Source organism: Zophobas morio, unplaced genomic scaffold, assembly GCF_036711695.1.
Source record: "Zophobas morio isolate AGI-343-1 ecotype UQ-CSIRO unplaced genomic scaffold, CSIRO_AGI_Zmor_V1 ptg000062l, whole genome shotgun sequence".
Classification (NCBI taxonomy): Eukaryota; Metazoa; Arthropoda; class Insecta; order Coleoptera; family Tenebrionidae; genus Zophobas; species Zophobas morio.
The window spans coordinates 5148-136677 of record NW_026972167.1 but is presented as its reverse complement, the minus strand read 5'-3'; the positions used below and the strand labels follow the sequence as shown (position 1 = coordinate 136677).

At 33.9% G+C, this 131530-nt stretch overlaps 10 protein-coding genes and 1 long non-coding RNA gene across 16 annotated transcripts in view; 5 read left to right on the top strand and 6 right to left on the bottom strand.

Annotated features, from left to right (window-relative positions):
* The first annotated feature begins 11558 nt into the window (after positions 1-11558).
* LOC135143497 (GTP-binding protein 4-like) lies at positions 11559-14208 on the top strand. Its single transcript, XM_064075366.1, has 14 exons — positions 11559-11664; positions 11709-11818; positions 11877-11969; positions 12019-12113; positions 12180-12410; positions 12457-12622; positions 12685-12804; positions 12865-13059; positions 13118-13211; positions 13260-13525; positions 13578-13728; positions 13780-13833; positions 13901-14043; positions 14105-14208. Exons 1-14 carry the CDS (start codon positions 11559-11561, stop codon positions 14198-14200), a joined length of 1920 nt encoding a protein of 639 aa, XP_063931436.1. The 3' UTR covers positions 14201-14208.
* Positions 14209-28566: 14358 nt separating this feature from the next.
* On the bottom strand, positions 28567-31566 carry LOC135143505 (uncharacterized). Its single transcript, XM_064075384.1, has 9 exons — positions 31416-31566; positions 31262-31365; positions 31047-31204; positions 30827-30989; positions 30655-30773; positions 30368-30534; positions 30221-30303; positions 29892-30126; positions 28567-28663 (listed from the first exon to the last, which is right to left on the bottom strand). The coding sequence occupies exons 1-9, from the start codon at positions 31544-31546 to the stop codon at positions 28567-28569; spliced, it is 1257 nt and encodes a 418-aa protein (XP_063931454.1). The 5' UTR covers positions 31547-31566.
* Positions 31567-36059: 4493 nt separating this feature from the next.
* LOC135143499 (uncharacterized) lies at positions 36060-39019 on the top strand. 2 transcript variants are annotated; one of them, XM_064075370.1, is made up of 11 exons: positions 36060-36691; positions 36755-36863; positions 36991-37077; positions 37128-37251; positions 37542-37626; positions 37903-37971; positions 38112-38153; positions 38457-38473; positions 38532-38612; positions 38683-38731; positions 38818-39019. In XM_064075370.1, exons 1-11 carry the CDS (start codon positions 36274-36276, stop codon positions 38928-38930), a joined length of 1194 nt encoding a protein of 397 aa, XP_063931440.1. In that variant the 5' UTR covers positions 36060-36273; the 3' UTR covers positions 38931-39019. The 2 variants fall into 2 exon arrangements, with proteins under 2 accessions (XP_063931440.1, XP_063931439.1); XM_064075369.1 differs by having other exon boundaries at positions 38788-39019.
* A 6341-nt stretch (positions 39020-45360) lies between these two features.
* On the top strand, positions 45361-47456 carry LOC135143510 (RNA-binding protein 27-like). Its single transcript, XM_064075390.1, has 10 exons — positions 45361-45444; positions 45552-45664; positions 45745-46152; positions 46225-46349; positions 46402-46587; positions 46644-46730; positions 46782-46854; positions 46909-47038; positions 47096-47237; positions 47300-47456. The coding sequence occupies exons 1-10, from the start codon at positions 45383-45385 to the stop codon at positions 47333-47335; spliced, it is 1362 nt and encodes a 453-aa protein (XP_063931460.1). The 5' UTR covers positions 45361-45382; the 3' UTR covers positions 47336-47456.
* Positions 47457-62374: 14918 nt separating this feature from the next.
* On the top strand, positions 62375-65407 carry LOC135143498 (sodium-dependent phosphate transport protein 2C-like). Of its 2 annotated transcripts, XM_064075367.1 has the most exons (16): positions 62375-62448; positions 62530-62679; positions 62729-62859; positions 63040-63137; positions 63201-63326; positions 63399-63582; positions 63639-63682; positions 63736-63796; positions 63851-64041; positions 64098-64187; positions 64248-64392; positions 64452-64613; positions 64668-64767; positions 64836-64955; positions 65015-65109; positions 65162-65407. In XM_064075367.1, exons 2-16 carry the CDS (start codon positions 62558-62560, stop codon positions 65308-65310), a joined length of 1818 nt encoding a protein of 605 aa, XP_063931437.1. In that variant the 5' UTR covers positions 62375-62448; positions 62530-62557; the 3' UTR covers positions 65311-65407. The 2 variants fall into 2 exon arrangements, with proteins under 2 accessions (XP_063931437.1, XP_063931438.1); XM_064075368.1 differs by lacking the exon at positions 62375-62448 and having other exon boundaries at positions 62580-62650.
* Positions 65408-68028: 2621 nt separating this feature from the next.
* Positions 68029-72775, bottom strand: LOC135143495 (integrator complex subunit 7-like). The gene is made up of 29 exons (XM_064075360.1): positions 72658-72775; positions 72401-72530; positions 72292-72350; positions 72161-72248; positions 72044-72097; positions 71932-71997; positions 71811-71875; positions 71648-71730; positions 71462-71578; positions 71288-71410; positions 71128-71239; positions 70834-70971; positions 70687-70763; positions 70545-70638; positions 70345-70478; positions 70188-70290; positions 70038-70129; positions 69808-69987; positions 69598-69738; positions 69420-69523; positions 69267-69353; positions 69067-69214; positions 68907-69005; positions 68806-68857; positions 68705-68755; positions 68571-68650; positions 68428-68519; positions 68239-68362; positions 68029-68178 (listed from the first exon to the last, which is right to left on the bottom strand). Exons 1-28 carry the CDS (start codon positions 72728-72730, stop codon positions 68266-68268), a joined length of 2739 nt encoding a protein of 912 aa, XP_063931430.1. The 5' UTR covers positions 72731-72775; the 3' UTR covers positions 68029-68178; positions 68239-68265.
* Positions 72776-80540: 7765 nt separating this feature from the next.
* On the bottom strand, positions 80541-82948 carry LOC135143500 (tyrosine-protein kinase HCK-like). 3 transcript variants are annotated; one of them, XM_064075373.1, is made up of 15 exons: positions 82768-82948; positions 82598-82700; positions 82459-82508; positions 82292-82389; positions 82175-82206; positions 82059-82111; positions 81866-82003; positions 81714-81806; positions 81551-81657; positions 81413-81491; positions 81270-81357; positions 81040-81215; positions 80879-80981; positions 80732-80817; positions 80541-80659 (listed from the first exon to the last, which is right to left on the bottom strand). In XM_064075373.1, exons 7-15 carry the CDS (start codon positions 82001-82003, stop codon positions 80558-80560), a joined length of 972 nt encoding a protein of 323 aa, XP_063931443.1. In that variant the 5' UTR covers positions 82059-82111; positions 82175-82206; positions 82292-82389; positions 82459-82508; positions 82598-82700; positions 82768-82948; the 3' UTR covers positions 80541-80557. The 3 variants fall into 3 exon arrangements, with proteins under 3 accessions (XP_063931443.1, XP_063931442.1, XP_063931441.1); XM_064075372.1 differs by having other exon boundaries at positions 82059-82206; positions 82292-82405; XM_064075371.1 differs by having other exon boundaries at positions 82059-82206.
* Positions 82949-84744: 1796 nt separating this feature from the next.
* On the bottom strand, positions 84745-85133 carry LOC135143511 (uncharacterized). Its single transcript, XR_010282814.1, has 3 exons — positions 85069-85133; positions 84873-85000; positions 84745-84818 (listed from the first exon to the last, which is right to left on the bottom strand). It is a non-coding gene; the product is annotated as an uncharacterized LOC135143511 (long non-coding RNA).
* Positions 85134-104870: 19737 nt separating this feature from the next.
* On the bottom strand, positions 104871-106659 carry LOC135143504 (protein N-lysine methyltransferase METTL21D-like). The gene is made up of 7 exons (XM_064075383.1): positions 106650-106659; positions 106017-106388; positions 105774-105835; positions 105609-105690; positions 105414-105559; positions 105195-105254; positions 104871-105137 (listed from the first exon to the last, which is right to left on the bottom strand). The coding sequence occupies exons 1-7, from the start codon at positions 106657-106659 to the stop codon at positions 104946-104948; spliced, it is 924 nt and encodes a 307-aa protein (XP_063931453.1). The 3' UTR covers positions 104871-104945.
* Positions 106660-112380: 5721 nt separating this feature from the next.
* On the top strand, positions 112381-116229 carry LOC135143509 (uncharacterized). Of its 2 annotated transcripts, XM_064075387.1 has the most exons (11): positions 112381-112421; positions 112486-112639; positions 112701-112833; positions 112938-113063; positions 113464-113554; positions 114156-114256; positions 114933-115032; positions 115100-115179; positions 115247-115416; positions 115622-115739; positions 116158-116229. In XM_064075387.1, the coding sequence occupies exons 2-10, from the start codon at positions 112494-112496 to the stop codon at positions 115731-115733; spliced, it is 1059 nt and encodes a 352-aa protein (XP_063931457.1). In that variant the 5' UTR covers positions 112381-112421; positions 112486-112493; the 3' UTR covers positions 115734-115739; positions 116158-116229. The 2 variants fall into 2 exon arrangements, with proteins under 2 accessions (XP_063931457.1, XP_063931458.1); XM_064075388.1 differs by lacking the exon at positions 115622-115739 and having other exon boundaries at positions 116158-116208.
* A 9821-nt stretch (positions 116230-126050) lies between these two features.
* Positions 126051-131530, bottom strand: part of LOC135143503 (uncharacterized) — a 7011-nt gene continuing 1531 nt past the window's right edge. The window contains exons 2-10 of the mRNA XM_064075381.1: positions 131388-131482; positions 129649-129715; positions 128617-128675; positions 128454-128560; positions 128278-128387; positions 127701-127719; positions 127574-127638; positions 126606-126650; positions 126051-126197 (exon numbers count right to left, since the gene is read on the bottom strand). Coding sequence (XP_063931451.1) covers positions 126051-126197; positions 126606-126650; positions 127574-127638; positions 127701-127719; positions 128278-128387; positions 128454-128560; positions 128617-128675; positions 129649-129715; positions 131388-131482 — 714 coding nt within the window. The remainder of the gene's footprint in view (positions 126198-126605; positions 126651-127573; positions 127639-127700; positions 127720-128277; positions 128388-128453; positions 128561-128616; positions 128676-129648; positions 129716-131387; positions 131483-131530) is intronic.

Sequence of the window (131530 nt, the reverse complement as noted above, 5' to 3'; positions counted from 1 at the left end):
TTGACTACCTCTATCCCTACGCCTTTTCCTCCACTCACAGCAGTGCTATACACACCAGTGGTTCGAGTGCGTGACTATTGTGTTGGTGCAGTACCTTGCATTTTGACAGAAAAAAAGTAATAAGAATTTTTTCTTTAACTGACATTAACAGATACCTAGTAGTACACTTGTATCCCATAATGAATCAAAATAAGCTGTCTACTTCAGCAGGGAAAAGAAAGTACCACGAATATATTTCTCTTCGAGGATTTAACATCGGATGGGAGTACCGGTTTTTGTTTGGAAAAGGTATGTGCAAAGCCAGTATGTCACTCTGGTAAGCTTGTGTAGCCGTGCCAAAAAAAAACTTTATTGTGGTATTTTAATAAAGTGCATTGTGATTTAATACAAAGTACCCGTAGACTCACTGTTGTGGATTTACAAGGCTAATATTTAGCAAGAAACTATGGTGGAAGTGTCTTATGCAATTTCAATTCTTTAGTTCAAACCAAGTTTAAATATTTTTGCTAAAACCGTAGCAAATCTTATAATTTCATAAATGTTAGATGACATTGCCCTTTAAAATACTACTGTAATGAGAAGAATCGATCAAATGGCAGATAATGTCGGTAAACAAATATTTGAACCTATGACCGCGCGCTACTACTTTGCTCTTGGACGAGAGCTATATCGTGAAATATACGCAAACAACCTACAGATACACTAACAATACACTAAACAAAACCAAACCACACAGAAACTATAATTAAAAGTTAAATCGAGTAAAAATCATTTAACTAATTGTTTTAAAATAAACGCAACATTTTGGCAGGGGCTATGTAAACCCATTTTTATTATATACAAATATGGTAATTCTCGACTCTGGTACACTTTTAGATGGAACCGAGTTAATGTTTATCAAACAATCTTGAATTTAATCTAAACAAATTTACATAAATGGTAATGCTCCTTCAACTTTTTGTAAAGGTATGTAAACGGCTGGATTTGTCCATTATAAAACAACTACTTTTTCTCTTTTTCTCCTTTTCTCGTTGACGGTGTTGTTAAGCTGCGTGTAACTGACAATGCACAATTCTGCATTTATATACGTTGTGTCATTGAACGATTCGATACTACAGAAGAACTTCTAAATATGCAGTAGCTAATTTCTAGTTAAGATGTTTTTCGTGAAATTAAAGATGTAACTGATGATCATCAACTAAACCGGGTCAAATGGGATAATGTGCTCCGGCATTGACTGAAGGCCAAACGTTTTGTAAGTTTGTCGGAAGGATTTCTAAAACGCAAAGTCTTCAAAACTACTGCATTATTCACCAAGAAGCTCTCTCTGCTAGGGATATGAACTTCGGTTCTATTCTTATCTCTAATAAAATATTAATCACATTCGAGGCAGGGCTCTTCATAGAAGGGAATTTTCCTCCCACTTTTCTCCAAATTTGAATAAGGGAGAAGGATGCGTTAATTACTACTACATTGCATACTGTTCGGGGCTATCTCGGGGTCAAGCTCTAGAAAGGTTTTGGAATTTATGAATTTAGTTTTGGAATATCTAGAAGAAAGTGACTAACTCTTGGATGAATGCTTACTTCACAAGTTAACCATCGGTTGTGGGATTTAGCCTTGTGACAGATATTATGGGTCATTTAATTAATTTGTAGAGCGTTTGTAAGGCAAAACTAATTTTGTCTCGACCTTGTGTTTGGTTTGGTTTAATCTTTGCATCTTTAAACTGACACTTTTGGAAGAGCATCTGGGTAAAGGTGAACTGCGCAATTACTCGAGTGCAAGAACTGATGGCAGAAAAAAATTTTCAGTCTTCACGAAGATTAGAAACAAGTTTCACTTTTGAAACAATCATTTGAAGAGAATTTTACCGATTTTTAATAGGATATTAAGTATGAGCACCTTTTCGCAAGTCCTTTTTCAATTTTAACTTTCGAAGATGCTATTTATCAAGCTCGCCTCCTAGTGGAAAGCTTTGGAGTTACAAACTCACGTGGCAATGCATGGAAAATTGTCTTATCCTTTTTGGTCCTTACAAATAGATTCCAACCTTGAGAAATGACACGAAAAGCAAGTTCAAAGGCCTTTTTAATGTTTGAGAGTAAGTTTCTCAATTTTGTAAAAAATTGCTGTTTTTTTTTAATATAGACATAAGTATATGTACATTTCACAATACCCAATGCCAGAGTAATCTGTATTTGATAATGTGGATTTTGGGTAGTTTATAGTAGTACTCAAGTTTAAATTAATTTTAGGTAGAACAACTTGGAGAGTGTTTTAATTTATATATAATTGACAGAAAAAACTATTTCTCTTAAAACTTAAGAAAAAAAAACTTTTTTCTGTAATTCGATTCAGATGAAATAGTGGGCAGGGTGCATGTGCATTATGTTTTTGAAGAATGAATAAGAAATGAAAAAAGGGCACTCTAAAACAAAAAGTTTGGCCACTGTTGCTTTATACCAAGACCTCCAGTTTGAACCTCTGGCTACCGTTTTTTAATGTAATGTTAATACCATTTACGGATGGCTTGCCCTGCATACCAATCGATTACCGTCAGAAGAGCTCAGTTACGGCACATGCTATCGCCAACCTCACAATACGCTTTGAATAATCATATTTACAGTAGGGGTTAGGGCTATTAGTAAAAAGATAAGCGATATTTCTTTAACACAAGCTTAAATTTGGTTGGTACGCTATCACTCTGTTAAGATCTCGTAAATTTTGGTTATTTATGACCCGATCGAGCACAAGGAAGTACCATTAGTAAACTATCAAAAAAATTGGATTAGTAGATTAATACTATTCTCGTTAACAGCTTTAGTTTCATTTTATTGCGCCTCAACTTTTATACTAACCGAGAAGGCCGTCTAAAAGTGTGTTTTATGTACACCTGGGAAGTTTATAATAAGTAAAGTCTACAATACCCTTGATTTTTTTAAATAATTTATTTTAATTACTTTGTAGCCTATTGTATACGTAATATCTATACTTTACTATCTTATTCTCCATAACATACAAGGTTTTAACGATTACAATGTGCAAATTTTTTTTTTAAATTTAATTCCTATAAAATTATGCCAGTGCAATTTTTTTTGACTCAGAGAATACTATTTTGAAAAAGTTTTTATTGTAGGGCTTACATCATACCACTAGCCCTATATATTTAATAAGTAACAAAAACCAGTTTTCTCTTCTTTCTAGTTTTATACAATAAAATTTGTGGTCACTCACAGAATACAGTGGTAGCGAAATAGCAGGTGATGGATAACTACTGAGTTTTTCACGGCTTTGTAAGTTCGGAAATTTAAGATCAAATTAAAAACCTCGCAGAAAACGTTGCATTTTTATATTTTACATAAATTTTTCTTTGAAATAACACTTGAACATCCTTAAATTTTAAATTTTTTGTTACATTTTACAGAATTATCATTAGAATATTGATTTTTTTTATTAAAATTTTAACCTTTGTATTATTTTAAGTGTAGCGGGGGCAATACTTATCTTTAAGAAAACATCTAAACAAAATTTAAAAGGCAAGTCTTTAAAAGTTAAAGTAGAGCGCTCGAGTGGCGTCGCTTTTAATTTTTCCCTGTGCGAAGTAAAATAACATTCTAGCTTAACAGCTATGTATAACAATATCACACAAGTATAAAATAATAGTATTTAATCAGCGTTGTACGGCGGCATGAGATATTTTGCCAACTGCCGATAAGAGACTAATAAGCCGGTATTTGTTTGACGTACGTTGAATAATTTAAGAAAGCATTAACTGTACGACCTTAAAAATAAAAAAAGAAAAACAAGCGAGTAAGAGGAAGAAGCAAAACGAGATAAAACTTAATTGGGCTTCACGAGAAAAATATATATTGGTATTGCGCCTGACTCAAGACACAAAGTTAATCATCACTATGAAAGTTATATTGTTAGCAATTATCGTTCTATGATAGCTATTATTTAGCCCCCCTTTCCTCCCCACTAAACTAATATAGAACAATTTAGAAACACAAGTTAAAAGCTTGCGTAAAGGAATCATTTTAGTTAATACGTGGGAAGGTTATATTCTATTGAAGCATAGTTAAGCTGAAATCTTAGCTTTATTCTCTTCTTAAAGCGAAAATAACCCGAATTGCAAGTATACTGTCCACAATAATCGGCATAGCGTCATCTAAACCCCATATGGTCTGTGATCATAAGCTCTGCTTTTATTGTAGATAGAGCTGTAGTTTTCTTTAAAACCAACTTCCAAGTCACCGGTGCAACATTAAGAAGGAAGAGTTACGCCGTGGCGCTTCGTCAGTTTGCCTACAATTATTAATACCACCGCTGCATTCTTTTAGGTTAAACTTCCCAGCTTATATAAAATATTATAATGCTCAGTCCCAACTAAATATCTCCCTATGTTTTTGGCTGACAGTTAATCAGACTAAAAAAGTCTGCCTACTTTAAAGTTGATATTTTGACAGCGAACGATATACTAGGTCTTGTTACAGTGGCTAGGTGTAGAGTCAGAGCCGATCGGCTCTCCCTCTGTCACGTCGACTAGTGATACACCAGGCAATTCTTCTTCCATTAAGGTGAAGTTTCTAGTTGACTTTGCGTCGTTCAAGCTAAATCTAGTTAAGGCTTTATTTATAATAATTCCCTGTCATTTTGAACAACGTTCTTTCCTAAAACACAAGATATTTTTTAAGAATTTAACATGCTTTGGGTATTACTTCGTCGGTAAAGGGTTTGATCTTACAGGCAACTAACCAGTCATCAACATATAATATAAGCATAATAAGTTCACCGTAAGAACAAGATTCGCTATGACAACGACGAAACTCAAACTGCACCAAGTTCATGTATGATTACAATTAATTTCAAAATGAATTAGTGTAACCTATTATAACTAAAGTAAAGATTTTAAGGTTCTATGGAGATCAAAAGCGCTAAAGTAAATGCAATTAAAGTAATAGAAATTTAGAAATTTGGCAAAAATAATAAAGGAAACTAAAACTAAAAATAAAGAAAGCAGAAAATATAAAAAGAGTAATTAATTAAAATAAAACTATAAGAACAAATAGGAAGTAACTTGGAGTTAACCGAACAGTTACGGCAGAACAGTCAATTACAAATGTAATAAAGCGCTTGATTATAAATATTATAGCAAACCTAAAATGCTCCCGCCAGGTGGGAGGCTTGAGTATAGATCCTTTAGGACTATAACATAACCCAGGGATTGACTTTAACACAACAAGCTTGCTTGTCACTTTCGCCCCTGTTGCGGACTTCCATATAAATTTTTTCTCTAATGAAGATATTGTAAACGTTACATCAAACTGTAATGCCTTCACCCCCATAGAGACAACAAAACAAGAAAAGTCTTGCCTCTTGACCGGTAAGTTGTTCAGGACATTAGATCACTAAACTAGGTTGCTCAAAGGTCTACGGGTCAGGGCTTTTATTTTTAACTGAGAAACTCTAGACCCCAGAGCCAAAATTTCAAAATAATATATGACTACCCCGAACATTTTTAATTTTCCCGAAAATTTCAAATTTTATGTATAAAAGCGATACAAACCTAAAATAAAGCCGACCCCTATTCTTTGTTTCGTTGTTTCATTCTATTAGAGTCCTCCTGGACTTGTCTCCCAGGTGAGTTTAGAGATTTGGGAGTCTAGCTTCTTTTTAGAACCTATTAAGGTTCTAGAAGCTCCATGAACTTTGCCCTGGGAATTGGGCACGTGACCCACAGAGCATTGGACTCTTTTAATCTGTCGAAATTAACGGCAACTCCGAATGAGGTCACCACAAAAAAAACAAAATCTTGTTATTTACTAGGTTAATTTGAATATGTGTACACCATTTTAAAATATGTCGATAAATAAATCTACCAGTTAAAATTATATAGTACGCAAGGTGCTTACCCTCAGTTGCGTGGGATCTATCTTATTTGACTGGTTACTCGTACCATCAACAGGGATCACCTTAAAAAACGACACTTTCGTCAAAAAAATATCCCTGCTGTATACGTCTTAAGTGAAGTTGGACTAAAAATTTTGTAACAGAGTGGGGATGAGTTGAAATCCAAAAAATGCAAAAACTTATCTGTGACCTTTACCCGGTTGACAATGTTCACATATAGAACCACTAGAACGACTTTAAATTATTTTTAGACGCCAACCGATATCTTTTTGGTCATAGTAACAACGGGTTTTTTTTTTTTTATAGAAAACTGACCTTGTTTGTTTCCAAATATCTAAGCTTTCCACACATCTATATTAAGAGGGAAAGGGTGTTCACATCATTCGCACCAATTAAACCATGTTATCTCTATCAAACTGAACGGTATACCTATTTCCCCTAAGCTTACTAACAGACAAAATATTAGCTTTAACGTGTTCGCAGAAATAGGCTTGTGACTTTAGTATGAGTATATTAACAACACCTTTATAGGTCGCATATACGACGTTAAAGAGGTGAATAAATTTTAGTCATTAATTAAATGAAGACTAGCACCGCTACCACTAAAATCGTTCTACGTAACTCACGAGAAAGTTGGTTTCAAAATGATAGAGCTAATTTTTTACTATAAGAAGATATTTTAGTGAGTTCATTATAAGAATAAGCGTTATATACATAAAGTTCATTCGAGGAAGGCATCGCTTTCCACAATTTTTGTAGGAGTGGCCCCTTCGTAAGCAAATTTTACATATAGGACAGACGCATTCAAAATATCTTTTTTTAGGTCCAAGGGTACCCTGTTCCCTTCTGATTAGGATTCAAGACTGCCAAACAATACTGGCTTCCATTACCGTGTCTTCCATAGATTCTCTTTTAGTTCAAGCTTCTTGACTAATATGAATCCAACGCTAGCTTGAAAAGTAGTGCTATATGGGGACAATGCTAATTACAACGTTGCTTTACCCTCTATCCAAAGCTTCTAAAAAAAGCAATTAACAAGTCCATATCAGAAATCTTTCCCCGGACATATTACTACATACTTTGAACCTTGCTAAAATTATCAAATTGTAATTTATATAAGCTCTTTATAACAAAGAAATGTTTTAAGGTGGCTTTTATTCATATTCATTAAGTAACAAATCCCATGCTTTAGCTTAGAGTCATGATGTATAAAAACAAAGTGTTATGTGTCTTCAACGTCTGACTAGAGATATTTGCGGAATCAGTTAACCTCTTATAGGTTACTGGTTACTATGTTTACGACTTACTGCCTAGGTTCAATTTAGGATTTTCGCAGAAAAAAAACAAATCTATTTTAAGTCTCAAGAGTTTTTCCCGTGAAAAGGTTAATTGGGATATATACAAATTTTGAAAATAAATATTGGAATTTAAAGTATAGATCCAACCTAGGAAGTGACTTCGCAGAAAATTCAAATCTCTTTCAAGCCTGAGAGTTTTGCCCTTTGAAGGGTTGAAACAGGGGTAAACACAATCACAGTCCAAGTAAGAGGCCAAGACAAGAAATCTAGCTTTCCAACCTGAAAGTTATCTCTAAAGAACTCTATAAAACTAAAGCTGAACGTGATTAAAAATTATATACATAAGTTTTTATTAATAAATGAAGCAAAAATTAGACAAAATTAGTTAAAATTAATAATTTATAAATAAATAAACAATTAATTAAAAAAAGCCAAAATTACTTTTAATACTATAATAAAAATAAGCAAATGAACTCTTATTTGTTAAATAATAATAAAAAACATTAACTTAACGGTTTCAATATAAATATTTAAAAAATATATGAGCAAGAGAAAGATCAAAACGAGATAGATAATATTTTATTAAGCTTCACGAGAAAAATACAGTTGACTTCGCTAATAACGAACTCCAAAACCGGCTATCTGTGTTCGAAAAATCTGAGGTCACCAAACGACGGAAATTTTTCAAAAATAAGAAGTCAATTAATACGCTCTTTTTTCTATTCATAAATATCCTATCAAAAAAATTATTCAAAATAAGTTTTTGATTTATATACACTGTAATTGGTTGTCAACTTCTCTTTCGAAGCTTTTTTGAAAAACCTTTTTCAAGTTCTTTTTTTGTATGTCAGTCGTTTCCATCAAATTCGATTCACTCGCATCGACTGATCCTAAATAACGACCAAATTTACCTTATTCCTTCTAACGCTCCTTTTGCTGTCCTATGTCCGACCCCACTCTAATTTTCCTTCTCTTCATTTTCATCACTCCCGACTTCTTGGGCTCGTCGAAGCTTGAGTTCTTGACCGACTCTACAATGGAAGCAACACTGGAAATTTCGTAAGATATCACTTCTTCATCAGGGATGTAATCTTCAATATTATATTTTTTAAAAGGACATTCTGAAGTAAACTTAGCTGCGACAAAGGTAAATCGCACACTCTTCTTTAAGGACTACAGGACCGACTGCTTATTCTTAGCGGAACAAAAAGCAATTCTGTATTGTGATCGGTGTTACTCCTAGTCAGGCTTTTTTGGAAAACCGTATTGCATCCAAGACTGATATGACAACTTTTTCGTTATAATAATATCCTTGGATTAACCGAGTAATAACTTTTTTTTTGGTAATGACTTTAAAACTTTAGATGACACCCTGATCCATAGGCCGGAGTTTTCATGTAGTATCTTTAGCCAAAGAAAATAAATTAATATTTTTAAAAATTCATCACTTAGAAAAGAGTCGAACAGTTATTTACTAAAAGTAAAAATTTACAATTAGCTAATTCTCTGTTCCATCGCCTTAGTTCTGTCTCAAAAAACGTTAAAGTCAAATAAGCTTTTTTATTAAATAATCAATTAACAGGGACTAATTTTAGCTTTTCTAGACAGGACATTGCAAAAACGAGTATTTTTAATCTCTTTTCGAAATTTTCCATCCACATATATCATTTTTTAATTAATAAAATGGAGTTAATCAATAAAACAAGTTTCCTCCTTTAAAATATAGTCCATGAACAGCCCTCACTAAATTTTGGCTCCGCAATTTTTAGTTACTCATCAACTTGCTGATTCACACTTTTTGTTTCCTCAATAACTTTTTCCTATTAAACGTTGTACCTTTTTTAACGCCGATAAAAATAATCTTGGACATACATATATTTTCTCTGAAACAAACAAATTAAACTTTTCTTCGGCTTTAGTATGTAGCAATTGACCATTCACCGGAATTACCTATAATGTGTTGAACCATTGTAATCAAGCTTGACCTACTATAAGAATCTTTTCCTCATAAACTTTTTTTTATTTCTTTTTGCTTACAAAAGTAGACAATGTAGCCTATACTTTTTACATACATTCACTTGGCTTACCCAGGAATATAATCCCTTTAAAATATTGATCATCGCCTTAAGAATACTGTTTTCCTTCCGACATGTTTCTATTAACTGAACAGAAAATAACATTTTATGACAACAGTATTAAAAATCATGTTTTAAACTCTGTCATAGATTCTAATTTGTTCGATATAACCTAGGTTTTTACATAAGGCAATATAGAAAGGGATCGAGACCGAAAGGTTTGGTTCGCTAAAACCTAGGGTTCGTTTAAAGCGAGTTTATTTTAAGTAGGGTCAATATATATATTAGTATTGCACCTAACTCAAGACCTAAGAATAATCATCACTATGAAAGTTATATGGTAGCAATTATTGCACTATGGTAGCTATTATCTAACAAAGTAAAGGTTGGTCGTGATGTCTGCGGGTGCATTACAACTGTAGCAGTCTTCCAACATAATGAGGAGTTAGAGGCCACCAATAGGTTGACGAAGCAGCTTAGACTTTTCACCATCACCAATAATAGTATTTGCTTCAACAGCGCTTCGGAGATCCGATAGGGTAGGGTGACTTCCGTTTTCGCGGGCTTTAATAATCTCCTTCATATTGACAGGGGTGAGAACCCCATCGAGCTGCTCTCCAACATCAACGGAAAAGTTCAGCTTAAAAAAAGCTTTCATTAGCAATTAAAAAAAAGAGATGGTAACCACTGAGAAGCGAGAATTAGCAAAAAGTGTTGGTTTGTTAATTTTAAAATGAAGTTGTGGGCATCCCCCTTTCTTTAAAAAATAACAATCTGACGCCTTCCTTCACAAAGTCGTCTCGTAGAAGGAAGTGCTAAACGTGCCTGGCATCTGTATTTCTTAGTAAACTCCCGGATTGAGACACAGCCATTATGTCCAGCCCCCCAATTTTATCTCTCACTGACGATTATGGTGTGCCAGCAACTCTTCCTAGTGCGCTGATGTAGTCAATTAAGCGCCATTATGCCTTCAGGGCGTTGTGACGCTCTGGTCACTGATATAAGTCGTGCACGCTCGCAGGTAAAGAGGTGATTAGGTGGGTACTCAACTTTACGTGTCTCTATGACGTGGCAGTATTCCATGGTCTTAGCATCCTCGATACAGAAGCAGCAAAGTCAACTAGAGCGGGTGTCCTCGGTAGCCTGGAGGATGTTGAAGAAGGGTTTAGCCCACTGTTAAAATATAAATATTTCTTTCAGCAATGATACCCATCATATTTGTTTCCGTCTTCGCCATGTGCGTTGGGAACTGTGGCCTAATGACTCGTAGCCCGCGGACATCGTTGTAAGCTTCGAGGATTCAGTCTTGCGGGTTTTTGTCACTACTGTTTTAAGTAGGATACTTTTTAAGGCTCGCGCGTACAACAGTTGAGGGACTAGGTTTATAGTGGCTTGCCAGGGGCTCAAAACTGCGATCACCGATACACTTGCCAGTTAGAGGAAAACACCAACTGCCTTATTGCTTAACAGGTCTAGTAGAGATATCGCCCTGTGTTAAGTTACGTCTAACTAGAATAACATGTCTCCTCTTCCCCTATCAAGTCGGTCCAAGCTAGTAATTGCAGAACTTGGATGGACGCTAGAAAATAGATGAGGGTAGCTTATAACAAACAGATTGATCCTTACACTCTGCATCAACTTTTGCCAACCCATGTTATCTGCGTGGAACCCATCTGCATTTAAAACCGGATATGAAGGGGCGTACGTGGTCTAAAAGCCATTGCAAACGAAGTTTAGACGTTTAACTGTGGTAAGCTTTGTTGACGGATTTATTGTCAATTTAGCAAGTAAAATGCTTTAGTATTGGTTGCTGTCGATGCTGCTGTGGTTGCGGTTGCCAGATAAGCGTTTTTGAGCCAAGCAAGCGGCGTAGGAGAGTGACAGAGTTACGTTAGCATAAACCTGAATTGCGTAGAGAGCTTCAAATTACATTAATGAGCACGATCACTACCTGTTGCACGCTAATCCCCACACATGCACACTAAAAATGCTTGAAGAGCCTTAAAAGAGAGTTGTTTATCTTCCTTAATTTCAGTACACGCCACAAGACTGCTCAAACATGCTGGAATGTGTACAGCAAAAATAAAAGAGGAAAAGTAAAGCTAATGAGGTTAATATCCCATGCAATAAACATTATAACGTGGTCTGGCTTAGATAGTCTGGGGTTTGTTTGTTATTACCAAAATTGCATATCACGTGCACCTCCACCGCATCAGGGGTTCGACCCTTAATGAAAAGTTTTGGTGCCCAACGATTTTAGTGGTATTGTCTTATGGCTTACAATTTTAAACAGATAACCATAGTTCCAACTGCTTCGGAGTTTATAGACATTATTTTGTCTAAAACTCAGAGAAAAACTCCCACAGTAGTCCATCCAGGTTTTCTTAGATCTTTTTATTATTTGTTAACTAACTCTTTTTAGGCTATAAAATATCTAGAATAAGAACATTTTACTCAAGAAAAGTAAAATACACCCAGCAGAATTATCATGATAAACTTACTATTATTTTGGGAAGCTTTCCTAAACTTGAGGTGTATTTATATTTAAATTTTGTTTGCATCTGTTATTTTTTCTTACTTTATATTTTAGGATGTTCATCCTTTTTACGCGGAGTTAATGAACGTTCTTTATGACCGAGATCATTACAAAATTGCTTTAGGCCAATTGAGTACTGCACGTAAGGTAAAACGTTTTTTGTTGTTATTTGTTCCTTTTTTTAGTATATAAGTAGCTTATAGATGGCGTTGGAAGAGATTACTTAAAGTTATTGAAGTATGGTGATTCATTGTATAGATGCAAACAGCTTAAAAAGGCAGCTTTAGGAAGGTTTTCGCTTATTGAACTCTTTAAAGTTTTTGAAAAGTTAAAGGTTTTAACCGTTTTATATGAAAGGATGTGTACCATAATAAAACGGCAGGCCTCATCCTTGGCCTATTTAGAAAGGGTTAGACAACATTTATCCCGACTCCCTAGTATTGATCCTCAGGAGAAAACTTTAATTCTAACTGGTCATCCCAATGTCGGCAAGTCTAGTTTTATGAAGTGGGTCACTAGAGCAGACGTAGATGTGCAACCTTACCCGTTTACTACGAAGTCTTTATATATTGGCCATATGGATTACAGGTCTTTTGCCTTCCTTTACTATTTTCTCTTCCTTACTCTTGACTAGGTATCAAAGATGGCAAGTAATGGACACTCCAGGTATTTTGGATCATTCTCTCGAGGAAAGGAACACTATAGAAATGCAAGCTATTACAGCACTTGCCCATCTTAAAGCTTGTATTATCTACATTTTGGACATATCAGAGGAATGCGGAAACAGCGTAACCGAGCAGGTAACACTAGTTTTCAGGGTCTAACCTTGCGCTGCTTGCGGCAATATTGTTACTTTCATTAGGTTTCTCTTTTCAATAATATAAGAGTATTGTTCTCAAACAAGCCTGTAGTACTCGTTTTAAATAAAATCGATACCGTAAGACCCGAAAATTTGCCTTTGGAAGTCCAGCAAGCTCTAAAGGCAAATGTTTTTTTACCCACACTCTAAGAATCACGAGTTATTCTGTAATCTACTTTCCAGGTTTTAGAAGAGCAGAATCCCGACATGGCTGTTATAGGCATGAGCTCGCTAACGGGTGAAAATGTTACCGAGGTAAAAACCAGGGCGTGCGATAAGCTTTTGCAATTGCGTGTGGAGCAAAAGATCTTGTGCGGAAAAGTTAGCGGACTTATGAATCAGTTGACAGTTGCCTATCCCGTCAAGCGCGACTGTCTCGTATTATTATTTACTTTACTGTCCTTGAAGTAAACATCAACTTGTAAATTTACTGTAGAGCCGTCCACCGGTCGTCCCCGCTACGGTGCTCAACAGCGCCCCAGTCGCAAAGAAGAAGACATTGCATCAGTGCTACATAGACGAATGCGAAGGTGCGGTTTTTTAGCTTTGAACGGCTTGCGCTTATTTCCTTCAACTAGATTTTTATTATGATTTGCGGGAGGAGCATCTTATGACCAACGAGGACTGGCGCTTTGACAATATACCAGAGATAATGGACGGCAAAAACATTGCCGACTTTGTCGATCCAGATATTCTTGAGAGGCTTGAACTGCTGGAGCAAGAAGAGCTCATTCGTGTGCAGCAGGGCTTTTACGATTTTGGATATCAAACTACTGCAGGAGATAAAGATATTACTGAGCTGGCCTTGAAAATTCGTCAGCAGAGGCGGAAAGTTTTATTAGAGGTTTAGTGCGCCCTTATTGCCAGTTTGAATAATTACACTCTTTTCCTTTTAGACTAGACAAAAAAATGCTAAACGGGGGTCGCGCCTACCCAGGCGGTCCATTACAAAAAATAATTTGCGGAATCATCTTCTCAGTCTGGGCATTAAACTAGAGGGACCTAGTAAACAGTGCTTACCCACTGCTACTTTGCCTCAGAAAAGAGGTTTCTTTACACATGCATTATCCCTTTATATTTCGGCAATACGGAACTTAGGCAAACCGCTTGAACTTACTTCTACTGCGAAAACTATAAAACTGGAGAATAATGGTAACTTTTGGAGTCGTTATACCTGTTGCACACTGCAATCAAGTTTACATAGTTTACATATTTTTAGCAGGAGAAGTTGTGTCCTCCACTTCTAGGTTGAGAGCCGTGCCCGGGTCTAAAAACCGGGCCGCTTCAGGCTTACGGGATGAGACTCAGCATAAGCTGGCTGTAAAATTAATGAGGTTCTCCCAGCGAGCGAGGAATAAAGAAGTAAGCGCGTGAAATAACACCGTTTTTTATGGGCAGTTTACCATTTACAATCTCCTGCTAGGCAAGGAAGGGCGAAGGGGACCGCACTATTTTAAATAAAAAGCCAAAGCACTTGTTTTCTGGAAAGCGGAGTATCGGTAAAACTGACCGCCGTTGAGATTTAGTTATATTTGCCAAAAAGAAATTTGCTTTTAATAAAATAAACATGTGTTGCCAAGTTTATAAGACAAACTACGCTATAAATGTCTCTCTTTATCATAAGCAGCGCGCAAAACTTCCATTCTTGAGTCACATCGGACTCTAACGCGGGCTTTCATTCGAGTGGTGCGAATTTTATTGGGAGCGCTCCTGTTGACACAACGAAAGTAGTTACTTCAGTTAGAGTTCTTACTTACAGAGACTGTTTTCATGCGTATGGGATGTGACACACCTTTATTTAAATTATGAAACTTAAGTTTTCTAAATATTGTTAAATAGCACTTCTTTTAACTCCTTTGATATGAAAATTCTTATAACAGCTGTCGTGAGAAAAGTTATTATCCTTTGCGTGGTTAAAAAAGTAAGACACTATAGACTCCTGACCGCGAAGCATAGTGTTTAAAAAACGTTGCTTTTAACTGCTACTTATTTCTCTTGGGCAGAAGCTTATTTTGACAATTTTTTAGTAACAAACTTTAATTTAACTTTTTGAGTATGTGAAACCGGCAAACTTATTGCTTTGGGCGATCTGTAAAAGTTTGCATCCTGAGATGCAAAGTTTCTAGTACAAAGTACGTCCGTTTGCTGACGATAAAGATGGAATGCACCAAAAGGTAACGCACTTCTATGAAGATGACTGGGCATAGTGTCTAGGAATAATATTTAATGAATTAATAAACGAACACAACTTTAAATATGCGACAAATAAGAAGGAACATAATAAGTATTGAAGAACAAACAAGACGAACTGACTAGAAACGTAAAGAGGTTCACTAGAATAGAATAAAACGGATCATACGAGGACAGCCGATACGAACAGAAAAAGAAAGGGGCACCCGGACCACGAAGAAAATACACAGCTTGGGTTTCTCTGGCGCGTGTGGGGTTATGTACATGTTAAAAGTTTGACAAAAATGGCTAAGTAGCCACGCATACTAATTAGAGGTTAGAAGGGAGGATTACTTAAGCGGGATGGAGCCGGTCTTACAGCGCCTTCATATATTAGGTGTCTAATGACCCTGGCAGTCACAAGAAATAAATATAAAACGGTAACTGCTCTATTTGCGATCCTGACATGCGTCAACCAGGCCTCTATTTAAATATTTCAATACTTTTGTAACCTGACTTTATTTCGATGTCAAAGCAGGTGATGGGGATGTTAGGTAAATTTAATGTTCACCGGTGCATCAGACGCTATCATGTTTATGGTAGGTCTTTTGCAGTTCTTGTAGAAATTTGTATAGTAAGTAACTTAATTACCAAAAATAAGAGATTTAGGTAAGCCAAAAAAATTTTTAATACTTTCGCCTGTCGTAAGTTTATAATATTGCGATAGGGTTTCAATGCTTTAGTCTATGAAGGATAAAGCTTGGAACAAACCATGCCGCCTAAAATAGTTCTCAGTATAGAGTTTTGTGGACCCTTGTAGTGGTTAAATAACAACCGGTTCGTAATATCACTTCACAGATGCTTAGGTCATCGTGGTCCTGATAGCTGGGGGATGGTTTTAAAACTTGTTTCGTTTAGAAGGCGGTTTGGCTAGCAGATACGTGGGTACGTCAGGTTTGTTTGCTAATTTAGCCTTATTCGTGCTCCGAGAGGGTCTGTTGTCTATAACAGCGTTAAGGGGGCTTGCGTTAGTGTCCCAACCTTAACCCTAACCCTAACCCTACTAAAGGACTGGTGTATCGTTATTGGCAAGTGGTTGAACATTTGGTCTTTAAATTTTTTGCTTAATCATTATGACTGCGCACTTAGTAGGGTTAAAATGTCAACAAGTTGACCACCCACAACTCGCGGTTAGAATGTGGGCGCTAATTAAGTAAACATGTTCATAACAGTGCTACGAATTTAAGCGTCGTTTGGCGCGACGGGGTAAACCACAACTATATTGCATCATATAAAATGGGTACAAATCGAGATTATTCTAGGTGCACCAAATATATACGCTATCGTTTCAAATTTGCTTTAAAGTTTTGCATTGTTTTATTTAATATAAATTGACTTTTTAATAACTATTGCATTACTTTAAAATTTATACACAGTAAACTTCTTTTATATTTACATTTTGTTAATACTTAATCTTAAATTGGTTTAATATTCGAAAATATATGAGCTTGCAAAGTAAAAATTTTACCTAGAACAAATTTAATTTAGCAAACAAATTTTAATAATTAGTTTGGCTCCCTTTAGCCAGAATCACTGCTGTATCTTCTTTGGCAATACTGACAACCAGACTGTAGCATTGATCGGGTGTTATATTTTTCCATTCTGATTGATACATGTGTGCAAGGCTCGTCCAATTTAGCTCGTATGACACAAACTCCCTCTTCGAGATTCTCCATGTATGCTCAATGGAATTGAGATCAGGAGCTTGCGGATGTCAGTCTAACACTTGGTACGACTGTAACTGGAGCCATGATCGCACCGATAGTGCAGTCTGACATGGGGTATAATTCTGATGAAAATTATTTCATCAAAATCAAGGCCATAGCAATCGCAGTTCTGGGTAGGTCATTCTTTATAATGGCTAAATACTTGCTTGCGGTGATATCCGCCCCCTTAGATGTTATACAAGACCAAATCTTAATTGATCCCCTTTCACGTTTATACGTTGGCACCACTTAGTGCTTCAGTATTCGAATATGACCGGATAGCTTCTAACACCACTTAAAACCATCTGAACCATATCGATTGATCTTGGTCTCGTCCGAAAAATTAATTTTTTCCAGTCAAAAATGGATCAACTTTCGTACATCTTCGCAAACTCAAAGCTTAGTCGCTCTTTACGGTTTGTCAGAGCGGGCGGGTTTTATCAATTTTTTTTTTCGCAGGGAGATCGAAAGAGTGCTATGCTCTCGATACGGTCGATCTTGAAACTTTGTCTATCTAATGTTTTTTTAGGTTTTGAAACTTTCTGTGCAGATTTAATTGCACGTGATGTCACTTCTCGTACAAGTCGAGCTAGACCCGGGATATTGTGGGTCTTATTCACGAGTGATTTCAGTATAAGGCTTGACTTGAGCTAGAAGGCGTTTTACATTATTTTCTTTATCGACTAAAGTTTACGCATTGTCAAATTAAGGTCTCTAAAAAACTATCTTTTATAGTCACTTAAACGCTTTTAAAAAAAACCCTTATGAGGGAGGGATTACAAAATTTCGAATAAATATTGAAACAATTACTCAAACTTTTAATGGCGATAAAGAATTAGTAAGAAAGCAATGCCTTTAATTTAAACTACATTAAATAAGTCTTTATCTAAACTTAAATCAAATTTAGCTGATTCCTAGAATAGAGAACTTTGACTTCTGCTGAGAAGTGGTTTTAAATATGACTGTAAAAACACTAACAAAGAAGGAGAGAATAAAAAAGACGGAAGCTGTTTTATTATTAGTTTATTTATTCATTAATGGGGTTCTCTGGTGCCCGATCGAGTTAACAAGGAATACATTATCCCTCAAACAGGTTTTTAGTCGTCCACGAGTACAAGTAAAATTATTATCTTGAATTGTGCCCTTCACATTCGATTTAAACTCCCCAACTTAGCTTTCAAACCGTTATGCTAAGAGTGCGTGGTGTGAGCGGCAGTAATGTAGGCTCACAAGTCGTAAGTGCGTTCTTCCGTTAATAGGCGACTAGCGTGTTCAGCTATCCATTTGTAGAGGGCGACGACATCATTTTTAAAGTAGGGTCAACAGCTCGATCTGTAGTTCGTGGTAAAATGTCATTGGGCACATATACCACGGAGCTTTGTTTGTTAAAGGCCGCAGTAGTTTGTTTTGTCGGACTTGAAGCGAGGACGTTATTACCGATTAGTCGTAGGCCCAGACAGGAGGTGTATATATCATTATCGGTCGAATGCACAGTGTGTAAAGTCTTCACTTACTGCGCAACGAAAGTATATTTTTGCACAATAGAGGATATAGCATCTGGAACGCTGCACTGACCTTCAAAGCCACGTAATCTACTTAATCTACTTGTGGACGCCAGGACAGCTAAGAATCTATAATGACCCCCAGGTATTTTACTTGGATACACCACGGTGCTTCCACCCCCTTAGAAGTTAAAGGAGTCGGTAACTCATAGCGTTTCTTCATTACAAGAAGTGCCTTGCTCTTTGCTGCGTTTAAGGATAGGCCTCATTGACAACACAGCTAGCAAGCGTGTCGAGATAAAATTTTAAGTGCTAACCTAGTAAAACGGGTGACTTTGACGGATAATAAATCATAGATCCATCGGCGTAAATGGCAACCCACGGGGAGGGGTGTGAACTGGAAGAGGAATGTCGCTCATATAGAACACGAATAGCAGCGGTAATAGAAGAGAGCCTTGCGGAACTCCCGCTGTAGCGAGGCGACGACGGCGCAGAGAATACTCGCACGTTGAAGAACCGACCGGTTATGTATGACTTGAGAACTTTTTTTGAAGGCCGCGCGGCGTCGCCAAAGCATGTTGCTTGCATAACAAGCTACCATACCATACTCGATTAAAAGCCTTCTTAGCATCGAGAAAGAAAGTGCCAGTGACTTTTTTGAAATTAAAGGAACTCGTCGTCCACCCGGTTAGGCGAAGGAATTGTTGTGCCGTTGATGTACCTTGCGTCCAAAAACTGAAACTTTGGTAAAATTTTTCACGAGCGACCCCAACAGCCTTCAAACGTTTATGTCTCACTGCCTAGCCATCTTATCAACTGCCAAAAAAAGGCTAATGAGTAGATGGTTGTGAGGCTCTGACTCCGGTTGCGACGGTTGCGACGTTTTTGGTAACAACACGACTACCGCCATTTTCCAACACCCGGGAAAATAGGCTAAGGTCACCTCTGGGTTGACGAGGCTGCATAAGTGATTCATAGCAGCCTTTCCAGCTGTTTTAAAATAGATTAGTAATGCGGGAAGGGCCGGGCGCCTTCCGCTTCGGTAGTAATTTGATAACTGATTTGAGTTCGTCAGTGGTAGAAAGCTCCTGAAAATCAGGAGTATCAGACGAGATAACATTGGGCACAAGGGGAGCGTTATCGACGACTGAGGGGGTAGATGGCGAACACTGGACAGCCAGATGATCAGCTAAAGGTTCTCTTTGTCTTCATTGCTTTCAGCTACGGAACCGCCGTTGCGAAGTGGTGACCGATTCGAATGATCGCAATTCCGTTCCCTTTTTTGTTAGACCATAATTTATATTTTTACAAAAGGTTAGAGATGAGTTCCCTATGTTTCATTTTGTTTAGACTAAGTTAAGATTATTTATATTAGAATGTTTATTCTGGTTCTGTTTACAGAACAAGATAAACCTGAAATTGCCATATTTGCATAAAATGGTAATTGGTTAAAATTGTCTCCGCCAAAAAGATTAAACGCTTTCTTCCAAAAAACTTAGTTTATTATGTTTATGGTTGGTCATCTTTGCATACATAACACTGTATGGACAATCGTTCGTTTATGAGTACGTGTATGTTTTTCTGTCTATATGTTAGCGTTTCCTCTATATTTCTTGTCCACTCATAAATCACGTGGCGGTGAAAGTCAAGGCAGCGACTTATGTGCGAAATCCTCTAGTGTGCTGCAAACGTAAGTATAACTATTAGCTTCATATAGTTTTTAAAAAGTTATAAAAGGTATTTACTGTAATAAAGTAACCCATTATTCATAGCATAAGGGTTTTACTATCTTTAATGATGCGATTATCAATGAAATAGTCTTTCTTGACCCCTTTCTGTGTTCATATCGCTCAAGTAATGATTTAAATCATCTTAGGCATACTAGTGTTCCAACTCTGGTAAACGCTTTAATCGCACCGTCAAACTCTTAAAGCACTATTAATTTTTTATAAAAGAAGAGTACTGATAAAATAAAATTTTAAGTCGATTCAAAAACGCAAACTAAAACGCAAATAAAATTTAAAATTGCCAAATATAGAATGTCCACAGCAAGCCGGGTTACTGGATGAGAATAATGCTTGTAACCCAAAAAACTTTTAATTAAAATAATTACAAAACAAGGAAGCTCATTGGCCGAGATTTCGAAGTTCTTTAGTTCGGCAGTATCCGAAATTTTAGTATATAAAGAGAGGTGTAGCCAGGCAATAAACAGACCTTATATAGTAATTCTTCTTTATTTAAGTTATCGCGTTTTAGAAATAAAATCAAATATTAAACGCTCGTATAGTCCGGATTGACGGATCCTTATAATTTTTGAAGCATAAAATTTTTTTTTTCAATTGGTTCATTTTGTTAGTGCCTCTAGTTCACCATTATTTTTTGGTTCCTCCTCGTCGTCGTTGTTTATACTAAAATTCTTATGGTTTTATGCGACTGAGAAAGGCCAAGCTCCAACTTCTATTTATAATCATCTTGCCTTTGCACCCTTATTTTTCCTTTTTCTTAACTGACAAAAGGTTTTGTAAGCGCTTAAGGAGTACGTTGTAAAGGCAAAAATACCTGAGCTGAGAACGTTTGGTTTACATTTGGTGCAAAGCTAATAATGCGTCGTAGGTGCGATTTTAAAGTTTTTAAAAATAATTTCACATAAAATAACCTCCGAATAAATAAGCAAGCATTTTAAGCACATTATTAAATTCTAAAACCTATTACTCTTTGAAAAATGACTTTAAGCCGAATTGAAGCGTCTATTGAGTTGAGTTATCACTCTTTCTAATGTGTAGCTGGTTTGGTATCAACTGGTGCTATAATTTAGTTTATGATAGGAAAATAGTTACTCTCTGACTCTTCTAGTTCTCTAGCAACAGATATCTTTAACACCAGATTGATTTCAAACCAGTTTCCAATTAAGAATTAGCAATATTTCAACTACTGCTCGACCTAAAAATATTACTTGGGCTTTATATATACTAGTAGGCAATACTACTTGAAAGTATAACTCAGTCAGAGAGTAGCTAATTCCTATCTAAAGAAATTTACTACACTCAAGGCAAGTGTCAGTTAAACAATGACGTTTTCAAATATTTTTAACAATAAAAGTATAATAGATGAATTTAAGCCCAGCAGCTCGAGGTATGCTAGTGTGGACGCCAACCTAAAGGGTAAGGAAATCATATATTAAGATATAAAGTGCTAAATAGGTTATCTCATACGAGTTTTTAAAGAACCTTAATGTCGTGTTACGGCAAAGGGGGTTAAGTCGAAGGTTGTGTAAATTAAGTCAAGTACAGCTACTATTTAAAATATTTGTTTTGCTACTAGGTAACAAGAGTTTAAGTCTAACAAATAACTATGTAGCCCACAGCTATTACGATAAGAATATAAGTTTAAATTTTCTCTATTTTTTTAGGGAGTAGAAGAACATGTCAAGTTATTTTCCTTCTAGTATTATAATTTTCACATTATTTCGAGAATAACAAAACAAATATATTTAAGTTGAACTTTATATTTAAGATTTAAGTGTCGCCGCACCCATTATAGTATATATACTAGGTAGAAGCACTCTTCACCAGAATGCTGCTACCATACTATAGGCGAGCCAGTATAGGAACAGGCACTACGGAAAATGACCCGAAGCCAACCGGGACCGAATGCAACCCAAGGATCAAAGACCCAAGAGAGTACACCCAGCCCACAGCTGGCCAGAGCCTACCATAGTACAAGTCCTATAAAGGACGCATCTAACGTAGGTACCAGCACTGCTGGTTCTGAGGTCGAACCGAGCCTCAGCCAAGAAAACCTTTAACAGTCCTCTTAGCCTGAACCCGGTCATGGTTAACCAACAGTGTCTTGTGCTATTGCTAGTATTAACACCATTAAACGCGATAACCAATAGTCGATAGCCGAAGCCTGGACTAGACCGCAGTCCCTTAGACGAGGGCAAAGCGCTTCTAAGTTGCTGATTCATAAGCCTTTAGAATCAAAAGTCTTCACACGCAGTTAGTGACTGAAGTACCAAGTACTTGTGAACCTTATACGCGCTCCTAAGTCTGCTAAAAGTGAACAAACCTAGGTTTACACGTAACATCTTTCGACATTTCACAGAGGATTGTTTCAAGATGGCAGCCTAGTATACGTCGTGTTGGATAATAAGGTTCTTTCATCCAATAGGTAAGTCAACCAGCTATAGTATGCTAAGCTCATCCCGTCGATGGGAGGTAACTGGCGAGCTCCAGTCTGAGACAATAGTACTACTCCTTTGACTACAGGGAAGATAACACCTGCCTAGATGTACCTATTTTATACGAGGTTTTTACCAATTTTAAGAGCCCATCATTCGATGTGTAGCAATAAGCCTTCGTCTCTCCACAGTACCGACAGTGCCTTAATCAAGCTAGATTTAAGCCGGATAACCATATTCACGCTAAGAGTTCGGTGAGCAATCCAAAGAGGTTCGGGTACTACTAGTTTCGCCTAAAGTCAGTGGACACAATTAGAGTAGAGGGTTATTAACCACGACGTCATTTCCTTCAATCTAATCACTAGTCGATAATCTATGCGTGGATGGCGCCCCCTTGTCTCGATTCGGTGGTAAACACCTACCAAAAGACTAAAAAGGAATAACCAACGTATAAACCACGTACTATAAGGGCCAATCTTTTTTGGCCACTTATACGATGACTCTTTAACAGTAAAGCGGTTTGGAAATACTCTATTCAAGTCAAAGGATGTACTCAATTTAGCGAAGGCCGATAGGTCCCGATCACTACCTTGCACGACAGTTTATTACACCACGGAGCAGCCTGCTCCAGCAGCGAGACTCTCCATCAATGAGCCAACCTATGCAGTTGCCAAAGGTCGTAAACTTTATTAAACCAATGGACTTATGCAATAGCTGCAGTCACTGCTAAGTCAAGGATAAATCGCACGTCCCGCGCCAAAATGAAAGATGTAAAATGTAAGATGAAAATTAGACTGTACAGGACGTGCAAAAATCATCGAGCCAGTTTTTTGACCGAACTCTATATACGGAGTTTTTAACCCCTTAAATGGATATAGTAATAGCACTATTTTTGATAAATTAATTTAATCATTTATTTTTTTGTTTAATTTTTATTATTAAGGCAAGGGACGATTGTATAATTTGTTTGATTTAGTTAAACCATTTAAGTACTAGCTTATATTTTAAAGCTTATTTTTATAATGTCTTTATTTATATATTGTACAAATTAAAATGCAAAAGTGCATAAACGTAAAATTTTCAATGTTAAAGTAAATATTATTATTTTAATCTATTTTAGAGATTAGTATTTTAATTTTTCTAAATTATATTATTTAAATTCTAAAACAAATAGATAAAATTAAAAGATATTAATTTAAACAGACCTGTTAGAGGTAGTTTACAAAGTTAAATAAATAATTATCTCAATTTAACCAACCAAGGATCGTTTTAATTAAGGTGCCAACCTAGGATCGTGATTATGGTTAACAATTTAGTTAGATTCTTAATCGTAAGTTAATATTTTATTTATATTTTATTTTACTTACATGACTGTATGAAACCAAAGTTCAAAGCTGTTTGCACATAAGTATTTTGTAAAAATGATATTTTCATTTTAAAAATTAATTAATCTAGTTTTATTCATTGTATTTAATTACATTTTATGTTTATTATGTTTTTTTTTATTGTTTGTATTATGTTAAAATTATTAGATTTTATTTATTACGTTTAATTTGTATTTCATTTAAAATTTAACCAAGTTAATTTATTTATTATGTTAATTTAAATTGCATTACAATGGTTGCTCTAGCGTCGTTCGTCTTGGCTATTCACAGAACATAACTTTAGTCTAGTAACTTAGCTGTATTCGTTAATTGAAATTGATAGTGCAGAGTAGTTAACTACAACAGATCTACCTAGGCCGCTATATATTAGGTTTGTTTAACGGACCTTGCGACAATATTAGTAATCGTAACGTCACATGAATAATGTACTAAAGCTTAACGAAGGATCGTATGATTGAATGCAGCCTTTAACTTGATGTAAATAAAAAGCTCAATAATTAACTGATATTGAGTTTGATTAGATTTAATTTCATTACATTAACTTGATTGTATTCAACTCGAGTTGATTTATACATAACTAGGTTAGTTTATTAAATTTGTTTGTTATTTAACCAAGTTTTTAACTTAGAAGATAGTATGACAGGTTTATCAAGTTATTATTAATCTTGTGGAGTCAAGTAACCCTCTATGATTTATGTTATATAGATAGAAAGCTCCTAGCTAAAGAGCAGATGGCTCCGAATTATACGGTTAGTTTATTTGATTCTATTTAGTTTTTTCTTATGTTTATATTTAGTTTTTTTATTATGTTTATATTCCAATAAGGTTGAGTTACAAAAATTGGTATTAATCCTCTTAAGAGAAGGTAGATCATATTTTAATTCATAAGTTTAGTAATAAGGTAGTAGGAGCTCATCACGTTAGATAGCCTACGCCTCAGCACCAGGTTTCATAATCTATTTCACTCCCAGAAGGTTCTCTTTCACATCTACTTAACAGTAGGTTTCCATATCCTAGTTCTCTCTTGAGTAGCTTGACCTCAATAAAGGTTTAACTATATCAGCTTAGATTTAATTTAAATTGATCATTTTGTCTAAGCGTTAGCTCTGGACGTTTCTTTCCTCAATACTAAGTCCCTCTCAAATGATTAGATATTAGCTCTTAGTTAGAGCAGTTAGGAAGTAGTTAGCAACTTGACATCATGAAGTGTAACTACTAAGGTCGAGAGAAAAGGTTGGTTAATTCACCTGATGCTCGATAAGGTTACAACTAACTAACAGTCTAGACATGTTAGCTAGTTAAATATTCTACCAAAGTAGAACGGAACAAAGAATAAAAAGTCAAAGTTTTCTGCTCTAAGTCTTTTCATACCACAATAAATAATTATAATAAAAATGAGTAAATGTTTACACATCGTTTTTCACACCGACAGTTTCTTAAATATTATGTATAAACGTATGTCTTCTCGTATTATTTTTTTCAAATTACTCCCATTAAAAATATTTTACTTGAAACTGTTTACGTTAATACCAGCGTAACATTTTATCAGTATTTTGCATTTAAATAATTGTTTTTTCAATATCCAAACTAAATCATTCGTGTGTGGTGTGGTGTTATATATACTTAAAGATACTTTTTGCGTTTGCACTGTGTTTTCTAATTTTTCTATGAAAACAGTTTATCTAAAACATAACATTGAGGCCAAGTCGACCAAGACTCTTTAAATTTTGGGACTGTTAAAAAAATTCATTAGTAAATATCGCAATTTTTATTAGATAAAAATTACGATAACTACTAGTAATATTAGTGCAACAAAATATATAATTTTAGGTTTAACTCGATATGCTCGGTTTAAATAAAGAAGCTCTTAGCAGAGTCGCAAAAAAAAAAAATAAAAGAGGTCAATGTCGGTCTGCGGCTTTATTGGAACCTGATATATCATAAATCATGTCCATGATAATAGAAGAAACTTTAGCTAATAAATGCAAGTCTGCAATAAGTGATGATATGGTTAGACATAAGATAGACAACAATATTTCTAGGGTTTTCGTTTTAAGCACTTTAAATGCTGATGACAACAAGTTCCATAGAAAACTACCAACAGTGGCAATTTAAACAATTTTTTTTAAAATTAATCCGATGATAGCAACCCCTGGGTGAAGTACTGCAGAAGAATAGGAATGAAACACGTGATATGACGCGTGATATCTAGACTAGAAACCACGTGGTAAGGGGGTGTGAGCACCTGGTTTGTCAGAATTAACAACAAAAAATCCTTACGAAGCTGAACGTGAAGACACAAAATATGTAGTCAGAAGATTGTTCTAAGCTGATTGATACATTTGACCTACAACAATGCATTAGAATTTATATAAAAAATAATAGAAAAGAATATAAAGAATATGTAAATAAGAAACTGTTTTTATTGTAAAAAGACCTTTTTTAATTTTTTGGAGGGCAACTGCGTAGGGCGGCTACTTAATGGGTGGACTTTTGGTTTCGGCTTGGACGTTGTCTAAAATCTTGTGAGGTATATAGACCAATATAAAGTTAAAGTATTCAGCTATATTACCTTAAGAAAAATATCAGTGATACTAAATTGTCACTAGGTTATTCCTTCGCCTGTGCTAGCGCCAAATTTTAAATAGTTAAGGTTCCACGTTGGTAGAATAAAACTAACTACCACTCTAGAAACCATAATAGATTATTCTACCAAAGTAGAACGCAAAATGTAAAATAATTAAGATTAAATTCCTAACTCGCTCGGTTCTAGATACGTAAATATGTAAACAGTTATCTAAGCTATGTAAATTAGCCCGATAAGTTAAAGGGTTAATATGTGAACCCCTTGTACTAAGAACATCTCGTCAGGTGTTATTAGAGATAATTTGTACATATTTCTCGAATCCCTTCTGATTATAAGTGCTTGGGTGAAACATGTTTGCTAATTTGAACTTAGTCTATATCGTAACTTAGTAACTTTAATCTGATGGTTAGTCTATTAGTAATCAAAACAGATAAAACAATATATCCGCATTGGCTTCTAAATCTTCAAATTATAATTAATTAATTACTTTGCCGATCAAAGTTAGAATTATTCCACCTTAGGACGGCAAAGTAGCAACCAAACTACTAAGTTATTAAGCCTAGAGAGTAACAGATCCGAGAATCCTAGTTGTAAAGGCCCTAGTCAATTGCCAAAGAAAACGTTCAGCCAAAATTTAGATTGATTTTTATATATTATTTATTATATTAGTTGCATTAAATTTTATATTATAATTTATTATATATTATATTATATTATATTATATTATATTATATTAGTTTAAATTAAAATTTTAAAATTTTATTATAAAAAAGCTACGTAGTTTACCTGTAGTTTTCCTTTATTCTAACTCTTTTCCTCCATTAAATTGCTAGCTCGTACCTGAAGCACAAAGGGGCCAAAGAAGGAATAATAAAAAACCTTCGAAGTTCTCTAATCTTAAAAATATCTATGTACCAACGAAAATTACATTATAAAACATGGGATCACATTTAAGCTATAATAATCTAAGATAAACTAATGAATTGAATCAATTAGGAAACTAAAGTAATTTTTTTAAAATAAATTTGTAAGTTATCGAAAGGGCAGATGGTTGAAAAGCTAACTATTAACCGTCTTAACCTTGTTAGCCGAAAAATTAGTTAAGTTGTTGAATATCCCTATTAAAATCCAAACTGAAACACCTGTAAAACTTTGCAAACACCACCACTCCCTTTAAACTGTTTAGTATATTTGCTCTAGTTACCTTAACAACTGGCGACAAAGGTGGATGAGTATATAATGGCGGGGCCAGTGGTTAGTTGCGGAGTCTTAACAAATTCACGATTACTGCCATATTCCTTCGCATTGGAAAAAAGCTGAAGGTCAGCAGCTTGACAAGGTAACACTGATAATCTACAGCCAAAGCCTGCATTCGCTTTAACATCAGATTAGCAACGCCTTTAGGACAGGCACCTTCCACCTTCGTGGCTCTGCAGTTGTCGTTAAAGCTCGAGTTTTTACACAAGTCTTGATAGAATAAAACTTGACCTTTTTAAACAGGGCTACTGTATCGAGCAATTTTTTTTTAACAAATTATATCTATCTAGACGGTTGTAACTTATTTCTTTCTCATACAGTTTTTATTTAATCTAATTTTTTAGTCTCCTTGACTAAATCAGGCTACCTACCAATCTATTACATAGTGTCTTTCCAGGTTTCTTAGCTCAGCATGCATAAAGTTATCCCATACCAATTCTATAAATTTGTAGTTGGTATAGCGAGAAGAGGCGCGTTATTACGGTTGAGGAGGTAGGCGGTTCTTGGGCAGCTAGATGATTAGTCGAGAGTTCCGCTTTATCTTAATCGGTTTTGGTGATAGTACCGCCGTCACAAAGTAGTGATTCCGCTATTTCTGACTCGTTTGAAGAACTTCCATTAGGAAGTGCGACCGTTGCCACCAGCTTCCGACACTTCGCTCCATTTGTTATCCCATTGACTGTTTAGGCGTGCCACCAGCTTTTCTCTGATGTTCTGGTGAAGATGGATTTTGCGCCAATTTATCTTTTACGCATTAAAAAACCATGATCACTCGACTGAGGCGCCAGCGCTTATATATAAGCGCCTTTAGTTTCTCAGAAGATGGTGTTGGGAGGTGCGTAATTTCACGTGTTTTCATTGCGTTGACGTGAACTTCTGTCACCGCACGTCCGAGGCAGGCAACAGAACTGTTCACCAAAGCTGGAGTTTCCAGTAGTATCGGGTAGGACGGGAGTGCCTTCTCGAGCATTTCGGTAAGTTTGCCCCAATTCGTATAAGACGTGATAATGTCTTTAATACTTTCTTTTCGTCGCCCAACTCAAGTAGGGCAAGCAACTGATCCGACAAGCAGTTCTTTCAGCACATTAATAGCCGTTAGGAGGCATATGCCCTGTAAGACGGCGAAACGCATTCGCCTGCCAACACAGTCGACTTTTCATGGAAATAATTTCAAGGTGCCCTCAAGTGAAAAACCTATGGGTCATCAAAAATTCTAAGCTGTTGTGGCATGCGCAAGATAATTACGTGTTGACAGAGGTCAAAGCAGTCACCCATATACGCTATGTTCTCCATTGTGGAGCAAAGACTTTAGATTGCAAATAAAATTAAGGCTGTAAGTGTTATTTTATCAAGTCGATTATTACACTCACACTCTGTTACCTGGGCCTACAATCTATTAGCAATAGCGAGCTCCTTGCTTTAGAAAGCACAAAATAAACTGCTACGTTTTATAATAAAACCCACTGTGAGTTGTTCCCGAACTATAGTTTAATAATTTTTAAAGCAAGGTCATCGCAACTGGACACGTCAATCATCGTCTATTAAGTCATCCACGAGTTATTAGGAAGCGCGCAATATCGCTGTCCGCGTGATGCGCTCTTAGAATGGTTAAAGCTAAGTTGGGGGGAGGGGGTGGGGGTATAAAATTAAACGCTAAGGAATGGTTGACTAAATCTTCCTGAAAGTTCCGGGATTTGAAGTTGCTATATTAATCGAGTACCAGGAAACGTTATTTTTAAATAATAAAAAAAGTCAGTCGTCCATTGGCTAATTGATAACACTTACAAACAGCACCCACAGCAATCTTGTGAATATTATAATTATAAAAAGTATTGCTCCTAAATAAGGTTATTAGCAAAAAATTCGAAGCAGGCCGACATTTATATTACAAAAGCCACAAATAATTTTTTTTAAATTAAATTACATATATGATTATCACACCTTTGCCCCTCATAGCTCCCAAGCCTTTTTTGCTGAAGAGTACATGGTAGCCATTAATGTTCAGTTAATAAACGAAGAGTATGTTTAATCTGATCTCCTTGTAGTATTAAGCCTTTAAGTTATAAGTCTAATATGTCTAATAACTCAAATGTTCCTTTTATAAGTTTCATGTTATTGGTTTTCATGGCAAATATAATTGTTTCGTCTAGAAAGCAGAGCCTATAAGAACGAAGACTTATTAACTATATTAAGGTTATCATACAGACTAATATGACGATGCTCAATAGAGAAAGAATGCCAACAGCAAACAAAGAAAGCACGAGCTTAACCTAATATGTTAGTTCTTTATTAGCTTCAAGACTAAAGGTATTAGTGGAAGCTATAAATAAGGCATAGAAGAAGTCTTTTTAGCGCCTGTAATACTTTTTTTTATTAAGAGGCAAAGTTATAGGTAGAGAAAGTGTGAGTAGAGATTTCTTCTCATTCTTGCGTAACCTCAAAACTTTCGCAATTTCAAATAGTTTCACTGTTTTAAGAGACAAAGACTTGAGTAGGGATTCATAATTTAGGCAGTACTTGTTCGCTATTAGCCCGAGAACAATGAGATGGGCGTGGATCTTATCTTTATCAGAACTTCCAAAGTGGTACTCTATGTTACCTTAAGTAATATACGCAAGTAATTTTAATAGCCCAATAGTTTTTTTTTAAGAGTAAATACACATTGATAATTTCAAAGGTAGTCAGTTAAATACCTCTATCATCAAAAGAAGACTGGGCAAATCGGTCCTGAAAATGGAATAATAGAGGACCGGGCAAAGCAGCTTTACCTGTCCCCCTTTTAAAAATAAACTTAACTAAAAGACCGAGGGCCCGACGAGCGAGAAAATACGGGTAGAAACCTGCTAAAATTTATCAAGTGGTTGAGGTAAACCAAAATAAGAGCTTTCTGGGTCCTTTCATCGGGTTCTAACGAAGATAGAGTGTTTACTTGCTCTATGATAAAGGGACTATAAAGTCTCTTGCAAGCCCAATTCTCTAAATCTTCAGAAGAGGCCTTTAAAAATAACTGCAATAACATAAGTTTAGATGTATTTAATTTTCGACTAGACTCTAGAAAAAAGATTAGAGAAAAAAGAGTGCGAGTTTAAATAAATGTTAAAAATATTTGGTGCGGAAAGGGTTGAACCTTCGAAGGCGGTTCTAAGGAAGAATATAGCTCTTTAGGCAGAAAATCGTCAAGTTTATATACATCTTCTACTTTAGAGGCCTTTAAGTTTCTTGAAGGAAACAAATGTGAGAAGGCCTCTAGTAAAGAGAATAACTAAAATAATAAGTATAACAACAATATTGACAGGCGCCTTGGCTTAGTTGGTCCTCAATATTACAATTTTGGAGACGCTCGTCTAAGAGATTTTCAAAATTTATAGGTGATATTATGTTGGAGGGATCTATGCGATCATTCCGGGAATGGGTTAGTGATAGTTTAGAACGCTTTCCTCCGAATTCCTTTATTAGAGAAGCCTGTAATAATTATAAAATTTAAATTAAAACAATAAAAGCCGTAAAAATAAGGTAAACTTTTTGGCCATTGAGTCGCTTATACGCACTTTTTTTCGGATTTTCAGTCAAATCCTCAGAATTATAATCTGTTTCCGAATCTGAAGCAATAAGAGTAACAGCTTGGGGCTGCTTGACTTCTTGTGTCAACATGTATAAATTTGAAGCTTCAATCTCCACTATTCCCCCAAAAAAGAAACTTTAATAGTACGAGTGTTAACTTTAGATATCATAACCAGTTTCCTTTTGATAATTTACAAGTCCAACTAAATATTTTTCTCCTGAACCGCTAATATAATCCCCTTTATATAAAAAGTAAGGGGTCTCTGAAACTATTGAGCTAAAGAATGATTTTAATCTAAACAAATTAAACAAAAATAAGAATCTTACCTCTCTCCCTCTTTGGAATCTTCAGAAAGTTTAAAATTCAGAACTTCTTTAAGTTTTATACCAGGAGAGAGTGTGGTAAGTATAGGCCATTTAGCCTTATTAGCCCCTACGCTTTTCAAAGTAAAAGACATCGACTGTTTAAAATTTTTGTTTGTAAGTAGTTATTAACAGTTGTAATAACAAAGCCTTAAAAAATTAATAATACGAGGTTTCCTGAAAGCTATAGCCACGTTAAAAAAGGGAGGCCCGCGAGCACGAAATTCACCATCTACCAGTCAAGAGGTACTTTTTGTTTGTTTAGGGAAGCTTTTCGTGTTTATATGATCTTTCATTAATTTTACAAGACCAAATTGAAAGAGTATTTTATAATTTAAAGGACTTTAAGTTTTTATTATCTTGCGGAAGATATATAAATAAAACCTATTCAAAACCTATGATTTTTTCTTCCTTCTCTTTAAGGTTTCTACGAAGTTTCAATGTAATTTTTAAATACAATTACTATTTGGATAAATACTTTTTTTTTACATGAAAAAATTACTTTTATATCTTATAGTCCCTATTTTACAATAGGTTAAAGTTTTTTTTGCCAGTAACTTTGTTATTGTCTAGGAATTTACCGCCCTCTTTTCCCAAAATTATACATATATCATATTGTTATAGAGTAGCATTCAATTATGGTCGCGTAGGCAATAAGAGTAGTCTGACGGTAGCAGTAGCCTATAACAGGCAACCTTAAGGTTTTTGTAATAGGTTCCAAAGTCAATTTTTAAGGCTAGATAAACTTCCTATAAAGTTTATGCTCTACCATACCTTTGGACAAACTATTATAAATACAATTCGATATACTTACGCAAGAGCCATTGGCAAGTCCTTCGAGACTTCCTCTTGGTAAAGTTAGGTTTAGTTCTATTATATTTCAAAACTTTTTCTGGTTTATTATTTAAACAGGTTGCCTGATATAATACCTTAGTCACCAAACACTAACATAGTGAAAGCTGTAGTTATCATTTTACTATAGCTAACTTCGTTAATTTAGAAAAGCTTAAAGGATGAAGTTATTATACCGTGATGAATTAATTAGTTGGTTTAGAATAAAATTTTTAAAGCATTAAATTATAAACTTTCCACACATAGCAAGAGTATGGCCCCTCAAACAGGTATTAAAACTCAGCTAATCTAATATATTATGACTGGTGTTTAATACTATGAAAATCTTTTATCCTGATAGTTCGTTAAAAAACTAGCGGTACGCGTATTTTTTATACGTAAACAAAGTTTGAAAACAATATTTGGTAACATCAAATGGTTATGGCCAAATTTTGTCTTGGTCATCCTCTAATTGTAGAGTGTGGACGACAACCTGACAAAAACTTCATTTAGCATTTATTTTATGAACTACTCATTTACTTCCCTTGTAGATGACTTGTCTGCAACACGTTAGAAGGCAAACTGCTTGGAAGTCAGTAATTCCAAACAAAGTTTCAATAGTAGACGGGCTAACGTTCTAATATGCATTTACATTCACTGTGAAGCAATAACGCGAGTCGTTTAAGATAAAATAAGAATTCAACTTATATACATAGGAGGAAAACTAAAGTTTAATTAAGAATTGCTTCTAGACCACCAGTAGGCAAGCTATATGGCTTAGATGGCGAGTAAGTTATGACGTAACAATAGAGAGACCTGGCTGGCGACAAAGCTGGTAGGTTATTAGAAAACCTCGGGTTCTGTACTAGTAGCCAACTCATTGAGAGATATTTAGCATTTACCAAACCCTACTATTGGTAGGAGACCGAACCTAATGGAATTTAGATTGAGTAGGTTAAGACTTCTTAAGACTGACAGAAGTATGTAGCGCTAAGTTGGTTGGGATGTAATAAATTAATGACGTAAACTGAGAGCCTACTAGCGTGGAGGCCTAAAGTAGCTCATTAGAACACACTACTTGTCGCAGGATCGGAAAGGTAAACTAAACTTAAAAAGTTAATATTAACAGATTACGGTTAAGTTAAAATTAATAATTGTAAGTTATGTAAACAAATTATTTAGAAAAAAAAAGAACCTCTACTCATTCAAGGTATATGAGCTTATAGCAGATAATCTTACGGTAGCTGTTTATAATAAAAACCTTATCTAAAATCGACTTTATTTAGTAGAAAATTTTGAATGACACGAGTCAAAAAGTTTTATATAGTTTTTACTAAATTAAATCTTCAAGTATTATTACCATAAGGTTAATCATTTCTAATATAATAACATACGCACCTAGAGCTATAACCAATTAAAAATTTTTCCTAGTAGACAATCGTGGATAGTCTAACTATGCTATTATGGACATGCCTGTTTGGTTAGGACTCGGTACCTTGATAGTTTTGTTAGTAAGTCAGAATATACACACAGCATTAATTTATTGATTAGTAGACATGTGTTCATTTTAAAAATTCTTGTTTACGTTTGCTCTTCTTTAACACTTTGTGCGCTATTTTATTATACAAATTCGTAGCACTCTTTTAGGGAAACTTTCCTCTGTAGTTAACGAGTAATGCCACTAAGGTTAAGCTACCTAGAAATTATGATTCAAGTTGTTATCGATACATATAGTCTTTTTATGTAGCCAGTGCAGTCAGAAACTGTGTAAAAAAAAAATTTGGTCATACTTTTATGCTATATTACTTGACTTTTTAGTGTTTAATTTAATGCTAAAGAACTAATAAAAAAAACTTAATTTTTATTTGTAAATATATTTGATGTGCAGCAAAATAAGTTAAACCTCTGAAAAGTAGTGTATTGTGGCATTTACCCAAAGTTTTAAAATATTTATAAATAAACTTATTATCGGTTTATTACCCGATATTAAGGGGGATTCATAAATCTAACCTCTAACCTCTTAAATTAGATCAACAGATTTAGAATACCAGCAATTAATTTAAAAAGTAATAAGTATTTGCGGATTTAACAAGTCAGTGGGCCAGTATGCCGGTGCCAGGTAGAAATCACCGGTAAAAATAAATCTCTGGGAGGGAAAAGAATGGATAAAAATTTATTTAAAACTTAAAAAAATAAGAAAACGAATAAAAACAGTAGCCAGTGGGCTAATAAAAAGGTACAGCACGCAAAAGGGGGCCCCCCACTTCTTAGATCCCAGTTGTATACAAGCTTTCACAGTCCAACTTATAAATATCATATTCCGGAAATAAAAGTGTTTCCAAGAAATGCACATAGTCTAACCAATCGGATTAGAACTATGTGCGTGTGTTTAGAACCCAATTCCATAATTGTAAATAGTGTTATCAACACCCATTCGAGTAGGTAGTGATTGTGTTACTTTCGCAGAAAAAACCTCAACAAAAGAGTAGTAGGTAGAACTTCTTGTAAAAAATCATCTAGAGATACAATGTTATTGTCATCCTCAAATGGCTTTTTAAAAACATTTTAAATAAAACATGAACCTCTACGACGTTGGTGGATCCACTTCGAAATGAAATATTAGGCAGGCGTCGTAAATACTATTTAGAAAAAATTACAGTAAATTTTTCAAGGTAGTTTCTCGTTTAATAAATAGTGTCCTATTATAAAAATCTTTCCAGAAATTTTTATAGGTGATTTGAGTGGTTTATTGTAATACATCTTGAAAAAAGGTAGGGCTTTGTTTTATAAGTTTTGAGTAAAAAGCAGGGAAAGCAATCAGACTTATTAATCCGTCAGAAGAACATATCCAATAAATAATAACACAACTAGCAATCTCTACTTAGAACTCCCATATTAACCGTTTATATGTTTTTACTTTTTTATACTTCATAGTAATTAACAATTAACTTAAACAAAAAGTGTAATTAGTTTATTTTAGTAGATAACTATAAACCACAGTAGCATACTTAAATCGTAAAAAATTTCGGTAAACTTGGTCTCCATGACTAATAAATTATATAGCTTATTTAACATTTAAAAGCTTTTGTTAAATAAGCTTACCGTTATACTGCGCACACTTTTTTTTTTAGGCTGTAAATTGTTGTTGGTACACGCATGTTAAAAAAAAGAGTGTTATTAGGTAAATTAAATATATATACATTTATTCTCATGTTATTTAATAAAGTATAACACGTATTTCTTAGAAAACTTGGTTCCTTCAAGACTTGCCTAATTAGTAATTCAACTAAATAATATTGGAAGATGGCCTTTAAACCAAAACTATTTTTTCATTAAACGGTATACTTTTAAATACGCATTTGCATACATAATTAATGGGTGACAACAACAAAAAAATACAAGAAACAAGAAAAGAGCAGGCTTATAACAAAAGTGAAATTAGAGCATATATATAGTTGTGCACAAAATAAAATAGTTACATTTGGTTAATGAGGTGTTTTTAAAATATTGACAATGCAACAGAAACAAACAAAAAAAATTTATCTGTTTTCGTATTGGATAAAGTGTGCATTAAAAGGATGTTAAGTGATGTGCTTTTTTTTCTATATTTAGTTAGGAGTTATATGCAGTAACCTTAGTGCAAACGAAAGGCCTTGGCGAGCTGTTTTTTATTTTATTCACATAGCTACGTTTTCTTTTATTACAATAACTGTACTAACTTTTTGTTTAACTATATTTTAGGTGTTAAGGGCAAACCCGTTTTCTATTTAAACTACTTTTGCTTTAATTTTTAAACAACTTCATTACCTTCGTAATACATTCTATATATTGTTGACTTAGTATATTGTAAGCGTTATTTGATGAAGTGCGAGAGTTTGAATGTGGTCCCAAGATACCTTACTTAAAGAATTTTATAGTTCACACATATTACTGGAAGGGCGTTACTAAAAAGCACCTGATATCAAAAAGAAACTTATTATTAATTATAAAAATGAGTTCAAAAAATACCAAAAAGAAAAGGAACCTAGAAGAAGAACTTTTAACTTATAAAGGAGCTTTACCCTTAGAGTGCATAACGTTAAACTCTTTTAGAGCATTTAATAATTGTAAAGTAAAGTACTCACATGAACAACAAAAGTTCTATGAAACACAGCCGTTTACTTTAAAAAGGAAAAATTTGCTGCGTGCTGCTGATAGAGAACCTATTCAAGCTGTTGAGAAAACTAAAAAAAAATTAAAAAGTAACTCCGAAACTCTTTTAAGTAGTAGCGATTCTGAAAGCGATGAAAGCGTTTTTGAAGAGCTGTATAAGTTTAATAAGGAAATTTTGAATTCCTTTGTAACTTATAAAAGTAAAGGCCGTGCAGCTAAATTTCGACCAAGCTGCAAAGCTACCCGACCTGGAGCGGGTTATATAATTTGAAATTATGTATTCGTGTAGCCATTATTTAGTTTTGTGCTTGTAAACTTAGTGTCATACGGTACACTAACTTCCGCGGACCCTGAACTTCTTGAATTGAATTCTGACACTGATAATGCTTCAGATGCAAACAACGAGGATTTAGAGAGAAAAAAAATTCTGTAACTATATCGCTTATCTTTTAGTTACTTTAATACCTGTCTTTTTCGTTGAAAAATACTTTAAGCGATTTCTTATTTTATCATGTTTTTTTATCTTATTTACTGGTAAAGATATATTTGCCTTTAGTGATAAGCATAGCCGACAACTAAGGGAATTAACTTCTGAAAGCAATGTTCATATTCAACCTTCAAGACAATATTCGTCTACATATCGGTAGTTTATAGCCATTCTTTACTAAATTTTTTAAGAAATTTTTTTCATAGACGTAAAGCGCCTTTACTGTCTTTTGAACAGCATATTAACGATGCTGAAGGAGACGAAGAGCCTGAAGCTTTGGAATGTTCAATTTTTTATGCTGGAGATACCTTCAGCTGTAGCCTATCAGCCGTACATGCTTTGCGTCATATACGCCTTAACTTAATGAAATTCATCTTAACACTTTTTTTTATTTATAGTTTAGAAATATAGAATATTTGTTTTGTGATGTTTAAATTATTTCTGAATAACGTCTATATTATTAAGGTCCCATGACGCATCCTGACTGTATATAGCATAATTGTATTTTGACTTAGAATATGATTTTTTATTATTAACAATTTATATAAGGTTAAAATAATGTTTTATATATTATTATATGATTATAGTATGAATTATTAATAAATAATTAACGCTTTCAGTTTGATGCCTTTGCCAAAATATATGATAATCTGAGCAAATTTCCGGCCCTGCAACACAAACAATTCGTTTTAAAAAATAAATATGGTCGTATATAAACTTTTATTACTTTTATATTATTTTAATCGAACTTAGTAAAATTACTTTGAAAAATTGTCGTTATTTCTCTATTCAAGCCTCTTTTGCCTCAGATCTCATTTCATATTGTGTAAAATTAATCTGACTGTCACTTCAAGGCTGCCACTTTTTTTTCGAACTCACGTTTTATTTCTTCCGTCTATTATTATTAAATGTCTTTTTTTCACTGTTACACTGACAATTAAAGTTGTATTGCAAATGTTATTAACTATTTTACTACTGCAGGGGCTCGAATTGATCGTTGGATGACGCCGTTCTCTTTAAAGCTGAGAAATTGCGGCAATGTTCCCTTGAGTAATTGCTCATTTTAAATTTTAATTGCTTATAATATAATGCGTCTTAACATCGTATTTATATAATTTATCTTTAAACACTCTTGTTATGTTTCTTTGTTACATATGTTGCATTTTAATAACCATTCTATTATATTATAGAACTTGAACTTGAGATAGCTACTTTAGATACTTCCAGCTCCGGTATTTCCCTCAGTCAAGCGCTTTTATATTCAAATATACGTTTTTGTTTACGTTATCATCTTTAGAATGTTTTTTTACTTCGCTATAAAATATTTGTTAAAGTTTTATAAACTGCGACTTTGTCGTGAAACTTCTATTGAGGATGAAATATAAAGTTTTAGCGTTTCGTTATCTACTTACTATAACCTATGTATTGTTAATAATATGTTCATAGCAACTTTGAATTCTTTGATGTTAGGGGTTTTCATTTGACTTAATCACCCGACATAATTAAATTGTATTTATTTATATTTTTATTACTAGACATACCTTTAGCACTTGTAAGAGTTTTATTGAGTCAGAGTGACTGCCGTTTATGTTAAACTTTTATAAAATCAGTCAAAAGAATGTGAAATTGGCGATGTTGTGAAACTAATTTTTCGAACTGCTGAAGAAAAATATAAAGTCAAACAGGAAAAGGTCTATTTTATTTCTAAAATTTAAAATTTTTTTAATCCATTGTTTGATGTTTATTTGTTGCAACAACTAGAAACAAAGCTTTGAGAAGTGCTATCGGTACTTTAGCGGGCTTCTGAATGGTAAGCACGTTCCACTACTTTTTTCATGTTAGCAAGAGTTCTCTATAACCTCAAAGGAAAGTTAATTATTATTCTGTACCCTCCAGTGGGTGTGGGACGGTTGAGTTTTTACTTTGACGGAGCGCTTCTTCCTGCTCAGTCCACACCGCTAGAAGCCCAATTGGAAGACGACGACTTGATAGATATTATAATGCAGTGAAAAAATATACATACGACGTTGCTACTTTTTAATATTATGATTGCGTAGAAACTGTATTTAAACCCAGAAAAAACTTTTGTTGTAAAAGGATTTAACTTTATTGTGTTAATAATAAACAAGTTACTTAGTTGACGTAATACTATATGGAAAGGGGCATTTAGCCTCATCGAAAATAATATTTTATGTAGTATGCTAAATGTGATTTTTTTTTTAGCACAAACCCAAAAATAAGAGTTGTTACATATTTATTGCTGTTACCGGCGGATTGAAGTATTATACATATTATTTTTTGAAATCTTGCGTTAGTGTTAACTAAGCTTCCTTATAAAACTCTTGGTCTAATAAACGGCTTCATGGAGAGACCACAGTTGTTTACTGGAATAAAACTATAGCCAATAGCCAACACGTATATTATTAAATGGTGAGACGGTAGTTGTAGGAAAGATTCTTCGAGAAGGGGACATTTTCTACTAGATAATAAGTCAATATCATTTTTAAGCACTTGTCTGTGTAGACGTACTTTGATAAAGATGACTTATTTTATTATTGATAAAGTTTGTTTTTATAAAAGAAGTAGTAAACTCTACCTCTTCTGTCAAGCGATTAGTCGCTGCTTTAAGAGTTAAAAGTTTCTCAATATTCGGGTGTGTCTCCGATTTATGCTTAATTCGATTTCCATATTCGTTATAAATACTACCGTTTTCTCTATTCATGACTAGAAAGCCAACCGGACTTTAAAAAGGGTTTGTTTCGACTTTTAACGACTTTACATAACGCTTTCATAGTCTTTACTTACAACCCTTTGGACTTGCGAACTCGTCCCGCTTAAAATACGAAGGGTTTTAAAAACCTAAACGATCTGTAACTCTGAAGTCAGTTTTATCATAGTATTTCACGAGGAGGTCGCTTTATGGCGCAACGCAAGATCTTTATCTTACTGATCCCGTAGCCCTAGACTTGTTTATATTAATACACAGGTATTACTGTCCAATAAAGATTGAAGTATATCAATTAAATAAATGGACATAAATAAAGGGAAGGCAAATAGTAAGCGAGTATAGTATATGTATACGTATGTATGGTTTAAGCAGGAATTACGTTAAAGTCTGTTAAGGGTTAGGACAGTGGTGTACTTGTAATGTATGTAAGTTCTATTCCTAACCCATATAAAGTCTTTAACTCTAGTGGGGTTGAGACAAAAAAGTAAATAGTATAAATTAAGAGCTTCCGTCTGCAAACCACAAGCATCGCAAAGCGTCCACTATCACTCTTAGTATGAAATTTAAACTTCCGTAAACCAAGCAGGCGAAGCGTAATTTACTATTGATAAAAGCACTATTTTGCTTTTTCTGTTTACATATGGGTATAGACGGTACAAAACAGAACTTAATGCGTGAATTTTGTAAAATATGACTTTTAAATACTTAATTTTTTCTATCCAAATTAACAAGCGTTTTGCCCTTATCCACAATTACTATAACTTTCTTTCTCAAGTACCTGATCTCTCAATCTTTCCAAGTAGGTTAAAAAGGTACTTAACAAAAATTTTAAGCAACCCTAAAAGTTACTGTAAAGCAGTATCATTTGCGCAGTGGAAGATAGTAAATTAATTTTAAGATAGAATACCTGCAGTAAAAAGTTAAAGAGATAGTGTTAAGATAGAACTTAGAGGAATGCCGCCGAGGTGAAATCTAACTGAAGATGTCATAGAGTTGACCCTTAAGTTAAAGTTTCGCTGTTGAAGATGGTTGTAATAGAGCATTCTAATTTTTAAATAATCAACTATTAAGTCGAGACCGCCCTACTGGCTCTAAACCTGTCTCTATCAAGCAAACCTATCTAGTCATTCGTTTCATATTAGAAGGCTTTTGTTAGATTTTTTGTTATCTCACCAGTTTCCATGTTTTATAAATTATTCATTAATTGAAAAACACAAGTTTTTAACACTCAAGAACCACTCGGTTAAGAGGAGAAGTTTTTTAAGCAACTCGGTTACAAGAAAAGTGGAGATGTCGAATGCAAGGGCTACTCTAAGGAAACGCTGGGCGACTTTTGTTTGCAACAGCTAAAGATGATAGAAGAAATGTGCAAGAACAAAGAAGAACTAACATTTAAGTTTTTTTTTAAGAGTTGCAGGCTTTGAAATCGCAAATGAGTGTCAAGCAATAAGATATTAACACTCTGCACGATATGATGATGTTTCTTTTTTTAAACCGATGGCTACTGGAAAAAAAAAACGGCAATTTTGTAAGCTTAGCGAAATTGTAAAACATATTATAAAGATATGAACGAATGAAAGAATAGAAGCTATGAATTTGACGACCACCAGCGCGTAAGGCGAGCTCGTGGATTGTGCACAGTGTCTACTTGAGCTTCACTTCAAAGAAAGAGGTGAGTACGGCTTAGACAATTAAAATGTTTAATAAAGCTTACAAGCGAGCAGTAAAATTATATATGGTTCACGTAGAGTTGCTTTTAGTTAGAGGGAATAGGCGTGCAAACAGCTTCTCTTGCCCCAAGCAATAAATCTACTTTCCTCTCTTATATAATATCCTAGTTATAGGCGCTCCATGTTAACTTTGACTCCGCGCATGTATAGCTAGAATTAACAAAAAATGTAAAATACCCTTGTTTATTAATTGGTTTTTAAAAGATGCTTAGAAACCTTAACACATAAGTGTCCGCCTGTAGTACTGTCTTAACTCTTTTCTGCGACCTTCTCACGCCGCCACAGGCACTTTGATTATAGGTGGCTTTTGCATGTATAAATGCTAGCTCGAACATCAAAGGTTAAAACGTGAATTCTTCTACCGAAATTAAGAGTGTTGCCAGTAGCTCACCGGTTAAGAGCATTGATGCGCGAACTCGAGGTTGTGGGTTCGCCTAAGTATTTAACTACACCCTTAAAATTCTTATAGAAGGCTTTAGAAGTAACCTGAGTTGTATTTATTTATTCCTCCTTATAACTGGATACTAATTTAGTTCTCAATCCTGTTTGTTCTGTTGTTCTCTACTTCTCTGTTTTATGTTATTATTTTTAGGTGCTCGATTAAGTCTAAAAACACCAAATTCACAAGCTCTAAACATAGTAACAGCGTACAAATTAGGTTTTAGCTTGTGTTAAAGCAATGTTATGTATAAATACCTTTTTAATTCTAGCCCTAACTTCTATTATAACGTTGAAGTCCATTGCGTGGTCGGCGTTAGCCTGCGCCATCCATATTTCGTAACTGAGCTCATCTGTCAGTAATCGAATGGTGTTCTCATTAAGTCGTTCATAAGCGTTATTAGCATTGCGTCGAAAAATGGTAGCCAGAAGCTCTATCCGAAATGTAGAGCATCGAGACCTACAAACTACAGTGCGCCTGTCAAAAGGCGAGCAAATTGTCTTGTCTCACTTGAAGCGAAAAGGCTGTGGCCGGTGAGTTGCAGGCCCAGGCAGTAGACAGGTATGTCATTATTGGATGAATACAAAACACGTAGCTTGGCTTGTTGTGCAAAGAGAGTTTGCTTTTAATACAAAGTTAGAGTATAGATGTTGAATCTCCGCATTGACCTTCTTCGCAATATTACTTACGGCCGCCACGAGGGGCTATTATAAATGAAGACCCCAGGTAATTCGCTGGGAACACCTAGGCGGTGGTTACATAATTAGACTGCTTGGCAAACTTTGCGTATTACCTTTGCAGCCTACTTTTGGAGGTGGGCAAAACTATCAAGATTCTAGACTCCCAAAATGAATTTTGCTAAGGCTGTTTAACGATAGACAATTTTACACTTCTTATAAAAGACAACGCGGGAACTTATATAGTATTATTCACTCATATCTTTTATATATTGATACTATACTTGATATATTATTAACCTAAGTAGACAGATATTTCACTACTGTCCGCTAATTCTAGTTAATGTTGTGGTTCTAACCACGATTAAGTCCAAAGCATTAGGATGGTATCATAAGAATCCTGCTCGAAATCTTTGAGATTTCAACACCCTATCTAGCTACTAAAACAATTTTAAGCTATTGCCTCGCTAGCTAGCTCTTTATATTATAGCCTTGGCTCCATGGAAGAACATGCGCTGTGCACGCTAAACACAGCTAAACGTAGACTACAAGAGATAACTTCCGAATTTTATCTCGAGGGTGTTGATTACCACTTTACGTCGTTTTATCTGGGTATATTGATCGTCTAAGGATTTCTTAGTTTCGAACGACCTCAAAAATTCGATTAATTAAAGATTAAATCAACTATAGCTCAGAAACAGCTACGGTTTATAGGAAAAGGTGACAGTTCAATTTAATTAATAGCTGGTAAATATATGGATTACACTACGCGATAAACCAGAAATTAAATTAGAAAGTAAAATGGTGATGAAATGAAATGTACAATTAATGAATAAATGAAATTATTCTAATAAATATTTTTTTAACTTCACTTAGATTATTACAGAATTGCGTCCTTTTTTTAAAGGGTCACGTTTTTACTGAAAATTAGTACTGAGCCCTCGTCATATTGACTGACGGCCGGTGTTCCATAAAGCTTTCTGCTATCCCTACTGCTTTTCGCACTGTCTAAGCGAAGCAGTTCAGTTTTTGCGAATCCATCTTACGTCGCACTCTACGTTAATGACATTGCAATGTATGCGTCCTCTAGAAATCCTACATCACCATTGCAACGTCTACAACGCTACTTAGAAACATTAGCTAAGTAGTACCGGCATCAGGGTGGAAAGTAACCAAGGATGCAGAGAAAAGTAGTGCACCTTTCATTTCACGAAAATACCCTGCGCTACTCCGCCATTACCACTGCAGGTGTTAAGATTCATAGGGCTCCCTGTCAAATTATCGGGCTTTATTATTTAATTAATTCAAAGGGTGTTAACACGCGAAGAAGTGCGATAAAAGTCGAAGCGGTAAACTTCGCACTCGTACCATCGCTGTACGCGAAAAGCGTGCTGTCTTTGCACAACAAACTGCGTATAAGCAAAATTGCGTGCACCCCATTATGGCTCATGCGTCCACTGTTTGGCCAGAAAAAGGCTGCCTATGTGGGAAGCTGAATAGCAGGAACAAGGGGATTTAAGGTCTAAGTGTTGGGGCATCTTCCTAGTGGTAATTTAAAGCGGTTCATCACCTCTTCTTCGGTCTTTATACTCCTTCAAAGAAGAAGCACATCTCTCTTGGTTCTTGTAAGCGATATTTTTGTTTCAAGCTCTTAGTTAAATGTTTATCCTCTTCTGTGTTACAAAGAGAGTCTCACAACAAAAAAACTCGGAAAAAAAGAAACAAGAGTACTTAGAAAATTAAAAGTTGAGGGCTTCAATAAGGATGGATTTAATTAGGACTTGAAAAACTGAAAACTGCAATCAGAAGTTAGAACAGGGAAAAGCCATATAATTAAAAAAAAAGTGACAAATTTAAGGTTCTAGAAGGCAAAAGGACCACCTTAAATACAGGGTAAATACAGCAAACAACAAATATGCAACCAGATAAGCTTATAAGGAAGAAGCATTTAACACTGGGATACATTACATTTGTAGCATATAACCTACTCCCTTCGCCTACTGAATCAATACATATTGTATACAACTTGATGTAGTTCTGGTCTAACTTTACTCTTGTCTAAGCTCTTATTAGTATGCATTATTTACTTTTTCTTTCTACTTATATCTATCCTCAGCTTTTAAAGAGTTTCATAGTGGGCGCTTGCTATCTTAAGATAATATTACGATATAGGACAGTCACACGTGTGCCCTGTTGTCTCGTGTACCCTGCAAAAAAGGCTATAATTCCACCAGTATTGTATACTGTTAGTATCTATATTTTCATTAATACTATATTTTTGCGAGTTTTGAACTTTAACATTAAAGAGCCATAGTAACACTAATGGTGTAGGAGCGAATTAAATAAGCTGGGGCTTAAAAACCCAAGTTATTTTACGACATATATGTTTTTATATAAATAATTTTTTAGGCTTATTTCTATAGATGTAACCTTTGCTTCTTAAAAAAAATTTAGAAGGCTCAAAAAAGACCTTTAGCTTTGCAAAGGTAGCAACAGATAACTATTCAGGCGTCATATCATCTTAGTTTTTGGAAAAAAAGTGTCCAATCTCAAACAAATAAAACAAAATTCTAAAGCATATTTCACCATATGAAAGTCACGACATAATTAAATGGTATATGTCTGTCAAGAAAAAATTTTACCTTTTTAAAATTATGGAACTTTTTTTTTAATTAATCACTCGTTGAGTGCCTCACTAGTAGAGGAACACAATGAGGCTTGAAGCTTAAACAAGTGCTTGCTTTCTGCACAATAAGTATTGACCTTCACGTAGACCAACCCTCTACTAAAACTGACTGCGGCGGCAAAGCCATGGGCTATTTTAAGCTTTTAAAATTGACTTGGTCTGCGGCCTTTCACTAGACCGGCTTTGCACTTAAAGGACGTCATGCTAGTTGAAGACACCGGGGCTCTCACTCACTGGCTTCTGGACTATTTTCGCAATTATGGGTATTTTAACTGCTGCTAGTTTCATTTAGAATATTTGCTAAATCCATAACACTTTTTTAGTCATAGTAGCTATTTTTTCTTTACTCTTTTCCAACTGTTGTTCATAGTGTCCCGGATCCAGATGGACTTTGTAGTTATACAGTGGCCCTTATACAACAAACCGATGAAAGTAGTATTAGGGATGTCTGCAAGGCAGAGTTGAAAGTTTTCCTTTCATTTGGTTTTTATATGATTTTAGTTTTCTAATTTTTTATTAAAAATTTTTATCATGTTATGAAACTTATTTGATTTTCAATATAGACACCGAAAAGTTTGTAAGCAAACTTTGGGACGAACAACTAAAAGTTAACTCTGAATTGTATATAGGAGAAAATGAAAATAACATAATATCTGTTAAAGACTTAAAACCCTCCACAGATGTCTATTCTTCTTTTAAAAGTGAATTACTAGAGCAAGATGGCGGCGGTCAGCTTATCTCTAACTCTTCTAAAGCTGGAAAAAGAATACAAAGCGTTACAATGAACACCATAACGCCCTTTAGGAAGTTAAATCCCAGTCATAGCGCTTTAGACACGTATAATACTCGGCGATACACCAGCAGTATATATGAAAATTATCGCAACGAAGGGAAGGATTATTATGGGAGCTACTCTAAGGCACGGGCACGTGTGAGAGGGAATAAGAGGTCTTTTTCTGATAGCTGCTATGGTACTATCACGGCCCTTTACTAAGAGTACTCTTTTGGTTAGTTGCTCTGAAAGCTTATATTTTACTTAATAGGCAGAAGGAATCTTGTACGGCATAAAAGTTCACTGGATCAATTCAATAAAGAAAAGCCGGTAATCGCACCTTATAAACGAGACACAAATTCCCCCCGCTCTGTGTTGAGCCTGGAAGTGGTGAAGGTTTTTTTAATTTTTTTTCATAGTATTATTTAACTTAGGACTTATTATTTAGATCCCACCTTTTCTAAACACGGTAGAAAATTTATTTGATCACTTTAAAAACTTTGGAACCATCACGAATATTCAATGTTGTTATGGAAACCATTTACAAGTTGCCAAGGTCACTTTTTCTAATGAAAACGAGGCTGCGGCTGCTCACGCTTGTGCAGATCCCGTGTTGAACAACCGATTTATTAAGGCAAAAACAAAGGAATCTTTTTATGCGTTTTACTTAAGTGATGTGTGGCATTTCAGGTTTTCTTTGCTCCTGTAACGAAGGAAGAGTTGACTGACAGACATAAAAAAAAGCAGTTGTTGACGGCTATTGACCTATATCATAAGGTTTCACACAGTATTTTGTAACCTGGAAAGCTCCGTTATCACATTTTTAAGGGCTCTATTAGATTTAATAATCAAAAATATGCTAAACGGGGCCTTAAAATCGAAAGAAATAAACAAATTTTAGGTTTCTTTTTACTTTAAATTTTTGACTTAAAAAGTGATTTGAGTTTTGTAACAGAAATGCATAAGCGAAAAGAGGCTCTGCTTTCCGAGAACCTTGAACAGCAACAGAAACTTCTTCAAAAACTGGAAGCCGAAAAGAAATCTCTTTCTTCTTCGAGCAAAGCGCTGATTAAGAGCCAGCTTACGTAGTTGACTATTTTTTTCCTTTTTGGCTAACTCTTAAGGACAATTCTCTGTTAAAGGGTGCTGGCACAGTCATATAACCAACTTATGGGGCCACTTCCTTCCCTGGATTTTGTTTCGAGGCCGGAAACGCCAGGAGCTCCCGCACTGCTCTCCAAGGAGGGCCTTTTGGACAAACGGGATGAGGAGCTAAAGCAGGAGGTTCTGTTGCTGCCCGTGTTCGCTTTAGCGCACGCTCCTTATATGGAGTTATTTTTTATTAGATGGGCTTTGAGATTTCTGATGAGGGCGAGGAATAGTTAGGAGTCTATACGTATAAGTTTTTTTCATACACCAGCTACGCGTTTTTTCGTGTTAAAGATCTGAGACCATGCATACTAATTCCATTTATTATAAAATAGGAAGGCGCCATCTTCTCTACTTTATATTTATGCTGTTAATATATAGCGCATTCTTATTACATATTGACTCCTATAGGCTTCATTGGTTCTTCTAGTTTAGTAAATATGTAGTTTTAATAGGTTTTAGTTCACTGCGTGAGACGCTATTAAAAACTACTTTAAGCCTGGAAATCTCTCTATATACCCTTGTATTACTTAACACTTGTGGCAAACTTTATGTTAGAGGTGCGGCTGCTGCATGGGCTCGTTATATTATAGTTCGTCGGGTGGTTCACAATTCTATAGGTTGCATAGTCCATATTCCTCCTATGGAGTGACTTCTTTCAACTTTATAGTTTTTTCGTTTTGGTCCACTTTTGTGGGGTTATCAGACTGTAAGAAGTTATTAAACCCGTAGTATATAACCTGCTAACTTCCAACTTACTATAAGTTTCCTCCTTCGCTGTGTTTAGCGTGGTCTATCGTTTATTTAACCATAACTAGGGGCAATATTGCAACTGCTATCAAAAGGAAGGAATATATGCTATACTCTGTTTTTTTTTAATTATTTTTTGAAGAAAGTTGCTACCTTCTTTAACTTCAGCTTTTTGTCATTTTAACAAAGTATCAAAAGATAAAAAAAAGCAATATTATAATCTAAATACAAATTTTTATTAAAAGGGGAGAGGGGCTTCAAGTGTCAAAAAATATAAAAAACGCTTTAGGTTCAAGGCATACTAATTCACCCAGTGACTTTTCATTTTCGCCTTTTTAGCAATATTTTATTTACAAATAGGTTTGACCTACCCTATTGTCCCCTTACCCCGGATCCTCCTTTTTTTATGAATATTATCATGTAGTGCAATTCACTATGTAGTTTTGAATTTTGGATTCTTTACTCACATGTAAATATAGTCGCAAAAATAGAATTTAGTTCATCTATATTTATTCACTCTTACCATTGCTGATAACAATACTTGTCTAAAAGTATGTTAGGCTTAAAGATTTTTGTAAGCTAGGACCGTTTGGGGCCAAGCATCCTTCTTTAGCACCTCTACTTTACGTTTAAAAACTTCATTCTTGTTATTAATTTTGTTTGCAAAGAAGGCTCAGTTGTGTATCCATTTAAACCAACTTTTTAAACAGGTCTTAAAAGTTTTTAAGACCTAGCTAACTTATAAGTACTCTTACTACCTCTACTTATTCATTAGTGCTGACGCGCTACAACTCAGGTATACGCTCTTTTTACTCCTATATCCTTTTTTTTTTATCTCAAAAAAGGCCCGATTGTACTTAAGAAGGAAAAATTAACCTTTTAGAATAAGCTTGTATATAGCACTTGTTAATAGAAATATTTTTATGAATTATTTAAAAATCATATTAAATATGAAAATATAGATATAATTTTTTATTTATGTTAATATTATCATACAATTTACTAAATTTACTATAATATTATTATAAATAGTAATAGTAGTAAGAGGAGGACTAGGAAGTATAATTCAAATATCCCTAATAGGTGCTTAGATCTTTGGCTTACAGCTATTGTAATTTTTACTGCAATTATCTCTAATTATTTTATTAGTAGTGGTATAAAAGAAAGAAGAAGGGAAAACATAAGCACAAGTATACAGTTTGCCAGAGTAAATAGGTAAGTACAACAGGCGTTTAAGCCTTTGCAATTTGGTATACCATAAAAGGTAGATATTCATAGTCAGTAATTTGTTAGGTAAGTACTGACTCGCTCTTTAATGTACAGTCTAAGAAAATTATTTTGCAGGATTGACAGTCTATTTAAGTGTCTTGGGGAAGAATTTATCTAAGCGTAAAAAACATTATTTGAGTATAATATTTATGAAGAGTAATTTATTACAAAAGTTAAACTTGCACTTTTTGCATAGTAGAGGGCATTAACCACCCCTAAGTTCTAAATTTTATATTCTTAGTGAGCGCTCCACCAGAACTTGCAAACAACATAACGTCGAAATACTTAGCTTGCGTGCACCAAAGAATTAACAAATATTCGTAATTTGCTCACCGGGCGATGTTACACGGGACAAGTAAAGCCTTGCATCCCCTCGAATTACGTTTAAAGTTTACTAGATGTGAACCAATTTCGGGGAGGTTTCAGGATTATCGCATAATTTATATAGCCAAAGGGCTTGCTTTGGAAATAGTATAAAAATTACAGAGTCATCAGCATACTGACCAAGGGAAGTCAATGTTGACTGGGAGGATGCCAGAAATTAGGATTTAGAACACGATAGATGGGATAGAAGGGCTGGAGACCGGCAGAAAGGCCCGGATATATATATATATATACTAGTAAATAACACTACTGTATAAGTACTTCATATATACTACAACACCAGAGCGCTATCTCTTATAAGAAGCAAGCACTGTTTTGTCTGTCACAACGAACTCTCTAAATACTCTGTTTGAATTGCCTAAAATGAGCCAAATCTAAAAACTCAAAGAGCATCCCTCACTAGGATGGAAGATGCAATACTAGCATAATGGCATCAAGTACTCATGTAACAACCAGTTCACAACTAGTAGGTTAGCACCTTGATTAAAATACCTCTAATGCTATTTACGTACTACTTATTTCAAAAATCGAGGATAATCATAGCTTTCGGCCGAACCTATTCACCTCTGTTAAGTATTCTGTATTCTTAGAACGTAGGCCCCAGGTAGAAAGAAGCGAGAAGCAAGAGCAGGCAGTACAGTAATATACCAACAGCAGCAAGGTTAATGAGCCAAATGAGATCGTTGCAACAGACGATCCATTCTAGGCAGATCTCTCGATAAGGGTATTACACTTGAAACATTAATCTAACCTTTCCAGATCAAATGTAATCTAGAACCTTCTTCAGGTCTGTCGTCTACGTAAAAGAGTTTACCATTTTTAAGAGCACTTCTTTCGAACCTTGCGTTGAATCTAACTTTAAAGCCCTCTAGGTCAACAAGGAGTTTAATAACTTTAAAACATGGAAAGGTAAATATAATTACGATACTTGTTTGGTAACCATTTCTTTAAAAGCTCAAAAAGTGTTAACTAAAACTTGCCGTATCATTTCAGCTAAAGTCAAAGGATGACAAGGATAGTAGAAGGAAGTTGACAGCTAACTACAATCCATGTTAAATCAACCCTAGGGTAGACATCCCATCTTAAAGGATCTCTCAAATGGATGAGGACTCAAGCAGTTCGGCAGGAACTACCTTACAGCAGAACTGCTGGGTTTTATATCTAGGTTTGTCTGTTATAAGCACTTGTACGATAATGGTTTAGGGACAAAAAGCAATCCTCGCATAATCAAAGAATATAGTTGACCCTGCGAAAGCATCAAGAATAGCTAACGGTCAAATGCACGAAAGATATATAAATGCCACTATTTGTAGCATCATCCTACACAGATGAGGTATAATGTACCCAACTTTAAATCTTGGCCTAATACTAGCCTGGATCGCTGTGGCCGCAGCTAGAGCCACGGCAGCATGCAGAGTCTTGTGCAAGCATCGAAAGAGAAAATAAGTTTCTACTTTTTTATAGAGGGTTTTTTGGAGCCCTTCATTATTGAAAATAGCCCCTTTAGAGGAAAAAACAGTATCATACCCAATGAGAAAGGAAGACAAGTCACTAATATGACTTAATCAGTTTCAAGCTAGTGAAGTAACCCTTAGAATCTCAATCAATTAGGTTATACTACTTTACATAGAATTATAGTTATTATGCTTGTCGTGCTCTAGATAGTAAAAGTAAAGCCCTCTTCTTTTGATTTGTTAAAAGGTTTCAAGATTAACCGCTAAATGGAGCTCTTTTTTCCTTTCAACAATAAAACGTAATCTCCTTGTTCGGCAAGCCATCTTAGCTTACTACATCATTACTTGAAGGTTATCCAAACTAAAGTCATATTTGTAAAGTTTTATACTTTGTACATTATGCATGGTTGTAAGCTGGTAGAGCACGCATAGGTCCCTACTTAGAAAAAGGACACACGGTTGTATCGATGTTATTCTCCCTAGTTATCACTTTCTCTGCTATTAGTGATACCTTCATAGTAAATAAGTGCATTTTTAGCTAAGATTGATTCATATAAGCCAACTACTTCAATTTTATTACATAGATAAACCAGAATTTACTGATTAGAGCTCCAAACCCATCATATATTACACTAAATTTCAACAAGTTTAGTAGAACCGATAAAAAGTATTTATAGTGTTATTTACGAATCACTTGTTAGCAAAGTTAGTTAGTTAGCTCAACCCGTGTGCTAATGCACTCGATAGGGCCGTACAGAGCGCTGGACAAAGTACTTAACCTGACTTAGCCGTTGTTACCAAGTTACAGCACTTTTACCATTTTTGAAGAGCTTAATTATTAAGGGCATAATAGGGTTGCTAACCAGAGCTGTATATTATTTATATTCTCCAAGTTACCTTGAGCTTAAACTTACTTTACTTGACTAATCTTAGCAACATTCTAACGCCGTATTAAGATACCTTCGTTACGGTGTTCACTCTCCTATAAAGTATACACTCGCCAATAGCACTATACATAATAGTGTACTTTTAGAGAACTTTACTCCTATTCTACAATAGAATGGAGAGTTGTTCAATTATAATGTGTTATTTTAATAATATTATTGTTTCATTTTATTAAGATCCTCTCTCCCTTCTCGCTCTATCATTTTAGCAAGTTATCTAGTTCTATTTTGTAGTTTAAAGTAGTTGGCTACCCTTAATCGTGTTACTTCCAAGCATTTATAATTATCTTAGTCATTTGAAGGGTAAAGTATAAGCCTTCTCAGCCAAATATAAAAAAAACAGCTTAAAGTAGAGGCTAATTCCTGAACCAGGATCTGTTGTAGGCTAAAACCCCCAGTAAAACAACGAAACGTAAGTGGTCAGAAGTACTTAAGTCTTGTATTATTAAGTGGCTTGTTAACCTTCAAAGAAGGCAAGCAGGCGGCGTACTAAGGGGCTTACTAGTAAATTAAACCAAATTACCTGAAATTAGCTTGAAAGCAGAAGTCCCTACTAATATTTAAAGTCAGTTCGCAAGTTAGCTCGACTAAAACCGTATTAGTTACTAGTTGAAAGATATGAACTAGTTTCCGCTAGTTAGTAGGTTGTTTCATCTAGGAAGAGGGGAAGACTCTTTTTGATGGAAAACTAGTGAGCAAGGTAGGATAAAAGCGTTTGATAACCTAACATGATTACAAAAGCAGTGATGAAGTAAAAGTTCTACTTTAGTAGTTTAAAAGAGTTCTAACACTCTAGAAATGCTAGTTCATTCATATATTCTACTAGAGTAGTGCGAAAAAAAAGTAAAAACTAGTAATTTTATAGGTTACAGTTTCTATTATAACCCTATTTCTCTATCTTTTGAAAAAGACTAATAGTTATATCAACCCTCTAGGAGTAGGAAATTTAACCATTTTAAATTAAATTTGGTACCCAATACGATTAAAGGCTTTATCAACATCTAAGTGCACAAGTACTGTAGCTTTCTTTATCTTTTACACCTTAGTAACGTGCTCAGAAAGTCTTCAGATCTGTTAAGGGGTAAAATGACCTTTTTGAAAGCCGAACTGCACCTTTAGAAGAGTTACTACACCTTCACAAAGTTCTGACATTTTTAAAATGAGCGCTTCTGCGCCTTTTTCGGGGCAAGAAGATTCTTTGTTAACAAACAAAAAGTTTACTGGGTTAATTCTCGATGTAAAAATTAGGGAAAGAAAAAAATTCGAAGGGGCTAAAAAAACTGTAGTTTAAATGTGACTTTTTCTAGAGGTCTGAGATTTAGAAAATAACATCATAAATAGTTTTCTAAGTCGAAAAAGAAGAATAAGAGTACGAAGCATGGTGTTGGTAGTCTAAACCTTCTTTTGCCCGAATAGCCCGTAGATTATTTATTACTCAGAAATACATGTTTCATAAATCATGTTAATACACTAGCTATGATTAGCTACTTTGTAAGGAAGCAGAAACTGGCGTACTTGGTGATCGCAGTTTTTAATTCATGACGTTGTACTACCTCCTTTTTCTTTCTTTTTTGACATTTTGACAAAGTATTTACGAAATCGTAGGTTTTAATTAACGAAAAATACTTACAGGTTAAAAGAACTTCTTTTATATGTGAAATTAGTCAGAAATAAGCAATGTCGAAGGAGGGACCTATGCTGCCTAAATTCTTTAGAATTAGCAGTTTTTGTTAAAGCGAAGCCAAAAACTAAAATGGCTCGTTTTATGCTTTGGATTTGACATTAGGGTTCAATGATGAGTAACTACTTAAAATTTTATTACCAAAACGCCATGTGAGCATGTCGATCCTCTTGGGGGCCGCTGTTTTTGGTGGTGGTTTTTTTCAGTTTTCTTATCAGGCCAGGTCAAAAGTATTACGTTTAGCTTAACTAAAACGAAAAAAAAAGGTTTCACCAAAACCTGTATATATTGTAGGAAAATAAAATTTTATGACACCAAAAAGTATTAGAAAAAAAAGGATTTAATTACAATAAAAAAATTGAATCTGTTTATCTGTTACGCCTTAAAAGTCGTTAGGGTTCCATGAAAATAATAAAGCACTCCAATTACAAATGAAAAAATAAAAAGAATGGTAAAAGTGTAAAATAGGTTATTAAGTATTATTTATTATAAACGAAATAATAATACCTGGCAAAGAGAAAGAACTAGTTAATGAAGCTGAGAAAGAAACTTAGAAAACGAGAAGTTTAAAACCAGAAACAAGATCGTATAAAAGAGACGCAAGACGCGGATCACTATAAAGAATATAATAAGAAGCAAAAGTAAAAATTAGGTGTTCAAGGGTAATAACATCTGCCCAATCGTAACAGTATCTGTAAAAGGCCTTTGATTAACGTAAATTATAAGTTGTGATAAATTTATTTATAAATCACATTAAAGCCGTGAGGTCTATATTCCGTGTTTTGAGACCCTTATACTTTTGTATTTCTATTTTAAATTTTTCTTTTAACAAATTTGTCGTTGTGAACGGCATTCAAATATTTTTTTCTATTTGTGTAAGGTATCTTTTTAAAAAATTTTAATTTATTCTCATTAGTTAAAGTTTTGTTTTTTAATTAAAAAATACACTCTCCCCTCGTAAACCAAAGATATTAAATTTTAGAAGATGAGGCGAAAAAACCTCTCCTCGGCGGTTTGTATTAGAACTATGTGGCGAGGTTGATTGCGCTAAAAACCAAGACCAAGGAAGAGAGTCGCATTGTATTAATCACACATGACCTTGCGCTTTGCGCTTCAATGCTCCTAACCGCTGAAGCTCGACGGCAACTTTCCAAACTCAGTATAATTAATTTACGAATTAAACCTGTTACACCCCCATGTTATTAACCATCAGGTAGGTCTTTCTCCTGTTTGGTTGGCCTCAAGCGTTTAACTTATATAAGAGCACGTGCTTATAACGTATCAGAATTTAAGGATGAGTTTTTAAATACGCAAGTCCAAAGACCGTAAATAAGAGTTTGCGTCGGTGGGAATCCAACCCACAATTTAAAGTTTACTCGTCAATGCACTTATCTACTAAAGTACATGGACGATTTTCAGATCGGTAAGATGGATTTACGTATACAAGCAATTAGACTTCGATTCAAGCAATACATCTAGGACGGCAACGCTTTATTATTTGATAAGCCACGACGTATTTATATTAAATCTGGTTAGTAAAGGTGGTCGACGATAACCTCTAACCGGTGCTAGTTTTAGCCCTATATATTTCTTCTCTTTTAATCCCCATTAAAGTATAAATACTAAAGGACAATCCTATAGCTTCTTCTTTTTCTTTTTCTTAGTCGCTACTAAGGCACAGCTTTCAAGACAAGTTAAAAGTTCCATAGAGAAGCTTGTTGGCGACAAATAACCAAATAATATTGTGGGTATCACGGCAGAGCTGAAACTTACAAAAAACTACTTGCATTTGCCTAGAATGGATTTAGTGGCTATAAAATTTCAAATGATTTAAAAAACCTTTACTAACCAAAGTGCATAAAACCTAATGATTCCATTCAGCTAGAAAACCTTAGTTTTGTTTAGGAAATTAATTTCTGTAATTATAGACGAAAGGAAATTTAATTTAAAGAAATTCGAAAAAATTTCATATCTCTGGAATTATCATTTTGTAAAAAAAAATTTTAAAGAATCCAAATAAGTAGTTCATTCATGCTTTGAAGCAATGATTTTAACGTTTTGACCAACTTAACATTATTAATTTATGAACCTATGTTTAAAATTTCGAAAAAGACTAAAAGAAAATTACTGGTAGTTGCAGAGTCTAGTGTGTAAAAAAAATTTTTATGTAATGTAATCTAGCAATCCGTAGTCAAGCTCACGAAAAAATAGTCAAGTATTTGCTATAAATCTTAATTCTTTACGAGGGTTAGGCTCATCTGACGGCTAGCTCAACTAATTTTGTATAAAAAACCAACTATTATAAGGCAGACAGAAGATTTTATAGTTAGTATAATTAAACAAATTGTACTAATTGTACTGCGTGATTAATTACACTTTTAAATTAAGTTAACACTGATAACAACTTTACTAATTCAATGCTTCTACTAAAGTGAAGAAGATCACCCCCAGCTCAACACAAGCAAGAGAAAAGTTTTAGAGTTCATGAGGCCAGGTTAAATACGCGACCATCAAAGTCCGAAAAAGAGAGTGAAGTCGGTGGGAATCAAACCATGAACTTGAGTATGCGCGTCAATGCTTTTGACCGCTGAGCTACGACGACAACTTTCAATCCAGTTATAAAAGGTCCAACCCCTACTATGCAACAGTTGGTTTAATAAAAATATTTTACAGGAATACCCGTCGCCTTTGACTACTTTTAATAAAATAACATTAGTTTATTATGAACAGCAATAGTGCTCAACATTGAAATGAACTAAACTAATTGTCGAGCTACCTATCATAATGCGAACAAAGGCGGATTCATCTTCTTAACAATTCAAAAAATTCGTCCTATAGTGTTCAAAAACAAAGAACTCTGGGGTAAGCTATATGCATATTTTTAGGTTTGTACAAGTTGGTATAAATACCCCTATTATTATTAATTTTGAGGGTCAGATTGTTTATATCTATAAAGCTTATATAAGGCATAATTATCAGGCATTTCGAGAACTCATATGAGTATTATACACCTCAATTCCTGCGGTAAGAAAATCAAAAGTAGTTATGAGAGGTTGGAAATTAAACAGGAACCTTACTTAACTAGGATTTTACCCTACAGAAGTCATTCAATGAGATGTTATCGTGAAGTATTGGCCAAGAACATTTAAAGTTTTATACACTAATGAAAATCAACTAGAGTTTAAATACTTATAAAGTAGGAGCTTAAAAGCATTTAACTAAAATTATAAAACGCGAACAATACACGTACATAGTATCTGTGGCTACCTGCTCGTTCAAAACAAAGATCTCCCGGGTAAAATGTGAAATAAATAATACAAAACATTAATTCTGCCCATACCTTTTCTTCTTTCCAGTTAAGAGACGCTGTATTTTAAAAAAGGACTACGCGTAAAAGCATTCAGGCTTAACAGAAGCTAGAAACCGTAACTATTTTTTTTTAAGTTAAATTCTTTTATGCAGAGGAAGGTGTAATTAGTCAAATAGTGTTGGTTAGTTCTTGTGTCAATGGAACCATCGGAAAAGAGCTAGAGTCTATAGTTTCCTCCCCAAAGTGTGACCATTACGTATTATATTTAAGTATCTCTTCATAGAAAATGCGTGAAATGGGGAGGAGTTGCAGTTTAGACTAAGTTTATTAAAATTTGATTAAAAACCTTTATGTATCATTTGCGGTGGGGATAACTCAACGAGCTAAGGCTGTTCATTTTTTTCAAAAGCCCCTAAAAAAGACACTAAACTTAACAAAATTGTTAATAAATTAAACCTAGTGTTTCGTTTAGTCAAAGAACTGCGGAATTTTCTAATCAATTTTAATACTTAAAAAAGATGCCACAGGAGTTATACCTCTTGCTCGTGAAAAAAACAAGGTTAGACATTAAGGTCTTCTGCTTAGGATAATATACTTAAAAATTACCATCTACTTGTTCAAGAAAACATTTATAGAAGTAAATCGACTTCGGGTATTTTAAGAGTCGGAGTGACCCGTGACTACTAATATCGCCACTACAGTTTTTCCTTAAATATGGCAAATTTCGCCCTCTCGTCCTACGCATAAATTACTACTTTGAATACACCGCGTCATATTGCAGCTTAAAAGAGTTACAATTTAAAGTAGACATATCTATGCTTACCTTCCCTCTTTTAATGGATGATGCAGGTTTGGTCTATAACTATTAAAGCCAGTAAAACTAGAGCAAAGTTCATTTTGATCATACGTTAACCAAAAATCCTTTGTACATAAAAAAAATCTTTAAATTTTGCGCCCTATCAAATATTCCCGGAACCAAACAAAATAATTAATTCCAATTAATACCGACAATATGGCATACTGTTGAAATGTGAATTTACTCGTTGACAGTACAAGAAAGCAGATTGCAAAAAGTTTAAAATAGCTTTCTTAATAATTTTTATAGGTACGTCCATTGTTCGTTCCTATACACTTTGACACAAAGCTCGTAACTTAGAGGTCGTTGTTTATATCCCTAAAGCACGTACTATTAGCTTCTTAATAAAATGCTAAAAAGTCTCGAGTAAGCTATTCTCCTATAATGTTTTCGGTTGTTATGAGTTGTTTAACAGTTAAAGAGAGAACAGAAACTAATTAAACCTAAGTTTGGGGCTTGCACTTTCTCTGTGATTCAATGAAAAGAGGGGAACAAAAGCGATGAGTCACGTGTGTTGCGATTTAACAATGCAATGAAAGACCACGTAGTGACGGGTTTTGATGGTACTGAAAGAACGCAAGTAAAACGGTGTGCGTAACATAGAAAAGCAACTTATGAATCTAATATATGTGACAAAGTGGATTTAATGTCAACCTTGTTAAACATTTAGCTCGGTGGATATACAATGTTAGATGGGGTCCTAACATTGGAAGTTAAATGAACTAAAGGAGTATGTTTTGCCTGCCTGGTGTAATTATGAGCTGAAAGTAAGAACCGAAACCACGGTTATCATGAGGGAGTGCGAAAAACTTCTTGAAGCTGTCATACTAGAAGAAACCTCGCACAGGTGTTCGAATCATATGCAAGTAGTCGTAGAAAAGTCATATATTTTAGGTCGCGACACCAGAGGAAGTTGAGATAACTTAAAAATTTTTTGAGAATGTACGACGCCTTTTAAAGTTTAAACTACAGGTGTATAATAGAGCGGTATAGAGCGCCAAATGTAGGGCATATTAATATGATGGTGAGAGATTAAAGTATATTTGGCATTTTTGATAATGCTAAAGGTTTTTATCAAAAAAAAGAGATCGACGAATACAGCAAGAAGTACTTTGCATTCTCCCTCCCGAATAGAAGACGAATCCACTGGAAGTACTGTACTTAGGTTACGTTAACGTTTCCTTGGAATATCAGAAAAGCTGATTGTTCAGTGGTGATATTGGCTCTAAGGAAAAATATCAAAATAGACTTTAATTTTAGTCAGAAGATATGAACGTTAAAGGTATAAATTAGGTTAGAAATTTGTAAAATTGCAAAAAATTTAGCTAAATGGTTGAGCAGAAAGCTCATGGTCACCGGTATCAAAAGGATGAAGCCCGGGTGCAGGTTTTAAACATGTGTAAACCCCAAAACAAGGAAGAATTAACAAGCTTTTTTCAGGCTTAAATTTATGGTATTATTATATATCAAACAATGAAATATTTACAGAATCCCTTAGAAAGTTATTTCAAAAAAGGGGTATAACTGGGGAGCCGACAAGGATCGGGCATGGAAAACAATTTTACTTTTCATAGAAAAATGATTGTGTCAAAAAGATAAACAAGGCATGGGCATGCCTTAAAAGGTTCTCGGGCCGTGCACACTATATTACCTTTGTTAGCTCTAAATTAAACGATTTACCGAAAAGGTACAGCGTCACATATAGGGAGGCTGTAGCAATGGCGTAGTGTATTAATAAATTGATGCATGGTGATAAGCAATTAACAGTAAATTGTCTATTTTTTATTAGGAGTCTTTCAGATGGAGCACGACGCTGCCAGGGTAAGAGGTAAAAGAATTTATTGGCTTAAACAGATAATGCATAACACAAAGGAAACTCAAGTACTTCTTTGGAAAAAGTAAGTTACTAGTTTATTTTCTCTTTCGACCGCCTTTAGAAAACACGTAGAAGCCATACACGCAATGCAAATTAGAAAGACTCCTAAGGTGACTCTAAAAAGTACATTCGGCTTGGTTCTACATAGGAAAGTAAAAATTAAAATTGATGTTAAGAGAGAAGAGGTTGCATGATTTAGTAGACAGGAAGAGGAAAGAATGTGTAATATACCAAAGATTTGGAAAAAAAAAAGAAATGGAAATTCTAAGAGGAGTTACATTTAATTAGAGTTGGTCAGTAAAACCACTAATACACTTGGCAGTTCACATAATGGCCATGCCAAAAACTTCTGAAGGGTACCATGGTGTATTGATGGTGTAGAGAGGTATTCTCTTCTGTGTAGGATAAGGCGATTCGAAAAATAAATACTAGATGGGTTAACGGGTGTTTGATGGAATCTAGAATGGCAAATTCCTGAAAAAATTTTAATATAAAATATCATTTTTCACTAGTAAAAAGCTGCGGAGTTATTTGAAAAATTAAAAGTTGAAAGACATTATGTAATAACCAATCATCAGCAACCTGACGACTTAGCTGAAAAAGCAATTTAATAGGTAAAGTAACCTCTAATATAAATTAGTTATGAAAGGGGATATAGAATTTTCTAGCATTTTAAATTAGTGCCTTTAAAAATAAAATAGGAACGCCAAACGCATTAAAAGTCTGCCCAGTATTTATGTTTTTTAAAGAGAAATCTACTTTTGAGGACACCGAACATTGTAGAAACTCGGACGTTTTACAGGAGAATAAGCTCATTCAAAACACTAGGGTGCCCTTAGAGAAACTTAAAGCTACAAAAGAGAAATGGCCTAAAGAGCAAAGCAAAAAATAATGGGTAAAACTAGAAAGGACCCACTAAGGTAATAGAGCGACTGAAAAACGAAACTTTTTGCCTTAGAATACCTAGGAGAAAAAGTAATGAGGTAAAGAAACCAAATTAAGAAAGAGTCAATTACTGGGTATCTCACACTCTGCCCTTAGAGCGCCCAGGTAGTAAGATATTTAAGTTAACTTCCCAACACGCCCTATATTAGTGCCTGCGAAAAAATATAATTGATTTACTTGTTTTTAAACCAAAAAGTACGAACTTGCTTTGGCAGGGTAGCAGCTGCCATGGACAGTTGGATAAATTGTAATAGTAAATAGGTTTAGACCCCTTTAGTGAATCCGCAGACCCCGAACTCTTATTATACCACAAAAATTTAGATGATAAAAACACAGCTATTATATAAACCAGATGATACATTTAAATGTTAATTAAATTAGGAATAATTACTTCTATAGCCGCCCCTGCCACTTCACTTTTGTTATGGGGTTGGCATAAAGCAATTCAATAAATCTGTTTCTGCATCTGCCCATTTCCACATCATTTGGCGTAGGAACTATGATTAATATATATTATACTACGCGTACTTAGGTCAAGAATTAACACGTCACTTCTACTTAAATTATGCACTGGAACAACAAAGTTGAAATGCTTCATAATTAAAACTTTATTAATTCTCTATCCCACCTTCTAAGATATTATAGGGAAGTAAGAGTGTAAGTTTGTGTCTCTACTTCTTTTAATAACTTTTTTAACTTTTAATTATTACGTTAAGCTTAGATTTAAATATTTGCCTCACTTAAAAAATTATTGCTGGTATCCCTGAAAGGTTCACTTACCCCCCTCAGGCTTTGAGTAAAATGGAACCCCTATAAGCTAGCTATTTTTTTCCTTGATGAGCCTACGAGGATCATTTGTAAATCGAATTTATTTACCTTGAGTTCAGTAACCAAATATAAATAAACATAAAAAGACAAATTAATGGCTTTTATTTCAAATTTTTTCTACTTACACTCTCTTAACCTAATGACAAATCTCTTTAAGTTGTAATTCCTTATTTTAATGTAAATAACGTAATTACGAGTTTTTGTAAATCATTCGAGAATAAAATTAATAAATAGCAGAGTTTAAGTATATTAGATTGGTTGTCTAAATGTCGGAAAAAATAAAAGAACAAACAATTTAGATCGGCTACCTTACTAATTACGTACTAAATTTAGGTTAACTAATATATTTAGGCAAGAAAAAAAATATAATGAAAGACCCTGAAGGTATTCTTTCTGTCGCAAAGAGTAAGGAATAACATCATTACAGTGCTCCATACTAACAAATAAGCCAGTTTCTGGTTTCTATGCTCATGTATATTACTAAAAATATAAATTAAGGGTACGCTATAGCGTACATACAACGATCTGATTATTTCAACGCGCGTAATCCCATACCCGATCAACTTTACTAAAACCTTTTTCTTTTACTTAATTTAAAGAACTGGAAAAAGATTTCAAAATTAATCTTTCTTTTAATTTTAAGTCTATATTACGTTTATTTAAATATATATTTGCCTACTTTATAAAATCTTTCAAATAAGCTTTAAAAAAACTGGAGCCAATAATTTTAAGAATTATAGCACGTGTTAAAAGACAGTTTTTAATTGGAGAAAGCTGTATAAACGTAATGACAAATAAGCATATAGTAAATTAATTGCACATAATTAGTTGCTGTCACAAAATTTAAAATTTTAAACCAATAGTTATTATGTTTACGCCCACGTGCACTATTTTTGAAATTTATTTTTTCTATTCTTCCACTCTTATAAAAGGGTGTCTGCACGTTACCGTGGGCTTCCTCGCTTTGGTTTCTGCCTTCCGCGTGTCTCTCTTCCTCCGTTCTTCTAGGCCTGGGTGCTTGCTGTCATAGTTAGACTAGACGACCGCTAGTAATATTTGCATTAGTTCTTTTAGTATTTTTGATTTAAACTTCAGCTCATATCATGTAACGAATCATTATAAAAATTAAGCTGGTCGAAATATTGGGAAAAATTCGTGATGAAAAGTTTTGATGGTTCTAAGAAAGAGGACGAGAGGGTGAATAGCGCCCAAGCACTTGATATTTTAAATATTGAAACCGATGAAAAAAGAGTTGATTTTTCTGATACTTCTAAGACTTCGTTAGTTCTTTGCATTATTTTTTTCTTAAGCTAATATTTATAAACGTAGAGAGTTTGAGGATAAATGGAAGATTAAATGGACAGATTCTAGAAGCCCCGTTCCGAAGTTTAAAAGCATGACGCTTCACCAGAAGTTGTTTTTTATATCACTAATACTCGCTAGGACGTTAGGCATTACAGGTATATGTGAATTCCGCTTTCCTTTTAAGCTATTAAAAAATGTTTATATATATATTTTAGTTACCAATTTTTATTACTCCTTTATATTAGTTTAACCTAGGTTTTATATTATTTATTTTTGCTATTTTTACTTTTTATTTTATTTTTAGTCTAATGAAATACTGTGTTTCACTTCTTTAGGCAGCTTGTATTTTTTTATGATCTCGTTAGACCTTTTGGGTTCAGCTTTTCAGCTTTTGAGCGTAACGGCTTTCGGGAAACTTTTGAAAAACTCCGAGGTCCATTTCTTTAGTATATAAGTTATCTGATTTGTTACTACCCGCGCGAACCACTAAAATTAGGAATTTAAGAACCCCGTCGCTTGTTTGGTGTTCGGTCTTATTTTCACGGCTCTTGTTCATTCCTCCTCTACGACTTCATCTGTTTTTGTTTCATTGGCCGCTTCAAAGATTTTTAAAGTCAAACAGGTGATGTTTTTGCTTCATTAATTGTTTAAAATTTACTTACACCGTGTATCTACAATTTCGACTTTTTTAAAGATCATTTTTATGATTATGGGCGCCAATATTGGCACGTCTCTCACTGGTGTCATCGTTAGTATGACTCAGATTTCGGATAAGCAGATGTTTCGCAGGGCCTTCGCTGCAGCGACCATCCACGATATGTTCAATTTTCTTACTGTTCTCATTCTTTTTCCTCTCGAGCTTTTTTCTGGGCTCTTAGGTTGACTTATTATCTATCCGCTTTATTTTTCTTGCACTCATAGCAATACCCATCAGAAAAGATGGCCGCTGGCTCGACGGCTTCGATCTCCGATAAGCAGGTTTTCAAGAGGGCTTGCGGTCGGTTATTATGAATTAAAACTCAGTTTCGCAGGGTGTTAATTGGAATTTTATCAAGCATATAACGGAACCGTTAACCAATAGAATAATACAAGGTTCAAGTTAACTTCAAGCTAAACGGTCGTTTGCATTCATACAACTTGCTGCAGTTGACAAAGAGGCCTTCTTATCTACTGTTAACCAAAATGCTATGGAAACCGGTATCATAAACCGGAGTGCCTGCTCCACTCCCAATAAATTCCTCTTCTGCTCGGATGCATTGTCGAGTACTGCCATCGGTTTTATTCTACTGTTCTGTTCGCTAGCACTGGTTATGACTTGTTTGCTTCTCCTGGTCAAGGCGCGTTTCTTAGTCCTGTGTGTTTTTTTGTCGTGCCTAACGGTGTGGTGTTGCAGATTCTGCAGTCCATTATGAAAGGGACCGTCTCCCGGTCTATATATAAAGTTATTTCACAAGACTTCCCATATCCCTTCGGTTGGGCAAAAGTAACTTAACTACTTTTTCTCAGCGCTCTTTTCCTCCGTTGCTCTTTCCCCTCCGTGCAGGACTATGCCCTTATTGGTGTCGGCCTTATTCTGACTCTCTTTGTGCAGTCATCCTCAATCACCACTTCGGCGCTGGTGTCATTGGCGGGCGTAGGCCTCCTGACAATCAATTCTGTCCTACCCGTTTGCGTGGGAGCCAATTTGGGTACACTGCTGATACTTTGTTTTCTGGTGATGAGTGACTCGCACTTACCTTGGGTTTAGGGACCACCTTCACAAGCATCCTTTCTGCTTTTTCCCAACGCAATGTGAAGACTGCTTTGACTGTAGCGTTTACCCACTTCTATTTTAATTTTCTTGGCTTCCTCATCTGGTTTCTGGTCCCCTACATGCGCCGTGTTCCAACTACAGTTTCTAAAAAGTTTGGTGCGTTTACCTTTAAGGATATTCGCCCTTTTCTTACGACTTAATGCCTTTTAGGTAATATTACTGCGGAACATCGCTGGTTTTCCGTTTTTTACGTTATGACGGCATTTTTGCTTGTTCCTTTTGCTTTGTTGGGCTTGTCATTTGCCGGAATGTAATACTATTAACACCTGCAAGATCCTCGAGCAAACGACACTTACCTTGCATTCATTATATATATAGGGGCGCGTTGGTAGGTGTTGTCGTGCCCATTGTTACTGTCCTTTTGGCTTTACTGATAGTACTGCGTATACGTAAAAAAAAGCCCGAGTGGCTCCCACCGTTCTTATTGGAGTTCTATTGGTACCTTTTTTTTTTTTTGAGTTGTGGCGGCGCTTACAGTGGGCGTTTTTGCAATGCAGGCTTCCCATTTGGATGCGACGTGAGCCCTCGTTTCTAAAAAAGTTCCATTTGTGGCTTGAAGAACGGGCCCTCAAAAAAAAGTCTAGAAGAAGTGGTACGATTTCTATAGAGTGACAGGGGGTGCGCTTGTCATTTAACTTTTTAAGGAAAACTCACGTTTTCGGAGAGAATTTTCGAAAGGCTGGGACCATTAAACGAAGAGTATACGAACCAGCGATCAATTCTTACTAACAAAAAAAGTATTGAAAAAACAACCCCTTTTGACAAGGCGGAATTTACAATAGAAAGTGTTTAAGTTTATTGTCGAAATAGTCGAAATTTGTAATTTTCACTATGATCAGGACTAAAGGTAGTATGTAGCTTTAAGTGTGTAATAAATGGTTACAGTATGATTATTACTGACCTTTAACCCGGTTGGTTAGCCTGTTAACTTCCCTGGTGGTCGTGTATACGTTACATTATGAAGCAGTGGCAATGATTGGTGGCTCACTGAGGTCGTATTTCTTCTGAGAGCGGCTCATGTTCAAAATTTTTTTTTTAATTTAACTCATCTGCTTGGGATACTTACGTACTAAATTAAAACTCTACGGGAATGCAAAAGACTGTCACAGGCGAGCCACTTGACAATCTATCAACAAAATTAACAACTTGAGGAACTTAAGACCAGTTATGATACAAATTGCGAGGCGACATACACTTAAGTTTTTCACGAATAGTCTTCACATATAATAGACCTGTAAGTTAACAGTTGAATTGAGTAAACTTGACAAATTCAATGGGGGTTAGAATACTCTTAAAATTAAACTTTAATACGAACTAAATAAAATTCAGGGTAACAAAAGTTGAAATAAGCGCTTATAATTAAAAAAGGATAATATATTGCCTGTTAATAGTTCTGATGAGCCCTGCCTTATGACTTCTGTATAGTTTTTAGTTGCTTAATATTTTAGAGTTTTTAAGTTAAATAAAACAAAAGCGATACCGTGCATGGCCAACACATTTTTACCATAACAATAACTGGAAGTACGAAGCTAAAGTAAAGGTGCATTTCCTTAAGTTTATTGTAAATAGAATAGTTTCGTTAAATATTTAGAGATTACCTCACTTTTGTGTACTGGTTAAATTGTAACGCAAAATCCTAAGTAACAGGATGCTGACATGACCTTATATTTTAACGTTGTGGATCTTAGTTTGGGCTTGTTAGTATTTTAGGTTATATTGAGACTCACGAACAGCTTAAAATAATAACCCAGTGAATTTTTCTACTAGGTTTATGTCTAATTTGTAAAACATCTTACAAGTTATTAACTATGTAAAAAACTAAACCGAAGCTATGCGTACTTGATCCTCTCCTCAAGTTGCCTGTAAAATATTCTCTCGCTATAATAAACGTGACACTTTTACTTAAAGAAAAATAAAATTGTTAAGGCCACAAATTTTTATGGTCTTAAACTAAAGTTAAAGTTTGCTCAATTAATATTTTTTTAAAAATCTTTAGTAGCTGTCTTCTTAATATTAACATTTGTATTGCTTGCCGGAAAGGCAGTACTTGCGTGCTACACTTCTCTTTCCTTCCATAAAGCTCAGAACAAAAAATTACCTTTAATAATTAAAAAAACCTGTTGAGAACTCGTAAAACAGGGTTTTTTTAATACTGATAGTATTTTGAAAATGTTATTATAATTTAGGTTTCTTAGCTCTTTGCGACTTTTTAAGAAACTTCTTTGTTACCTCTCTCTATTAGATTAAAATGTCTTCCCCACCTTTAAACCTGTAGCAGAACACTTAGTACCCGCGGTTTACCTTAAGGTATAAAACTCAGTCAGCTACAATACTATAACTATGGAACGCACCATTAACATTAAAAAATTCCCTATGCCTGTTTACACCGCGTAAGATTTGTCCCTCCCATACACGCACTTTATAATTCCTTCTGCAGTACACTTTTCTCCTCAGGCTTTCCTTCTTAAGGTAACCCGTTTTATGAACTTATTATTACCAAGGACGGTTCGCACGCAGTGCCTTCCGCTCCCTCACGTTCGTATTTATATTGGTAATTAGAGCTATTAACAATTTATTTTGTTGATTAATATATTTGACGTGAGCTATTCTTTTTAAAAAAAATAGCACTTAGCAAGGGACATTCCCTGACAACTCCCAAACTATTAATCTGCATGAGCGTAATTACCACGGTACTAATAATTATTTCTCGCACACACTAGCATAACCTTTTTTATTGATGTCTACAGTTAATAACCAGTAATAGGCCTGCTCTAAAAGCTAAGGAATTTATAGTGGCACTTATTACACAAAGAATTTTTTGCCTTGCTAAGGTCGTTTAGGTATAAAGTAGACTTTACAAGTATTTAAGAGTTTAAACAGTTATAAAAGGGATAACAAGAACTAGTAATATTTAAAGAAAGGTAATAGGAAGGTCAACAATTGCCTCCGTAATCTCCGGCTGGGTAGACTACCTTTAATTTTTGCTTGGCGTCCCAAATACTTAAGATTTAACGATAATTATTTCTGACTCCTCAAAGAGTTAACAGATCTATATCAAAATTGAATTAATTTTAAGCTAAAAAAGAGAGCAAAACAATCTTTCAACTGCTAATTTACAGGGGAGGAGCACCCGGCCAAAAACATAAAGACGGTTTGTAAAAAAACATACCTTTTCTTAACGATAAAAATTCATGTATCTCATTTAAAATAATATGTACCGCATAAATAAAGAAATTTATAAGTATAAACTAGATACTAGCAAGATTGGTGTTGACATAAATAAACTTTTATTATCAGCGGATATTATATATCTTCAACTAAGTTATAAAACTCCTTGAAGTCTCATAACAAAACGGAAATTTTATTCTAACGAGACAGAATTTGCTCTTTTCCCCTTAATAAGGCAAATGTAACTTGTTATAACCATAGTCTCTATTAATGCTGTTCACATTAGTGTTAAATTGGGAAATGGCCTCTGCTCTAAAAATACTTTTTATAAAAAAAAGGTTGTTTTATTACAAACTCCGCAAAACACAAAACCCGTACTTTTAACCTAATGGGAAAGTGGAGTCAAAAGAATTTTTTAAAAATAGCAAGTGACTCTGTGAAAAGCACAAAAGAAAGCATTTGGACGTCACTAAGACCACGCTGTCTTCAGTGGCTGCAAGAAACATTTCAACGAAAAAAGTAAAGTAATATAAACTAGTGCGTATAGAATTACGTGGGTCGAAAGACTCAACCGCGCTTGTTACCGCTTCACCTCCACATAAACAGTGCTATACACGGAGGTCTTCCACTGCTTATTGTCGGCGTCGACCAGCATCGACTCTACCCGGCATACATACCTTGAGCAAAGGAGAAAAGCAAATAATATTAAGCAGCGACAAGTGGAAGCAAAGCGTTGCCCCACCTCCCAACGTCATTGAAAAGAATAGCAAAGCGTGAGGTGAAGTAGCCGTCTTTAATCTTCACGCGGCAACGCTGGTAAGGCTCCGATTCCCTCTGGATAACACTTTGCAAAAAGTACCACAATGTGTTGAGGCACACTGCTACCCCGCTTTCCTGGTTATTCTCTGCAGGGGGGTGACTCACTGTAAAAAGATCAAGTTCGACCCACGTACACCGCCGGGGGCCTAGAAGAGGAAGTCAAAGTAAGGGGCGAATAAGAGGCAAGATATTCAAAGTACATTCCCCTAGGATATGCAGAAGGCCTTCAACTTGAACGATAAGTTGAACGCCTTTTGTAAATTTTTATTTATGTTCCCGGAAAAGAAAGAAGCTGAGCAACCTTCTTCGACTACTAGAGGATCGTCGGGTTTGTTATAGGGAGTAGTTGTGAGCTGTAAAACATTCGTTTGCAGAATAAAAGCCGAGAGAGCAGAAACAAACCTTCAGATCGTACAACCTGCACGAACGGAAAAAAAAGGAGGGGACGGGGAAGGGCGCCAAGAGCAAGGCAGAGCAGAGCTTTAAAAGACAAGTACACCGCTAAATCAAGTAATGAACAAGGATCGAATGGGAGGTGACTATAGAGGCAGATGGTGGCTACCCATTCGTGGGAAGTCTCGGAAGGCATAGCAGTCAATTTGGCAATAAAGGCGTTGCATATGGAGTCCATGCGCGAAGCGTGGTAGCAGTACGAGGGAAGAACCTTTTTACAAAGATCACCAGAACACTCTTTCTCTGCGTGCAGATAACTCATGAAGAGACTGAGTGAGAAGGAGTGCTGCGAAGGACAAGTACAAGTACCAGAGTGCTGCATACTTGCCTCGGGCTTCTCCTGAAAAAAACAATCTCGAAATTGTTCTACATAGGACTATGCAGTAGTGCTGGAGACTGCAAGCAACGAGCCGAAAAAAGCTGTTACGATAGGACAACACGGATTAAAATGTGTCTAATGACCTCTTAATTGTAGTGAAGGATTCTTCATCGATATCAAAGAAAGAGAAGCGTAAAGTGTGATAAGAAGATGCAAGTTGGGCAAACAAATCGCTCTTCGCTAACAACTGTTGGCGGGGAAAGTGGGGTTAACCAGATAAACTAATATAAAAAATAGTGGCAGTGATGAGTGCTGGCTGACCTCCACTGAGAAGTGAAGCGTCGAGCAGTTTTTGCTAGACTGCAACAACGCCACGAGTCCAAGAAAGTTGTTAAAATATTCCGCGCGTAGAGTCATGAAGGTTAACTGAAACGCAAATTGGTTTGGAAGCCGTCGAGAGGCCTAAAGATAGGTAGGAAGAGGGAGTGACGCAAGCTTAAAAGGGTCACATGGTAAATATCAGTTACGCACTTTGAGGGAGCTGATGGCCTCCGTGTAAAGTGACAGGGAAGCCGAGCACTGATCGCAAAGACTGCGGAAATTAGTGGTCCCCCGATATGCAGAAGAGGCAAGAATGGCCACAAGGCGGGTCTCTGCCGCGCACATGTCCCGGAGAGAGGCAAACCAGTAGTAGTAGTGCGGAGACGAGGCCTCGTGCAAAAAATGAATACCAGATGAAGACGTTAATGGCAGCGTACAACCATCTCGAGTAGATGTTGAAGCACTCCGTCCACTTGGAAACATCCCGCCCGAAGCATATTCCGCGCAAAGAGGTAAAGGGACCAAGTATCCTCTACGTATACTGCGCATGACCACGGCGGCAACGTGACGGAGGACAGGGCTCAAAAAACCAAACTGACTGCTCGCTTTAAGTGAGGCAACTGCATTCTCCGGACTGAAATGCAGAGCTAGGGACCAGCGAGAGAGAAGAGCGCAGATGTCCGAGAGCAGAAGCTGCATAGAAGAAAAAGGAGCAAACGAGACACTAGCGATAATGTGGGCATATACGAAGAAGTCGACGTTACGGCTGGCCGCTTCGGAACTCAGCAACTCGCAAAGGCGATCTTTCACTGCAAGAACTTCAGAGGGAGCACGCTTAAGACAGTAACGAAGCCACTTTAGCAAATACAAAGAGGATTTTTCTATCCAATAAATTATGCAGAATGCAAGTAAAGGGGTGGCGAATCTAATAAGGTCTAGAAAAATACCTGTCGGGATTAACAAGTTCGCAATGGCCAACAAGACAAAAGGACGAATGGACACAAAAAGCAGAAAAATATGACACAGAGAATTTAACAGACGCTATTATATTCAATTAAAAAGTAAAAGAGGAAAAAAAATGATAATAACCCTTAGCAAGTCGATGCGAAGTTTGCAAACTTTTAATATACATATTGCTGCCTTACACCACTCAAAAACAACCTTAGCTATAAAAGCAAATATAAAGCAGCGGAGTACACCCCAAGGGGAAAAAACGCAATGATCGTCAAGTATTACAGTCTGCAGAGTCGGGGTCGCAAGCCGAGACGGCAGCCAAGACCTCAAGATAGGAAACAAAGAGCAGAAGATTACCGCGTTCGTTTTTAAGTATAACAGTGGCCTCTGAAAAGCATCTGGCGCGGGAATAACAGAGCCCTGCAAAAACAGTGGAGTGGCACATAATAAGCGGCGGACTAAACACGATAATATAGAAGTGACGGGAAATACCACTTTATAGACTAAAATAAAACAAATCCGCAGACACGTCCGAGACCATACTTACACCAAAAGAAAAGGGACATCGAAATAAACCTGATGCAGAATCACGCAAGGTTGCTACGCTCGACACCGAGCTCCGGTGAATCTTGCAGAGAATCTGATAGGCAAGAGGACGGTGACTCAAAGAGACGATGGAATAGAGACACTGCGAGAAAGATGAGAAGTAAAACCAGAAAGTAAGGGAGGAGAGAACCTCAAAGTGCTCCCTTTCAAAAAGTTCGGGGTAGCCGTTGGAAAGCTTCAACAAGTTGATCAAACAAACTCTGCGAACGGATTCTCTCGGATCCTTGATATAAGCCGTGCAAAGGAGAGCAACCTACCAGTCTCACTGTGAGCCACAAGTTCCGCTAGGGAGCAGCCAGCGAACCTGGTCCTTCACATGTGAACCCGATCTCAAGGCAAGCGTAGTTAAAGTGTCGAGAATGACAACCACAAAGCTTTTGGCGGAAAAGGAGCGAAGAAGTTTTAAGCATACTCGCCGGGACTATGTTTAGAAAGTGAAACTTCCAATTTAAAACGGGAGCAAAAGACTAATAATGCGCAAAATAAAAACTTGAGTATTCATCTCCATCGTGTAACGCAATTGTCCGAAGACAGAAAGAAGGCTCAACTTAATTTCTTCAGATATTTCTTTATCTTATTATATATATAATATAAGTACTATAGAAAAGAACATGGAGTTCTCTACAGTTAAAAAAGAAGTATATAAAAAAGACCCTCTATTAACAAAGTAAGTTTATGAAAAGCGCTTTCAGCAAAAGATCGGGAGTGAAAACTAAGCCTTAAGTATAAGTTAATATTTATATAATCCTGCAACAATATAGTGGGAGAGCACACCTCTTCAAGGCAATAGCAGCTGCCTTTACCTCGACTTCGTAAGGCGAGTAAAGAGAGTTTAATATACTACCACTTTGTTAAAAAAGTTCAATAAAGCTGAAAGATGAGCAACCTGTGGTGTATTTTCTTATGATTTCTTAGAACTCGTGAAAGAGCTGAATAAACGCTATACAAAAAAATGAACTAGTATAAGCGCAATATTATTACAACGACAGCTGTGGATATATACTAAAGTGTCAACGAACGAGCGATGGGGTCATTTTGGTGTGAGACAATTATAAATCTTCTTGCAACATCGTTAATAGCATAAAGACAACCTAAAAAATCAGTTTAGTACAAAAAAATAGCTATTAATTGTACCCATATGACTCTGAGTCAACTTAAAGACTTGATAAACATAAAAACGCAAAACATTATCACTGTAAGAAATATTGAACTTAAAGTATAAATATTAAAGTTAAGTGCATACCCCTCTCGAAATAACTCGGATAGCCTAATAACGGCTGTATTAACGGTGGTGGGAAAAGGGTATCTATCAAAAAAAATTGGAAATTGTATAAGAGCTTTAAACTTTTCTTCTCGGCTTCTAGAATGCAAGCCTATATAAATACGAATAATAAAAACAAATTATTTTTAATCTTGAAAAAGGCTAAACCTTTTTTATTATTATTAAAAGAAATTTTAATATTAATATGAATTATATATATATATAAAGTATAGCGAAACCTTGATTAAGCTCTCCAAGCCTCTTTGAACCGTCTTCAAAACCAATAGAGCTATTAGTGCGACTGTTTGACATATAAGATAAAAACCTCAACGAGAAGAGGAAAGAGGAGGCAGCCCCCCTCTGCCTTGTAAACGTTTAGGGCTCAAAACTTCCTTTTAACAGAATATTTTCGTCTTATTAATTTGGCTGTAGCTATCACATGACCAAATGGTTCAACCTTATTAGAATTTGTGAGGACAAAAGTATAAAGCCGCCCGGCCGCCCCGGCCGCCCCGCGATGCCGGGAATTGTAACCAAGACCTTGTGTTAGCACCTTGACGCTCTCTTAACCCCTGAGCTACTACAACTCCTGACTTCGTTGTGATGGGATTTACGTCTTTAACCTGCTGAACTTTGACCCATAAAATGGAACTTTGGAACATTTATATTCAACACCTTTCGTAAGTTGCGAGGATAAACTTTGCGTAGACCCAGTAATAATAGACAAGCTAACTGGATACAATTTCTGTGAAGTGGGTAAAAAAATAGTCCTAAACAACGAACCGGCATTTCACCATACAACGTTATATACAGCTTAATCAAATCACCAAATTTTGAAAAATTACAAAGAAAACAATTTATATAACTTTTTAAACGATACAATCACAGTTTTAAAAAAATAATTAAAGCTGCTTCAGGTAGGTTACAACTAAAAGTAATTATGATTCCAACTCACGCATGAGGTAGATCCTAACTTCCAAAGACCCGTCGCTAATAGCGATTATTAGTCTGGAATGCGAATGGCATTTAGAGTAAAAAACCATGAGCCCCCGGTGCTGTTACGTGAAAGGATTGATGTGTGCAACTTTTTACTTATCGCCAAGACAGATTTGTTGCACGCGGCGGAGGCGTGACTGTCTTGGTAAAACGGAGCATTCATTTCCCTTTATATCTCTGCCACCTCTACATTGTCGAGGCAGTGGGAATTTTTCTAAGTATGACCGACTAGGGGCCCGTGTCTGTTTTCGCTGTCTACAAATTCCCTTGGAAGCTACTACCGCTCTTCGATTTGGTCGCCATCCATCGGGTGACTCCTCTGCTGTTTTGTGCGGAGATCTCAATTACAAGCATCCTTTATGAAAAAGCCGAGCCGATAAGTCAATTGGCCACATACTGGAGCCCTATGCCGTGTGCACGGACTGCGCATACTAGGCCCTTAGCGAACAACACCACTTGGCACCTATAGACAACCATGTACGCACAGGATATCGCCTTACTAAAAGATATACGCCCCACAACGGCAATTGAAGCGCTCCATGAGCTATCCTCCTGTCGCATTCCAGTTATTCTCGAAGGACACACCGAAGACTACCACCCGCTTTATCAACTGATACAAATACGCTGAGTTCTTAGAAACCACTATCCCACCCGCCCTGTTGGAGGACGCTGTCGCCTTGTTCGAAAGCACATTGAAGAGGTCTTGCACTAATGCCATGACAACTCCTGAAGTAAATAACGCCTCGTTCACCTGACAAACGAACTAAAGGCACTTACTTGCCAACGTCGACGTCTTATCCGGGTGGTCCTGTTGTCACAAAGCGCCGAAGATCAACATGCCCTTATTTGACTGCCCAGGTGTAGTAGTAAGAAGCTAATGGCCCTTTTAAACAATAAATAGGAGACCAAGCTGCACCATATATTCGTATTGGGCAACGGCAGTCTCTCCTTTTTTCTGAAATTTGTGAAAAAGATCGAAAAATCGAGGACCTGCCACACTACCGCCCCTTTGTGAAGATAATATAGTGGCCTAGAGTGATGAAGACAAAGCTACGCTTTTCGCTAATCTCCTTTCTACCCCAAACGTGCCAGCTGCTCACTTAGCTGCCACTGCTTACCCCTTCCGATGTCAACGAACCGTTTAAACTAGTTAATGTTGGCGAGGTTCAAGCGAATGTCGAAGTGCTACACGTACGAAAAGCACCTGGGCCCGATGACATCACTAAAATGTTAAAAAAAATGCTGTTAACAGGGAAGCATTATCTGCACCTCCTAGTGGTACTTGGCGCCTACCCGATCTGATGGAAGACGGCGACCGTTGTGATGTCTGCATAAGACATTTAAACCGGAATCAGTAACTAGCACGTACCGACCCATTAGTCTCCTGTTAGCTGTCGGCAAAGTGGGTGGGTAAGGAAGTTTTACTGCGCCGGCTTAAAGAGCTCGTTGAAGCTGGAGGCGTCTTGCCGGAGTTTCAGTTTGAATTTCGGCGAGGACATCCAACGACCCAGCGACTCCTCCGCTTAACTGAATGGACCACTCGCGCTTTTAACCATAAGAAGGCAACAGGCTCTGTCTTGAAAAAGCATTTGATCAAGTTTTGCTTGAAAGTCTGCTGCACAAACCGCGCTCGTTATCCGCTCCCCATGGCCTTTACAACGTGCTGTAATCATCGAAAACTGACCGCGTCGTCAGCGGGCGCGTGGGAGACACACATTCGCCGCTCCAATTTCTGACAACAGGGATCCTCCCAGGGATCACTTCTTTCGTTCCTTTTCATTGAATTTTACATGAGCGACTTGCCCTTGTCGTCAAAACCACACACATGATCGACCTCTACGCCGATAATACAACCGTTTACTCAAGGTTGGTCCCCCGTCTTGCTATGCAAGCATCTACAGCGCTGTCCTGAAAGACCTTTGCTTCCTGGCAGCCGCACATGGATTATGTAGTAGCGAGGGTCAAGGCAGAAACTAAAGCGCGGTACCCTTTACTACGCCAACAGCAAGCTTTCTCTGCAAAACAAACGGCAGTCGTATGTCATATCCGGCCATTAATGACATACGCGCCTGCTGCTCGGACCTTCTACTCCACTGCATAGCATCGACACTTCAAGTGCAACAAAACAATTGCTGCGCGTGGAGCTCTTCACCCTTTAGACGTCGTCTTCCAACGTAATGCCAACGCCTTTTACGGCATGCTAGCCAGGCGCACTAATCACCTACTGGTGCCATGGGACGGGTGTTCACCACCCACGTGAGGAGCATAAGCGCTAATTTTTACTTGTAGACAATGACACTTTTTCGATTGAAGCTAATGTAACAGATCTGGGATCGCTCCCGATTGAAAGCTCGAGTATTCGAATTTTTTTGACTCGGTCGAGCACAGAAACTGTCATTTAAACATAAAATAAATATTTGTTGTTGTTAACTCGACTGGACACCAGAAAATGCTATTATACAATAAATAACGTCTTAACAACCACCTTTTGGAGTTGGAGTAAACTTTGACAGAGTAAAAATGAAATGCTCTGAGGAAGCGCGGAATCATCAAAGTCTCTAAGCTGGAGAAATTACGAACTCACAAAACTCCTAGCTCGTATTTGAGCCCATATAAAGTTAGTCGTAAAAAAGTAGCTCAACCTTATAATTAATATAAAATTTATTTCTCTTTAGAGTTTATTTTAAAAAATACTTAATAACTTAAATATTTGCATTAGGCGAGAAATATCAACTAGCAATTCATGCCTTTAAAACAAGGTTTTAGTTGCATGCATCTTAAAAATAGTCTATTCTAAAATTTTAGCTATAAAAAAATATTAAAATTTATCAAAAAAATGATTATTTTAATTCCATATTAAAGTGTAAATCAATTATAAAGATACTCTTTTGTGTCGTTTAGAAGAAATTTAAAAAGTTTCAGACAGACAGATCTTTGTCTAGTAAGTGCTTTGTTAACTCTATATATTTATAACAAATATAAAAAGCTGCAACTGAAAAGTATTACATAATCGTATTTCTTAACAAAAAAATGTCCTTAATTATATAAATATTGAGATTATATTTTATTTTATTTGGTCAATGTAATACTTGTTTGAACAAATAACATTTGAACAAAGCGACACAATGTTTTCAAAAGAATTGCTATTTTGTTAAAAAAATATCGTAAATTACATTTTTAAATCACTAAGTTAAATTCTTTTTTACGCAAACGTTTCTTTTCTTTATTACAATTTATAAATCGTTATACTTTAATTTTTTCCTTCCATTTTCCTTCACTCAGGAATCTTACTAGCAAGTGAGGATGAATATCCCCGCTAGACTTTCAGCAATATGTTATCATTTATAGCATAAATCCTGTTTGGAATGCTGATGGCCTTACGGGCTATAAAAAAAAGTGAGCTCCAGGAGTTGACCAGTAGAATGAATATTGACATTTTTAATATCAGAATCCCATCTTGAAAAACAGCAATAAGTTTTATATACCAAATTATAATGTATATCGACTAGATCGGGAAACACGGGAGATGGAGGCGCAGCTATACTTTCTAAAGCACTCAATAAATTTACCAAATTTTATAAATCTATATGCATAACTTTAAAAAAACCTGGTTCAGCGAATATTATTTCCTGTTATAAATCGCCTGGGAAAGAATTATTGAAGGAGGACCTAAATAACTTATTTAACAATACCAACCCGGTCATATTTGTGGAGACATAAATAGCAAGCATCCTTTACGGAACAGCAGGAAGGTTAATCCAAATGGTAAGATCCTAGGACATTGGACGAACAATAATGGCAAGGCAATCCTTGTTTTGGTCCCCACCCACACATCGCTCACCGTTGATGCGTTAGACATAGCTTCACTAAAGAACATTTCTCTTCTTGTGCGCATTACTAACAATTAATTATTATCAGATTACTACCCGTTGCTGTTGCTGGTTGGAGATTTAAGTTAGGTCGAAGTAGAGAGGTAACCAATTGGAATCTTTTCAAAAACAATGGTTAAGTTCCACTATATCCGATTCCCTCCCGTCTGAAATTGATGCAGCTCATTTTTTTTTTTTAAAAAAACAATAAATTACTCAAAGAACTCATTAACAACTCAGAAAATAGTAAATAATTTTAAATATATCCTTGTCTCTTCTTAAAGGACTTATTAGTAAACGTAGGATTAAAAAGAATACTTATGGAAAGTCGAGCCCCATGTGACAAGTTAACCTTTAACAAAATAAGTAATGCGGTTAAACGTGAATAAAATGGTTTTTATAACAACCTTTGGGATATGAAGCTACAACCTTTAAAGTCGTCCGTTGATTTTATAAAAAGTTGATAAAATCTTTTAAAACTGAAATAAGAATGATTGATATGCAACTTTTTTTTAAAATATAAAGGAGAAATTGTTTATTCCAACAAGCAAAAGGCGAACAAATTCGCAGAAAGCTTGTCCCTCAGTGCAAGCCCTCCAATATTTTTAATGATGGGCAAATGAATTTTTCGTACATAACCGAATACCATTTTACTTCCACAAAGATGCACCACCTATAGCTTCTCAGGTGTTTACGAATGAAAAGGAGGTTCAAACTGAAATAATAATAATAAAAATTCATAAAATTAAAATTGACTAAAGTAGGGACTCTAATAGTATATCAAATAGGATGCTAATATATCTTCCTCCAGTGACTGTTATGTACCTTTCAAAACTAGTTAACTCTATTTTTTATCAGGGCTACTTTCCTACAAGCTGGAAACCAATCAGAAGTTATATTTATACCAAAAAGTAACCATACTAACAACTATGCTAAAGTAATTAGTTTACTTTCGGGTTTATGGCAAATTGCTGATTCCATATTCTTCAGCTTGAAAAAAAATCAGCAAATTCTAATCTTGTCCCCCCACACCAATTTGAATTCGAACAAAGCAACTTTTAAGGATCGTAAAGAACAATAAAAAAGCCTTTGATTACAAGAAATCAGCAGTTATGGTATTCTTAAATGTTGAAAAAGCTTTCGATAGCGTCTGCTATGAAGGACTTATAAACTAATTATTTACAAATTGACAGAATACCTTATGCGCGTGCTATATTCACTTCTTTGCAATAGATCATTAGTCGTACGAATAGTATAAAACTTGTCCGTACTCAGGGATCTCTACTATCACCTTAATTATACTCCCTGTATACATGCGTCATACCCTCTCATACCAACAAAGTTTCCCTAGCTTTATACGCCGAAGACACTGCCATATATTGTAGTTGGAAATCCACTGCATTAGCTATAAAATATGTGCAGACCTTCTTTATACGTTTAAAATATGGTTTGCAAAGTGGAAAATTACGATAAACCCTAACAAAGCCATGCGAGTGATCAATTGAAAAAAAAGAAAAAGGGGAAAAATTAAAGCTGGAATCAAGTAAATAACTTGGCGTTGATATTGAGTCTAGACTTAACTGGAAGCGTCATATTAATTGTATTGTTAAATTAATATAACTTCTGCTTTACACCCTCTTATCTGCAAAAGAAGTATTTCGATTCTTAAAATAAACTCCTTATATAGAAAGCTATTATTAGGCCCAATATTAGTTACGCAGCTGTCTCATGGCCCTACCGCTCGACTTTGCATATGAACAAACTTAAGTTCTTTAATACAATCTCTTTAGAGTGTTCACAGGTGCACCTTGGTTTATGCGAAATTCCAATTATATCTTGTATGGGAGATTGAACCTCTTTCGCTTTACCCTAAACGGATGGCTGAAGAACATACGAAAACACCCCAACAATTTAGTAACGCCTTAAGCTATACTCTCGCACATTTTTATAATATAAACGACCTAAACATTTATTGGGTCTATCAAAGAAAACTGAGTATCGAAAAGTCTTAAGGACGTTTATTACATGATTATAATATTTTATTGAAGGGGGGGAGCGGAATGTGGCAACTGCATAAAATCGCAAAGATAAGCTGTCTTCATGTTACAATAGATGACCCGAGAGAATTAATCTGTAAAGGAGGGCTACCCTCCTTAACCCTCGCCGTAATGGAATGGTTTAAATTAAGCAGTTTAAGTTATAGCTAATATAACGACTGTAGGTATGTCAAAACGATAAATAAGTAACTCCCCTTTGTCATTATACCCTTGCTCATTGTCTTCGTGTGGGCCGAGTGCCTGTAGTTAAATGTTTCTCACCACTGTACAAGCAACTCCAGTGGTTTAGATAAAGCAGGAAGGGGCCACAATCAAGGCGGCAAAGAACAAAACTATTAATACATACGTGTGCTGGCACCGCCGGCGCTGCTAACCTAGACTGATCAAGCGAAACTTTAAAGGAATTTTTTTTTCGGGCAAATGAAGAGAATTATTTTATTAAGGGTGACCCCATAATGCCCAAATTATTAATAAAAACAAGTACCCCACAACAAAGGGTCAAAAAATTTTCTTGTTCTCCGCACTTTGCTAAAAACACAGTAGAGGGATAAAAGGACAGATCTAATTACTGTTTAATATTTATATTTTTAAGGTAAACTTATTTCTTAAACGGTACCCACGTAAGTAAAGAACGTAGATAATCCAAGCAAGATAAAGCATATAACACTAAGACTAAATTTTTTTAATAACTTTTTTTTTAATTAAAAAAAATTAAACGAAATGGTTTGCTCAATTTAGTGCTCTATTAAGAATATTGGTTCCAGTCAACATAAACCAGATAAGTTACGGTACCTCTGTGGTTTCTAGTGAGCGAAGGGCAGCCCTTTGGTGGATGCTTCACTTGAAAACAACCCTTCCGTATCTATTTTGACTAAAACCCCAATCAAAACCGGAGCCCCACAATATAACATGAGTTCCACGCAAATAAATAAAATTTTATTAACAGCTTTTTTTTGCGATATTAGAGGATCATGGTAAAATTTATCGTGAAAGAGTTGCTCGCAGTTTTAAGTACAACCAAATTACCGCTAACTCGAATACCGAAAGCCTGAAATGTCCCGCTCTTTGCTTAACTCCTTCTTATATATATATATGTTTAATAATACCAAAGTGGTAACCTCTGCTAAAGTTACAGAACAAGTGGCCTTATAGAGTATATAGAATATAAAAATAAGCCTTATTGCTCAAAAAAAACCATCTTTAAATATTATAAGATCTCAACACTTTGCCACTTCTTGTTCAATTTGTTTTAAAAGCTCTGTTAACTTATTAAAAGCGGGGCGTTTTTCAGGGTCCAGCTCCCAGCAATCATGCATCATCTGGGCCGTGCCGGTCCGCAATAATAAGTAGGATGATAGGCTTTAAATATAGAAAGATATCATATAAGTTGCCTGAGTGTATGAGCAGGGGCAGCTTTCTGGTGACGGTAAACGAAATCCAGCCAGCAGCGCTCTTAAAAGATCTTCATCTCCCAGGTCTTCATTATAAAACCTCTAACTTATCTATGCTATCACCAAACAGTATCATTGTAAATAAACCGTCGTATAGGTCTCCTCCGTCAAGGGCAATTTCCATGCAAAGTACACCAAAAGACCAAATGTCCGACTTTAAGGATATGTGCTTTTCGCTGTCTTTTAGAAGCTATCATGAAGGTAGACATGTTTGTGGTGCGGCAACAAGTTGGAGTGCAGAAACAAACCTCGGGGGCCATATGTTTCCGAGAAACGAGGTTGTGGTGTCTAAACCCCTGCAGCATCATATCATGGAAGGACTGTGGTTCACCGAGGAGACACGCAAGATCAAAACCGCTGATGACGCACTGCCCACCTTTAGTCAAAAAGACGTTCTTTGCCTGAAGAGATCTGTGCAGTATTTCTATAAGACTATATTATCAAGCCAACAGCGAAGACGTTTTTTGTCTTTCTTTACTCTTCTGCTCGACGTACTGCATCCCGGAGGCGCATTGACGGGCTATTTTGACTTTTTCTTTCCAAGTCAACTGATTATTCCCAGTTTTCTATATTGGAGAGTTAACTTCGTTGGCAAGTGGCGGAATTCTCCACTTAAGTTACCCGCTTTAGATGTTCACGGAGATTCCCTTCGGGGCAGTAGTCTAAAGCTATTAAAAGCGGAAATTCGTCGGTACAGATGCTGTAAACATAAAGTTTAAGTTTAATTTAGCTAAATTAAGAAATTAATAGCTTCTTTACCACTTAACTTTTATAATATTGGGATGATCAAGTTTCACCAAAAACAATACTTCAATAAAAAATAAGTGCGGAGGAAGAGTATTTGGCTTAAGAGCTTTAATAAACACCTTGGAAACATTAAAAATTTGTAGTACCACCAGCTTATTATAAAGATCTACAAAACCTTTTGTCTCTTGTAGGTGCTTAGGTAAGTTGTGCCAAATTGTCCCACTCCCAACTCCTTTTCGACAAATATTAAGCTGCGCGCTACTTCGTACTGTGCATGTGTAAAAAGAATTGTTACTACGAAGGTAGAGAAAAGAAAATGGTCTTAACTTTTCTTTTTACATTGAAAGGCACAAGGTCGCTTGGGCACGCCAAGGTTAACCTACAGCATAGCACCCCTTGACTTTCGCGGTAGTGCAGCAGCAACTCGTTAATATTTTTGAAATACTCCCCTTTTATAATATACATCTATTTAAAGAAAGTTGATGAAGGGTTTGAAGTTTTTTATTGAATTTATTATTACCGAGTTACGCTCAGAATCTTTTATCACGTAGTGCTTCACAGAGTCAAACTCGTCTGGCGCACAAGATCATTTAATTTTTCAGTTATACATAAAAAAGCTTGGTGCCTTTAACTGACAAGATAAGCGTATGGCGAGAGCTCTTTCTCAACTAAATTTATTATTAGAAAGATATAGCATAGGTATATTCTCTTCATAAAATATAAATCTAATATTAATTTTTAAAAATATTATACCAAGTAGGCACCACTTTTTCCTAGCACTAACAGTAACCTTTCGGCTTCTGGACGAGTTATATTACCATGGAAACACTCAATAACGTTTTTTTGGTCGTCTAAGTAAAGTATTTACTAAATGACAGACGTAACAATTAGAGCTGTAAAAGTACAGAAAAATATTTTACCAGTAACAGAGAGAGTACGACTTGAAATTCCATCTTGCGAGAATAACAAGCTTAAGTAGAAAAAATATGTTTATAATTATCAAATTAGTTTTTTGGAGAACACAGCTATATTTTTGTACTGAAAAAAAAAAAGTTTAACCCATCCCCATGATCAGATTCCAAAAAAACTAGACCGTCAGAATTAAAGTCCACCGGTAAGTTGTTAATTTGTTCGGAGTTCTTTGCCGAAAATTCTTTTTTAACTAGGATAATGTATATATAACTGTAAGGGATATACTTAAAATTTAAAGCTACTACAGTTTAGCTAACCAAATAACTTGGGCAGTAGTTTCATATGATGTAGGTCTTTTCCTTAAAATAATTAGTAAATACGACTAAACTTGTTAAAGTTTGCTCTACCACCTTTTTTTATAACTATATTTAGCAATATTTAATCTCAATCTGGTAGTATCAACCAATGTGCTACCGCGATCTAACAGCAAGCCATAAACTATACAGAAACATCCCCTAAAAAACATTTTATTGGTTGAGAATGCTTGATTTAAAATAAACCACATTTAGCTAAATCATTTTACATCGTAAGTTTATAAAAAAATTTCCGCAATACTCAATTTTGGAAGTTGGGTTTAGTGCGATTTAGTTTTTTTTTTAAGGTTAAAATCCTTGCCACAATTTCTAATGTTGTGGCCAGTTTTAGTCCTAAAGATCTTCTGACAACAACTGTAATTCCCACACGCCGTGCATATAAGCGATATAACTTCGGTTCGAATCATTATTTACTCCGTGCTTTAAATATTTCTGTAAAAAATAAATCCCTCTTTTTAGGGGCTCCTCTCTTTGGTGAGGGGCTCATAGCCGGGGAGACCTGGCTGGCAGTGATGCTGGCCGGTGTCTCCAGGTGGCCTCGAGTGCCTAGGGCTGTCATTCCCGGTAGTGGTTTTTTTGGCGGTTTTCCACCATATTAGGTGGAACGGAGGGAGTCCGGGACTATGTCTCCCGCTTTTTCAGCCCTTCAGGAAAGTTATGATAGCCCTATGAAGAGCGTGCACTGGCGGGCTCTCGCCTTCAATCAACCATGCTGCTGGTGGAATACAGATTAAGCAGTCTTAGATCCCCCAAGGGATGACAAACCTCCCCCACCCTCCCAACATTTTTCTTGTACAATCGTATTTTTGGCTCCTCTTCGCCTATAGGATATTGTAAATATATGTTTTCAATGTAAATTTGTTAACACGTTCCTTATTTATTTGTGGTGCATTAAGTATTATTAAATTTTTTGGTATAATATTATTCCCACTTATTGCCATTTATTAATTTATGTTGAAGCTTTTAACTACTAAATTAACATAAAAACGTAGTCTTCAGAGACAAAGCTGGATATTTACACAGTAAAGTCGCGTACACTTCGCTACAATATAAGTAATTATGAGTAACATAGACAGGAGATTGTCAGTACGTGTTTAAATAAAAGATTTCTGCTTAACGCATGGATAACCACTTGATGGGTTAATTTAGTGAGAGCAACAATGTATATTTTAATTTTAAAGATAAATTGCTCGATAATTCACGTTTAAATTTCAAACAAAACATATCCGAACAGAGAGCCAACTAACGTGCCAATCCCCGGCTTGATTAACGTTCCCAGTGAAGAAAAAAAAGTCCCTGCATAAAAAAAATAGAAGTAAACGTAAAAGTAAATTAATACTATTTAAAAATTTAAGTATAAATGTTTTCTTATAAGCAATAAGTATATACAATATTTGCTTTGTAATGCTTTCTATCTGGTTTATTTTCCTTATTTATTATAATAAATTTGAAATTGAAATAAAGAAGACTTAAAAAATTTGAAAGTAAAAGCTAAAAAACTATATATAATAAAGAAAATAACCAGTTGCAATTGTGAGAATCGCCTGAAGTAATTTAATTTTTGATCTTTCAAAGAAGGTTTGAATACCCTTCCAAAAAAATAAAAGCAATACATAAAATGGTCTACGGCATAGTTATTAATATTTTCAAGATAAATAAAATATAACGAGAATAATATTTGAAAATTATAACTCCGAATACTTAAAAATATGAAGTGCAGGTAAAAAATAACAACTAAAGTTCGTTATATGCAGAAATGCTCTATTATAAAATCTTATGCTAAATATAATAACATAGAATTAGTAAACTTTAATAGGAGTACATATAATAACTATTATTCAACACTTATTAATAAAAAACAAGAATACATAAAAATAATTATAAAGAATTACTTTATTTTTTATTTTTAAGTTAATATTCGCGGGACGATCACCAGTAATATCAACAATAAAAAAAAAATCTGACAGAGGAAAGCAATAACAAAATAAAAAAGCCTGCAGTTAAATTAAAATAAGTTAATAAAATAAGGATGGTTTTTTCGAGCAAACCTCCTCGACGAACCAAATGGACAACGTTGCTAACAAAATTGCCAGTGGCGTAGTGCTGCACATATACAAGGCAGTTTTCAATTTACTCTGCGTCCTCACGTACTTGCGAACAGCCGATCTAGATACGTCTAATAAAATATGGTTACAAGTTAACGGTGTCAGTAATATGCATATAACGAAGATAATAAAAAAGAACCTTTCATAAGTTTACTACATATCCTTTTTGAAAAACAATTAAGGGAAGCCAACTGTAGGAAAACTTTCGTAAACTTTCACAAAAATATTTTGTAAAAGAATTGCGAACATACAAAATAAATGGTTTACAATATAGGTGAGAAGTTATAAAAGAAAGAGATAGCAGGTTATAAGTTTACCTAACTAGTAGTACTTTATTAAACTGAACAATAAATATATTTAAAGAAAAAGAAAGTCAAAGACTTTAAGCACAAAATAGTTTAAAAAAGAAGGTATAAAGTAAGTACTTGATAACTTAACTCACGCCCTATTCCATAAACAAAACTTTTCGGTAATTTATTTACTTTTTTTTTTTTCAAACTGAGTAAACCTTCAAGTAAAGCAACCTTCAATCAATAAAAAAAAATTGAACTACAATATAGTACAACAAGTGAATAAAACTAACAACTCGTTTAAAATTAACGACTATTTAATAAATATTGCTAACTTTAAAAAGCGTAAAACTTAAGATATAAGGGCAAATAGGGCTTAGTAAATCCCTTTTTGTTTCAAAGTAATAACTCTTATCGTAATGTTCCTTAGTAGCTAAAGCATTTACAAAGGTACTAAGCGGCATGACAGAAAATGTAGTATTCGTTAATGGTTCAAAGCTTCAGTGTACAGTTATAAAAGTATGTTTACCTACCCTATTTATAAACCAATAAGCGTATTCTGGGTTTCGTAAAAAAAATTACGGGAAATAAGCAACTTTACCACTCTGTACAATTAATTTTTAATAATTAATATAGTTTTTAATTATAATTTTAACATTACCAGTCCCCAAGCAGTTGCTAATATACGTCCCCTAATGATGGCAAGTTTCGTAAAGAAGATCGCTATCTTCACTGTCCTAACAGGTTAAATAGGTAAAACCATCATGCGGCAGCCAGAGCTGCCATCATAATTAGAATTCATGAGGACGAGGTTAAATACGCGACCATCAAAGACCGAAAAAGAGAGTCGCGGCGGTGGAAATCGAACCCACGACCTTGAGCACGCCCGTCAACGCTCGTTATCGCTGAGCTATGACGACATCTCTCGATCTTGATATGATGGTTTTACGTATTTAACCCGTTTCCTCACTTGAGCTACTTGCCGATACCTACCATTGCCTCGCAGCAGTTCTCTACGCACGTGGTTCTAAGCTTTGGAAAAGGGTGGGGCAATAACAGTCTTAGTAGTAATTTGTCTAAAAATTTTATATCGTTCTTAACTTTTCAAAGACACCATCACCAAAGTTATAATATACTTAAAACTTAAAATTAAAAGTGCTAACTAAGTTTTGCAGTCCTAAAAAAATTCACTCTAAGCGTGAAACTTAAAGAAATGCTGAAATTGTATGGAAAGCTCTTGATTAAAACTGCCGTTATCCCTTCTTACACTACTTAAATCTAGTTGTATCATTAATAAGAAGTTGTTGACTAAATATTACCGTTAAATTTTGTATAAATTGGAGTATAATACATGTTTACTAGTGCCACTTTAAAAATAAAGTACGTGATCGCATTTTGTTTGAAAGCTAACCGCATAGGTCATAAAAACGTTTTACTGTTGTTGATTTTATAGGCCTAAAACTTTAGAAACTACTATATCGTGAACAATGAAGCAAAGTAATATAGTGCGTACTATATTACAGGGAAATTTAATGTAGAGTTCATTAATATTAATTTTACCGTAATCATACATATAATAGTTCTTAAGCCGCCAACAATCAATGTAAAAAACGAATTTTTACTAAAGGCTAAAAAATTATTTCCATTTTTGTATAAAGAAATTCTTTTATTGGTATGTCACGAAGATTAAAATTAAAATATTTCATTTTTAGCTTCGTACTATAAAATGAAGCAAAAACTAGACAGCTCTTACTTTACTTAATTTAGTTTAATTTTACTCAGCTGAATTTTTTTTTGTAACATTAATAAAGAGAAAAAATAACATGATTGACTAACTGTCTACTTTTTGATTGGTCATTTTAAGGATACTTTTTTAATAAAATTTCATTGTTTGCGTTATGGATTTGTGTATTGTTCTAAACTTTGCTTTTTGATATCTTGTGATACATACGCTATAACCTTTCATTAAATTATTACTATTTTAAAAGATATATAAATTGCAATATATTGAATGTTTCCTTTTGTACTTGTGTTTAAAGTTAAAGTAGTACTGTTTTTATATTTACCTTGCCCTAGGCTAAGAGCTGAAAGTTAGGGGGCTTAGCTAGCGGCAATGCTGGTCGTTGTCTTCGGGAGGTCTTGAGTTTATTGGGTGCCATCTCTCATGAAGGTGGTTTTTATAGCGGGGACCCGAGTCCAATACAGATCCTTCTACTCCTCAGTAGAGTCAGAAGTTAAAATACTTTCTAATAACTTATTTAAATTTTAAGGACAAGAACAAGAAAATAATATAATATTTTGAATAGTTTTGAATTGAGGAAATCTTCCACTAAAAACAATAATGTGGTGAATTACAACTGCCCGAACAAAAAATTAGTAGTTTCTTTACGAAATCTAGCGAATAGTAAAAAATCTGACGCGGCTATGCTATTAAAGCTTTTAAATTATAAAAAATACTGGACAGCAGCCAAGAAGGTCTTGTGACACCTAAAAGGGACTAAGATGCTTAAGACTTCCACTAATAGAGGGGATACACAAAAACAAAGTATGCTTGAATGTTAGCTACTCAATTATACATGACATGAAGGGCAGGGCTGGTGTTATTTCACTAATGAACATAAAAAGCTTTAGAATATTTCTACTTTGCCAACGACTAAATGTTGTACATTGCTCTCGAAAAATATGTAATTAACTTTTTTCCTGATACTAAAATTTTATTACCTTATAAAAAGGATAAACAAGATGCATAGGAAACCTACTTACTACTTAATAATTGTATTGGCACCTTTAAAAATAATTACTGCAGCTGGTTGTAAAAGTGTTTTGAGGATTCTTTAAGGAAGCTTAAATAGAAAGAATTTACTAAATCTTTAAAATTTCTGATTAATGCAATGATGGGCCATACATACATGTCAAAGAAAAACGTTAAAAATAAGGGGTTTTCGTCTACTTTCTGCCCTTCGTGTCATAGCTGTTTGTACTTGTCTACAGTTCTTAACAACAGTCAAAACTAAAACGAAAAAGCTAGTAATCTTTAAAATTGCTAGAAAACAAACAAAATAAGAGAAATGAAAATTAACAAAGAAGAAGAAGAATAGGTTACTTTTTTTTTAACACATATCTTTACTAGGTATGCCCAAAGAGAATATATAAAATTAGGCTAAATTTAACTTAAAACCTAGTACCAGCATCATCATGGTTTGCTTCAAATACTATTTTAATTATAAAAAATAGATGGTATAGTTCGTACTAGATTAACTGTTGCAATTTTTTATTGGCCGAGATGCTTTCACCTTCCCGACTGTTTAAATTTGCATAAAGTTAACGAAAGTTGTATACGTAATTGATCGACCGAAAATGCGAGTTGTCACCGTAACTACGGTCAGAGCGTTGTCGCACAATCTCAAGGCCGTGGGTTCGATTCCTCTCGGCGCCAACGCGCAATTTTCTGGTTTAGTGGTTACGTATGCAACTCCCTGTCAAACAAAATAATTTTTATTGTTGGGTTAGATCAGATAGTCTGTAACTAACACCTGAACACCAAATGCCCTTCACTCAAGGGCATATATTGCTAGCATATTTTTTCAAAGCGGTTAGTTGTCAAACAATAAATATAGAACCATGGGTTTAAACAATGGCAGCTCTATTTATATGCTTAATGCCTCATAACACGAAACAATTATAAACTGATTTACGTTTAAATGTACTACGCGCATGGTTAATTAGTTCATGTAGTTTTATAACTTACAGGTCTCCCTTAACAAATTTATTGACTCCTCTAAGGTATTGTCATTGGGACGATTAAGATAGCCTCTAATATAGTGGAAAAACCTTGTAACATTTATTTGGGGTCATTTTGAAAGGTTTGAGATTATGAATAAAGTAGTAGGGGGATGCCGGAGCCTATAGCGCTGTATTTGTTAGATTTTCACCACCCCTAAAGGAGTATGCCCCCTCAAGAGGACAGTATTTATTCACTAAGGTATGGAACCCTAACAGCACCGCACTTCTTTTAAAGAGTCTTGCCTTCGATTGTCCTTGTAATGTCTGTTTTTTCTTTGACCACTCTAAGCCGGGGAATAGCTAAAGCAAAGGTTGATCTCTTTTGCAATCAAAAGTCGTTCTACCGTTATGTTTCGGGGAGTGTGGACCCTGTTACCAAATTTTTTTTAATAGAAATCCAAAAAATTAAGGTGTAAATTTTCGACCATAAGTAGTGCACCCTCTTTATAATTTGTTTATAGTGTTTTAAAGTTCTTTATAATATACAGACTGTTAAAAGTAAAAGTTCTACCCCCGAAACTAAAAAACTAGAGAGTCAAATCGCACTGCTTACTAAAGGAGAGGAATTTGAGATATATGGAGCACGTCTTCCTAAGTGACCGCATTTTTTTGTTATAATTATTTTTACACCTATTTTTACCATAAAGAATTCAAATTTTGTCTTTTTAGCCTTATCTCGGCTTTAAGTATACGTCGCTTAAGACGGTATATACTATAGAAAAATTTGCGAACTTCGGTTATTGAAAGATCAATATATATTGATTAGTAGCCAAAATAAGTTTTAGTAATTTGGCAGACTATAATAAACTAGCTAAAAATTAACTTATCTAATAGAACAATTATTTTTTAATAAGAATGTACAGCTATTACTTATTGGTAAAGAAGGTCGTGGAGGCACCTGCTAAACATCTATTCACTTTAGCTCTCGAGAGCCTATTATATAACAATTTTTAAGGTTTGTTAAGAGCTGGAGCGCCTGGCCTCATAGTGTAAAAAAATCGTAGCTTGTTTAAATATTGTCTTGCTAGTTAATATTGTTGGGTAAAGTGAATAGAGTAAAAAAATTCTGTAATCCATAATTTATAAAATATTGATAAAATAAAATAGTTAAATAGGTTATTAAATCTTAGTTATATATACTGAACTTCTCACAACTAATTTTTTATTACGTTTGAAAGTATAGTTTAGCAACAATTCGTAGTGCATTAGGGGCTACACAAAGGTATATGGCTAGGTATATGCAGTTGAAAGTTTCAGTGAAGTTAACTTCCTTAACACTCCAGGGCTTAAACACAACTATTTTAAGGGCAAAGCCCTAAAGATTTTAAAAGCAGTATTAATTTACGATTAAATTAGAGTGCCTTTTTTTTGTATTTTACAAAGTAATTGGTTTTAGGACACCAATAAACTTTCTCGTTATTGAGCACCTTTTATCAAGTTGCTTGCGTTTATCACTTATCAATATAACTTACATTATAACCATACTAACGTTTACATATATAGTTTACTGTGAACAAATTTGTTTCGGCTTACATTTTTTATAATAAAATTCTGCTGGGTTGTCCTTAGAAGGTGCAGGGGGTCGTATCAAATACGTGATAACCTGTGGAAGGTAAGTGTAATTCCAAAGGAGTAGAGAATGTCTAAATTATCAATTTGTACAAACCTTAATGACACAAATTTAACGCTTGACAACATCCAGTGGGACCAACCTTGTAACTCTGTTAAAAGCATATTGAACATTACGGAGAAATTGACATTAAGGCATAACTTTTTTTAAGTCTGAATCGTTTTTGAGTAATTACTTGACTAGTAATAAATTTATTAAAACGTTATAAAAACGATAGTTTTTAACCGAAAATATTAGATTAAGGGTTGTGTAAAAAACCCGAAGCTATTACCTATTACATAACTTACAGGTAGTGGTGCAAGACAAAAAAAGGGTATCCTTAAGATATACCTCGTATATATAGTCACTAAGCTCGTTAAAGTAAAGCAACGTTAATTCTTGTCAACGTAGACATATAAACTCAACTTAAAAAGTTTAATATTCGTAAAGTTATATTAGATAATTATCCAAACGTATTGAGCGAATTCTGTAGGTTTTCAAAAGCATATTTCTTTAGTGGCGAGACTTGGGCCACCCCCCCAAATGCAGTTATAGTACAAGCTGCGTTACCTTAATTTGTTGAGAAAAATTTATAGATTGAAATATTTAAGCTTTGTAGAGGTAACTCTTTTGTTGTCTTAAATAAATAAGCAAATTAATTTTGAAAGTAATTGTTGGTAAGAAAGTTTGTTAAGTTTAAGACTTTGCATTTGTATAACCCTATTAACAAGAAATTTAATGATCAATGACCCTACTACCTATTTTATTTTAAATTTGGAAAATTTTCTCTTCAACTCGCATTTGGGCTTTTCCAATAGTAGGGATAGTGAAGCGAGCGATGGTCGTTAAATGTTCAATACGCTTAGTACTTCAAGAGAGATGTTTCGCAAGGACCAGTCGCACGATAATAACTTTTCCGTTGAGGTGTTAAGAGGTTTACGAGCTAAAATTGTATTTCGATTCGTATTTCTTAAAGTCCGCATAAACCAAAAACTTTCATATTTCAGGATCGTTAGTCAACGAAGTGAAGCGGTTTTTTTTAAAGTCATGGCCACCAACATAATTTCTATTAAACTTGTAACAAAAGTTTGTTTTTCTTTTCAAAGCAATGTCTACTTGCAGTAACATCTTAGGATTATAAAACACAAGTGCGATAAAGGAAGTAAGTTACGCCTTAAAAAGGTGTTAGATTAAGTTATAATAGTTCAAAGGAGCCAAGTTTAAGATTACATGAATTTTAAGCGTGTCATTAAAGTTTAATATTTGTATGATCAACCCATTATCAACTTCTTAAACTCCAAGTTAAAAAAAGTAACAGGACCAATAGTAAAGACCGAGGTAAATTCAATTGTTTAGTAAATGAAATATCTTTGTTGAGAATTGATAACGACTGATATTGAAAACGAGTACGTGTGAGGATACGTCCTCTTAGAGTAAAAGATCAAGAGAAACTTTCTGGAGAGTTACACCAGTGGAAGCATTTGCATTTTATTCTGATCTTTTTCCTTGGATACCTTTATTGTCAAGGTTTGGTCTGTATTTATTACCTTTGCAAATGGTCGACATACTCTTCCATGTATGTACAAAATATTTAATTGAACCAGGTAAAATTTTACTTTGTTTAGTTTGTATCCAATTAATAAGTTATGTCAAATTAAATTTTTTGTGTTGAAAGTTAATTTCTCTTTTGTATTTTTATTGGTCGTTTATGGGGTTTCTGATTGGATTAATTACGGGTCATTTTTCTGATAAAATTAAAGGGTTAGTATACTGTGTTTGTGTTTTATAGTTGTGCACTTTATACTTAACGTATTATACAATATGTTTTTTGTAATCTATGTTTATTTTTGTTTTTCTATTTGCGTTTTCCGTATATTGTTTTTTTGTATCGTGTTTTAAATTGTGTCTTAAATGTTCGTATATACTAAATTATTGTGTAAAGGTAAACTCCATAAAATTTTGTTTTCTGGGTCTTCTATTTTCGTCATTTAACTAAACCGTTAGGCCTCATGACAACTAAATTATAATTTGACTTCTGAAATATCGTACGTTTAATATTTGCTCTTTGCAATGACTCCTGTCCAAAAAATTTTTAAGATTCTGATAGTGGTAAATATTGACGGGTTTGATGCCATAAATACTATTAACATCCTTATAAATTGAAATTTTATCTTAAGTTGACTTTTGTAGATTTTTGGAAATAATTTTTTCTCGTATAACGAAGTAGGGTGCTCTCTCGGATTATTAGGTTTTGTATCAGTAGAAAGGATCTGTACCTTGACCCTTAAATTTTTTTCTCGGTAGGAAGTAATTGAAATAACTTTAACTTGAGGACCCGTTTTGTAACAAAAAATCCAGTACATACATTGCAAAGGGAGATTTTACCCGGAAAAACAGACCATTCACCTGTTTTTAAAAGCTATCTTTAAATTTATATTTAAATTTCCGTCATCTTTCAGTTATGAGTATAAGAAAGTTCCTTTCATGCGACTTGTTGCTGAACGAGGGATGATTCGTCAACATTTACTGGTAAAAGTTTAAAAAGAATGCTAATAATTAAAAAAACAAAGAAAAATAACAGTAACAAATGGTAGGAAATAGTTATAAAGTTAATTGTAGATAGTTGAATATATGAGAATGTTTCTATACGGTTAAGTATTTGTTAATATAGAAAAATTTTTATAATCAAAAGTTTAAGGTAGGTTTTAAAGATGCCTGAAGTTTTCGTAAGGTGTCCGTGAGGGAGAGAGCGCCTGAAGATGTTAAGGAATGGACGTTAATATTTATATTCATAGTGATTTTAAATTACTTTTATAAGTTTTACAGCCAATTATAATTATATATACATATTGATTAAGGGACCCAATCTGCGGACAGTGAAATTAATTTGTGGTCTTGGAGTTAAGGAAAGGAAGGAAATTTATGTTAACCACGGTTGCAAGTGTATTATTTGGTAGCAAGACATTTAATAATTATACCAGACCCCCACTAACTAAATGAGCTAATTAGACAGTTACTAATTCCCTCTTGAGGCCCGAATTAGAAAAAAATTATTAAATTAAATAATTTTTTGAGATTAAAGGTGTAAACTTAATTTTTTTTTTATGAAACTCTTAGAAACAGTTATATTGACCCGTGATGCAAAAAAACTTATTGCATTTACACATAAAAAAACTTAGTTTTCTTCTTGCACTTAGGATTTGAGCACCTCAGAATTCTTGACCTCGGACTTCAGGTCTTTAGCTCGTCCTTGCATTGTTCCTGTTTGGTAAAGTTTGGGTGGAACGAGGAGTTGCTGCAAACGTTAAGTAAAAATCTCTTAGGGTTTTTTCATGTATGAACGGTTTCTAGGTGCACCGATTACATGCTCCACGTTTTTAACGTCTTGCAGTTCTAGAAGCCGATCAGCGATTTTAAAAGTTTAATATTGAAAAGCTGCATGATATATGCGTTTATAACCAAATTTTAATGAAATGTAGTTTTAACCATTCATATGTTATGTTTTGCATTATATTATTAATAAGTATCCATATAAATGGACAATAGTTCTCAGGAGAATATACGTTAACCTTTACCCAGTTAAGATGGGTTGGTTTTTTGGACTCTGTTTATTACAATATCTAAAAAAAAAATTTAAATTTAAATTAAAAGTTGATGCTTTATGAAGCTATAATAGTCAGTTGGCGATTATGTGAAGCCTCAATTTGTAAAATCTAATTTTTCAGAAAAATATAGGTATTAATGTTTTAAAAAGGGTTCAACGCTAATTTAATTGCTCCGCGTGGTCACTTAAGTATAGTTTCATCAAAACTCAAAAAAATTCCTTACTATCATTTAAGTTATCACCACTTCGCAAACTAAATAGTATTTTTAGTGAAGATTTTTGGTGATAATTTTCAAATATCAATTTCTTTAACTTTAAACCGAGGGTACTAAGTTGAAGAGGGCTCTTCTTACCTAATCCAGCTTAGGGCATACTGATAATAGAAGTTCCTGTATTGCAAAGAGTGCACAGTTTTATGATCTTGGAGTACAGACATATTGTATAGCTTTGGCGCCCATGATTCCACAAATATGCATAACTATAATTTAAGAATTTTGTTACCGTCGTGAAAACCCTAAACATAAAAATACCTAAATTTACTGTTCTGTTTTTAATAATAAATTATTAGGTAACCGCTTGTAGGGAACGCCTTCATGTACCTCGTAAACTTCCCAGTCTTTTTATAACATGATCTTTTCTAACGTGCGCAGGTTTCTTTTCATCTAAATCGCCTTTTCTAATAAGTTGCTACGGTTTAACAAGAATCATGCAAAATTTATTTAAAAATAATAGCATCGCCGAAGATTTAGTGAGATATAAGCGATCTCCTTTTACCTCCAATAGGATAAAATTTTAATTTATATAGCAATAAAAATTAATTACCGTGAGTTAGTAATATGCATCAAGGCTTTGCAGAGACCATAAGATAATTTTGTTAAACTTCAATAAATTGAGGACCCGGCTAAGACCTTTCTGTAAAACTATTGTCCCGTGCACGAACGTGTATGAGCATAGTCATTAGGTTTTAGATCTTAGTACGAATTTTTTTTTACTTAAACAAAATAATAAGCGCATGTGGTATATAAGCTGTAGAGTACAGGTTAACGACTATTGAAATTGTGCTCAACGATGCCCCTTGTCTGAGTACAAACATTCCCCTTAGGTTCTAAAAAATAGTAGATGGGCCGGAGAATTGAATATACCATCGATTTTTATACGATCTATTAGCGAAAATCGTGACCTACTAATGTTTACGGTGGTAAAAATTTTGTTGCTGTAATCTTATTGTTTGTTATGAAGAATGTAATAATACTAATTACTGTTATAAGGAGTATAGTAAAAAATCATATTAACATAAAAAGAGATGGCAGTAGTGTTTATTAAAATGGTGCTAAAATCAGGGCCCCAAAGTAGTTTTATTCACGAAAATTCGTGAGATAAAAATATTAAAATTCTTTGGGGCTTGCACCTATATATTTTAAGTTTTTAAGATGATATTATAGTACTACTACCCAAAATGTCATTAAGTAAAGAGCTATATAGGCATGTATTAATTTAGTGCGTGTAGGAATGCGAGCTTATAAGAACTTCGGTTTCATGTTAATGGAATTTGATAATAAGGATAAGAAGGATAGTATCAACAAACTTAGATTTGCCAAATCCACGGAAGAACAAATATCACCTGGATATTAATGTAGAAGGATTACAGTAAGGGGGTAATACTAAGGATGTAAGTGTAAACTTAAAGTAAGGAGTAAGATGAAGTTACCTCCATTATAATGGATTGAAAAGAGAACATCTCTTCTAAATGATGAAAATACAAAAATGTAAAGCTTAAGTGACTGTCATGACGGGGGAAAGAAGTGAAACCCTTGGGTCCCGGGGTTCAAAAGATACCTCAACGTTGTACAGAACCACATTCAAGAGGGGTAAATAACTTTTAGCCAGATTATTTTAAGGGGTAGCGCTGCTCTTTGATGCCCTTTTTAAGCATCAATATAGATGTTTTGATTACAATACTTTCTTAGCAAGACAAACTTGTAAAAAATTTATTTGCGTCACTAGGCCAACTGGGAGGGAGGTATGTTAGAAAAAACTATTAAAACCTGAGACTCTAACTTTTAAAAAAGCTAAACTTAATACTTAAGTTTTTCAAACCTTCTGAAGTATCGAAAAGTGTGTTTTTAAAATGTTATATTGGTAGAGATTAAATAGTAATAAGATTTATATAGAATTTGTAACACTTAGTAAAAGCTAATTTTTAGTTAAACCAATTTTCGGCTAACGTCATATAAACTTGCTTTTTTTTGTTTCGCTGCAAAAGAAAGGTTTTTTAATCCTACGGAATTCATGACAAGACTAAAAGGGTTAAGGGTAAAAAGCTTCGTATTTCCGTCCTCAACTGACTTTATTATATTAAAATGCACGATAAAGCTCAGTGATGGTACTTGTATAAAATTAATGTAAGTTTTAAAAAAATGTTTACAATAAAAAAGAACTCTGAAAGCTTATTAGAAACTTTGTCCCACCTTTAAATCCTAAATAGTAAAAATAGCTAGATATTTTTAATTTATAAAGGATTTATTAGTTTATTTACAAAATCTTTTTACATTGCCACGGAACTAAATACCTATCTATTTTTTTTAATTATCTCTGATTATGCAGTTCTTTAACTCTTGATTTTCTAACCTTAACCTTTCATTTTCCAATCTTAATTCCTCCTTATCTCTTTCAAGTATTTTTATTTTTTTTTCCATACTAATAATTCGTGCATGTAGTTTTTCTCTATAGCGGGTGGCTGCAACTCTATTTTGCCCTTTTCTTCTCTCTTTTCGTTCCTCAGAAGTCAGGGAGCTCAGTTTAGTATTTCTTTTTATGGATTGAATTTTATTCGCTTTAGATAGTGGTAATAAATTTTCGGAGATCGCCGAGCCGACAGGTATGAAAGGATCCATTTTGCCACTACCAAAAGTAGAGGATCCAGGAAGGATGGGGTTTCCAGGAGGTTGTATTATATTTTTTTCCCCGATAATGAAGTGGCTATTATCTCTAGAAAAAGGTTGCTGACCAACAAAGAAATTGGGTTCATGGCCAGATGCATAAAAATTAGGATATAAGATGTCTTCCATTCGCACATTTGAAGAGGGGAACCCAGGGGCCCTAGGAGTAATCTGATATTATAAAATATTAATTATAAAATATTACTCTCTTCTATTACATATAAATGCATTATCTAAAGACTTTAAACTTACATTCGTCAGAAAATTATACGCACTAGGGTTAACTTCCGTAATTGGACCTTGGTATACATTTGACGAAGTTGAATGCATTGTAGAGTTTTGTGCTTTTCTTTTCCTCTTTGCTTTGTTCATTTAAATTCAATTTAAATAGCCACAAAAAATCTTACTTTGAATTAGGTGTTGTTATAATATATGCCTCTCAGCAAGTAGGGTATCTTTTAAAAAGTTTTAGTTTACCATCATTTTATTGTAAGATTAATAGGAACAAATAATATTTCTTTAAACATTTTTAAATTTCTTACATGTTGAACACAGCACCAACTGCAAGTACACTATTTTGAAATAGTATTAAATTCGTTTAAATTTTATTAAAATTACAAATTTAAAAGTAAGTGAAGATCTGATTGGTCAAGAGGATAAAATGACGATAAAAACATGTTTTGTACGTAACTTCTTACCACCGTTTTAAACGCATCAATTTTACATATGGCTCGTGCACATAAGCGGTGGCACTATTTAAAAAATTAATTTTACAACGTACTTCATGTTTCTTAACTTATACCCATAGTAAATACAGCTAGTACTTTAACGGTGCGACCTATGAGTGTACTTTACCAAAGTGCCTTTTTTGTAAATTAGTACTGTTTAGAATGTGCCTTTAGTAAGAGTTATTTTCTTAAATATAGCTGTTTTACTGTATTTATTCTTTCCTTAAAAATTAAATTTAAAATTTTGTTTACATTCAGAATTTTATATCAAATTGTATATGTAAAAAAAAACCTATTTTGAAAAGGGACTATAAATGTTTTTTAACAAAGTAATAAAAGAGTAACGACTTAACTATTAAATTAACAATTTTTAAATAAGAAATTTTCGAATTTCAGGTAACTTTTGTATTAGAATTTAAAGTTATGTTAAAATTTTTTTTAAAAATTACTAAACAGCTTAAGAATAATTTTTATAACCAGTATGCTACTCTCAAACCTAAAGATGGTGTTAATCCCTTTATCTATATTCGTTATTGAACAATCAGCAATTTTTGTAAGGAGAAATTTTTTAGCCAGCCTATCCTCCCTCAAAATTTTTTTGTAATTAAATATCCAAATTTTCTCTTCACTTTTTTTTTCCAGTATGCTAATATTACACCTAAGATGATTTTAACCTCCCTTTGTTTCTATTTATTACTTTAAAAATTAGCAATTTTTGTAAGGAGAGATTTCTAATTAAGGTAAACTACCCTTAAAACTTTTGTAGTTAACTATCTTGATACCTTTTATCTTAACCTTAACGGACTTACTAAAGTTTATTTAAAATTTTTTTTCTACACATAACGCGCTAGTTTTAATTATATACTCTTATTTTATTGTGACCCTGTTTAATATGTTTATCGGTGTCATGGAGCCGTCAAATTAGTTTATTTTGCGCTTTAACCATGTTTTTTGCTTTGATCTAGTTAGCTTTCAAAATTTAGTTATGAAGGATTGTCCAGTGGCTATACCGTCATTTAAATATGATCCGTATAGTATGTATATTATAATTATTATATTTACGCAACAACCTTATACGTGAAAGGTTTTAGTAAACTATTAGGTGCTTATGCTGTCTTCCCTTCATATTGGAAATGAGCGTGCTATTGTCAAGGGATAATAAGCTCTATAAGAGGTCGGAAAATTACACCTACTACAAAAATATTGGTAGTTTATATGTAGATTTACTAACAATAAAAAAACACAAAATAAACTAAGACTCTAAAGAGAATAGCAAAACCGCTTTGTTATGTTAATCGTAAGGCTCATACGCCTAGTAGGAATAATCATTGCATACAAGGTATGCTAATAAAAGCTATAATGAGGTTTACCACAGGAAGATAACAATACACATTTTTTCTTGTACGCTCGTCCTCAAAGTTCATCTAACCAGAAGCACATCTTCCACAAGATTATCATTTATTGAAAAATCTCGGTCGCATTATACGTCAAAAGATAATTTTGTAGATTCCATCTCTTCGGCCTTTGTCGGTGTTCGGTAGACGTAATGCTTTCCAGATACAAGTTCTACAGACATGTAATAATTATATACTTGTCTTGTTGACGTATTTTTATTTCGTATTTTGTTCGTCAACTAAGTTATGACACTTGACTGCCTATTTAGCTTATTTTCTGATTTTCCATCAGGTGTCAGTTTGTCCATCCGCAGAGAGCCTCTCATTAAGTACAGCTGTTATCTAATTAGGTATCGTCTTTAAAATTTTTGAAACCGATCTCTCTAAAGTTATTTAATAATAGGAAATGAAGAGTTTAAGAAGTTTTGTGTTTCGGTGATAAAAAGAATGCGTAAATTCTTATGGAGTTTTAAGTTTAAGTTTCAAAGCAACTGGATTTATCCTAATGATCTAACTTCAAACGGTCACAAACACTTAAATTAAGGCTTTAAGCAAAGCCTCATGGCCTTAATATTCTTTCTATTAAGAATACTAGATGGTGAACTATAATTCTGAGCGGGTGACGTTTAGCATTAAAGTTGCTACTATAATGTGTAGTATGTGTGTTAGTTTAGCCTTAAGTTCAGAATGGATAAACTCCAGTAATTCTACTTGTAATTCTGCAAAATGAGATATAGTTTGCGGAATTGTTGTGAAAACAAACGGAGAATTAAAACTGTACAAACTAAAAGTGGGGAGGGAGGCTGGTGGAAATAACAAACATATTGCTGTATATGATTTCTGCTGGAAAGTCAGCTGTTTTATCTAATTGGTTTTAAGATAGCATACTGTACTCCTAGATATTGCTTTAGTACCTGGTTAATTACCTCTGTGATGAGACTTTGTGCCGAAGGAAGTCAACATACAAATTTTACAGCCTGATCACTTAAAAAAGCACTTTCAGAATTCAGCAACTAACTGGGGGCCATAGATAATACTAAACTTTTCCGAAACCCATGAAGCTAAAAAAATTACTGCCAATCCACTGTTTTTTCGGAATTTATTGATTACTGGTAGGAATAAAATGACTCATCTTAAAAAGTCTGCAATTAGCAACTATCACGGATCAAACCCTTTACCAATGAGAGATCGAGAAAACATCTTCCCAGTAGTTGTTAGGTACCGGCAGAGGTAAAGAAAAAATTTTTATTGATGCGAGGAGTTAATTGGTTGGGAAAATTAATAACAGAGAAGAATTTACTGACATCTAATATAAACCTCGCAAAAAATACCATCGTTCGACTACTTCACAAAATCTAAAATGACCGCTGATTGGATATTTTTGTCTGTTATATAAATTAATTTGCGTGGTCGAGTAGTAGGGGCTACAATCTTTTTAAGTAAAAGATCTTGATCTTCAAAGGGTTGGCGAAAGAGATCTATTGACAAAATATATTTAGGTTTGAGAATCAGTGGCCTCCAATCTTAAGTTATATTAAACTTTCGATCAGGTAACGTTCTAATAGTGCATAGTTTAATGCATTGGCGACAGTCTCACAATACAAAAGGGCTGTATACGATGAGGCTAAAGCTCGGTTTGGTAGGAAGACAAGAAAGGTTATCTGGCTTGGAATGTAACTTTACTGGTTTAAAAGTTATGTAAAGTTGTATTCTAATATATCGTTAATTCCTTGTCTTCTATGTTCTGTTTCTAAGTAGAAATTTCAAGGTGAATGATCCTTCGATACGGTGACGGTATATTCTAATGGATATATGAAGTAACGCCAAGCTTTAAAAGCCTCAACAACAGCTAATAACTCTTTATTAGGAGTGACAATCCCTTTATATTTGTTGCCATTATAAACATAGTCGCTGCATTTGTTTTTAACAACCAAGTCTGAATAAAATGTCTAAGAGTAAGAACCGATTAGAATCTCTCATATAAAATGTTAAATGGTTTGTCTTGTTCTGACCCAATAATTTCTTAGAGCAGCTCAGGTGTGATGCATATAAAAGATATAAAGATAGACTAAGAGAAGCCTATGTAAATAATGCGAACACTTCTTTAATTCAAACTAACCGACCATTTTTAAACTATGATTGGGTGGTGGGAAACCCGAAATTAAGACGGCAACCAAGTAAGAGATTGATAAGGAGAAAAGTTAATGCGGTTATGTGATGCTATGCAAGATTAAAATAAGACTTGAGTTTTAAAGAAAAAAGGGTGCTTCTAAAAACATTTATAAACTTGAGGGCGAGAAGAATGAATTTCAACTACGCTTGGTTAGGCAAAGATATTTTATCAAACAATTTAATGATGATTTTTGAAAATATATTGCTCTACAATGTCAGAGAAAGACGTTCTACGAAGGAGGAGTATTATATAAAATTCGGGCCTGAACAGGAAAACAAACATTTTTTGGGTTTATAAGAATTTATTTTCTAACATAGTCCCTATTTAGCTCGATACACTTGTTATCATGATGTTCTAAGCCGCTATGCCAAACTGAGAGGTCAAATAGTCTAAATTCTCATAATACTCATTTACAGCGTCGATGACCCTTACTGTTAGCAAATCCTTTTCCACCAAGCCACTAGTTGAGGTCGCCCGGGGCTAAATCTGGTGAGTATGCTTGTGGCGAAGTAATTTAAACTTCAATTAATTTGCGAGGGGTGACGTGCGAATTGGTATATTGTCTTAATGAACTGTATTAAATTTTTCAGTAAGTTCATGTAACACTCCCTATTCATCGTTTTTTCCTTTTGAAGATAATTAATAAAAATTATCCCAAGCCCCATCCGCCAAAATTTTGCTAGCCGATACAACTATCTTTGTCTTCTACGAAGCTATTCTCTTGCAGTCCATTATTTCGACTGTTGTTTGGTCTCCAGGGGTATAATGATGGACGCAAGTCTCTTCAATAATATAATTCGACGTATAAACTAGATTGGATTGCTCCTATAGAGCTCCAAACATTCGGTGTATTTTCTTTCGACAATGTTTTTGGTCGTTTACCAGCTAATGCGGCACCCATCTGGCGCAAAGCTTATTTATCGTTAAATTTTCGTTTAAAATATTACTTACCCGTTCAGTTGAAATGCATACAGTCTCAGCTATCTCTCTCAATTATACTATGCGGTCAAAACGATTTTGGGGAATTTTTCTATCTCTGGCGTAGTTACTACATTGGGTCATTCACATCGTGGTTCGTGAGTGGTACTTGTCCGACTATCTTAAATTCAGCAACACAGCGTTTAACTGTCGATTTCGATGAAGAAGAACATTTTTTAAATAGCTTCTTTATAATTTCGGTTGCACATTTAGACCTTTCAAAAAAAAAAAATTTAAAAACGCGTGAATCCCAAATTATTTGTTGTACTGAATTTGCTTGAGGAGTTTATTTTAACGGTCTGTTGTCAAGCCAATAAACGACGTTTTGACTTGATATTTCGAAGATAACCCTATAAAGGATAAAACCGAGCAATGCTTCATAATATTAAGTAAAATGGCTCCGTATTTATGTGAGGCCCGGAATATTTCATTCCTCTTCGTAGTAAACCGTATTATCAGTGGGATAAGTAGCTGGATCGAGAAGACCAATACAAAAGTTTGTTAGCTTTAGGGAAAGGATTTAAGGTATGGTATTAGAATTAGGTTAGAAAGATGCAACGTTGCAAAAAGTGATGTAAAAGATTAGTAGGAAGGTGATAAATAAGGGGGTAAGAGTGAGTTGTGAATGAAAACGCGTAGAAGTGTTTGTTTGAAAACAAAAATGTAATAAAATATTATTAAGTTTTTCTATAAGCTTCAAATTACTCTATTGGAGCGAAGTGGGTCGTTAAGAAAAGGGGAGGCTTTAAAAAGGGAGAAAGACAATCTGTAGGAGAATTGTTGTTGAGCTGATAAAACCCTACTAGTACCTTAAGATTGTAACCCGATGCAAGCGTTGTTGTAATAAGAGCTTCTTTATACTAGTAATATGGGAGGTAGGTCTTTATCTCGCCTTTGTAAGTAAAAACCAAACTTTGCTTAAAGATATTACGGCATAACAGATAGAAAAGCTAATTGTTTCCTGGTTCATCAACCTACAAACTTGCGGGCTACATAAAACCTAGTTATTACAAACTCATAGTATAGACAGAACATAAAGATCAGAGGAATAGTAAAAAAAGGGGTTTAACAGCGAAAACGTGTGTATAGAATGCGCCAAGTCACGAACAGTCATATATGTAAGTTAAAGTACCGGGTGAAAACCATGCGATTGCAGAGAAACCAAAGCGAGCCTCTCGTTACACTTAAAAATTAAATCTTAGTTTTATACTCCGAATCAGTTGACTAAAGATGATGTTATAAAAATAGCAGAAATATTATGCGGTTTGCAAGAAGTGACATTATTGAAAAGTAACACAAGAGTGCGATATATACATATATATATATATGAGATTTGCATACAAGCGAAGCAAAACCCAGAGAAAAGTTGAACCTATGAAATCTTACGGGAGGGCCACTATAACAAATAGCAGTGGAGGGGAGGGGTATACACAAAACAAAAGGCAATTACGTTCGGGTCCTTGTGGTGATGGGTCGTTACTCAAGGTTTGTTTGGAATAAAGATTCCGGAAAGTTAAGCATTAAAATGGTAAAAACGTATTAAAAGGGATTTTCTGCTGGAAAAAAACCTCAAACACTTAGTGGATCGAGAAACGGTCTTCACTTTTGGGGGACCCATAACGTTTAGAGGAAAGGAATACTTGTGCGCATATTATGACCGCAGTTCAGTACTTTACTTAACTAGTAAAATTCTTTATTATACTAAACTGACAAATCTGTAAGCAATTAGTCTCTATCCTAATTCGGTAAAACTGCAGATTATTATTTATAGGTCTATTAAATTCCCTGTCACTTTGCTCAATTCTTTAAAAAGTGAACTTTTAATAAAATAATTTCCATAAAATCTTTAATGAAGTGAATACAAGGGATAATTATAGCAAACTGCTGTATGATAAGTTAAGGTATAGTTCATATGTTTTCACTATTAGTAAAAAGACCTCAATAAAATAAAAAGATCCTTCTTACAGTGAGGTTACCAGTTTATTAAAAGGTAAATAATTAGTTTTTAAACATTATGGTCAGGTCTATATACATAATAACTTTAAGCTCTACTATTAAGCTACGTCCCCTTAACACAAGGAGGGTAGTATACCGGTTAAATTCATAATCCGTCGCAAGAGAAGCGCGGGCTCCTTTCCCACCGGCGCGGCTTTTATTTCTGGCCTTCGATAGATTATGCGTTTAACCGTGTCTTTCCAAGTGCTAGAGAATATGCTAGTAGCAATGTATAAAAGAGATGCAGGAAAGTAGTTTGATGCACTATAGGGTTTTCGTATTCTTTAAATTAATATTTTAAAAAAAATTATAATGTGCCTTGTATGAAGCTAAAACTTAATTTCTATAGTGACTTTTGACAGGATTAACTCGTCCGTTATGATTATTTAAAACTTTATTAATGAATTTTTTTTAAATTGCATACGATTATTTAGTGCAAAAAGAGCACGATAAGTTTGACCTCTCAAAATAACAAAAGAAGTCTACATCTTTCTAATAAGCAACAATATAATCTCAGAAGAACTCAATGCAGCAAGCAAAGTCTGTTTAACATCAATTGGAACTCATCGCAGTTACGAGTTTTAAACTTCTGCCTCTTCGTTCCTAAGAAAACGAAATACTCGTGGAAGTCAAATTCGCCATCATAAAGTTCCTCATCTACGATTCTAGTCCAGTTAAAGAACTTGCCAAAAAGCATAAAGAATCCCTCTTCTAACTTTAGAATTTAATAGGCGAAATACATATAAAAGTACTTAAAAAGTTTATAACGCACCTCCAGATTTCTCATTTTATAAAATAGGAAAATTCGAGTTTGAACACCACAAGTCTGGATCTAAAAATAATAAGTTTCTAAATAATTTACTTGTAAGAGATAATAGTCACTATTTGTTAAGATGCGGGAAAAGGTCACAACTTACGAAAAAGGAAGTCAACTAAATGTTCTGCAAATCTTGTATATACTCTTATTAATATAAATGGAAAAAGGAAGCACCAGAGTGTCTATTAACGGTTCATATAATTCGGGAAAGTAAATTAAATCAACAGCAAATATAAAATCAGGCTTTTCCACCGTACTAGAAAGAAAAGCGTGTGTGTGATTTAAATTTCCCCATTCCAGAGGTAAAACCGTGGCAGTAACTAATGTATAATTTAAAATTTTTTTAAAAAATTGTTCACCTTTAATTACCGAAGGGACCTATATCAGCTGAAATTTGGTGAATTGACAATAGATCCTTACAAATTTCAAAAGAAAAAGAATTTTTCGCAATCTACTAACGTTAGGTGAATACTTAATTATTGCAAAATCTTATCTCCAAAAATAACACTGTTAAATATTATAAAAATGCTGTACGTTGCTCCTAAGAAGAGGCAAGGCTTCCGGCAAGTCAGTTAAAAAGAGGTTAAGTTTCCATTCTAAAAATAATTGTTTTAAAACAAAGTAGGTAATTAATACAAAATTTAAGGGAGGGGCGATAAGTAAAGAGTGATTTCTACAAAAACATATAATATTAAAGGACTAAAACGAAAATTAATAAATATAAAATTTACAAGAGTACTCTAAATTCTTGAATAAGCCAAAAAAAAGTTAATAAACCTTTGCTAGCTAAAGCTTTGGCTATTAAAAGACCCCCCGCACCAGTTCCAGAGCCAAGCTCAAGAAGAGTAATACTTGTGTCACTTAAGTTAAACTCTCTTTTCTTTGATAAAATATGGTTTTCTATATATTTAGAATGAAGGTTTCGATTAAAAAATTTGTTGAGTAACAAAGTTGATTCCCATATTTTCCTATAAATCCAATTTCTATGATCTTGAAAGACGTTGTATTCTCTAGAACTTACTAAAATGCACTGTTGGCTACTACAAACGTTGCTTAGATTCTCCACTGTCAAGTTAAATTTAACTGCTAATTCTTCTGCCATAAAAAGCGTCTCTAGTGGGAACACTATAAAACCAATTGCCTGAGGTCCTTAACGAAAACGAAACAACAAATCAAGACAAACAAACACTAAAATAAATGTAAAAACAAGGAAGCTGATTGGACGAGTTTAGTAGGAAACATAAGCTAAGGCTTGACTATAATTCCCACCCAAGCGAACCCTTTTTCTCACAAGAAGTATTAAAGGACAATAAAAGGGAGAAAGTACCCAATTTCTCCTGTTTTTCGTTAAATTGCTTGGTTTCAAAGTTATAAAGCTCCATATGTTTTCCTAGGAGATTTCTAAAGTACCTTTACGCATGGTTGGAAACAGCACTTACAATAGGAAAAAACTCGAGAAGACAATAGACCTATGGAAGGAGCTCGCTTTCCTTTGACTCTTACAGGTAATACCTTATAGGTTTACCTTCTGGTTACATTCTAATCTTAGAGTAATAGGCTGAAGGAAACTGCTCACCTCGCTTAAAGGGACTAGTAATATACCTGATATAGCGGTATTAAAAACATCTTTTATCATTAATCACTTTCTGTTCTACATGAGCACTCTTTAGGTCACTATTTAAACTGCTTAAATGAATGCAAATTTAGCAAAGTAATAAATAAAGAGCTGTTCAAAAACTGTTTTTGCAAGGAATTTCCCTTTTAGCAATTGTATTTATGCGATTCTCTAAAATATGCAAAAGGCTAAATACCTCTCTAACCTTGGGTGTTTTCAAGGATATTCAGCATGTTGGTGTGTAATCCATTTTTCCCTCCACGCTTAAAGTGAACGCTTCTCTTAGCAGGGGGGTAGAAACTCATTTATTAGGGTATACGTCCTGCTTTGTACTTGATTTGACGAGCACGAGGGACTTTTATCACCAGGATGCATTAATAGTTATATATCTTTATAATAAAGCGGCGTATTACCTTTACACTCAACCTGTTTTAAATTTCATTTGTTCTTTATTTGTTTTTATAATTTGTTTTAATGATAATTATTCTTTTTATATTATCTGCTTACTTTTATTTTTAGTGTTAGTTTGCCTTTTATTAGTTTAATTTTTTTCCCGCTTTCTCTCTCTATAGAACGTTATAATTTTTATTTGGTTATAATAGTATCCGGGCAAAATATCCTTAAAGTTTTCTAAATTTTTAATTTTAAATGTTTTTATAATAAATACGGTTGCTTTAGGCTTCCGTATCCCGTTTTTCTGTATTTAAAATACAGTTTATAAGGTTTCGTGGTCATTATGTGAGATTATGGTGATTTAGATGGCTTTTTAGCCTCAAGCAATAAGTAACAAAGGTATTTTTACAACATAAGGGTGCCACATCTACTTTACTTTCAGCAATCATTATCGCAATTCTTTTGCTCTTAAGACAAGTAATCCTTAACAAACAGAGCGTCATACTAAAAGAAACTTAACACCACTTAAGACAACCCCTATTGAAAACAATAGCCCGAGAGCTATAGCTATTTTCGAAAAGTACCACCGGGTTGTCGATGAAGCCCTTTTCGGTAATCATTGTACTCCTACTCTGCTTACCCTAGAAATAAGGTGTCGAAAAATTATTGGGACGCTTTAAGCAAGGAAAGCCGAAAGAACTGATGCCATTACTAAATAATCAAAGCAACCCTCATACTGGTTTATTAGGGTCATTACCAATTTCATTAACTTTTTCCTGAGTTGCTCCTGTATTGCAGACTTTCAAAACTCGCAACTGTTATTTTCCTTGCCAAATACACGTCCAGTATACCAATATAGCCTTATAAGCCTTTCTATATGCAACCAAAAGAAGCATAGTTATTGTTACTATAAAAAGCTAATTTACAAATAGTGTTTGGTTTTCGATAAAAGTGCACCACCTCCCAACAAACATTAACATAATATAAACTCGTAACCAAAACCATTAACCTTTCCTTAGTGTGCTGGAAGATAAAGTAACCATTATCTTTAATAGATATATTGAAAATAATACGTTTTCTACTTATATCAAAGAAACAGGGGATTTATACACACCCCACTTTGTCAGAGAGCCCGTCAGATGGTAGTGACGATGGAACCAAGGCTAGGGTATCATGCCTCGCGACACTAACGAAGGGTTAGCAAAAACAATTTAGAGCATTCTTATTTTCGTCATTCAAAAGCTTTTTATTTGCTGTTAAAGATGCTTAATTAAGGGAAACATTAATGAAGCAGTAATATGATAATGTGTCGAGTGTAGTATGTTTGCAATAATTATACAAGTAAAAAATAAAACTCAATCTTTCTACAGAAGCTCTCCCCTCTTTTATCACACGAAACCTTGCCATCTATAACTTCGAGCGAGTTCGAGATATTTCTTATATTGTATATTGTGCCCCAAAGGAGAGGATCTTCAGCGTGGATGTTATTGATTATTTCTTTGGCCCATAAGGTAAGAGATTCTAAACCACTTTTTGTTCTTTGCTACAGTGGGTCTAATATTATTTTGTGCGCATATAAAAAAGTTTATTTGTTTTAGTAAACAACTACTTTTTTCCTTCTTCTTATCAATCCTAATGCACGCTTGCTCAGTTTAGTTGCTAATTCTTTGACTACTAAACTTGACTTTGTTAAACTAAGAATAAGCACATTTTGTATACAGTATATTAACCGTGGTTGGAGCTTCGCCAACAAAATGTACAACTGGTGGCACACGTAATCGTTACGAGGCAATGCTCGTTACTAATACTGTTTTGTACTCATTGCTTTTCATTCCTTTTTACTTTTAATATCTATTTTTTTGGATATTTGTTATTTCCGTTTGTTAACCTAATATTTTTGTTTATACTGCAGACTCAAACAGAAATAAAGTTTAGAAACTATGTTAGCAGAATGTTCCTGTATGTTTCTAGCATGTGCCCCCACAAACAGCTTTTCTGTTTACGCTAAAGATTGCGCGGGAGCTAGGTTTTGTGGTTGATTCAGAGTGCGTTTGTTTGTATATATGGCAAGCAACGCAATTAGTTTGTTCTTGTCAATCTTCCCTACCTACATTTCAGGCGGTATACTTAAATACTACGCGAGAAGAGAGGGAGTTTTAAACAAGTGATAATAAAAGAGCAAAATTTTCTATATATCAAATTAAGAGCTGCTTACTCCAGAAGTAATACCTGTGAGGTCCTTGTGTTGTGAAGGCCATTTTTTGTAAGTAAACAGTCTTTTAATAGAATTTTTGCAGACGGTTCTGATAGAACCACAACTCTTGAATACTCGTTACTAAATTAGTAAAGGTGTGAGTTTAGCTTTCTAACATTATAGCGGAAAATCTTATAAGTTCTTTCTTCCAGTTATACTACGGTAAAAGGGCTAATACTTCCCTTATATGTCTGCACAATCATGATAAACTGGATTTTAAGTCGCCTATGTGACTATCTAATAAAGCAATAACGCGTAAAGCTGTTTTTTTTTTCAATTGAGTTGCAGGCTGTGAGTCTTTGAGATGAATGTTTAGACATTAAAGTAATAATAAATAACATAAGGTATATTGAAAACATTATAGTTATACAATATAGGTAAGTCAAAGTACTTGAAAGTTCTGTGAATTAATTACATTGCCATCGGCTCTCCAAGCGCATCAAACCCACTGTACAACAAACGAAGAAGAAAAACTACAGCAGGTTTGCGAGCCAAACTTTATCACATGTGAATTACCCTTTAACGCTACTCTCATATAAACGACATTATTTTTTCTTTGCATCATAGGAGGTTAAAACATAAAAATTTTAATTTTTTTTTTTAATGAAACTTTTATGTTTTAAAGAAAAAAATTATGAATAAACTTTAGTTTAGAATAAGATTTAGAGACCGGAATTTAGTTACAGAGATTTCAACAACCTTACATCATATATTTCTATAAAATCAAAATAATTAATAAAAAAAGGAGGAAGAAGTCAAGTCCTAACTTTTTTTTGATAATAGACAAAAATTATTAAGTATAAGTAAACTTGGCTTCTGAGATTTTATAATATTATTGCTCTTTTACTAAAACCTGACGTCAGTTACTAGGAAAGCTTGCTTCACTTGCTTTCATTGGAAGCATAGCGGTCTATAACGTAAAATCTCAGGCCTGGAAGGCATTTTAATTTAATGTCAGGGTGCTTACAATGTTTTATAAGGGTAATAATTACTTAGTTAATTGATAAGAAGATTGTTATTTAAATTACTTAAACGAAGATTTTTTGGAGCGTAAACAAGTTATCTTTTCTTAAAACCATTAATTTAATTATATCCTTAGGTAGTTTTTAATATGATGGAATGCGGAACAAATAAACTTATTGGATAGATAAACCCCAGTCAGACTTATAACAGTATTTACAAGTTGTTTAAAAACTCTTCAACTTAGTAGGGAGTACTTTAAGCGCACTGTAATAAAAGGAACTTTACACTAGTAAAAAGTTACAAACAGACATCGCACCAAAAATACAAAGTTCAAATGCGTTGCTGTAAAAAGATATAGAATATTTACTAAACTATTTTTACGAATACATATTAAAGAGAAGGATGAGCTGAATGTTTTATCTACAAATTTATGTATCTACGAGGAAAACTCCTATCCTAAGTAAATAAATTAGTTTAAAAAAAAAATTTCAGACAAAATTGTTAACCAAATATGGTAATTGAGTTAATAAGGCTTTAACCGACATTTAAAACCACAAGTGGACATCTTTCTATTTATAGATTATAAATGAAATGTAAAATTTTGGCTCGGCAAAGGCCACTTTTTAGATTAAAAATTGATTAAAAAATTGTATATCTGTTTGGTTATCAATACCGAGTGTTAAACCAGTAATTCTGTGTTTTAAACCGTTTCGAATGCAGGGTCGATGAACTTTCAAAGGGGCTTGTAATTTTGATTGAAAAAATGAAAGTCTAGTGGAAGTTTAGAAGAAAAAATTGTTTTAGTATTCAGTAGTATAAAAGATAGTAATTATACAAGTAAGGTTTAATAAAAAACTGAAAGCTTTAGACCATACATATAAACTTGTCTTATAAAAAGTTTAGAGCAGTGAATGCGTCCCTAGAATCATACACTGAACTACTGTAGACCTTGCCAATTACTCGTAATAATGCCTGCATCCTATACATTCATAAAGTTTAGACCATACAAATAAACTTGTCTTATATAAAAATTTAGAGCACTGAATGCGTCCATAGAATCTCATATACTGGACTACTGTAGGTCTTCTCAATCTCTCGTAATAATGTCTGCCTCCTATACATTCACAAAAGTCTTGCTTTTATTTTAGATATGAATACTAGACAACGTAATGCGCTTTTTCTGTTCATCTAAAAAAACTTTTGGCTTTAGCTTAAGATTATTATTTAATTAGTCACGCTAAAACTTTGGTTATCATCTAATCTAAGTATAACTATGTACTTGGCCGTTGGTCACCTTACTATAGAAAAATTCTTATTTGTGTTATTTGTTCAGTAAACATATTTTCCTAAAGCCTGTAAACAAAATTGGTTAACTCTACAGCGTATCCATAAGTCTTTTCGGCCAATAATTTAGTATATCTTATTTTAATTATAAACTAGAGTTGCTGTTGGTCACTAAAATGTAGAGGAATTCTCCTCTTTTGCAAACTTGTAATTCTAAATTGCAATTTGCACTCTAAATTCAGGAATTTTAAAAAAACTTTAAGTACAATAAAGTTATTTATCTTACATAAATTAAATTTTAAAGGATATTAGGGATTTGTGCTTGATTTGCCTATATACCTCTAACACCAGAAACTAAAGCTATGCGTTTTCAACGTTCAACCTTGAAGCTTTATCCTTGAGAGATTTTTACTCATTTTAAGGTGCATAATTCGTATTAAATCAACACTTTTTGTACAAAATTTGATGTAAATAACTACTAAAGGTAGCTTTACCTGAATTTTTGAGCTTATTTTTCCAGCCAACGAAACGTTATCAGTAGACAGTAAATTACTCTACCAATAAGCATAAAGATTTACTATATATAAAGGTTACTGACTATCAGTGATGTTTTGTAGTTTTTTCTTGTTCTGCAGACATAAATGTTTTCTCTCAGTAGGTCCGTAAGGATCATGTAATTACTTCTTTACGATACATATCTGTATGTCCATGCTAAAAGTAACTTCTTATATATATAGGTGTCTAAATGTATGATAATAAAAGCGATTCTGAAGGAGTTAGAAAAATTGATATGCTTCCGACTGTTGCCAAGTTGACTAAGATGCTAATAAGAATTAGAACCGATACACACAAATACTATAACCAGTATAAAGTTGTTGGAGAGATTGGAAGGTGTGTCCTTGTTTATTCGCCTTAAATAAAATATTGATCCACTTTAATTCTAAACTATAAGGGGCCAATTTGGTAAAGTAAAACTATGTATTGACGAGAGAGGAAACGCTTACGCAGTCAAAATATGTAGAAAACCGAGGAAAAGACATTTCGGTAGTTTTGGAAAGGCTTACTTAGAATCTATAAAAATGGAGGTAGTTTTACTAGTTTATTTCGTGTGCCTTAAGTTTTCGACTTACTAGTCTCTATTGCCTTTCTTAGAAAAGTAATAATTAAAGGGTATATTTTTATTTAATAGATTGATATAATGAAAAAACTACAACATCCTAACGTTGTACGAGTGTGGGAAGTGGTGGATCTGCCACAAGAATCTAAAGCATATATGTTTATGGACTATTTGAGCCGCGGCTGCGTTAATTATAAAGTATTTATAGTTTATCTTGAGTTATTTTCTTTTTTTTACCTAAAATTCTTGTTTTAACTGAATACCTCCTGTAATATAACAAATATTTTCTTTACTATAAAATTACCTTGACCGGTTACTACCAACTACTTGAGGTGTGCTATTTTGTCTTCTTTTTAATTTTTTTTTGGTTTATACTTAACTTGGTGTAGTTGCTTTATTAAATGTTGTATTTATAGTAATATATTAAGTCCATAAATCTAAGTTATTCACCGAACAACTATAAATGTAGGCTCATCTAAAATTTTAAAATAACATTATTTGTATTATCATAAACTGATTAAATGTTAATAATATATTATCATCGTGTTTAAATGTCTATTTTTCACAAAATTATTCTTATTTAATTAACTTTTTTTAGGATGAAAAAGGGGAGCCTGTTTTAAGTATTAAGGAGGCTCACAAATATTTTGGTCATCTTGTTTCAGGATTAAAATATTTGCATGGGCTTGGTAAAGATTGAATCTCAATTCATAAACAGTTCAATTTAAGTTTAATTAATTTTATATTATAGTTTTTATTGTAAAGGTGAAATTCTATTTTTTTTATTTACGTTAACTCTAAAAAGCTTCTAAAAAATTACTAGTAGTTTAAAACTTCTTTATTATTCTCTAAATTCAAGCAACGAAATAAATTTCGCCCATTAATAGAGCTTATTATAATAAGGAGCGGAGTCGCTTATAAACAAAAAATTAATAAAATTGAAACTTTTTTAAAGTATGCTACATTATATAACGGAGCCTGAAATCGTGACGTAGAGATTAGTAAAGGTTGGTCATGAAAAAAAGCAAACACTAAGATTGATAGCTTCTGAAACATGTGCTGCTCTACACTGTTTCGGGTTTATTAATTTTTACCTCCCCATTAAAAAAAAGTAGTTTTTTCTTCTAAAAAAAATTTTGAGTAGTGAACATTTTCTTAAAAAAATGTCAGTACATTGTATATTTCTAGTAATATTTTTTCTTGTTATAATAAGCTGCGGGTGTAATTGTGCTTTCTAAATTATTTTAACTTTTCCATACTTTGATTATCCTTAACTTCCTTCTGAAAAAGAAATCATCCACAGAGATATTAAGCCCGAAAACCTTTTACTTTCTGACAATAATATCCTGAAAATCGCAGATTTCAACTCCGCACAACTTGCTGGGAAAAAGGCTCGTTTGCATTTCTGTTAATCGTTGTTTATATCATTGCGACTTTATGTAACAACTTTTTTTATATATATTTTACTTTTCTCCTTTTCTTTAGTTTACGTGCTTAACTTTTGTGTTTAACTGTTACTTACCTCGGGTATTATAATTTCGCAAGCCAGTCTCCATTAAATATTAGATGTACGCCTAACCGTTTCTTTTGCAGCATTCGCAGAGAAACCTCTGCTCTTTGCCATCCACTAAATACGCGCTCTCCTGATACTAACCTTTATGGTTACAAATTTCATTCTTTTCTGTGATTGGGATTTATAGAAGGCGCGTGTGTGCTTGTATAAATTAAGGATTACTTCATTAATTTAAGAAAGTCCAGCACCATTGGAACTTCCAAGTTTTTCGCTTCCCATAACAGCTGGGTTTATTGTGATGTCAATAACCAATTCATTAACTTTAATAATTATATATAATAATTTTTACCCGAAGAAATTGTGGGTACTATTACGGGGCTCCCAGCCAGTAGGAAAAGGCGACATTGGCTTGGTCCGCCGTTAACGCGCGGGAGAGCGACGTTAATCTTTACAATAGTATGGGTGGGGGGGCGTGGTGGGTTTACGACTTCCGTTATGAGTGACAGTTTCACCAGGCTTTGAATACTACTTTTATTTTAATTTTTTTCGTTTAGATCAAGACGTCGGCTGGCACACCGGCCTTTTATTCTCCGGAGTTGTGCATTGCTGATAACAATACTCCAGTAACTTTTGCTGTGGATATTTGGGCTGCAGGTTTGGCTTACGACTGGCAAACTGCAATAAATGGCGAACTTTAGTCATATTTTTCTCTCTCTCACAGGAATTTGCCTCTATTTGTTCGTCTATGGCCGGTTCCCCTTCGATATTCTCCACACTCAAGCCCACGAATCAAGCTCTCTGGTGCTTATATATTGTTTGTAGTCCTTTTCACGTTGAAAAGAGTATTTTTTACCAAAACTACTCTCAGGGGAGACTGCATCACTGTATTATGAGCCGGCCACTTACCTTCCCGAAGTTTCGGAAGGCAAATTCCCTCCTAAAGGAGCTTTTAAAGGGTCTGTTAAACAAGACGCCCCACTCTCGCCTCACCATTGAAGAGGTTTCGAGTCGTCCGTGGGTTGTTCGTCAGCCAACATGGTTTTGGATGTTTACGCTTTTGTTCTCTTCTTGTTCGATTCAGGATACGCGAGTTGATTAGATATACTAAATGGTTCTGCATGATATAGGGTTGTTGAATAATGTTTAGTAAGCTGAAAAGTTTTACACAAGAACAAAAAATCGATATTTACGGTGTAATTAAGTATCATCACGTGCCATTTCACTATTGCATTATTTTTTTTAGCGCTGAAGAGCTGACCGATAAACGCTTCGAGTATTTTTTTCCGCTGAATATTTGTCGATATTTAAAATCGTTGTTCATTAAATTCCTTCGTATTTTTTTACGTTGGAGGTAGAATTCGGTACTGCTTGCCTATAAACTTTTTACTTTTCTTAGAAAGGCTCTCTTTCATTTACTTTTTATCCAGTAAATGCGGTATAATTTAGTTTTTATGATAAAGCCATATTAAATTCTTATTTTTTTTTTTAAAGTTTATTATCATCCATGGACTTAGTTTTAATTTATTATATTCGGCAATAAAATCCTTCAAAAACCTTTATATGGGTTTCATTGGTGTATTTATTTTTTGTTTTACTTTTTTGATAAACTATCATCGACTCAAGATTAAATAAAACAAAGTCTTCCATTAAAAATAATCAAGTGAGGTTTGTTGAAACATTTTGTGTCTGTACATCTATTGGTCTCAAGTATATATGTGTTATTCATTTAACTTCCTTGAATTTTCTCTATAAAAATTTACTTTTTCTGTTTATCTGTAGGAGAGACTATGAAAACTGCAGTAGATGACAGTGTAGAAACATTAATATGGGCTTCACTTGGAAAAAAGAATAATACTTTAACGGACTGCAAGAAAAGTGAAAAAAATACATTTAAAAATAAGTTCTTAAATGAAAAATTACATTAAAAAATTATAGCCGTTTGTAATAGTCAGAAAGATATCTCCGCTTTATAAAGTAGAGACTTAAGTCAGTTATGACAAAAAAATACTATTTTAAGAAGCCCATTTCTGCAGGTCAAGCGATCATCGGCATACCTAGTTTCAGATTCTAATAAGTTAGTAAAACAAACACGCCTCAATTTTTAAAGTTTTAATGATTTAGCTACCATCAAGTGTCCGAATAATTTTATAAAATATAGTTAATGACTCGTCTTGAGTGTCACTTTTTTAAACGCTTCCGAAATTTTAGAATTATTTTTTAAGGAATACTAAATCAATATTAACAAAGTTAAAAGGCTCTTGTTAGCTAATGCGCTTGGAAATAACAAGACCCGAGTGTATTTTGCCACGGCTGGCATACAAGGCCAGCGTCGTGTATACTAGTATCATAACTTGTTTATTAACTTTAAAGCGGGTGTCACGCTGTAAAAGTTAACAAAAAGAGGACTGTAAAGTCCTCTTATACTTTAAATTATGGCAAATTAAAAAAAATGGTTTTATGTAAACTTTGTTAGTTTTCATATATCAAGCTATAAGAACGAGCAAAAAATGACAAAATAGTAGCTCTTATTGCGTATAAGTGCATACTCAATTGACTGTGCCTTGATTAGTAGTGCATGTATAACACTTTCTCAAATGATCGTGGCGCTGATATCCCTAGCTGTTAAAATAATTAAGCCTGATTAATTTTGCACTGGCGCTAAGAGGCCTCTCTTTTAAAATAAATTATTTAAGCCTTGCTTCTAAAAGGTGGAAGCATCGCTTTACTAATAAGGTCAGGATCCTATTGGGGCTTAACTGAATATAAGGTTACTGGTGACTTCGATTTAAGAAATAAGCTGGTGGTATAAACGCTACCAATCGTGACATATAAGCATAATTGGCTCATATAAGATCAAATTAGGGAACTAGAAAAGATAATGTGATGTTTCTATAGTAGATAATCCTCTGATTAAAGGACACAAGCTCAGCGCAGGTTCCATTATTAACCTATAAAAACGCACCTCAGAAGTCCTAATGGAAGGCGACGAAAAAAAACTGCTGTCCCTCCCTCTTCCTGGGAAGGCAAGCAATCACTCGAGCAATGACTACTACCGCCCTAAAGAACCTACTAAAACTTAAAATTGCACCACCAGATTTAGATATTTTGAGAAGCAACGAAAACGCACGCAGCTTTGGAAGACCACAACTCGTAAAGTAAAAAAGTTTTACTTTGCGCCCTCGCTCCCAAGGCAAAACAACCTATGCTAAGCGCTTATAATGAATATTGCAATGCAACGAGAACTTTACGGTTTTAGTTTCGATACTTTACATTTCTTGTACGATGGGAAACGGCGACAGTCGTGTACCCAAATTCTAAAGACTACCTACCTACCTTTATTATGTATTGGTAAAAAGCCGAAACAATAATACTTGATTATAAAAGTACGTGGAAAGTACTCTATTAGAGTTTCAGTTAGGATTCCGAAGGGTCACTCTACCCGTAGCAGCTTTTGCGTTTTTCCGGACACTTTGCGAAAGGATTACATTATAATAAATCGACATGGGCATTCTTTTTTAGATATTAAAAAAACATTCTACAGGGTTAGGGACACTAAACTTTAATGAAACTATCAATCCTAAAGATGCCAGATAAACGCTTTCGTTTCTTCACTCTTTTTTGAACCACAGGGCACTTTATGTCGGAGTAAAAAAAGCTAGCTATATTATAGAAAAACTGGTTATAACAATTCCAGAGGACTCGCTGCTATATCTCATCTCATTTACTTTTTACATCTCGTACACCCAGACCTGCGAATATCTACACTTTTTTGTCAGTTTGCGGATGATACAACGTAGATTACGCCTTCTTCAAATATTTTTCTCTACTTCTAAAACCCTTGAAACGTATGCTTCTGCACTTGAGATATGGTTTGACCAGTTGCGATCTACAGTTAACCCATTAGAGAGCAAAGCTATAATTGTATCGAAGAGGAGATGTAAGACAAATCATATGTCATGGCACAAGGGTTCCAATACTTTAGTGGTCAGATCGACAAGCAATTTCTTGGCGTTATCACAATAAAGCGAGTTTTAGCATTTACAAAACTTTATGTAAAAAGAATCCTTTTTCAGTGAACAACAAACTTGAACTTTATTTTTAAATAATTCAGCTGACTTCGGCTTATTCAGTCATAGTGTGGCCGTATGGTAATCAACTGAACATAAAGCAGCTTTAAGCCATTTAATCGGCTGTTCCGAACATTACAAATACTCCATGGTTTGTTCGGAGTGCTCCCTTGCACCGTGAACTGAAGTTAAAACGTTCATTGAATAAAGTCACAATGTGAAGGGCTGCTTAACTCGTCCCAACTATTTGTTTATTCAATACATAACCTATGACGCCAGGGCTTAAGCTCGTTGTAGGAGATCACGACTCCTTACCGCTTTAAAGATTCCAGAACGTGTAGGACTTCTTTTTTAATTAGAATTCAGATTAAGCAGATTTTAGCTCCTCATGCTTTAGTATGTCAACTTTATAAATTAATTAATATAGTTGTAAGCTTTTACTTTTAAAGTAGTTGTTAGTCTTTTTTTCCATCTCTTTGAGTTTGCAAATATCTTTAGCTAATTTTAAGAATTTACACGTCGTCAGTCTGCCTTTGTCCTCATTAGTTCTTAATCACTCTATATAACTCGTATATAACTGTACCGTTCTACTCCTAACGGGCATGTAAATCTTACCAGTGAAAGCGGATTTTTCTACTTATTTACGTTGGCTTGTTTTAACTTTTTATCTAATATTATTTAGTGTTTTTGTTTAGTTTTAGTTAATAAACAACACTTAAAATATATTTTATTATATCTCTTTGTAGTCGGTGTATTTCCTGGACATCTTAAAAGAGCTTATTACCCTTCGGGTTAAAGCATTATAGCAAAAAACCTTCTAAACGTTCCGTATTATATTTCAGGGGCTTGTTTTATTTAAATATATATTAAAGTTTAATACTTAATTAAAAAAAACCATTTTATAGAGACTTTAATTCCGGTTCTAGAGAAAAGTCTCGAAAAAATATTTGAATCTAAGATTAAGAGCTCTCTATCTAGTAAACTCTGGAGAGGCTTCGAACGGTATGAGTTAAAAGGCTACCGCAAATTTACAGAATAACGAGTTCCATCTTCGCTAGCGACTTTTGAAGATGGAGAAAAATCTAACGGTTAAAGTGGTAAAATGGTGTAAGTTAAAGACCCTGCACCTTCTAAGGGAGATAGAGATCGACACCTTTTTGACCCAGCTTGGGACTCCTTTTTAGGCGAGGGACGAACAAAATGATGGAGGCAAGATTTTGTTAGCTTCCAATGCTAAAGGGCAGCCTTTAAAGTGTCAGCAGCAATGCGCGGAAAATTGTTAACTTGAGCGGGTCAAATTTTATAAACTTTTTGAGCACATCATTTGGAAGTCAGAATAAGACCAAAGAAACTCTTTATACGTTAGCGATCTATTGGTAAAAGATATCCTCTAAACACGATATAATCGAGTTCAACTTTTCTTGGTTAAATGCTTGATCTAGTAATGTAGCTTTAAGCTGACACTTATAACTGCTTAAAGCACAACGTCAAAATTTTCCTCGCAAATTCTACTAAATTATTCAGACTTTTTTAGCCTTTAAAATTTAGTCATTTAACTCGATTAATAGTATTTTTGGCCGTAAAGAAAGAAAAGAACCAAATTTTCACCCTTTCTTGTCTTTCAAGTCAATTTGTTTGAATTAAAAGTGGATCTTTAGTTTACTAGGTCCGGGATTTTACGATTTAAGGAGAAATTGTTAGGGGAAAAATAGTCTTTGTCTTTACTATGAAGACAATTCGCATTCCTTTTCTTCCTGCTTAAAGGAGGTGACTCCACGATGTGAGGTGATCTCGAATAGATTTTAAACTAAGAAATTCGTAGATCTTTTGTTCAAATCTTAAAAAATTCTCGACTCTTTTTAAACGCACGTCATCTAAAAGGGGCTTACATTTAAACATCTGGAAGTCTATCACAATCAGTAAAAACTCTAATAACAAGTCCTTTTCCAACCTATCTTGTAAGCTTGCTTTAAACACCCCCCTTTCCAAGGTCTAAATACTCTTTTAGCCATTTCGTACGCTTGATAGCAATTGGTGGTTATAATATGCGCACAAGTATTCCTTTCCTCTATATGTTATGGGTCCCCCAAAAGTGAAGACCGTTTCTCGATCCACTAAGTGTTTGAGGTTTTTTTCCAGCAGAAAATTTCTTTTTATACGTTTTACCATTTTAATGCTTAACTTTCCGGAATCTTTATTCCAAAAAAACCTTGAGTAACGACCCATCACCACAAGGACCCGAACGTAATTGCCTTTTGTTTTGTGTATACCCCTCCCCTCCACTGCTATTTGTTATAGTGGCCCTCCCGTAAGATTTCATAGGTTCAACTTTTCTCTGGGTTTTGCTTCGCTTGTATGCAAATCTCATATATATATATATGTATATATCGCACTCTTGTGTTACTTTTCAATAATGTCACTTCTTGCAAACCGCATAATATTTCTGCTATTTTTATAACATCATCTTTAGTCAACTGATTCGGAGTATAAAACTAAGATTTAATTTTTAAGTGTAACGAGAGGCTCGCTTTGGTTTCTCTGCAATCGCATGGTTTTCACCCGGTACTTTAACTTACATATATGACTGTTCGTGACTTGGCGCATTCTATACACACGTTTTCGCTGTTAAACCCCTTTTTTTACTATTCCTCTGATCTTTATGTTCTGTCTATACTATGAGTTTGTAATAACTAGGTTTTATGTAGCCCGCAAGTTTGTAGGTTGATGAACCAGGAAACAATTAGCTTTTCTATCTGTTATGCCGTAATATCTTTAAGCAAAGTTTGGTTTTTACTTACAAAGGCGAGATAAAGACCTACCTCCCATATTACTAGTATAAAGAAGCTCTTATTACAACAACGCTTGCGTCGGGTTACAATCTTAAGGTACTAGTAGGGTTTTATCAGCTCAACAACAATTCTCCTACAGATTGTCTTTCTCCCTTTTTAAAGCCTCCCCTTTTCTTAACGACCCACTTCGCTCCAATAGAGTAATTTGAAGCTTATAGAAAAACTTAATAATATTTTATTACATTTTTGTTTTCAAACAAACACTTCTACGCGTTTTCATTCACAACTCACTCTTACCCCCTTATTTATCACCTTCCTACTAATCTTTTACATCACTTTTTGCAACGTTGCATCTTTCTAACCTAATTCTAATACCATACCTTAAACCCTTTTACCAGAGTTAACTGACTTTAAAAGTGATCTACTTTACCTTTACTGCTGGTTAAACAATTTTTATAAATACATAGGTTTTTCATCCTTTTAATACTAAAAGGTGCATTAAGTATTCAACTGGTGATACGGTAAATTGGACCCTTCCTTTGTCTGGGCATTTGAAAGCAAAATGTTTTCGAGAAATTTCTCAACAAAACTCGTTAACCCTATAGTAGCCTCGCCTCTTATTTAGACGTTAGTAGTCGCAATAGACCTCTCAGACCCCTTGAGTTTTAAATTGTTTACTTTTGTATTAAATAAAAAATACCGTAAATTTTGAACACGTTGTTTATTGAGATATTAGGGCACAGGTTCCCACTAAACTTTAACTTTTATCTGAAAATGCAGAAAACAAAATAATTTACAGATCTGTGGGACCCCCTGTGACTACTGTAGGGCTAATAAAACACCCTTTGCGTTACCAAGCATATTTAAAAAGTTTTTCTTCTAGCCCTTAATGTCATAAAACTCCACGGCACATTGCTTATTTAACCCTCCGTTAGTGGGCTAAAAATATTAGTTTACAATATTTTAAATATATTAATATTCAATCAATAATGATTTATAAACCTGTCAAGATATTTTAGATTAAATAATATATTTAAAAAAAAAGTAAACGTTGAAACGTTGGTTTTTATCTAACTTAGCTAGCTCTTTCTTCCGCCTATATTTATTTTATTTTATTTTATTATTTTGTCTTTTTTTTTTTTAAATTATATCTAAATATATTATTTTTTCTCTATTTTTAATATAATGGTACCATTATTGTTTTGAGGTATGGGATACCCCCAAAAAATCTGTACTTTTCTTATTTTGCAAATTATATTCTCAATGTTTTGAAATAAGTTTTTTACCTCTATCGGGAAAATAAGGACATTTACTTTTAAAGCTAAAACGCTTAAAATAATTTTTTAACGATGTTCTTTCAAAAGACGGGGTTTTTCAATGGGTAGAAACCAAAGACTGAGGTATCTCATACTTTACAAAGGATCACATGACCGTTCTCTCTCCGGTTTCCCCACTACAATATAGATAAGAGGAACCTGATTTTCTGAGTTATCTGTTATCTCGTGCCAAATTTACTTTAGGTTTTCTTCTAGAGTTTATTAATGTCGTCTGCCAATTTATGGTTAATGTGTAAACTTTGATTTTTTTTTACTGTTAAGGGGCACTTTATCTTTTACGATCCCAATGCTATCCTATACTTTGCCACCAAAAACAGTTTAAAGCTCTACCAATAACAACTTGCTCCTGGTCAGATAAAACCTTATAGAAAGTGTTAAAATTTAATCTAGACAAGCAAAATTTTAGAACTTGCATTTTGAAGATTTCTTTCACTCCTTTTTATGCTGAATATATATGTTTACAAACTTATATTAGAAGTTCTTACTTGCGCCTTACTCACAACCGTTCACTTTTACCTACTCAAACTATCATTAGCTTTCCTTAGTTGTAACTTCCCACTTCATTTTGAGATACTGTTTTTACCAAGGAAATTATAATTGCTTTTAATGGAGGAGCATTTATTTTCTCCCTCTAAAATTAACTTTTTTTTTTTAGTCTTCAAAATTCCAGATAAACGTTATACCTAAAATGAAACCATCCCAGGTAGTGGTTTTAAAAAGCGTAAAAATATGTACATATACTCAAGGTGATAATAAATGAATTATATCATGTATAAGACACACGGCAACTATGTTGCCCTTTCTCACTATAACACTCTCCGTTCAATATTAAAAGGCAGGAAAATCAGATTTATTCCTGTGGATAATACTGCTGAATTATACTTATTTATTAATTTGTCTAAATATCAGAACGCAGATAAAACTAAAGTGTCTTTATTTCCTAACCTAATGTATACAGTCCATGGAATTGAAAAATTATCACATTGAAGTTCCGATATACTATATTAGGACGGATTTAGATTTCAATATTTAGTAAGGCCAGATAGCTCCTATGAAATTGAACAATCAACTAGAAGGTTTACATGCAATGCCGTCTTTTCGCATATATTTTTCGCTAGATACCCTATAAATTCTTGCAGGGCTCGGATTTTATGCTCTCATTTACAGACATTTTTAATAGCTTATTTAGATTCCGCAAGTGTTTTTTAATAAGCTGGGAAGAGCGATACTCCCAGGCGGGAGAGGCTAATGTTAAATTAAGCGGATAATTCACATCGAGAACTTACCAAACATTACATTTCCGATTTAGATATGTGTAGAGAGAAGCTGCAGCCTTTTTAGCTTAGTTTATAACATAAGTTATGCGTGTGTTTCAACTCAATTCATCCCATAGGCGTGCTTTCGAAATCATTGGATGTCGCCCCCGTTGGTAAGGGGCAGGGCGCTTTCTTCCTTCTAGATATCAATATACCTTTTGTCTTAAGGACATGAATTTTAACTTTCATTTCTAGTACCATTTGTTACTTCCTTGGGAGAAGAACTAAAACGTGAGCATAATAATTCATATTTAAAAGAGGAAAATAGTCGAAATATTGTTTGCAAACATTGCTAGTGTCAATTTATAATAGAGTCTGCATTTTAAATTTAAAAAAGCAAAGAAGTAATCAGCATTGAGGAACGTTTTGAAGTGAAAGGAAAATGCCGTATGAGGCGGGCACCGCATTTATATAAAGTTTTTTGTTTTTTCAATATTATTTAATTAAATTAGTTATAGACACGAGCAATTCGAAAAAGCATAATGTAAATAAAAGCCACAGACGAAACATTATCAAATGCCTTTCCGACATCAAGCAAGAAATTTCCTAAGGTTTTTTTGCTGGTAAATTCTCTGTTAACGTGTTTAACGAAGCGTAGAAGGGTTCAGCTTAAGGTAGGTTGCGTTTAATAACATCATTTAGATTTTTAAAATTACAATACTTTTGCAAGAGAGGAATATAAACTGATAGGGCGATTAGTCACTTTTATCACGAGAGGTGGGGGACACTTTTAGAACTACAAAATAAAAAGTTTTAACATCTTTCCAGCCTTAATCACCTCCCCCCCATCCAAATATTAGTGATGCATTGATCCCAGTGTTACGCGGTAACCAAGGACGGCTGTTGCTTAATATATTATTTTTACACCCACCGCCTTTTCACTGTTGAGGTAGATACAATATCTCCAACATCCATACTGGACTAGCTTAACTGTAAGTGCTTGTGACCGACAAGGATACTATTTCTGGCATTAAATCTCATAAAACTGCAAAGTGGCGTCCATTACCAAAAAATCGGAAGCCGGTTATCTTTTACCCTTAAACAGTTTTATGTTTCAAAATTTTACCGAGAGAAGATTACTTCATTCTAATGGTTTTCTTGCTCTTGTATCGTTTTTTAATTTATAAAATTTTGTTGCAGTGTTAAGGGACCTTATAAGACAAGTGGATGATATTTCTTCTAATAAAGATTTAAAAAAAGATTTTAATAGCTTTGTTCGGTTATGATATAAAATAAAATTTTCCTCTATATATATTTTTTAATTTATTAATTATAATTTTATAGGGGATACCTTTCAAAATATTTTCCCTATGATGCTACTTTACAAGTATTTTTAAAAGAACGTTAAAGAAACTTAGAATTAAGGACTGTAATTGCTAAACTTAAACTTGATAATCTTCATTTAAGTCAAGAACTTGAAAGGTTTCTTTCATCTTATATTAAATTCAATATTTTTTTCTGCCGTTTGATTTTGCTTTAGTTTAAAAAGGAAGTCCAACGAAACGGAAGTAACATCAATACTGTCAGATAAAAGGGCAAAAGGAATTAAGAATAAAACTTCAAAAGTGTAGGAAAACACTTTTGAGGTTAATTTCAAAACGTTTTCGTATTTTTTTTAAACCAATTTCATAAATTTGGCGGTCGTAAGCAATAAATATCATTTTTAAAATTTTTAAAGACAATCTATAACGGAATTACGGATTAATTTTAATCAGAGAAAACTTTCAAACGTTTCCTCGAAACTTTAGGAATCCTCGCTTTTGTCCCTTACTTACGAAAGATAATTGCTATATAATTGCCTCTAAGTTCTCAGTCACGCATAATGACACGTTTATTATTGAAGAAAGGTCTTTTATAACAGTTTTCTTTCCTCTTTTCTTCATAAACATTCAATAATTAGCTTGTTGGAGTCCTTTTATTATAAATTTTTTTTGTTTACAAACTCAGCCGCCAATAAATATTTATAGTCAGAGTTATTACAATTTTGTACGGTTTTTTTTCTAAGTTATATAATAGTTTTTAAAGAAACCAATATAAAACTTTCTCTAATTTTTTAAAGGAACTCGCTTCTAATAATTAGTTAGTTAAAGCAATTATGTATTATTTCAGGGGGGAGGATTTAAGCAACGTAAGGCTTTGAAGAAAAGACAAATTGCACTATATTTATTTAAGTGAGGAAACATCACGTGCATAGTCTGGTCCCACTGACGCCGAGGTTAGGCACGCCTGAATACCACCTGGCAGATCCTCTGAAAAGAAGATAGGGTGGATCACGTAGGCGTCGCCGTTCGCCTGGTGTATGGAGGTCGGCTATAGTAAGGCTCAGTTATTACTATTGCAAATTATTTTTCAAGTCTTAAACAGCCTAAATATAATGAATTGGGTTTGGAGCTGCTTAAAAGCACATATATTCTCAGTATCCTGCCATCTAGTAGCGTAGTTGGTTAATCTATTAATAAAGTAAAACTGAAAAAGCAATCAAATCAACTATCGGTTTCTAAATTATTGGTATTTAATTAGATATTACTCTGTTATAACGCTTCAAGTGTATTTCATAAATATATTCATGTTTAGCAAGAGTATTACGATTAACCCTTTAATGGGCAAAACTCGGGCTTAAAATAGGTTTGTTTTAAGTACACTGGTAACGAAATTTACCACTTTCTTATGTTTTGTTGGTTGCTGCCTAATCCGTTAGAACATGGTACTCAAACTTACCAGAGATTGTTCTAGAGACCGATCTTGTAGTTTAGTTTCATAGACCTACCCATGCGAATTGAACCTGGGCGTTAAGTGGTAAAAATAGTATCCAGTAACCTTTACGGGGTTAAGTTACCGAAGTTCTTCAAAATCTTGAATAAATATAGCAGTAATAAGAGTTCGGAATTATATACCTAATGTTTATATTTCACGGCTTCTAACTAATCATCAGACAAGTATCGGCCGATTTTTTTTCTATAATAATAAATACTTTATCATTCAAATAGCACTTTGCTGGGTCAAAACCTTTAAGAATTCCATATATATTTGTTAGTATCACATGGATTGTTTTAAGTATTATATATAAGTTTTAAGTCAAACACTACATTCCTAGTTACCATTTAGTCTTCGATTTTGAATGTTTTTCAATTAAGATGTTCATTTTTTACCTCCAGAGTTATGTTTGGCTATATCCTGAATTATTCCATTTTAGCCTTTAAATTTTGGGCTTTTACCACTTGATTGTACAATTTCCTGTTGTATATAAATGAAGAAAGGCAATGAAGCGGAAATGGGTTTAATGTATATATGTGATAAAAACCCTATTTAACACCAATAAAATTTTAAAGGAGAATAGAAATTAATGCAAAAGAAGAAATCTCTCCCTGTTTAGCAAGAATACTTCAAAAAGCTAGTACCCGCAAGAAAACTACGGCCGCTTTACCTAGTTAGATGAAAAAAGTTCATCCTACAGTTGAAAAATAGTGAAAAGACTCAAAATTTTTTTTGGTCGTTTCAGTGTAGTTTCTTTTCTATCTCTTTACGATAAAGTTAAAAAACTTCTTTATCTCTCACTTACGTGACTGAGCTCTTGGTTCTTTTTCTATGCCTCTATTTCTATAAACTAAGGCAACATTTTGCATTCATCGCCCTTTAGACTATAGGCCTTTTTTAGCTAGAGTCTTTGGGACTAAGTTCCTACTCACCCGTCTTTGCCCTTTAGATAAAACAACTTTACATTTAATACAGATCGGCTCTATTGTCTGAGGTCCTTAGCACGCACAAGCATTAACGAGGGAAAACTACCAAACGATCGGGAAAAAATTCAGTAACTTAGGATATATGGATCCACCTTAAATCAGTTGAACCTAGTCAAAATCAAGTTCCACCGTGTAGGATGTCCTTATTATCAACTACTATTTGCTACTGCTCGTGCTGTGAGAGGATCTTATTTTAAAAAGTGTCTAATCACGAGTATCGAGTTCAAGGTTAATTTTAGGTAGAACGACCGGAACATTGTTTTTTTTAAGAAATTTAATAATAAAATTATTAAGAAAAAAATCATTCATCTAAAAAGTAAAAGAAGTAAAAACTGTAGAGTTACGTTAATATAACAATAACTTGCCACATTCGGATGGCCTCTTGCCATTCGGTTGTGTTCGGTTGTTGTATGAGTATGTGATAGTACTATATATACAACCCGGCCATTCTAAAAAAAATTATTTTTTTGTATTTATAAAAATCTGCTTATGAAATTAAAATTATTACAAATTAATTTCTTTATATAATGTCATGCGGGTAATCGCTTTACTTGAAATATTTTAGCTACAGAAAGAAAGAACTACAACAATTAGGAAACCAGAATTTTTGATTATATATTTTTATTTTGAAGACGTTGCCTTGCTAACACCTGCTCTTTGTTTTCAAAAGTATGATTTTCTTCTAAAGTGTATATCCCAACATGACTTTGCAAACGAACCGAATCGTCAATCTTTGGCGGAACAATTCGCTCGTGATTGCCTAGAAAAAAAAAATTAGAAATTTACATAATTTATAAAACTGATATTAAATAACTAAAAAATTAACCGGCGAGAATGCCAAGCTGGACGGCCCTTTCCAAGGCGGCTTCAAGGGGGAGATGCTCCTTTTCGGCAATCTCGTGGATAGCAAGAACACGTGTGGAGGCCGGAAATCTTATAAAAAGTAACATTTAATTTAAAAATCATAAGCACGTTGTTTATAAGTAGACCTATCTTTGGTGTGGTCAGCTGCAAGTACAGATTTATTGAACATGATTTCTATGTCTTTCTAAATTATTTTTTTAATTATAAATTTTATAAAAGGTCAATCGTAAAATAATAATATAATCAGAAAGTAAATTATTAAAATTATTTTTTGTACAACAATTTTATAAATTATACTTTTTAAAACTCTATAATTTCCGATAAACTCGATTGAAAGAAAATATAATTTATTTTTTAAAAAACTAAATAAATTTATTAAAAAAAAAATAAAGTAATACAAAAAAAATTTGGAAATCTAAAGTGTATTTTTTGAAAAATTAAATTAAAAAATAAATATATAAATTTTAAAAAAAAAGGAACAAGATAACTCTCTTAGTCAATATATTTTTTATAACTAAACAATTAGAAATATTTAATTTTAAATATTCTAAAAATAATATCTATATTAAATAATGAAAACATAAAAAGTTAAATACATAAATATATATATAAATGAATATAAAAGAAAAAAAAAATTATAAAAAAACGAATAATTTTATTAATAATAAATAATATTAGACATGTAGAAAAGTTAAATAAAATAAATTCATTTTTACTATTTTTTTAGTTTTCTAAATTTTTTTTTTTTAAAATTCACAAAGTTTTCTGTATAAAACTTTAAAATCGCGTAAAATTAATAATAATAATAAAAAAATAATATATAATGATTATAAATAATAAGAATATAAACCTTTTAATAATAATACTTCATCTGCTAAAGTAAAAATACACGCTAAACTTTTTTTAAGCTTTAATAAAGCATTTAGTTTTTAATTTTATATTTTTAATAAAAACTTTTCAGTATAAGCAACTTATACCTTTGTGTTATTCTTTTTTATTTATTATATTAAAAAATCATTATAGATCTATACAAGTTTCATATACAAACTATAAAAAAAATAAAAATATATATAAAAATTGTTTATAAAAAAATAAGTTTCTCTCAAAAAAATAAAACAAGTTTGGAAATTTTATATATATACTAATAAATAAAGCACATTTTTATATTCTTGAAGAGCCGCTTCGCCTCCGCAACGTTCAATGAGCTGAGATAAAGTGAAGTGTCTAAAATATAATAAACATATATATTTATACACTAAAAATGTTTATATTACTTTTTTTATATAATTGAAAATGAAAAACTTATATGATTATAATATGTAGAAACTTATAAAAGTAATAAAAATATACTTTTTCATATAAAATTATAAAGAAATTATACAAAAAATTGTTTAAATAAGTAAAAACTTTAAAAATAACAATAATATATTTTTATAATATAAAAACTTTCAAAAAAAAATAAGTAAGCTATACATTTTTATATAGAATTAAAGAGAAAAAATATAAAATACTATTTATAATAAATAAAAAATTTTTAAAAAAGAATAAAAATATATTTTTGTATATAAAAATTCTGTATTACTTTTTTCATATTACAGAAAAAAATTATATATTATTATAATAAACAAAACAACTTTCAAATATTATAAAAATTTATACTATTTTTTTCGTATACTTCAAAAAAAAAATAAATTCAAAACTTGTATTTTTCATTATATAATTTTTTTTTATTACTACTTCTTTATTGTTTTTTATTTGTTTTTATTATAAATTTTATATTTTCAGGATTTTTATTATTATTATCGTTTTTATTATTTTTTTAATATTACAGGCAGTAAAAAAAAAAAAGTAGCATGCTATCGATATTATAAAGTTTATATTATACACAAGTAATATATTTAAGAAAAGAAAAGTAAATATAATTATTATATATGAAAAACAATTAAATTAATAAAATATTTATTAGATATAAAAATGTTTACTTTTTCCTTTAAAAGTAAAAAAAAATATTATAAATATATAAATTCCTTTTTAGTTTTCTTTATTATTACATTTTTACCTTTTATAAGAAAACTAAAATTTCTAAAAATTTTATAATTTAAAAATACATATAAACAAGAAAATTTCTTTCTAAATCAACCTTTTCAAAAAACTTTAAAGAAGAACTTAAATCTTGAAATCCAATTCAAAGGAATTAAGAAATATATAAATCTTAATAATAGTAACATAAAAAATAAATCGAAATTATTCAGAAATGATAAAAAAAAATAAAAAAAATTCTAAAATTAATTTTAGCAAAAAATCGATATTTCCAAAAAGGTACGTTTACTATATATGTTTAAGGAGCCCAAAACTCCGTATACTAAAAATTTTGATAATAATGCACCATATGAATATAAAAAAAATAAATTTACTTAGCAATTAAACTTTTTGAAAAACTTTTAGATAACCATAAATCGAATTTAATATAATTTGTAATAAATTTAAGTAAAAAACAAATTAAAAAATATGTCTGGTATAATTAGAAATTACTACTAAAATCAAACTTTTGAACAACTTTTAAAAAAAATAATTTAAAGTTAATTCTATGAAAAAATAAAATAATTTTATAGATTACTATAATAATTAAATTAAATAGTATAAAGTTAATAAAAATTTCTGTTAAAAACAAGTTTTTATGAAACCTGAAATACGGATATAAATCTATTAAAACAAACTTTTTAAGTAACTTTGAATATAAACAAAAATCTAAATAAATAAATTTAAAAATTATTTAATAATAAAAATATACGATATTATAAATTAGTATAAATAACTATTAAAAGAAACTTTTAAAGAAACTTTATAAATAAATTAAAATAATTTATATATAATTAAATAAACAATTATCTTTTACTCGATATCAGTCAAAGCAAGAAAGACGCCGCCAGGAGAATGAGTAGCGATGTAATCTACAAATACTTTTTTCGTTTCGGGTGAAATATTGTATAACTGAAGCAAAAGCAGATTTTTTAAAAAAAATGAGTTTTAAAAAAAATT

Bases quoted from the DNA above. Each gene is read 5' to 3' on its own strand.
- LOC135143504 (XM_064075383.1), bottom strand. The intron at 105,836-106,016 runs GTTTATTAACTT...AATTATTTTTAG, and splicing joins CAAAGCTTTAGCTAGCAAAG to AATGGAAACTTAACCTCTTT. The intron at 105,138-105,194 runs GTGCGTTATAAA...TAAATTCTAAAG, and splicing joins ATAAAATGAGAAATCTGGAG to TTAGAAGAGGGATTCTTTAT.
- LOC135143509 (XM_064075387.1), top strand. From the start codon at position 112,494: ATGTATGATAATAAAAGCGATTCTGAAGGAGTTAGAAAAATTGATATG. The intron at 114,257-114,932 runs GCTCGTTTGCAT...TTTTTCGTTTAG, and splicing joins CACAACTTGCTGGGAAAAAG to ATCAAGACGTCGGCTGGCAC. The intron at 115,180-115,246 runs GTGCTTATATAT...AACTACTCTCAG, and splicing joins CCCACGAATCAAGCTCTCTG to GGGAGACTGCATCACTGTAT.
- LOC135143498 (XM_064075367.1), top strand. From the start codon at position 62,558: ATGAAAAGTTTTGATGGTTCTAAGAAAGAGGACGAGAGGGTGAATAGC. The intron at 64,042-64,097 runs GCGCGTTTCTTA...GTGGTGTTGCAG, and splicing joins GTTTGCTTCTCCTGGTCAAG to ATTCTGCAGTCCATTATGAA. The intron at 64,614-64,667 runs GTGCGTTTACCT...AATGCCTTTTAG, and splicing joins TACAGTTTCTAAAAAGTTTG to GTAATATTACTGCGGAACAT.
- LOC135143505 (XM_064075384.1), bottom strand. From the start codon at position 31,546: ATGTCTTTTACTTTGAAAAGCGTAGGGGCTAATAAGGCTAAATGGCCT. The intron at 31,366-31,415 runs GTAAGATTCTTA...ATCATTCTTTAG, and splicing joins GATTCCAAAGAGGGAGAGAG to CTCAATAGTTTCAGAGACCC. The intron at 30,990-31,046 runs GTTTACCTTATT...TAATTATTACAG, and splicing joins AGCGACTCAATGGCCAAAAA to GCTTCTCTAATAAAGGAATT.
- LOC135143510 (XM_064075390.1), top strand. From the start codon at position 45,383: ATGCTAGTTGAAGACACCGGGGCTCTCACTCACTGGCTTCTGGACTAT. The intron at 45,665-45,744 runs GTTTTTATATGA...TTTTCAATATAG, and splicing joins GAAAGTTTTCCTTTCATTTG to ACACCGAAAAGTTTGTAAGC. The intron at 46,350-46,401 runs GTTTTTTTAATT...CTTATTATTTAG, and splicing joins TGAGCCTGGAAGTGGTGAAG to ATCCCACCTTTTCTAAACAC.
- LOC135143497 (XM_064075366.1), top strand. From the start codon at position 11,559: ATGGCTTACAATTTTAAACAGATAACCATAGTTCCAACTGCTTCGGAG. The intron at 11,970-12,018 runs GTAAAACGTTTT...GTATATAAGTAG, and splicing joins AATTGAGTACTGCACGTAAG to CTTATAGATGGCGTTGGAAG. The intron at 13,060-13,117 runs GTATTATTATTT...AATTTACTGTAG, and splicing joins CCGTCAAGCGCGACTGTCTC to AGCCGTCCACCGGTCGTCCC.
- LOC135143500 (XM_064075372.1), bottom strand. From the start codon at position 82,003: ATGTATATTATAAAAGGGGAGTATTTCAAAAATATTAACGAGTTGCTG. The intron at 81,807-81,865 runs GTTAAGACCATT...ACACATGCACAG, and splicing joins CTTTCAATGTAAAAAGAAAA to TACGAAGTAGCGCGCAGCTT. The intron at 80,660-80,731 runs GCAACTTATATG...GGCACGGCCCAG, and splicing joins GCCCCTGCTCATACACTCAG to ATGATGCATGATTGCTGGGA.
- LOC135143495 (XM_064075360.1), bottom strand. From the start codon at position 72,730: ATGTCAAACAGTCGCACTAATAGCTCTATTGGTTTTGAAGACGGTTCA. The intron at 72,531-72,657 runs GTTTCGCTATAC...GTATTTATATAG, and splicing joins GCTTGGAGAGCTTAATCAAG to GCTTGCATTCTAGAAGCCGA. The intron at 69,215-69,266 runs GTACTTGTACTT...TCTCTTCATGAG, and splicing joins GGCAAGTATGCAGCACTCTG to TTATCTGCACGCAGAGAAAG.
- LOC135143499 (XM_064075369.1), top strand. From the start codon at position 36,274: ATGAGTTCAAAAAATACCAAAAAGAAAAGGAACCTAGAAGAAGAACTT. The intron at 37,078-37,127 runs GTAGTTTATAGC...TTTTTTTCATAG, and splicing joins CAATATTCGTCTACATATCG to ACGTAAAGCGCCTTTACTGT. The intron at 37,972-38,111 runs GTAATTGCTCAT...ATTATATTATAG, and splicing joins TTGCGGCAATGTTCCCTTGA to AACTTGAACTTGAGATAGCT.